Source organism: Lonchura striata, chromosome 1 (assembly GCF_050655825.1).
Source record: "Lonchura striata isolate lonStrDom1 chromosome 1, ASM5065582v1, whole genome shotgun sequence".
NCBI lineage: Eukaryota > Metazoa > Chordata > Aves > Passeriformes > Estrildidae > Lonchura > Lonchura striata.
Window position 1 is genome coordinate 64,888,245 of NC_140703.1, and position 121,697 is coordinate 65,009,941.

A 121,697-nucleotide genomic window follows, 5' to 3' on the forward strand; every position below is an offset into this window, starting at 1 on the left:
AAGACTTCAAATAAAAGGCTGTAACAGCGGAAGTTCCGAGGCCGCACGGATAGTGAGAACGTCCTTACATCCAACAGTCTCTCTTAACTTCCACTGGACACGGGCGCTGCACCTTTAGCCCAAGAAGCACTGAAGTGCCGCGGTGAAGAGCTGACGCAGTTTCTGAGCCGGCAGCCGCGCCGGGACACCGCGGGCCGGGGCTGCCGGCTCTGCCCGCGGGCCGGGGCTGCCGGCTCTGCCCGCGGGCCGGGCTCGCTGGAAGCAGCGGGCGCGGCGGGCGGCGCCTCCCGCGGCGCGGGGCGGGGGCCGGGCCGGCCGAGCGGCCGAGGCTCTCGCCGCTGCTCTCGCTGCTCTCGCCGTGGGTGCCGCTGCTCTCGCTGCTCTCGCTGTCGCGGCTCTCTCTGCCGCACACGCCGGGCGGCAGGGCGGGCGCGGAGCCCCCAGCCCCGCCATGGAGAAGCAGCCCGGCGGCGAGGACGAGTGCGTGGACTCGGGAGCGGAGACGGGCGGGTGAGTGCGGCGGCTCTCCCGGCCGGCGGCAGCTCCCGCCCGGCCCGCGGGCTGCACTTGTTGCCGGCGGCGGCGGGGCCGGGGCAGGGCTGGGGCGGCGGCTTCGTGTCCCGGGCAGAGCTTCCCTCCGGTAGCGGGGCCCGGCGGCCCGGGAGCATCCCGCTCAGCGCCGAATCTCCTTGCCTTGCGTTGCCCTTCCTTTCCTGCCCTCCTGGGACTCGGTCCGGCGTGACCCCGAGGGGGCATCACCCTGCTCCGACTGCCCCGGGGAGGTCGCGTTCCCCCTCGGTGAGGCAGTCCCCACCGTCCTCCCGCTACACACGGGGAGGAGGACACGGACAGGTCTTTAAGTTTGAGCTCCAAAGTGCTCTGTGATGGCTCGGCTCCGCGGGCTGCAGATGCGCTGGTCAGGGCTTGTATCCCAGGGATAGTGCGGCTGAGGATAGTCTGAGAACGTGTCCAGGACCTATCCTCTCCTTCTGGAAGTGACACCCAGACAGCACCAGGCAGAGAGAGTTGACTCCTCAGAAGGACCATTGAGAGCCTTCTACAAAAGCAAGTTCGATTTGCAGACACCCTGAAAGAGGGCTGCTGTTGTGATTCTCGTTGTGATACTCACCATGCTAGCCTGTGAACTGCTGTAAACTTTGTTGGTAGTGTCATCTCAGTCAAGGAGACTTTTTTTTTCCCTCTGACTTCATGACTGCTGCCAGGAATGTACTGTGTTTCTCAGCTGGATGACTTCTCCTAAGTTAATGGAGCTGCAAGGGATGATCCATGGGATCTCCCATTCAGCTCACACCTTCAGCCCATCTCTGTGGGAGAGAAAGGGAAGTGCTTTCAAGCCTGTCCTACATGCTTTCCTACACGCTGCTGCCTTGAGATCTTGTCAGGAATGGCAATGAGCCTTTGCTCCTCTTGTGGCTCCAGAAGGGCAAAAAGAGATTGCATAATCCTGATAAGGCTGTTCTTTCCTGTGTCTTCCTTCTCACTCCTTGCTCCTCCAGCTGTTTCTCTCCAAGCTCCTTGCCTGGTGCATCTCCCTTGGCCTCTAGTCTGACTTGCAAAACTGTAAAAGTAATTCTTTGCACAGTGGTATCAGGTGCACCACACCAAAACTGAAGTAGCAATATTGCAAATAAAAATCTAAAGGGTGAAAAGGCTATATGGTAATCTTTTTCATACATCCAGCTAGTAATTTAAATAATTTTTTAATCTCTTCTGTAGTCTGAGAAGTTAAGGACTTTTCCTATCACCTTATATTGTAGGCACATTTAACAGTAAAAGCTTTAAAATATTTTATTTGACATAAGTTCAATGGAAAACAAAATCCAGGCTTCTTTTCCAGATATAGGTTAGTCCCCATTAGGGATGTGGATAAGAGGAAGACAAAGTAATCAGTGAATTCATGCCTGGTTCAAAGCTCAAAAACCCCTTGATTGGTCAAGTCACTCTTAATTTGCTGTGTTTATCTGGAATGGAAAAACCTGGGTTTCCTTGGGACAGACACTTGGAAGGATTTGACCCAGCTGGTGACATTAGCCTTTAGACCTCATGGACCAGCGTGACAGCTGCTTGTGTCTGGTGTTGATGAGGTGCTAAAGCTGTAGATTTTATGAAGTGTCTCTGTCCCATGTGTGACACTGGAAAGTATGGGTTGGTGGAAGACTCCATCTGAGGAATTTGAACAATGACATATGGCAATTAATAACTGCAGTGCTTTGCACTGACGTTTATTTTGAAAAGCAATGGGTCTCTGCATTTCAATTATTATTTTTAGTTTTGTTTAGCAGCTATTTAATTTTGATAAACATATTGCGTATGTCTCTTTCACAATGTTTATATTTCAGCTTTCTCACCAAACCAACTGTTCACAGCACTTGCTTTTCCCTGTTACCAGATCTGCTATTTGCTTTGTCTCAGTCCCATCACCACTATTACTAAATTAAACTGTATTCCTTTTTCTCCAATTATTCAATGGTAAAAAAAAAAAAAAAAAACCACCAAAAAACAACTATTCTGAGCTTCAGCAATAGTCCTCTGAAAGAATGAGGAACAACTGTCAGAGTGATTCAGTCCCAATTTTGCATGGAGTGGTCGCTTTCTGTCACTCAGGGAACAATAGTGGACAGTGACTGTAGTAACTCCAGGCACTGCACGCCCTTGTCATCTCAATGATTGTACATAATGATGTGCGAGCTCTTACACAGAGCCTGGGCTGCTGAAGCTGCTTAGAGCAGCTAACAAATTGAACACATCAAGTACTCCACAGGGCATATGTTGCTTAAGGTTTTGTTGTGGCTGCCAGCTACAAAAGCAGGCAAAACTCTCTGCTAAAGGCAAGATCAATTACAATTCAAACCCTTCATTTTCCTAATCCTTTTGAAAATATGTTCCCCTTACTGCATTTGCCTTGGTAAATAGGGTTGGCATGGCAAAGAGTCTGTTGAACAAAAATAGCATATTTGGAGTTCCTGAATCCAATAAGAATGGATTGAGCTGGTGTTGTCAAGTACCTAAATAAAGGGTGTAGAACGTATAAGCCAATTAGTTTATATTGGCTGTTTATTAATGAGATTTGAAATAGTTTGACCATCCTTGATCTAAGAGACTTTGCCTATACAAGTTGTATCTTCTCAGGAAACATATTTTGGGAGTTTTTAGTATAAGAATCTTATTTAATCTGCTACTGAAAACTTTTAGTTCAGAAGTATGGCATACAGAGCTTTCTCTGGTAGTAGTTTTAGTAGTGGATTTGTACTATAAAACCTGACATTTTAGGAAGAATAAAAAAGTCCTTATTTGGCCTTTTATTAGAAAGAAAACAAAGAAAAACAAGTGGAAGAAAGATTGAAGGGAGGATAAATGTATGCATTTACAGAACTGTAGTTGAATAGCAAAGAAAAACAAAAAAGTGAAAAAATAACAATTTTGAATTTGAAATTGTAGAAACATTTATTTTAATGTTTTCTTCATTTTACAAGCCATGCAAATGCTATTATTTCACTGTCCTTGAACAGCAGAGCAAAGATGACAAACTAAGACAATTTGGAAGTTGTTAGGCATGCCTCATTTTGAGGCAACAATTCAGATTGGCTACCACTGGCATCCAGGACAAAGCATCAGCTCAATTCACTGCATTCAGGACCGATATCCCAGGTGAATGTGGAAAACCAGGTAGTTTCTCAGTTCTAAACATCAATTTCTAAACATTTCAACATTCATGATAGTTCCCAGCACAAGTTAACTTGTTTGCTTATACAGCTGTAAGAGCCCATGTCTTAAAAGGTTTACACTTTAATCATTGCATTACTGATTGTCTCAAAGTTTGCCTAAACATGTAATTTTTTTCCTCACTTTAAAATTTTTTAATATTTCGAGAAGTTATAATTTTTATTTGAATGTGTTACTTACCCACTTATATTTCAAATAAAAATCAATCTTTTTAGCGAAAGTGGGGAGATATTGCTGAAGTACCAGGTGGGGAAGTTTTTTTCTGTAAGTTTAAAATGTAAACATTGATGATGCAAACTGAATTAAACAGTAGTTAATTGTTGAGTATTTGATGAATTTTAGGAAGATTGTTTATAGTATTTTTTAGTAGTAGGCAACTGCAACAAAACAGTTCAACAAGATATAGAGAAATTCATTGTAAAACAGATAAGAGATGTTTGAAGTTTATGACACTGTACCATGCAGCAGCTATTTGTAACATATACTTAGCAAAATCCAATGCTGTTCGGTTACAATTAATTTTCATGGTGCTTGTTGCCTCCTTTACATTTTCTCCTGTCTCTCATTCCTCAAATTTATTATGCAGAGGTTATGCTCATTTTTGGAGTGTGCTATACTTGTTTGTTTTCCTTATGGCTCTCCCCAGCTGCATGTGTGATCCTGGCCAAATCACAAATTATTTGAACCTCTGTTAACTTATCTCTTAAGCAGATCAAAAAAGCATTTCTTTAATTGTTGCAGTTCAGTAAAAGGTGTGAGGTTCTAAAGTAGAAAATACACTTGTTAATAGAAGGTAAGGCAGCCAATATAGATATATATATTAAGTTGTACCCCACTTAGAGGTAAAATATCAAGAACACTGTAATCCACTTCTGTCCTCAGCCAGAATGGATCACTTAAATTATCAAATGAATAGTTGAATGTTTTATTGGGGTGAGAGGTTGCTTTCATGTCTCATGTTTCTGGCTTTAAGGAATTCAACACTTAAAACTTCGTATGGCAATCCTTCAAGCTGACACATCAGTCTCTTGTCACATATTTCATCCATCTATGAGAAACTCTCAGGAACACAAACCACTAATGCTGAAAGCTGTTTTAAGGCTTGTTTTTATATTTAGTCTTCTTTAGTTTTGGTTTTGGGGGTTGTTTTTCTGTGGGGGTTTTTTTGACACTTTTACTTCATGTATAGGCCCATCAGTCCAGATATGTCATGGTACTCAAGTTGTCTCTGATTTGACATTTGAATAATGTGAAGTTGGGCTGTTTGTCACCAACTGGGGTTGAGGCACATTTCCAAACAGATTTACTCAGGGAAGCAAAGTTGTTTGGTTGAACATTGGGGCAGGCAGACCTGAGAGTGCCGGGCACTGGAGCAAGACTCTGACAGCAAGGTTGAAACAGACTTTAGATCTCTCTCTGGAGGCCATGAGCTCTGTGCTGATACCCATAATTTTTAGGTCCCTGCAAGCAGCGAGGCTAAATGTAGCTGTGTGAAGGTTTGATGTTTGGTATAAATAAGGCTTCTTCTGTTGTTAATTAAGAGAACCAGGACCTCAGGAGGATAACTCAGGCCCTGGCCTGGGATGTGTGGATAGATGCCACCTGATGTGTCCCTCTGGAGTGCTCTGTGAGGGAGTGGGGAGCAGGCTGTGCAGCCAGGTGTACTCACTAAAGCACAGGGTGGTCCTGCCTCATCAGCTGCTTTTTGGAAGATGACAAACAACTTTTCAAACCTTATGCGACAATGGTGTCTCTCACGTGGGGTCTCAAACATTGCTGTTGGTAATAAGCTTTGGAGTGTAGTAGTTAGAGCTGCCCAATGGGAACCCATCACTTGTCTTTCACATCTGTCTTTGTCACTTCCCTAGAAATCCAAAGCAAGGAGTTTAGAGACAAGTTGCTGTGAGTAATTCCACTTCAGTCATCTTGACTGCACAAGTAGAAGTATCGTGAGGGTAACAGATTTGTGCTGGACTGGTATTAGTGAAGCAGATTGTAATATGACCTGCAGGAATTTGGTGATAAGAAACCCAAGACAGAACTATAGAGCCAAATCTTCTAATTCATGCCTGGGACTTTAGCTGCTATTAAATACTCCCGTGTGCCTTGTGGAGCATTTTCTGAGAGAGGGAAGGAAAAGAAGCTGTTAAATACAATATTTAGTATGAAATAATGAAATGTGCCAGAAGTCTAGGTAGAGAATGTGTGGGAAATATGAATCCAGCAGGTTTTATTCCATCGGTTCTAGGCAAGCAAAGGATGCAGGGAGCAGAAGAGATTGTAAACTTTCCACTATTTCATTTTGGGGAGTGGGATTAAGGAGCCCTTGCAATGGAGACCATGGGCATATGGAGGTATAGTATGATGTTAGAATTATTTGAGATGTGTTTGTTTTGCACAGCAGGCTGCCTTTGGGGATGTTGCACAGCTCAGAGACCTTGGTCCCAGCTATGCCAGTGCATTAAACAGCATGTAAGGGTGTCCCTGAGCACAGGACAGAATTGTCCATATTGTTGAATCCTTAAAATGTTTTGATGGCATCTGTTTGATTGGGGCCATCTAGCTGTTTCCCATATCTTTCCTGGTGTGTACATTGCCCAGAAGTTTTACCATAGGCCAGGAACTTGTTTTGACATGTTGCCATGGTTCAGGGATCCTTCCCAGCAGACAACTTGCCAGGATGTTTTGGAAGGCAAGAGGTTTCACTGCTACAGGTGCAGACTGTTTCACAGCCCTTGGCCTGGGTCCCAGGCAGTTCCCCTGGGACTGTTTGTTTAGGGCTGCAGCTGTCAGTGCTGTAGCTGTGCTAACGTGGTGCTGTGCCACGGCTGATCAGCATGCCCAAGGAACCCAAGCACTGTGTGATGCTGGAGGAGCTTCATTGCTTGTGTGAGCCAGAGCTGTGAAATAGCCGTGTTCTTACCAAAGAAACAGGCTTACAGTGTTTTTAGGTACCACATTCAGCAACTGCAAGTTGCACTAGTAGATTTTGCTGGTATTCAGTGGAATAATTCCCTCTCTTGGATATTTTGAGGTTCTGTATTACTAATCAGCAGTGGGAGATGCACACAGATCTCAGACGATTGTTCAATATCTTTTGTGCTCCTGATGCTCTTACCATGTCCAATAATCCACAAGTCTGATCCTTCAATGGTGGTAATAGGAACTGATGTCCCACCTTTATCACAAGTTTCTGCATTCCTATTTTAATGTCTCTTGACATCTTCACAGCTCCTCTTTGCTGGTGGGCTGACCATTGAGCACACATTCTTCACAGACTGATGTGTCTTTTGACTGAGCTATAAGCCTAGCTTTTCAGTACCTCACACTGTTTCAATATCCTGTTTGATAATTTTTCTTCTCATTACGTGCCTATAAAGGGAGAAGTCCTCTATTTGTTCACTTTCTGTTGTGGATGTTTTTTTTCCTTTTATCTATAATCCAACATCTATCAGAGGAAATAGCTTGCTGCAAGACCATGTAATAGACCTGGAACCTCTGAGCCCCAGTGTGGTCCCAGGTGTCACCATTAAAGCACATGAGTGCTGTACTCTTGAGTTATCCTATTGGGAAAACCCTCTTCCAAGGGAAATAATAGAAGGTAATACTCAGGATGTTTAAAACAGGAATGAAAAGAACAGAAAGGAACACAGTTACTTGATGTCCACAGAGCCTGTATGCCCCAGGAGATGTTTATTTCAGTACTTGACTTTTCTAATGCATGATTTTGTCAAAGGGAATGTTGTGTGTGTGCTGGTCTAACAAGCTTAAAAGACTTAGAGTAACTTCAGCATTTAGTATCCTAAATAGACAACTGTAAAGAAAAAAAATTAATTTATAAGATACTTAACAATGCATGACATGAATCAGAATTGTTTCTTCTAATATTTTGAGAACAATAATGATTTTGCTAGCACTGCTTTTTCTTTATTCTTAAGGACTAGATTCAAAGCAAAGAAAGAAGCTGGAGAAAGAACAAAAAGTGAATCAGGTTGTCTCTGAGAGCACACAGAGAGACTCATATTCATCCCATCTGATTTTAGACACACAGTCTAGGGTTCTATATTAGAAATGTGGTTTTCCTACATTAGAAATGTGGTTTCTGTAGGCTTCTTGTCTAGGCAACAGTCAGGAAGAGATACTTCAGACTTCTTTTTTCATTGGCGATAGAGGGAGCTTAGGAAGGGTACAGACCTCATTTTGGTACCTGAGGTTGACATAAGCCTTTGAGCCTAATTACCCTTTTTTAATTTGTGGATGTCAGTTTTGCAGCAAACATTAATTAAGTACTAGTGTGAACCATATTAGAACTACAAAAAAAAAAACAACAAACACCTGCTATACAATTATAAAGCCTATTAAAATGTGTATGTGCAATTAGTCTCCAAGCATACTGTTGTCTCCTCCTTTCTCACCCTCCATCTTTTTATTTTTCCACTTGTTTAATTTTTCAATCCAGCTTGTGCATAGACTGCTACTCCCTCAGTTCAGGACTCATTAGTTCTCCATGTCCTATAATGTGCCTGCAGCACTTTGGGATAATAAAATAACAGTGTGAAGTAATAGAATACTGTTCCAGCTTGCAGTAAGCAAAAGGCAAAATGTTGTCTCAGTTCCATCCGAAATACAAGCAGTGCAGATTCATTTTGAATTAGCTGCCAACTGCTAAACACAGATACATTGAAGGACAGCCCCAGGCTGTGTTCAAACAGAAGTGCAGACTAAATGAATTCTTGCTTGGGATGCTTGGAGGCAGCTGGATGTATATTGCTTGCCTCTAGGCTTATGAAGAGTGACATGTTACACAGTTTTCACACCCTTTCAAATATACATGGTGCCAAGTGACACTGATGTGACTTGCTGCTGAAAATACTATGTGGTTTTATGGGCTGCACAGCACCTTAGCCAGCCCCTGGCATCATTTTCCCTTGGTCCCTGCCCAGAGCCAGACCAGTGGTGTGTACATTGCTCAGAAGTAGGAACAAGAAGGTCTCCTTCCCTGCTTATGTTGATGTCCAGGCTTTAGAAAGATAAATTAGAATTTATCAGTCAGTAAAATTGCTCTGGTAAATTACAGGACTCAATGTGCTTCAGTGATCTCAGATCTAGGTGGAGGTTAGCAAAGCTTGGGGAAAGGGATGTGCTGCTGATAGTGGGCACAAAGAACACAGAATTCATGGGCCACAGGACATTTGGCAGAACTCACAAGATAAGGAAGAAACTTAATAAAGCAAATTAATTTCAGCAACTGTGCTGAAGTCAGCTCTAACTGGGTAGAAAAAAATTTCACTGGGGGAGAGGCTGACCACTGACTCCCAGCCCACTGACTCAGGAAACCCACTGACTCAAGAAGCAGGCTGATCTTGGCATGGGAAATGAGAGAATCATGTTGCCCACCAAAGCTAGAATACTGATCGGTAACAGAGCTGGATCACTGGTAGCCAAGGAGCCCTGATTTCTTTGCTTGCTAAAATGCATAAGTGGCATGGAGCTTTGATGATTGGGGACCCAGCCTGTTGTGGGCCACACCAGCTCCCTGCTTTGTACAAACTAGACAAAAGAAATGGGAATATCTCATCTTGGTGTGTAAATCGGTGCTGCACATGGGGCAGTGAGCCCACATCCAGGACAACAATGTCATTACTGCCCCTGCCCTTCCCAGCTACATTGGAGTCCTGGGGGTGATTGTTTGAGGGGTAGCACTTGATTCATGGAGGAGGTGTTGTGGAGCAGCTCTGTTATGGGGTGCCTGAGAGTGGCTGCTAATGATCTAAACCTATGGTCTCTGCCAATGGGACAAAAATGTTTCCTTGCTCCTTGGCCTTATCAAAGTGGCTGGGGGTACAGGATTAGCAAAGAGTAAGTCAGGGAGAGCTGCAAGCTCCCACAAGCAACTCTTTCCCCAGCATTGCCCAGATCTTTGCCAAAAACTTTGAAAACCTCATGGCACTTGATGGTATTGGTGTCATTTTTCATGAGTTTTGTGAAAAATTCAGGTTGTGTCCTCTTTTAGTAGTGCGGAATTGACAAGAGTTTGGGGTAGTTCCTCATAATTTTCTCACCTAACCAGTAGTTTTGGCATCTGATCTGCAGAGTACTGAGTAGAAAGCTCCGAAATATGGGGATAACTGTAATTTCTTTTTTCTTCTGCAGAGATATGTCTACATTAAAATCAAAAGCAGATACTATAGATATATGGGATTGATGTCCTTTATTCCCTTGGTTGCCTGAGAGCCTAGAGTATGAGCATATCCTAAGAATAGGCATAGATGGTATCTACTTCCACACACATCTCCTGGGAGTCAAGGCTCATGTGGTTTCTTTAATTTAACACAATGTTGCAAACGTGCTGCAACTATTATATAAAACAAGTATTTGGGCTTGAATCCAAGAGCTGTGTCAGGGCTCCCGAGCACTTTGCCTGTTCAGGGCACTGCAGGGCACACGTGCTGTATGTTTATGGTGGCAGGGTGCTCTGGTACAAGGGCTCTGTTTTGGGGACCCAGAAAGTGTGAGGGTAGAGGCTGTGTAGCTGTGAACTCCAAACCCAAACACTCAAAGCTTGGGTCTCAGCACTGGAAATTATTTTTTTTTTCTCCTTAAATATTAAGTGGTGGCATCTTTGTTTTACCTTATTATTTCTGATCTTCAGGACATAGAGGGGTTATGTTTTAATCAGTTCAGAATGGGGTTTTCAGGAGTTTGGGGTTATATGCAGCCAAAAAATTTAATTGCACTGCTGCTCAAAACATTCAGCTTCTCTGGCTTTCTCACAGATAATCCAGCATGCCCTGAACTAGAACCAATGGCTGTGTAATTTTATTGAGATGTCTTCAAGAGAAAAATGGTCTACTAAAGCAAAAAGCTTTATCATCTAAATGTTTATATTTTGGCATTCCCTTATCTGACAGTTGTAATTGTAGAACTATAAAAATTCTGCTCATCAAATAGATTTCTCTTAAAAAGAACTCCAAAAACATATTCTGCACAGCAGCATTTAGAGGACATAAAGTGAGGAAGGAGAGGAGCTGAGTCAAAGTCTAGTAGACTTCTACTCCTCACCTGTGTCTAAAGCGGACTATTTCTTTCTTATGGAGATCCTGCTGAGCTTTTATTTTCACACCTAGAATTAGGTAGCATGAATAACCCCTAGATAAAAGCATAGTTACTCCTTATACTTACATATTTTCAAAATTCACATGAGATGCCAGTTTTTCTGAAGCAGTGTTCAAGACCTGTTCTAGTTATTCTCTTAGCACAAAAATAATGCTAAATGGGCATTAAACTATATCAATAAGCACTGTGATTTCATTTTGGTAATTTTTTCATTATATCTTCTAGATTTAATACATTCTAATTAAAATCTTTGTCTTGCAGGTCTGAGTATAGCCGAATGTCCTCTACCAGCAGTGAGTATAACTTTGAGATTCTTTTTTTAAGTGGATTATTATATTTTCTTTTATTCTGCTTGCTAATATTTATTAACATCAACCTGGTGTTATTGACAGAGTTCACTTTGACACAGTAAAGCCTTCATCCCTTCTCTTCTTGGATCTATGTCTAGAAACAGTATAGAAAATTAAACTGTTTGAATATTTATGACCAAATACAAACCAAGTGTAAAGTCCTAAATATTGTCACTTGCAAGGATGCAAGGCAAAATGAGAACAAAATCTATAGACACAGTGTGGGCCAGTGTGAATGGGCCCTCAGGCCAAAGGAGTTTGCAGTGATGAATGTCATTGGAGCTGGGAATGCAGGAATAATTGAATGTTTATTGTAAGCAGATGCCAACAAAGCACTTCACAGCAACTCTAGTGAAGTCATTTTTTTTATTTCAGAGATGGTAGATGCTCTAGTAAGTGTCACAGTCTTGATAGATATTCACAATGCCAGTTGATTTTCAGGTTATCCAACTGATAAAAAACAAATTCTTGTGTCTGGATTATTTTTTCTTTATTTTCCACCAATGAAAAATGATGATTTTTTTTTTTTTTTTTTGAAGCAACAAGGAACACTTTTTCACTCCACCTACTTCCTTAGTTGTAGAACGCACTGCATTCACAGCACTTTGGAATGCAATGATGCTTATTCATGCATGATTGCTGGTATCTCTCCTTGTCCAAGTGCAAAGTGATGTCTGTCTTCCTGATTCACACACAGACATGAGTTTTATTTATGCCAAGCAAGCACATCAAAAATTCCAAGATGACAAGTTGTGTTTTATAATCTGGATCTTTAAGCACCATGAAAATCAGAGGGGAAGAAAGCTGTCAGTTTTTTTCTCATTCACACATTCTGGCTGAAGTGTGGAGAGGGTTATTTTCCATCTCCCGTGGTCTTCACTGAAGGGCTTTAATTGATTTCAACAAGAGCTGGATGAGACAGCATTCGTAATGTCTGACTCCTGAGCTGATGTGACTAGCAAGGAACTCGCTGTGTTTTTCTCCATCTGCTCAGTGTGTGTGTGTCTGAGAAAGAGAGAATTTAGTGCAGCTTTTTCCTAAATTCAGTTGTTTAAATAGATTTCTGGATTCTCACTGTTAGGCATAATTTTTGAAATGATTGGGAGGCAAAATCGAGGCAATCAGTTTCTCTGTGATAGTGAAAGCATACTGGATTTGCCTGATTACACCAGATGTGTGTCACGCCACCCTCTCAGCTCACAACTTCAGATGATGGCTTGGGGAATATGCTGCCAACTTCCTCCATTTTTTGGGTGTTAACTCAAACTTACTTGCTTAATGAAGGCAGATTAGTTCAAAGAAGAAGGTACAAGAAGAATATTTCTCATTGTAAAATTTGGTTTGAATCCGTTAAAAACTTTGCGTGGCTGCTGCACATTTTACGAATAAAGGTAGCAAATTACGTGTGTAAGCCTTGGTTTTTATTAAAGGAAGTATTTCCGAGGGGAATGAATCTTTTGTTACGTGGCAGCTACAGTGTATCAGTTATCCATGGTCTGCTCGGTGTCTTGCTGGCCACTGCTGAGCTGGGTATGTGGCCACTGCAGCTGTGTTTCAACACCAGTAATTTGTCGGTACAAGGAGGTATTATCATTCCAGCAGACACACAAGTTCAGGAGACAGAAAAGTCTCCTTCTTTCTCTTTTCTGCTTCCAAGGCAAATTACAGTGATACAGCTTCACAAGTAGCAGTATTTAGCTTTGCCTTTTGAGGGGTTTGTGTGGTTGGTTTGGTCAGACACTGCAACAGTAACAGAAACAGATAAAAGAATTTTAGTAAAATAGAGATACTTTCATGTCAGTGGCTGGTAGTGGGTATGTAATGCATTTTAAAGAAAGATTGTTGGAGAAGAGATATTGGGGGGAAAATGGTGATTTGGACTTTTTAATTTCTTTGGGGAAAAGATTCAATCATTCACAGTCTAGTCTAGAAAGCAGTGTAGTCAATTATGCTGTTAGGCCCTAGTGTAGCATGATGTAAGCTCTTGTAAATTAAGAAGGAATCTCCATTACCTGCAGCTGCTTCACCTGAAGCCCCTGTTCTAGTGGGGTTTATCTAAACCAGAAGGATTACAGGCTAATTTGGTTTTACAGGGGTCCTATTTGGTAGTACCAATGAGGTTCCAATTCCAGTGTTTAACAAATGAATAATCTTTTCACTTTCTGGATTTAGGCCACTGGACAATGGTTTTCCACAGACATGCCAAGAACGAGTTAAGAAAGACTTTGCAGGTGGATCAACTACAGTTTCTATCACAGTAGCTGAGCAAACTGCAGGACTTTGCACCAATGCAAAGTTGTACAGGAATTCCAGACCCCCCCCCCCCCCCCCCCCCCCCGTTAGAAGTAAAACCTCATTGGCTGCTAAATGGCATTGGCGGGATCATTCTGTGTTTATTTCTAGTACTTTTTTTCTCTGAGCACAAGGCAGCAGCTATTGTGGTCAGTGTACTGCTTCAGCAGTTCAAAGCCCTGCCTGGTGGATTGGTTGGAGCTTGGGTTTTAGGCAGCCTCTCACTTCTTGTCTTCTTTGCCCTTGTGCCCCAACCAAAAATGCCTTTTACTGGCAGCATTCATCTAATATTTTTAGTTTTGCACAGCAGGTAATTTGGGGAAGAGTAACAAAGTTTGCAGAGCATGTGTATTTCGGCAAGAAAAGGCAGCAGGTGCCTGCTGTGTGGGTTCTGGCTGTTGTCAGGGTAACTGTGTGCCACTTTGCCTTGTCTTATTGAGGTGAATAAAAAGTCACACAAACCTGTCTGCAGAATGATGCATCTGGAGGTATTACAGCTTTCAAAGGTTCAGCAGTATGATTTCAGTGAAGGGGAATGCCTTTTTTATTTTTACCTGAATGCTGGTGTATGTAGTTACTTTTTCCTTTGTTCTTTAGGAGGAAGAGTGCTTTGTCTTGTTGGGATATTTTGCCTACTGGTGTGCTCTTCATTAATCTAGGAAATGTATTAACCTTCATTTTCTTCATATTTTCAATTACCTTTTCAATTAAGGTGTTCAATTACCATTAGGAATCCCTAATAATATATGAGAGAGAATTGTGCTAGGCACTTTACACCCACAGAAGGGACCTTTACCTAAAGTACATAATGCCAAAATATGAAGACTGTAAGTGGCACTTGGATACAGACAGTCAGAATCACAAAGAAATAATTAATTAGTGTTGATTGGCACAGTAAACAACAGTATCCATACATCATAACTTTAATTATCTTCAGATTGCTTTGAGCTATGTGTTTCAGAGATGATTTTCAACTAGGGAGGAGGAGTTTTGATGGGGGATGCTGATTGCCTTTTCTGCTTAATTTTTGCATTGACAAAAATGACTCTTCAGAAAGACCCAAACCAGAAATGGATGTTTTGAAACATGACTTTTGTCATTTGTAATATTCACGAAGGATAAGAGAAAATGGCCTCAAATTGCACCAGGGGCAGTTTATATTAGATGTTGGGAAAAAATTTCTTCACTTCAAGTATGGTGAAGCATTGGAACAGGCTGCCCAAGGAAGTGGTGGGGTCACCATCCCTGGAACTTGAGGATGTGGTTTAGTGGTAAACAGGGCAATGCTGGGTTAATGATTGGATTCAATGATCTTAGAAGTATTTTCCAAAGTTAAGGATTTTATATTTGAAGTATTTCACACCTAGTCAGACCTGGAGCCAATATAAATAGATTGTCTTAGAAATAATTGTGGAAGTGAATTATTTTTTTTTTTCTTAACCATTTTTACCCTGGCAGTCAGGTAACTGCTTGGATACACATTTGTACTGGTCCAGTTAAGCTGGTAAATGAAATATAAAAACAGCCCTATAGGATAAGATGCAAGTTTCTAGAAGAGTTAGGAGCATTTGAAATTGTAGAACCCAGTATCTCAGTGAGGTAAAGGGCTTGTCACTCACCTGCTTTGCAGTTGGAAAGCTGGTAATTCACCTTCCTATGCTCCCCTGCCTTTCCTTTAGCAGCTAGAAAACAATCGAGTCCTTGTAGGGTGTTCATATTCTTTTGTGGTAAACCTGAGAGTTGGGATATTAAAATTTTTATTTCCATGTTGCACATACCCATATTCCTAGCCCATGGAATTTCACCCGCTTTCTGGTTCTGGAAATTGAACACAAGAAAGTTTGTTTTGGCAGATATAAAAAATATGGGTTACTGCACATGTTTCTTTTTAATAAATGCTCTGTTTGATATTCTGTTCCTACACTGGTGGAAATTCAGTTTGTTTTGGGGGATTTGGTCAAGGTTTGGTCAATATTTTGTCAGTGTCATCTGCATCAGCTCCCCAGGTGACCCTGTGGGAAGCCCACACTAGAGCAGGCTCCTGCCAGGACCTGCAGAGCCTTGAAGAGGGGAGCCCGCGCTGGAGCAGGTTTGCTGGCAGGGCTTGTGAGCCCACGAGGGCCCATGCTGGAGCCCGTCCCTGCAAGCTGGCACGCCACAGAAGGAACCCATGCTGAAGCAGTCTGGCAAGAACTGCAGCCCATGGGAAGGACTCATGTTGGAGAAGTTCATAGAGGACTCTCTCCCATGGGAGGGAAATCTCAGTGAGATAAACCCTGGAGCAGGGGAAGGACTCCTCTCCCTGAGAAGGAAGCAGCAGTAGAAACAATGCGATGACCTGACTGTAACCCCCATTTCCCATCCCTATGTGCCACTGCAGGGAGGGAGGTGGAGAATTGGGAATAAACTTAATCCCAGGAAGGAGGGAGGGGTGGAGGAAGGTATTTTTACGATTTGTTTTACTTCTCATTATCCTACTTTGATTCTGATTGCTAATAAATTCAACTAATTTGCCAAAATCATGTCTGTTTTGCTCATGACAGTAAGTGGTGACTGATCTCTCCCTGTCCTTCACTCATGACCCTTTCATTAAATTTTCTCTATCCTGCCCAGCTGAGGAGGAGCATGATGGTGTGGTTTTGGTATGTACCTGGTGTCCAGCCAGACTCAACCCACCACAAAATGCCTTGCAACAAAAGCACAGGGAGAAATGTCTTCCTGTTATTTGTGTATAATTTCAAAATCTGTCTTCAATGAACTGTTAAAGGTGGTGAAAATTAACCAGCAGCAGCAGGAGGAGGAGTGGGTCTGATTTTGGCTCTGAAAAATCTGTCACATAATATAGTTGCCTGCTTTAAGTTAGGTTAGTCCTAACTGATTCTGACCCACTGGGTATCTGCTGGACTGGGTATCTTCTAAGTCTATTTCTCCAAACAACCTAATTTAATGAGCATAAGGATGTAATTATATTATTTTATTTCTTTACAAAGATATACTGTAGTATTTTGTTTCTTATTTCCATAGAGAACAGAGATGCTTTTACAATGGCTGGCAATAAACTGTATTAAATACAACTATAAAAACAATTTACAACAGGCTTGCCAGCATCATACTTCATTTCCAGAAGGTGTTATTATAAAACGAAGACTAATTAAAGTATGAGGAAAAATGCAAGAGGAAATTGGACCTAAATCATGTAGAGTCTTAGCCTGCAGCCTCTGTCAGTGTTGCAAATTCAGGTGTTTTATATAGTAATGAAATCTGAAGTGTCAGCTCCTGTGGAAAATAAAGCTGTGGAAAATATGATACATCTGCATATCTTGCCTGGCTCGTGTTATGATGCCAGGGTTAAACTGCAATGCTGACTCCCACTGTGGCAGGGTGAAGAAGGAAAATGTCGCTGGTACGTGCAACCTAGCAGTCTTTGGCTGGGCAAAACCTTTATGTAACTGCTTGTCATCAGATTCCACAGCAATGGAGGACCAAGTGCTTGCATACAGGATAGAAAAGTACAGTGCTGATTCCAGAGAGTTGTGCTTGGAAGTCACCCCTAGAGATGAGGCACAGCCATGTGTAAGGACATGCACAGAAGAATGCATAGCTTGAAATCAAACCTAGATTTGATTTTTGCACTCCTAGTGGTGTTTACCACAAACATAGCATTGCCCTTGTTAAGACTGAGGTTCCTGTTCAAGTTTGTCTGTCTTGGAGTAACCTGTGTATCTTTGTTTTTTTGTTAAATTTAGTTTCACTCATCAGAAACATTAAGCATGCACCAAACTGTGTGTCCCATGGCTTAATTACTTTCTATTGGTTTGGTGCTAGCTTGGGATTTCTGTATCAAGGATGTGCAAGTGTACTCTAAACTGGACCAGAGTTATCAAAACATTGTTTGCAGTTGGTTTATATACTCTTTTCTGACCACATCCAGTCAGGTTTTTTTCCTTGTCATACAGATACAGCAGATGAAAACTGGACTAGTTATTGAAAAAGAATAAAGTGTATGGATGCCAATGTAAATTTTATTCTAGCTTATTTTTTAAGGCCACTTAGTCATAATCAAATCCATATAACCAAGTACATCCTCATTTTTAATGATCCAAACATATTTCAGGAGCATAGGAAATGTTTGGTAGACACTGAGCTATTGATTGCCGTACAGTTGTAGTAAAATCTTAAAGGAAATATGTCAGAGAAAGTTAAATTGGATTATTTGATGATGTGGGTTAAATTTCCCCCTGTGGAAGTGTTACTGCTGCTGTCCCAGAAAACCACAAGGAGCTAGGCAGCCATTTAGTGGGTTTTTTAGCCCTGAGAAATGGGTTGCAGGAAAGATCTTGGCACTCTTAAGTTCAGCTGGTACAGTGATGAGAATGATCTGGAAATTGTTGCTGTGTCTGTCTGAATTGTTAAAACCCAAAGAGGGAAGCTAAAAGAAATAAATCTGTCCCATGGCAACTCCTGACTCAGAGGCACTAGCTGGGGTAGAACAGGAAAAGCCATCTGAGTCACCAGGTCAAATAACGAAACACTTGTGAAGGCTAGAGCTATTAAGGCAGTTTCTACTGAATGTTGCCAATGCCAACAGTTAGTCTCCTCATGGCCATAGTACATTATCATGGGGAAATTTCTTTCATCTGAACTTTTACAAATAAATAAATACTATTTGTCTATTCACGCTCGGTAGAAACTCGGGCATTTGGTAATAGTGTGTGCCCCATTCTAGAGCAGTAGATATCCTCTGTCTGCCTTGTTTTTTGTTGGTACAACATTTGTTGATTCATAGTTTTGGGGAGAAAAAATTGTATCTATAACTTATGAAGCATTCATGAAATGTTTACCAGGTGCTTCTGGTTGCCATCATAGGGGACCAGGATGGAGCACAGACAATGAAGCACGCTTTCTATTCCTGCTTCCCTTTTCCATTAGCTGCTAGCGGGTAGATCTTTTGAGTCACATGCTGCTGTCAGCTGCCAAGTCCAAGTGGGTCATTTGCTGTAATGCTGATATTGTTCATTGTCTAGAGAAACACAAACGTGGCAATGCTCGGCCATGCCTCAGGGTTTGATCCCATATTGTCTTTGGTTGTGTCTTCAGTGTGGATGTTCTGGTGTGACTTCTGCCTCCTCTCTGGCTGGCTTTCCCTGCCACATCTTTGTGATACCAGGAGGATTTGTGTAAAAGCACAGGCTGATGAAAAGAGGTCTGTCTGAAATTTAACATTTTTAGCCAAACTAGTTTTCTGACTGCCACCAGAAGACACAATCCTTATTATTCCTGAATTCTGAGAGTTTCTTTCCAGTATGTTCTGCAAGCTCTTTCAACTTGCATGTAGACCTGACACATAGGAAGCACTGGAAACACTTAGCTGAGAATAGTAAGGGGAAGAGTGCCAGCAGTAAAGCCTTAAATTGTCTTAAGCCCATCATAAAATCACACTTTCAGTTAACTAAAGTACATTGTGTGTGGTACGAAGCTCATTGTTGGACTGAATTTGTTAGCTGCTCCAGTGTGCGGTGTTTAGCGGGGTTTTTTAAGGCAGTGTTCCTTCTGCCCTTTTATAAAAACCACATTTTTGAGAATCTTAGCTCTTCACAGGAGTGGAATTTGGGGAAGACACAATGCCTGTAATCAGAGGACTTTGGAAATTATGGTGTTGGATGCAGTTTTTTACAGCTTTTGATTTACTAGTGGTTGCTGATGGGAGTTTTATTATTTAGTAATTTATTTACATAGTAATTGAATTACACACACAACTTGTAATTGAATTACACGTTGCAGCTCTCTACAGAATCTGGTATTTATACTAAATATCAGTGTCTGGGTTCTTGCCAAGAACTATGATCCTTATCTCTGGTTGAGGAGAGTATTGAAGGCTTCAGTGCTCTCCAGAGGATAAATAGATGATAAGGCTGTTGGGTTTTTAAATTGAAATTCTGATTATTTTTAACAATGTAACATAATGTTCAAGCAGCATATTTTGAGGGAGAACACCATGCACCCAAAATAAAGATCTCATGGAGAAGCCCAGAGCATATGAAGAAAAATCATTATTTACAGGGTGTTTGTAAGGAATTGCCAAGCAATTTACTTGCTTGTAACTATGGTGTGAAAGCACCCACTGTAGGTTCCTAAGTTTGTTTGCATGAAGATCCCATACACTGTCTTCTCAGAGCTGGGAGTCCTTTTTTGCATCGGCTGCTTAATATACAATAAGCACAGCCTCTGCTTTGACATGCCTCCAGGCTCCATAAAGCCTGGGTGGAAAACACACAACCAGTAAAAAGTGTCGGGCTCATGGGATTACACATCCAGAAACACAATATGGCATTCTCATCCTTTCTTTTTAGCCTGTCTTCGAAGGGAAATACAATGTGAACTTGTGCCATCTTTCTTAACAGACACTAACTTCTTACAGGTTTCATTTGAACTGAATGAAATGCACTGGGACAAGAGGGAGAAAAAGTACTAACAGTTCAAGTTATCCTTTTTCCTAACCTGCAGCTGGACAGTCAGCCCACAGGCAACACACACATCCTTTTATACCAGGCACGAGGTGTTCCTTAGCTGCCAGGTAGTGAGGGCATAGGTGAGAAATCTGCAATACTGTGAATGAAGAGATGAGGGAAATGGAGGCTGAGAATGTATCTGTGCCCTAAGTAGTGACTCTGACTCTTTGCCTTGCTATGGACAGTCAGCAGCTTTACTAAAGGAGTCAAAAAACTTTTGGAGGATGTCATGAAAGACATGATCATCATGTAGTTCAAGAGCTTTGCTTCCATAACACTTAACACTTACCACAAAACCACTTCTCATTCATGGACAAGGAGTACAGCAAGATAATGTACTAAAATAAAATAATGTGTGAGGCCAACACAGATTAGGCACCCAAGATGGAAGTGTGTACAGTGGAAAGTGATGGGCCTTATCTGAGGTTTGACTCTGCTTCTCACCTTGGGCTACAAAAGAAGCCCAGGTCAGCCAGCCATGTGCTGGAGGGACATCCATCAGGTCCATTACCTTCCATGGGAGGACTCTGTGCCACAAAAGCTGTGATTCCCATGAAGGAGATGAGGGTCGCATGGCTCTGAAGAGGGCTTAGATGGCACCACAGAATACCTGACTGCAAATGGAAGAGGGAGTGCCAGGTATTGTTGCATTATCAGCTTAAGAAATGTAGCTGTGCAAGTTCCCAGGCCAGCAGAAGGGAACACAGCAGGGGTACATGGAGAGGTGAAGAGTGTGAGATGGCCCCTTTCAACAGCAGCTTAAACTGATCATGGAAAATTACCCCTGGGCAGGTCAGAAGAAGATAACTGGTGAGGGAGGGATGAAAATTCACTGGAGCTGGAACAAAGTGGGGAGTTTCAGCAGATGTTTTACCATCTAACAGCAAAGGTACCACATGTTTAGATCTGCCATTGCCTTTGCTTGGCCATGCAGGGCCTCTGTGGGCATTAAGTGTCGGTTGTTGACAAGATTCATTCCCTCAGGATTGGATGCAGTGCTGTACTCTGAGGGTAATAATGACTCCTTGTAAGACTGTTCATATCAATGTACCAGAGAAGGCTTTTTATCTCCATCAGAGAAATAATGGGCCTAAATTTGAGGTTTTTTTTTTTTTCTCAGGGTTTTTTCTTATTGTTTTTCAGCTACTGGAGGAGTAGATTGACCATTTTGCTGTGCTTGTCTGTGTGCTGGTCTTCTGTGCATTGTCTATGCTTTCTTAGCACGGATGGAAGAGTGAGAGTTGTAGAACATTCAACTGCAGTTCCTCAGGAAAATGATGCTCTGAAAGGAGTGTGAAAGAGATTTCTCCTCTTTGCACTCTGCTGTGTGGAATATCACCTTTCTGCTTGCTTCTGAACATCCTTCCTGAGTTCGAGGTGGTGTGCAAAGCAGGGCAAGCTGAGAAGCACATCATCCAGCAGCCCTGCATTTGTCAGATTCTATTAAACAGCAGGGAAAGAGAACAGAGGAGCTGGTGAATCTGTCACATCCCTCTTGTTCAAAAGATTATTGATGCTGCATAATTCATCAAAGCATGACTGACCTAGTGGCGGGTTCTGCTGCCAGAGGTGTCCAGTTACTCCTTCTGTTGCAGCTGCCCATAAAGCTCCTTGTTTGTGAAAATAACCTCTGACTTTGTGTCTGCCCATGAGCCTTTCAATTAGTACATGTACAAGGATCACTCTTGCCTTGGACTCAGATAAAATGTGAAGGTCCTGTCCACTGAGAAATGCTACAGTTTTGCCATTTCCTTGTGTTTTGCAATGTGATTGAAGTAGGGAAGTACCAATCAATACTTTCTGTGCAACAACAATCCTGGGAAATTTTAATTGGAAATATTATAGTGCCTTTTTATTCTGACATTATTTATACACTGTTTTGGGATTATTTTACATTCCCGCAGTTGAAATATTTTGATTGATGAACAGTGAATAAATATGCTGTTTTGTAATGTTTGTTTTTAAATTATTTCATTACTTCCTAATAGCAGTAATTTCTTGATAATGAAGTACTGCTTGATGGGAGTTGCAGTTCAGAAGCTTGGCAAATTCACCCTGAACCGCTCCTGTTGCCTGATTTATATCTCTAGTACTGCATCATGAAAATTGGTCAAATGGAATTTGAAGTCTTACTGATGTAGCGATAGAGGAATCTGGTCTGTACAGCATAAGACAGGTTCAGGTATTGAATCTCATGAAGCAGCATGCTGCAGCAGAAAATAAAAAAGGAAGTTTGTTTTCCAGTGTTCTGATTCTCAATGCAATATTTCTGGTCAGGAAAAAAAAAAAATGTGTCAAGACATTTAGGTTGGCTATTTCCTCTATGTTTCCCAGATAGAAGATTGAAAATGTACATGGCTAGAAAATTATAAATGTCTGCCACAGTTTGGAAATGCTCTTTGACATGCACAAACTAGGACCAGGAACCAATCTGCCTAAAATCTCACTTCATTACAAATTCAATCCTATCTTACCAAACTTACCAGGTTTCCTTGACCATGTAGACAACTCTGCATTAAATAACTCCTGGGAAGTCTGAGAGTTCTTTAGGTTTACCCTTTGTTTCACCAGCACAGAGTGAGGAGAGACATCTCAGAGAGACAGGTATTTGTATCCTTCCTAAGCTCTGCTATGGGATGAGTTTAGTCCACTGGAGAAGTCTGCAAAATCAGATCTCATCAAGGCCGCTGAAGAAGACTGCTGAAATAAAAAAGTAGTTGAAACACTGCCATCAGAAGGAATGGGTCTTTTCCCAGGGCACCTCCAGAGGGAATGCAACCTGGGTATGCCACAGTGTAAGGGACCAGACAGTCAGGTCATGGCCAGAGTTTTGCTTGAGCAAGGTACGCAAGAGACCTAGGGCCAAAAAGCAAATGAAAGAGGAAGACTTCTCTAACCTAGGATTATGCAGGTGGTGTGGAAGAAAACTCTAGGGACATTTTGCCTCTTGTGTGGGTTAAAGTTAAATGCATACATACTATAGGGAGGAGTGTTAGATCTAGTTCTCCATATCTGCAGATGAGTCTGGCTGCTTCCCAGCTGCTGGGGCTGCTGTCCTGACCCTAGCCCCACTTGTGCCTGCCTTGGGTCAGGAGCCCTGCCTTCCCAGCCAGCAAGAGTGATACCTGAGTCCTTATGGCACCTCTCAGGGGTGGTGGCTGGCCCCCAGCCACTGAACCCATTGCTTTCCACTTCACCCATGGGTATTTGTGCCCCTAGATCACAGAATCATAAAGTTATTTAAGTTGGAAAAGCCATCTAAGATCGAGTCCAAGTCCAGGCAACTTCAGTTTTAGAGAAGTCAGACTTGACAGGACCCACTGCTTTCTCTCAGATTGTCTTACTGATGAAAATGTCCTGGTTTCTGGGCAGGAAGAACCACAGGGCTGGACTGCCATTCTGCTTTGCAGGACTTTCTTTTATCTCAGCTCAGCAATATCACATCAGCAACAAAATAAAAATAATATGTTCAGAAGGACCTATACAATCATAAAATATCAGGACCACCTTCCACTCCCAACTTTAAGAGGTGAAGAATAACAGCTCCACAGCATTTGGGCTGACTGACTGCTTTAACCTCTCATGGGTGATTAATAGTACCGAGCAGAGGAGTAAAAAGTTTAGAATTGTAAAATACTCTTTTGATTCTGGTAGTAATTACCTCTTAGCAAAGTTAGTGCTTTGCCAACTCAAAGAGACCTAATCCCCTTCTGTCATAGGAAGAGAAAAAATGTAATAGCTGTGAGAACCGGGAAGCTTATTTTCAAATAGATGCCTCAGCATTTTGATATTTTCTGTGGGATTAACTAGTAACACAGGAAGGCTGATACATATGCAGAGCTTTCATTTGCTTCTGTAACAATTTGCCCTAGGGCAAATTGAGCTGCATCATGAAAAATGGTGTTGTTTCTCCTCCTTTGTCAGATGAAGGAAAAAGACTTGTTAGCAACATAGAAACAATTTGCAACTCTGAGGGAAGGTTTCTCCTTGCCTCATATATCTGCTTAAGTTTCTCTTTTTCTTACCCAAACAGAAAGGGCTGCCATTTTAGAAGCAGAGAAGCCACGTAATGAAACATGTTAAAGCATCTGTGCTAACATAAAATAGGACCGAAGCTCTTTCTGTACTGATCTGTTGCAGTCACACAGTTGCTGCTAGCTCAAACAACTCTGGCTCCTAAGGCTGGCTTTGTGCTGTGCCTCCGAGGCTGGTTCTGTGAGCATCTGGTACTGACGGGCACAGGCAGCGAGGGCTGCAGAATACTAATGATGCCACTGGCTCCCACAAGGCTCCACTTCTGAAAAATGCTTCAGCCATTCAGTGTCCATGCACCATGCTGAGCAACAGGAGGCTAGAAAACCCATGCTCCGGGATTTTTTTTTTTTTCAATGCAGAGCAAGAAGCTGACAGAAATGATGGCTCTGTGCTTCACATTGTTGTGCCCAGGCTTCTTTCAGAGCTGCAGTCATTTATATGCATAAATATCAAGCCTGTCACTTGTTGCAGGCTTTGATAGCATTTGTATAACAAAGGAATCAGGGAGAGAAAAAACCTGAACATCTTCTGTCCCTTTGAAATAGAACCCTTATAAAAGCCTTAGAAAATGAATGACTGTGTCATTATCAGGTTTCAGGTTTTATTAGATCATTAACTATCCTCTGCAATTTGTTTTCCTTCCTGTTCTGCTGTCTGATGTAGACGACCACAGGAGGATCTCCCCCCACACCCTTTTTGTCTTTCTCCCACACTGTGACTACCCACAGGGGGTATCTCAAAGAATTACCTACCAGTAATAATTGCCACAGGAAAGCCTCTTGCCACATACTGACCCCGTTTCATCTTTTGCTTCAATTTTTTTTTTCTTCCATTAGCTATCTGACAAAGTCACTCCACATCACCCATTTTGTGCAGAGATACGAGAACTCTGCTGTAATTGTATTTCTGATTACTCACTTGGCTTTTCTTTATCTCCCCTAGGCAAGATGCACGCTTGCTATTTGCTCTGCATACCATATCTTTCTGCAGCTTCTAAACTGAGGCTGACATCATGTTTACCAGTCATCTCTGTCTGCAAAGCTATACAGTTGCATCTAAATTTTCTCTGGGTCTTGCAGCTATCCTATATTGAAAGACAACTAAAATACATTACTCGCACAAAGCTACTTTTCCATTAAAGCTATTGGTGAAGTATCGCAAGAATGTTGTTCTGATGCCAGGAGGGAGGAGGGAGAGGTTTGTACTGATTGCTAATAGGAGGGGGAATAGCCTTTGAGACAATCCCCTTATTAAATGTGGTCTGCACAATGAAAAGCTTGGGAAGCTTTTCTAAGGCTTCTCACATTTAGGCTTTGTGCCCAAGCTCAGGGTCTCAGACACGGAGGTGGTTTCAGAATACCACACAAGGGGAACCATTTCAGCAAAAATATCAAGGTTACTTGATTAATTTATTAAACTGTCTTGGATCACCATGCCTCTTTTTCGGCATATAACTCCAGCAGAACAAAGTAACAATTTCTCTCTAGACCTCTACCCAGTCATTGGTCTGCTGGGCTCTCAAAGAAGTTCCAGGGACAAACAAGAGATAAAGCCCCTCTGAACATTGCCAAGGTTAACTAGAAGTTTCTTTTTTCCCCTGAGTAAGTGTAATTTTTTTGTGCCTCCTCCCTTTACAGGTCTTCCCTAATCTTAAGAAAACCTTGAAGCAGTAGTGTTACAGTCCTGATAGTCTGAAGATATAAACAGTGTAGGATTTATAGGGACAAGTGATATATTTTCCTAAAGAAGGACGTGTGTGTCTGAAGGCTTGTCTGCTTTTTTTTTTTCTTTTTTTTACCAGCTGTATCAGTTGGTCTAATAAAAGATATTACCTTTCTCCACAAACATTGCCTTATTTACCAGAAAAGTTGCCTCCAGGACATAAAACACTTAACTGTGTCAAACTTCAGTGTCAGGGTGACAGAGTAGAATTCAATGGTGTGATTTCTATGCCCTGAGCCAGTTGGCAAAAATGAAAGTAAGATAGGATGAACGCTCTCATCATTCTTATCATCTGCACGTCATTATTGTCCCTTACACCTCCACTCCACGCCAGTATTTTTGTCTTTCCTACCTCTCAACTGTATGGAACAGGTCTTTTCTAAGAAATAAATGCATGTTGACTAGCATCTTTTGGATGCTATCTCAGAGAAACAGCAGCTCTTATGGTATGCTTGATGAAAGTTTTCTCTGCCTTCTGATTATTTTCTTGGTTGCTATATCACTGAACTTTTTTTGTTGTTGTTTACTACAAGTGAGATTCAGAGAGCTGGAGAAAAAGAAAAGCCCACGGTGACTGAGTAGACTGTTTCTCCTCTAAGGATCACCTAAGTGTTGTAACTTAGTTGCAAATCTTAAAGGAATTTTTTTTTTTTTTAATATTTCAGGTGAACTTTCTGTGGAAGGCACACAAGACCCATTCCTTGTTAGTGTACATATTATTACAGACCCAGGTGAATCCATGACTCTTCAGCAGGCCATTGATAAGCTTCTAGCCTGGATCCATCCAGACCTCCAGCTGTTTCGGGTCTCAGAAAGACGAGTGCCCAGGAAGCGCAGGAAGCCAGCCAAGGCTGGTGTTTCTCAGCCAGCCCTTGCTGTCATTCTGTTCCTGCAGGAGGAATATGGAGAAGAAACCATCTTGCAGCTCCATGAAACTTTTCAGCGGCCACCTTGGCATTACCACCACACAGAGCTCCTGCATGGGAAATTCCTCCCTTACATGCCATGCAGCCAAGACTTTTACACTTTGGCTCCAGAGACTCCTCTGTGGGCCATTCGCCCAGTGCACTACGGGAAGGAAATGATCCGCTTCACCATATACTGCAAGAATGAGAATTTTTTGGACATTCTGAAATTGTATGAGTTAATATTGAAAAGACCAATGTGTCAGAAAAAAGCGGACTTCTGTGTTTTTCCTGTCTATTCTAACATGGAAATAGACATTCAGTTTTCTTTAAAAAAGCTCCCAAAGGGACAAGTTCCAGTGAGGACAGAGTCAGCCGTGCTGGAGTTCAGAGTAAAAGATGTGGGGCAGCTTGTGCCTCTCTTGCCCAACCCTTGCAGCCCCATCAGCGAAGGCAGGTGGCAGACAGAAGACCACGATGGAAACAGGATCCTTTTGCAGGTAAACTCAGTACACAGGGAAATAGAAGTACATTTCTTGGTTTTGTGCAGGAAGCCTTTCCCTGCACTGGCAGTTGCCCTTTTGTTGGTTGGTTGGTTTTTTTGCTCTATCCTTGGAGCAGGAGCCAGGACAGTACTGCTGAAAAAAATCTGAAACACCTTGCTGTGTTGTGTAACTGATCACAAAAGCAGTGAATGATGTTAGCCAGATATCAGTCAGCCTCAGTTTATTCTAAGAGTGATGTGAGATGATATAGCAGTTTTAAAAAATGAGGAGAGAAGAAATTATGAGCCCAAGTGGAGAAATAATGGCTGGTGAGTGTAGTTTTATATGAAGTATGGGCACAGAACTGACATGGAGTTTTAAAATAGCCCTCGGTTATAAGACTTTTATGGAAGACAAGCAGAAGTCCTGATGGTACTCATTATTTTCTAGCATCACTGGGTGACAAACTGCAACTCTCTTTTACACAGTGATTATCAGGATGAAAGAGAGGTGATGAAGGAAAGGAAATGCATCCTGATGAGCAGCCTAAGAGAGACATTCCCACAGACTCTCTTTTTGAACTAATCTCAAGTGCTCATGACCGAATCCTGAGAGTTTGTTAGGACATCTGTAGGCACCATATCTGGGCAATATATCAGCGTTCTCTGCTTCACTACACCACATCCAAGGGAGATAAAAGGATAAGCAGCAAACTCCTAATAGTTGCCTGCCCTGCAGAGGGGTATCTGTGGCAATCCAGAGCCAGGTTAATGTGCATTCTTGCGCTGCAGAGGTATTTATTGCTGCTTACATTAAAATCAAGGAGCACAGTCCTTCACCTTTATAAGGATGTTGTTCAGATTTCAAAGGGTATTCTTTTGGAGTGAATTTCATTCATGTGGCTTGTCCAGTTGCCTGACATTGTTTCTGTGGAAGGCGCATTAGGGGTGCCATCCTTGCTCTGTACAGACCTACAGCATGCAGAGAAGTGTGTGCAACCCTGTGTGGCACAGTGCCTCTGGGTTTGTAGTTCCTGGGGCCGAAATTCCAAGTAGACAGGACATCTCTGCTCTGGTGAGTCACATGCAGGTGGTAGTGGAACCTTTTGGTGCTGCTTTGCAGATGCCACCATCAGAGAAATCCAATGCCAGAGCTGAAGAACACTTGTAAAGGGCTGAGGAGGGCAGTTTCCTTGCCCATCTGGCAAGAGTCACCAATTTGTCAGGGTTACTGATTGCACTTCAGGCATATCTGTGTTAGCCTAAGTTGCAAACTGAAGCTGCCAAGTCATCACCAAACCTATACACAGCAACTACAATCACCTATGTCCTCTTTTCCCTATTCTTTCTCAAGAGGTTTCTGCTATGTGATATAACTTTGGTTTATGGGACCTTACACTGATTTCAAGCAAATTGAAGGGAGGGATAAAAACAAACAAACAAAAAAATAGGGCTTATAAATAGGGCTTTTGGTTTAAACTCAGCAAATTTTCATAAGTAACAAATGTCAGGCAGTACAGAGGTAAAGTAAGACTTGCTGAGCAAAGAAAATCAAAATAAGATTTTAGCCATATCAACCAAAAGAGAAGAGCAGAAACCTGCCTAAGTATGGTCTGCAAATACAATTTATTTTCATTTCTGTTTTTGGTGAGGATGATGATTCTGAACAGGAGGACAAAAAGGCAAATGAGAATGAAGTTACAGAAAAGGCATTTATCACTCTGGAAGTTCGGTGAAGCAAAAGAAGTTTAGTATATGCAAAGTGGAAGGAAAACAGAGACTTTGGATCTTACTTATGCTGTTTTAAAGTTGTGAAAATTAGGTCCTGGTATATGGGTTTTAAGCAAATCTGTACAATAGAAGTGGAGCTCTAAGGCTAAATCAAAGTGAAAATTTCCTGTTACTCAGATACCTACAGCCATCAGTGCAACCTGACCATGGAAAGAAAATTGTATTCTCTGGTGGGTACCAGAGTTCCTACACCATAGGAAGGATGGGAAGTTGCACAGGGTCCCAAGGGCCACACCTGTCTTGAGCTCTGGACTCCAGAAAGGTGACCTCAGAAAGGTGCAGGGGCAGGGAAGGGCTCACCCCATGCAGAGGAATGAAGAGACAGTCCTGCAAATGAAACTGGAAGAGTAGGGTCACCTGACCCAAACCAAAGTAAGTCTGAAGAGAGCTCTGACTTGAAGACAGACCACATGATAAACAGCAGGAGCAGGAAAAGGCTAATTTACTCAATGATTGTTTTGATGCAGGAACAAGAACCTGCCAATAAATAGATTTTAGTACATATTCATTGCTAACTACATAACAGCCACCCAGCAGGTGCAAGCAGGTTAATTCCTTAATTTAAGGCAGAATGGTCAGTTAGAGAGAGGAAATTATAAAGCTGGGATATAGGAAACATTAGATTTGGTGATCCATGGACTACTTATATTCATTTAATTAATTTTAAGTTCAAAGCAATTATAGTAACTACCTTTTAAAGTAACAAGACTACATTTTGACTTCTTACAGAGAGTTGCTATTAGCAATATTATCCATGCCCCAGCACTGATGATAACTTTGATTTCTTCCCAGTTATATAAACTTAAACAATGACCTCCCAGTACTTTTCAGTCTCCATATCAGTTGACAGTAATCATCAGAATGGTTTTGTTTACTTTATACAGACACTGCAGCTTTTTAAAAATAATTGTACTGAAAAGGGTTGATTAACATCCCTGTTAAATTGCAGGCAGTGTTTAAAGTTTGAAGCTTGGGTATACTTTCATGTTTAAGCTAAAGAAATATGACCTCTTGCTTGTCCTGACAGGGACTTGGATACTTGCCAGCCAGATTGATCCATGTTCTTAATCCATTTTGCAAATGCAATTATCAAGGGGCTTAGATAAAGTCAGTTCAAGAGACAACAAAGTTATTCATGGGTAAGATAAATCTGTTTAATGCCAGGAAACTATTCCTTCATTTGCAGGGAAGCCTTCAGAATTATTTTGTCACAGTAGCTTTTACACATTGGCAAGTTGCTCCAAGGTTGCAGCTATATAATAGCTGATGTAAAGGATCCAGGTGACTGGAGCAGGAGCAGGGGCAAGGCTTAGGAACATGACTGCATCCGATGGGAAAACACCCACACTGCTTGACCAGAGCTAAGCCCAGAAGCAGAAGCACTGGGGAGCACTGGGGAGCTTTTGTCAGAGCAGTGGAAAGAATATGTAAATCATGTAGCTAAGAATATACCATGTACTCGTATACTGAGTATACTGCTGGATTTATAGGTCTTGTCCAGATTCTTGGCTGCCTCTGGGCATAATCCACACAGAGACAGATGAAGTGCTAATCAACTTACACTCCTGGCAATGCAGAGTGGGAAGCATGAAGGGTTGATAACTGATTGGACTGGCCTGGCCGTGCATGTTTGGGAAGTAAGGATATTGAGCAGAGAGGAGAAAGTGCACAGATGGCTTCTTTAAATTATGATAACATCTCTGGATAGAGTAGGAAAAGTAAAATAATGTTTTGGCATAATTTCCTAGCCACTCTGCATGAGATGGAACATGCAGACATACCCAGGAGGAAGGTGAACACCAGAAAAATTAATATCTTACCTAGGCAGAGACTCAGCACTTAAGCATAGGACCTGCTGCTGTTTTACATGTCAGAGAGTCCCTGTGCAGTTTATGAGGTGGCTATTTTCTGCCTAGTGTTGCTTTTTAAGGCATCCTTGAAATAACACTGCAAATGTTAACAGATCACAGCTTATGAGGAGGTAGAGGGATTGTTTTTTTTAGCTGATTTGCTGAATTAATCAGCCAATGTTCATATCTGTATGGGGCAACTGTAATCTTGAGTTGAGAAATGGTGTCATGTTTTGGGAGCAGAGGTGGTGGCCGTAACTGACACAAGGAGCTGGGACAAGAGGACTCAGTTACGTACAAGTGGAAAAGAGAAAGAAGGGCAGCTAAACCACGGTCAGAGAAGGCAAAAAGACAAAAACAGGAAAAGAAAGGGCACTTTTTCAGAGAACAGTTTGGTCTGCAGGAAGGAAAATGGAGGTGAGGAAAGACCTTCAAGCTTGCTGCATTATTATACATAATAGTGCAGATAGAGCAGAATTGAGCACAAAGAGGAAGAAAGGCAAGAAAAGCATCCTCTGGCACAGGTTGCCCAGAGAAGTTGTGAATGCCCCATCCCTGGCAGTGTTCAGGCCAGGCTGGATGGGGCTCTGAGCAACCTGGATTAGTGGAAAGTGTCCCAGCCCATGGCAGAGGGGTTGTAGCTATGCAATCTAGTCTCTTCCAACCCAAACTGTTCTATGTCTTACGACAGGCAACGACGTGTACAGGGCACCTTTATATAAATTGTATTTATTTTCTTCTGAAAGCGGTGAAAAAGACACTTTCAGAGAAAAAATTTACTCACTCAGGGGAGGTACCATGAACTGATTTAATTAATCTGGAAATCTAATACTAGTCACCTGTTTTACAAAATATTTTATTCTATTTTTTCCTTATCTTTTTGTGACATAAGTGTTTAGTTGTCCTTAATGCTAATGTCTGGTTTTTGGGGGAGCATAGAGAATTGGTCCCTAACTCATATAAGAGATTTTTCCTTGTTTTTCTTCAGCCTAAGGTACTTTATCCAGTCAAATTCTATGGCATACTAGGATCTCTTACAAATCTATACACCCAGCAAAAATTCTTGAGAATTAATATATTTTGTGTTACAAAGCACTCAGCTTTTCTATTTCTGTAAACACATTACAAGCCGCTTTTCAAAGAGGTCCAATTTTTAATCAAATCTGTGCATTTTGCCTTTTTGAAATGCTGTGCTTCTGACTATTTGCCTTTAAAGTAAGACTTACTATGATGATACCGAAGACTAATCTCTGTCACTTTTACTCGTGTTGATTTTTTTTCCTCTGGATCAGTTCCACTGGTCTCAATACAATTAAACAAACACCATCGCACTCCTGTTGAGCAAGGCAGGCAAAATCTGGGCTCGAGATGGTGATGTCATTGCTGTGCTTGCTGGGTACTGACCTCAGCAAAGCCTTGCTGGCAATTCTTAATGCAGATAATGCTTAAGGAGATCTCTATCTGCTTTCTTAAAAAGCAGATAACTTAAAATAGACTGCAGCAACACTCACGGATTTTTTCTGTTAGGTGCTGGCAGCCCAAGTTGAAAGTGCATTTATGAAAGGTTCACCCAAAGTTGTTTATAGCATTCCCAGATATTCATCATGAAATTCTTCTGCAGCCCATTGTAAAACACAAAGGCTCTAAATCCCTCCAGGCTTCACAAAGATTTGTGCAGAGATTATAAATGAGCAGCAGATTAGCGCCAGATGAAAAAATCTGTTCTGTTAGAGAGCTAATCTGCAAGTGGCCGGGTTTGCTGCACATCTTCACAGCAAGGTCTGACAAATCTACCTCCCTGCATTTGGAATTTTGGTCAAAATCAACGTGTCACCTTGCATTGTGTCTTTATCCTCTCAGATGACTCGACACCCTCCCTGGCATCTCCCTGGTGCTTGTGCCTGCTGCAGGCAGCATGGCTGTACCAGGCAGGGCTCTGCCAAGCAGCAGGGAGGCAACAGGCAATGCTGAGAGTGTTGGCAAGCCGTGAGAAGGCTGACGATGAGGATTTAAAAATAAAAGACCTCAGAAAATATGCAGCTGTTTTCAAACCCAGTGGCAGGATTAAGGAGGCAGAGAAGCCTCCTCCAAAATCTGAAGAGGAGCGGTCACATGGGTGCACAGGCTGCGTGCAGCACTTGGTGTTCCATCTGAAGGTGGCACAGGGGAGCACAGTCACTGGCCTTGGCACAGGACAAGGAGCTAGTTTTGCCTGACTTTTAATCCTGGCTAAACCACTGAATTCCCTCTGTGATCTCTGACATGTTAGAGAATGTAGATATAGAAAAGTCCTATTAGTCCACATAATCCAGTTCTCTGCAATACAGGATTAGCCTGTAATCTTTATTCACTAGTATTTTGTGGGATGGAGCTTCTGACACGCTACCTCTGGTACACTGTTCTACCTGTAGTACACCACTGCTGCTTGTACTGCGTGGTGTTCTCACAGCCAGGAAAGTCTCTTGGTACATTGCTTTAAGATTAAAGTATTAAAATAATATTTCCCCATTATTTCACATTTCTGTCCATATAATGAAGTGCAGCATTAGAAAATAGGTCTTCTGAATCTTAACTAATCTGAAAAAATTATCAAGGGGAACAGTTCCTCCTGTAAACAGCTGTTCAGAAATAAGCTGTATTAGTGATGTAGCTTGATCTGCCCTGCAGGCAGCCATTCTGGGGGCAGGCTGTGCTTGCTCTCTTCTCCCCACCATCCACCATTACCTCCTGCCAGGCCAGCTGGGCTTGACCAGGAGCTGTGGTCCAGGAGGAAGATTAACAGCAAATACTTTGAGTAAAATGAAGTACCTCTACTGTCTGCATGAACATTAAAATAGCTAGAAAAAAAAGGTTTAAAATATCAAAACCCTAAAACTAACATCTTACCTAAAGTGGGTTGTCAGCTACAGTGTGTGTTCTCACTGTAGTACAGCCCAAGGACATAGAAAACAATTCAGCTAACTAACCACACACAATATTTTTTTTCAGGGAAAGCTGAATTACTCTCCAGACCCCACTGTCTGTATTAACTAGACAGCTAAATCTTATTTATGATGTCTGTGGGCTCTGCCTGACATATGTGTGGTAGGCAGGTGGCGTGGCCTGCACAAGGTAAAGGTACTGGCCCTGGAACTCTCTGCAGTGCAAGGATGGATCCGTTCCCAAAATGATTTTGGGAATTGATTCATTGAGCATGGTGGTTGAGTTCATGTCATGTATCTCATAACAGAGTTGCTGCAGAGAAAAAAAAATAGTCCCTTTTGTTAATGCTAACAAAATATAATGTAGAGTGTTTTCTTGGTCAAACACATCAAAAGGATGCAGTGATCTGTTTGTGGACTTTCAGCATGTCAGATTCTTATTTCTGAGTTATCCAAAAATGTCTTTAGTTAAGAAACAGCTGGTATTTTCTTTGTGGACAAACTTTTTATCTTGCAGAGTAATTTTAAAACAAATTGGTTCACATATAGCACTAATAAAATAATGTTATTTGTAGAAGTCTAATGTGATTTCTGGCTAATGTTTTGTTGACAACTGACTCATTATATTTGACTCTTTTGTCCTCAGTGTCTTCATTCATATAATTCTTTATGACATTAAGGGAAACAGCTTACTATATTACACAGAAATAGGCTATGAATTAACACACATTATTACAGATATATATATACACATACATATATATAGTATACATATATATATTTACTCATCTACAGCATCTAAATGAACTTTCGGCTGTCCTATAAATTCTAGTAAGAGATCATGAAAGAACCAAGCATTTTTTGCAGAAAAAAAATCCTTTTTTTTTTTTTTTGTCTATAGAATCACTTCAATAAAAGCAGAATATGGCTATGACAGATCTGGGTCACTAAGACAATGTGATGTGCACTAGCAAGATGTTAGAAGCATCAGTGTATGGAGCTCTTTTAGAGACTGGGTACAAAGAACCTCCTTAGTTGCCAGGTCTCAGCTCTTTATGTCATGTCATATAATCTCTTTGATAAAATGAGCAGGCTCTGTCTTTATCCACTACTCACCCCAGAAGACTCTTCTCTTTCTGTTGTTATTAGAAATATTTTATTAGTTTGTGGTTCTGATTTTTTTTAATGGATAGTTCATCTTCTTTTTTTTTTTTTTTCCTGTGGCTCCATCATTTTCAGTTCAAATTTATTCTTTTTCACACAGATGTGATTGGAATCGTGCAGTATTCCAGCTGAGGCCATAACAGTGTTGTCCAAAGTGCTTTGTACAACTCACTTAAGACTGCCCAACACCATGTTGTCACAACCTTGTTGCTTTAATAGCAGAAAGAGATCAGGATACCCAGTTCTTTCTCCTTTCCTCTTTCCAACAGACAAGTCCATAGCTGAGATTATTGTTTATTCTCAAGGGTATGATCTTGCACTTTGTCCCATTAGTTCCTGTCCCTTTTGGAGCAGAGACCAAGCATTGTGTATTATGCAAGAAGTTCTCTTAAGAAGACTTTAAATTAAACTTTTTTAAAGGCCGATTTCTAAAAGCCTCACTGAAATAAGGGCAAAGGTGAGAAACCTTACGATTGCTCAAACACAGTTCAGTTACCAGACATCAGTTCCATAAGAAAGCCACTTTGCTCCAGCTCTTTCCTGAGAAGGATGTTGGGTCATCATTTGTCACAGCTGCTTTCCCTGTTCAAATGCTTGAGTATCTGGTGGCAACTGAGACTGAGATTCAGGTCCAGATTGGGATCATAACCATGAGTTTGGGTCTTCAGTCTAGGTATCTACAAGCAAACTGAATGTGTGTCTGTAATGTCACTCTGAGCTTGTTAATAGAGCTAACAAGGTAAGGAAGAAAATGTGCAAGAGACAGTAAGTATACTTCCATTGAGAAGATAGAATGCACATGCTTGCTAAAGGCTTTCTGATGCTTTAAAGGAGGAAAAAAAAAAAAAAAACAAAGAAAAAAAGTAAGGAAGCAATGAGAAATTATAATTATATAATATACTTTTTCCATTTCTTAATTTTTTTCTTAAGCTGTCCACTAAGGTAGTAATGTTGGAAGACAGAATATGAATGAATCTGAATAAGTCAATAGGAAGCAAGAAATTCAAGCTAGCGTAATTCAGCCCACAAGGCAAGGCTTCTCTACCGTTTTTTCTTGTTGTCTTTGAGGCTCCTTATGTAAATATTTGGGATTTTGGCAGGGTGGTTTGTCTTTGTTATTGCAGTGAAACATTTGCTGCAAGCATACTGACTGAAGTCTGCTTCGTAATTATTTGCAGTAGCAACTCAGCAATGGAGACTTAAAGCTGTAAAACTGCCAATTTTGTATTAATGTGATCCTCTTCTCTCCCTCTCCCAACTGCAGCAAACACACAGTTGGTGTAGGAAGTCTGCAAAGCAGAAGAAGCAACCATATCCATCTGTGTCAACAGATTCCCACTTCACCACTCTGCCAGCCTTTCTTCCTCAGAGCCACCAATCTGTCTCTGAGCAGCCACAAGAAACGGGTCAAAAAAAGGTGCATCACACAAATGGCCTTGGTCATTATCTTGGTTTCTCCCAGCAGGACTTGAGAGACAGTGATCCAGGAGACTTCACGTGCAGATCCAGGAGTGCCTCCAGCATTTCTTGGTCATTTCAACGAAGCAAATCTCTGTTCTGCTTGCCCACAGTGAACTCCTCTTCAGCGCCAGAGACATTTCATTTCAGTGAACCATTTCAGTTTTTAAACACTGGGTCACCTGCAACCAGGTTAAAAACATGGAAATGCAGCCCCAAGCTTAACATTGATGACTTGGAAGGTGCCCAAGAGACTGATGTGGACACAGGGATGAAGCTATCCTTCTCAGACCTATCTGTGGTTTCTGCATACTCTGCCCTTAATGGGTTTTGCAGTGAGTTGGAAGACTCTCTTCCATCACAGAAACAAACTATCAGTAGGGCTAAACAGGCAGCCACAGGTGGAAGGCCTCTATCAGCCATGTGCAATACTTTTGAGTCAGCTGATGGTTCACTGCCTTCTCTTTCAGAATGGTCTTCCAGCTCTTTCATGTCAGCATCTCTCTCTGAGCAACACAAACAGCCCTTGAGAGCAGCTCCTTGTAATCTGGATGATCATGTTTGCCCAGCTTCACCAGTCAGTGAAGAAGAATTTTACATCTGAGGTTTCTCTAACTTACACCTTCCACAGGAAATGTGTTCTACTTGTGAATGACAGCAGTGGGTCCACCCTGAGCTTACAGAAGGTCCCTTGCTGAGGAGAAGGTGATGCAGAAGTGTGTCAAATATTTGAAGAAAATACTCAGAACCATCTGGGATTGGCATTCCTAAATGGGGTAAAGTAAAGCAGTCTGAGATTACAACCTGTGTTTTTGTACTGGAGGATATGATCAGCACAGAGGCTTTTGCACAGCAGCACAAGGTGGATTTTTTCTGACCAGCCCTTGGACTGATGGTGGAGGAAATGCCAGAAGAGACACATAGTATTCCATTTTAATTTGGCAGAAAATGAAGACTAATTTGTAAAACAAACTGCTTTAACTTTTTTGAGAAATTTCCTTAACTCAGGAAAGGTGGGAAAATAAAGGAGTCTTGCTTCTCTTTCACTGATTCCAAAGGCAGCCCTAAGCACAGCAGGTCCCAGCAGCACAGCCCCAGTAGGGTCAAGAAAGAAGTTTTTTGTGACAAAGTAGTTTCCTTCCAAACTTCCAAGCTGGCAGTGGTGAGGTGGGGTATAATCACACAAACATCAAGGTCTTCAAGATCATCTAAGTCCAAGTGACAACCTAGCGCTACCATAATCACCCCTAAACAATATCTACAAGTGCCACATCCTGTCATCTCTTAAACACTTCCAGACACTGACCCTACCAAATCCCTGGACAATTTATTCTAAGGTCTGACTACCCTTTCATTGAAGACTTTTTTCCTAATATCTAATCTGATCCTCCCCTGATGCAAGTTAAGGCTGTTTGTTCTCATTGTTGCACTCAAGATATGGCAGAGAGACCAACCCGCACTTCACTGCAACCTCTTTTCTGGTAGTTGTAGAGATCAGCGAGTCATTAACCCCTGAGCCTCCTTTCTTTCAAACTAAAAAAATCCCAGTTCCCTCAGCTGTTCCTTATCAGACTTTTGCTCCAAACATTTCACCAGCTCCATTGCCCTTCTCTGGACATGCTCCAGCCCCTCAATGTCCGTCCTGAACTGAGGGGCCCAGAACTGAACACAAGGATTCAAGGTGCAGCTTTCACCAGTGCCAAGTACAGGTGTCAATCTCTGCCCAGGTCCTGCTGGCCATGCCATTCCTGACACAGGCCAGGATGCCATTGGCCTTCTTGGCCACCTGGGCACATGCTGGCTCATGTTCAGCTGGCCATTGACCAGCATCCCCAGGTTCTTTTCCAGCCACTCTTCCCCCAGCCTGTTGCAATGCATGGGGTTGTTTTGGCCCAAGTGCAGGACCCAGCACTTGGTTCATCTTACTGAGCTCCACAAGACTGTCCTCAGCCTATTGATCCATCTGTCACAATCACTCTGGAGAGTCTTCCTGCCCTCCAGCAGATCAACACGCCCATCCAATTTGGTGTCATCTGTGAACTTACTGAAGATGCACTCAGTCTGTCATCTAAATCATCAATGAAGATGTGAAACAGAGCTGAGCCTTGGGGAACACCACCAGTCACCAACAACTAACTGGATTTAGTTCCATTCACCACCACTCTTTGGGCCTGGCCACCCAGCCAGTTTTATTCAGTTAAGAGTCCACCCATCCAAGCCATGAGCAACCAGTTTCTCTCAGACAGTGCTGTGGGAGACAGTTTCAAATGCTTTCCTAAAGTCTGGATAGACAATACCCACAGACTTTCTCTCACCCAATTGTCATAAAAGGAGATCAGGTTGATCAAGCAGGATTTATTTTTCATAAACCCATGCTGGCTGGGCCTGAGCCCTTGGTTGTCCCGTACGTGCCACATGATGGCACTCAGGATGATCTGCTCCATGACTTTCCCCAGTGCCAAGGTCAGGCTGACAGATCTGTAGTTCCCCAGGTCATCCTTCCAGCCCTTCTTGTAGATGGGCATCACATTTGCTAATTTCCTGGGACTTCTCTGGGAAACCAAAACTGCTGGAAAAGGCTTGAAATGGGTTTGGCAAGATCTTTTGCCAGCTCCCTCAATGCTCTCAGCTGCATCACATCAGGGCACACAGATGTGTGTCTAACTGGGACAGAAGGTCATTAACCCATTCCTCACAGATTATGGGGACTTCACTCAGCTCCTCATCCCTAACTTCCAGCTGTCATTACTGGGTATGCTGGGGGCAGCTGTTTTTGGTGTTAAATACTGAGGCAAAAAGGCATTAGGTACCTCAGTATTTTCCTCATCCCTTGACAATGTGCTGCCCTGTGCATCCAGCAAAGAATGGAGACTCCTTAGCCCTCCTTTTGCTGCCAATGTATTTATAGAAACTTCTTCAGAAGAAGCGTCACTCCTTCCCCAGAGAAGAGGAAATTCCATTGTATATTTGGACAGACCAGGATGCAGAAAGTGCCAAAAGGGAAACCTTAGAGAACATTTTCAGCCCCCTCACCTAGAAAGCCCATCCTGTTCAGCTAGGAGGGAGCCCTCTGTCTGTTTTCTGAACCACTTGTATAGACAGTGATAACCTGAGTAAGCTATGTTTGCTACTCCTAACTCAGGCAGTACAGCTGAGCTTTTTGGAATACAAACCAAGAAAGATAACACAGCATTTTTATATATTGCTACACCATTAGACCCAAATAAAAGACAGCTCCCTGCTTTTAATGGGTTATTATTTTTCTGTTAAAAATAATTCATGCAGAAACTTCTTCTTCTTATTTCCAGTGCAAGCATACTTCTTTCTGGATAAAACTTATTTCTTCTTGAATACCTCTCCCCAAAGGGAAAAAAGGTCAGATTTTCTGGCTTTCAGAAGATGTTTTTAAAATATGCATTTTTGATAACCTGTTTTGTTCCAATTAAGTTGGTATTAAAAAAAAAAAAAAAAAGTAAGTGAAAAGCTGCTAATATGACAGCTAAATACCTTCACCAGGATTTAAGTCATATAAACAAATTTTATTATGTGTATTCTGAAAAGTTGTATTTTTGGCTGACAAGTGTCACTGATCACAGCTCTGGTTGAGCCACTGGGGATGATGTTAAAAGGTGTGTGTATAATGCTGGATGTAACCTATATACAGGTGTAAATGCTGATGGCATTGTGGTGCATGGAATAAAAATTCATTTTCAGAGAAAGATATTTGCTGTATTGCCAGGTAATTTTAAGCAAAAGAATTTCTGCTTTGGAGGGTGAAAAAAAGGTGGAAAAGCACACCATACTGTAAATAATAGTTACAAAAAGTGGAACCGCTCCTCTGGCCTGTTTCGGTAAGTGAAGGGTTTTTACAAATTATGCTGGAAGAAAATCTAGAGGAAAATTAGTGCAGTTTTTAGGGGAGGAACCTGCAGCCTGAATCCAGAAGAGGCCAGAAGGATAGTCAAGGCTTTTCCTTCTGCTGTTATTTTCTTCACACAGGAGAAAAGGCAACAAAATGAAGTCCAAGTCTCCTCTCTGTGAGATGCTGTCATAGCATTTACCAAGGGTAGACTTTTTCTTTTGTGCTATAGACAATGAATAAATAGGAAAGTCTATTAAGGTAAAGAGCACAGAAGAGTATCAGCCTTCTGCCCTCTAAAACTGTTTAGGCTTTCTGCAGTTTTGGGTAAACTGTTCTCTTTCTGGAACCAAAAATAGCACTAATGAAGAATTTGTCATGGTGTGTTTACCTGCTCTGTGCTCCTTCAGACCCCACGCAGTCTTTCCTCTGACTGTTGTGACCTTTAGATCAAATCCTTCCCTGGAACATGTGAACCTGATTTATCTAAAGTTGTATCCCCATGTTATTGTATGTACCCTGCCAAAATATATATAAAACACTATGAAGTCAGACTAGCCACTTTTTCCATCAGCTTGCATTTCACCATACAAACAGTGATGCCTAGGACAGTCAGCATCCACAGGTTTAAATTTATGCTTCATCATTTTCTGTCCAGAATCATGGTATTTTTCACAATATTTTAATAATACAGAAAACATTTGATCTGGATATGAAATAAAAAACTCGTTTGAGCTGATGTAGCTGTCTGATCCTGGCATCATGCCAACACTCCTGACAAAAAGCTGATTGGGGTTTTTGATGAAGAGGAAGCTCTGAACCATTTTTCTGCTAAGACATGCCTCTGGAAGGAGTCCATCACATCTGGGGGCTGTTGCCTGCTGCAGCAGGAAGCACTGGTATTGGAGGTCCACAGGGAAGCACAGGACAGCTCAAGTGTCAGTCATGAAATTTGTGTGTGTTATTAACCAGCAGCTCCACAAGCATCTCTGCTCCAGATTTTGCCACATTAATCCTGATGGGAAGAGAGCCAAACTAGTGTCCACAGACTCTGCATTTGTACTGTCCCCACTGGTTCTGTCTCTGTTCTGTTTACTGATATCTAACTAGAGATTAAAGTTTTAATTGTTTACATTGATGGTGCTTGTAACCAAATCTTGTAAAAAGATAAGTGTCCTACTGTCAGGAAAAACAGAGGTGATAATGTACAGAAAACTTTCTGTCTATAAAAAGGCAGACTATGAAGTGTGTTTCACTGAAGGTAGGCTTCATTAATTCTCTTCCCATTATTTAAGAAGGGGCTTATCTCTTCAGAGACTTGAATATGCACAAGTTTCATGGCATTTACTATTGATTTGGTTAAATTATCAACAGTGTATTTTGAGAACTGCAGGTTTTTCCTTAACTTTCTCTCCTTCTCACCCCCGAATGCACTGCTTTTGTGAAATAAAATAGAGATGAAAAGTCAATTATACACAACCTTTTGTGTGTTCATTTATAAAGTATTGCAGACTTACAGAGTATTTTAACTAGGCTGCAAAGTGACTGCAGTGCCACAGGCTCTACAGCTTTTGGTGGTGTGTGTTGGTGGGATAATTACAAAACAAACACAGCAAAAGTATTTTTTTGGACTCAGGTTTGCCTATGCAGACTGGGTCTTTTGATTCTCACTGTGGTGTTGTAAATAATTTTCTATAATAAGGCTGAAGGATAAAATAGGAGCTGTGAGTTATCTTCTTATAGATATTACATATTGGTAATCTTGCATGCTCAAATCCCATCTGGGTTTGTTTGATGTACACTGGTCCTCATAATCATCCTTTCCTCTTATTTTCATCAGTGTGTGCTGTTACCTATAATGCATTTCTTTATTCCTCCCATGGGACACGTCTGCATGTCAGGATTACATTGTATATGCAAAGTTGTGTAGGTTTGGCTTTGTTTGGTTTTTATGGTTTAACATTACGGGGTTTATATATGTTTTTATGGCACTTACAGAGCTGTAGAAACATCAGGAGTTGGAAGAGGCCTGTGGAGATCATCTAGTCCAAAACATCTGCTCAAAGCAGGCACAAAGCTGCTGAAGCCTTGAGCTTTGGAGTTAAATCAAGTTGTTCAGGACCTTACTGGGTCATACTTGAAAATATCTAAAGGTGGCAATGTCATGGTGTCTCTGGGCAATGTGTACCATGTTTACTGGCTGTAATGGTGAAGAATTGCTTCCTAATGTGCAGTGAGAATTTCCCATGTCCAAAATTGTGATCTTTCCCTCTTGTTTCACTGAGCACCTGTTAGAAATCCAGGTTCTGTCTTCTCTATAATCCTACTTTAGGTGCTGGAAGACTGTAGTTGCTCCTGCAGCCATGGTCTTCTCACTCCCTGACCCTCTGAACTCTCTCAGGTTTGTCAATATCACTCTGGTACTGACGATCCCAAAACTCTACACAAATGTATGGATATGGATGATGAGTGCTCAGATGCCAGGAAGAAGAATTTCTGCCAACCTGATGGCAGCTCCCTTGCTTCAACCATCCAGTATCCTGTTGGCCTTATCACTGTAAGGTTGCCCTGCTTAACCATGTCCAGTTTGCTGTTTACTGGGACTCCAAGGTCTCTTTCTACTCCCTAGCCAGGAGATGCTTCCTCCTGTGCTGATTGTACCAGGTTAGTCCATGCCAGGTGCTGGGCTTCCCTTTGCTTCTATTGAGGTTCTCACTGGCACCTTTCTCCAGCCAGTGAAGGTCTCTCTCTGTGAGTGGCAGCCCTGCCCTTCAGTGTATAGGTCATGGCCATCACATTGGCCAGTTTCTGTTGCACTGTCAGTGGTTAGCCCATCCAGCCCCGTGGGCTTGTGTATGTGCAGCTTTCTGCATCCTTGACTCAGACTTCTAGTGTGATTAGTAATTTTCTCCTCAGAACTTTGCTAGATACAGATGCATGGCAGATACAAGTGACAACCTTGTGACTGGAGACAGTTTTTCCAGTTGGCAGATTTTTCCAGTTACAGACAGAAAATTTTCTAGTCTGTCCTGAATAACTTCTGAGTTGTTTAAGGAAGGTTCATCTGTCTTTCCTTATTGATTGACTGCGTTGTGGGACATGCCCACAACAATATCCCTTTTGTTATCTTCTCCTGACCCATGAGCTCTTGAGTGTCTCACCCTCTGCTCCCCCACAAACATGCACAAATTTGTGCCACTTAGTTGATTAGAGCACGAATCTCATCACTGTCTTCCACCCTTCCATAAAGAACCTGTATCCAGCCATGAACACTCTGGACCCAATTGCCTCATCATATCTCTAAGTCATCTGGTTTTACATCCTGAGAGTGCCGAGGTCTTCCAGGAGTGATTTTCAGGTTCAGCAGCCTGAGCTTTGGCACTGGCCACCCCATCTGCCCAACAGAATGGAGCTATCCAGGTGTTGGGAAGAGAGTCCCGCCTCACAAAGGGCTTAGGAAGCAGTTTCAAACAGTGCATGTGTTCACTACTGCAGAAATCAGATTATTGTTTTTCCTCTCAAGCTGAGAAGTCTTAAGCCAGTAACTCATTCTTCATAAGAAAACTATTCCATGCTTTTATTGATTCTTGTTACCCCTCTGTTACCTTTCCGTGCTGTGTGCTTTTTGAACTAGAGGGTCCACAAATACATATAGTTTTTGGATACACTGTATGAGTGTTCAGAACAGCTTGAAGGTGTTATCCATTTTATTCTGTTTCTCTCTTAGTAATGGAACTTTCTACTTTGGCTGCAGCTGAGCACTGAGCTACCCTTTTCATAGATATTTGCATAGTCCTAAAGTCCAATTCCCAAGAAGAAAAAGTCAGTTGAGAACCTACTATCATGTATGTAAAATACTATATTTTTGAGATGTAATGAATTTTAGAATTAGCTACATTGAATTTCATCTGCCTTTTTATTGCCCAATTGCTGTCTATTGTGACATTTTTCTGTAGCTTCCCCAGTTGTTCATAATTTTTACTGTCTCGGGTGCTTAATAACCTCAACAAAATCCCATCTCACAAACCCCCCCTTTTTCCAGGTTTAAGTCATGCTGAGCAATGTAAGCTTGAGTACAAATCCCTGCATGACTCCACTGCCAACCTCCTTCCACTGTCAGAGCTGGCTATTTATTTCTACCTTCTGTTTCCTGCCTTTTAATCAGCCCTGTATTCACATAACCTTACCTCTTAAACCATCACAGCAGGATTTCTTGTAAAGGCTTTGATGAAGGGCTTTGGAAAACTGTTCTTTGTTGATGCCTTCTGAAGCACCAAATAGATTTAAGAGGTGCGATTTCCTTTTATAAAACCACGTTGACTCTTCCTCAAAAATATCCTCAAACTTCTCTTTGTTTGGATAGTGACTTGTCTCTCATCTGAGCCCAGGTGTCATTTGAGTACAGAGCAATCCTCCCTGTGGCATTCTTTCCTAGCTTCCAGGACTCAGCATAGTGCAAATTGCTAAATTTACACAGAGCCCAGACTTCTTGAGCCAAGAACTGCTCAGATCACTGTGTGGCCAACTGCTACATTGTGCTACCAATGGATTTATCCTACCTGAATTTGTCAGATTTCTTGTTGAATTTCTCTTAATTCCCCAGGTTTCCACAGCAGCTCAGGGCAATGAGCAGCACTGAATTCATTCCCTGCATGAGAAGAGAGACACATTTATTTGCAGCCTTCACCCAGACAGTTTCACTGAGCACCTTGTGTTCCAGAAGTCAGTGCAGGCTTCTGGGCCATGTTGCCTCAGCAGCTGGGAAAGATTTTGTTCCCCTGAGCTCAGGAACCAATGGGTTGGGAGATAGCTGTGGAGGAAAGACTTGCAGCCTTCTAAGGCATAAATCCTGTGGAGGAATATTCTTCAGAGGTAAATGGGAGTGGGACAAGGAGTAGGTTCAGACACTGGATTGTTTGATTGCTTGTCTCTGTTTTGGACCACTTCAAGCAGATTTCACCAAGACACTTCCTGGTGGTGCCCTTCACCCCTAGGACTGTCCCCAGTATGGAAGAGGCTACATCAAGGTTTGGCCTCTCTGTCTCCAACACTTTCCCACTGGGCTATTTGCATCTTCCTGTCACCCCATGTTCCCTTGGACATAGCACAGCATGAAACTCAGCCTCTCAGGGTCATGCTGTAAAAACACCTCTCAGCTGGGCGCAGTCCTCACTTGAGTTCAGATAACAGCCCCGTGCACAGTGAGCTGGCTGAACAGATCCTGCGGCAGTCCAGGGGGGAAGCCAGGCTGGCTGCAGCGTGCTGTGGCTAGTGACCTGTGGGGCATCTCTGAAGCTTGTGGACCCAACTCAAACAGTGCTGGGCTGGCCTTGGAGCTCAAGAACAGTATTCAAACTGCTGCTATTTTTTTTTTTTTTTTTTTTTAGCAGTTTACAGATAGACAGTATTGCTTCAATTTGGCCACAGAAAGGCAGTCTCAGGAGGGCTTCAGAGCTGTGCAGGGGCAGGATGCCCTGTGGATGGCTGTGGCCCAGCCTCCTGCATCAAGGCATGGCTGTCGTTTTAATCAGACGTCCTTTTCAATCCCTTTCCTCCTGAATATATGGTGCATAAAATGGGAAAATAGCTTGGTAGGTGGAGGCCGTTAACCCAATCTGCCAGTCATAAATGAAAACTGCCGAGTTAAGGGCGCATAATGAAATGGCGATGGAAATGGGTACCGCCAAGCCTGACGGGTCGGTATGAGCATCACGCCGTCCCCAGCTGCGGGACCGCGGGGCGCCCGTGCCGTGCGACGGGATGGCCGCGGTGCGGGATTGTGCGCCTCGCCGGGAGGCCAGCAGCCTGCACAAGTGCCTAGTGCCATCTCGTGGCCCGGCGCACACGAGAGGCAGCGCACGGAGCTGCCAGCCCGGGCGGTGCCGCCCCGGGGCAGCGGGGAGCCCCGGCTCCGGCTCAGAGACCCGCGGCCCCGCTGCCTCCGTGCCCTGAGCGCAGCCTGAGCTGCCCGCAGCGCCCGGGCTGCGCTCCCTGCCCGCTGCCCTGCCTGCCTGCCCTGCCTCCCAGCCCTGCCTCCCTGCCCTGCCTCCCAGCCCTGCCTCCCAGCCCTCTCTCCCTGCCCTGCCTCCCTGCCCTGCCTCCCTGCCCTGCCTCCCTGCCCTCCCTGCCCTGCCTCCCAGCCCTGCCTCCCTGCCCTCCCTGCCCTGCCTCCCTGCCCTGCCTCCCTGCCCTCCCTGCCCTGCCTCCCTGCCCTGCCTCCCTGCCCTGCCTCCCTGCCCTCCCTCCCTGCCCTGCCTCCCTGCCCTGCCTCCCTCCCAGCGCCAAGCTGGGGAGCAGAACAGCCCGGCGAGCGGCTCCGTGACCCGAAGCGATCTGCCGTGTGCTTCCCCTGCGCCGGAGCCAAGGGCGAGGAAGCAGCCACAGCCCACGGGGCTGCTCTTGGGATGGAGCCGAGCATCCGCTGGGAAGGAGCCCCTGAGCACGGCACGGTAAGCCGGCTGCCTGTCACGAATTCCTCTGTTTACTTTGATGAAAATTTCAGCCCTCCTGGTACGGAGATAATCTGCTAAGTATGACCCAAGTCTTGCCAAGACAATGCTTCTTGTGAGGCTAGCAGTGCTACTGGAGAGCTCCTGCTCCTTAGGTGTAATGAACCTGGGGACAGGGCTGCCCGGAACAGATACTCTTTAAGAATGCAACACATAATACCAATTTAATAATTCCTCTTCCTTCCATGAATTAACGGCCTTTTTTTGCAGCTCACATGTACTCTTGCATGGACATATTTTTATTTAAACTGGGCTGTGATTAGGAGCAAGAAAGTTTTTTCACATGTTTACCATGACATGGTTATGAGTCCCACTTTTTCCTACTTTTGGGGGTTTTTTGGTCACAAGAAAGCAAAACTTTAAATAATTACTCTGTTCCCCTGCTTATGGAATTTGATTAGATGCCAGTGTTCCCCTGTTGTGCCATGTAAAGCCACAGAAATGCAGCCTCTGCCCTTCAACTTCCTCTCCCTGACACTTTGCTGCCTTGCTTTCCTTCAAGAGCTGATTGTCCTGTGGTTTTCCCACAGGATGGGTGAGGATGCCAGTTGCCACCCTGCCACGTGTGTAAAGACTCTGCAGAAGTTTTGAAGCAAGGACTTCTGGGGAAGCCTGAGGTGGCTACGGATACAACCACTGCCAGGTCTGCTGCGGCCAGACAGCTGGCCATGAGGGCAGGGACAAGCCACCGGGGGGAGAGGAGCAGAAAGATGGGAACCATCTGTGACCCACCTCCCATTTTCTAGCCCCAGATGGTGAACTAGCTTCAGGCATGTGGGGCTGTGCAAGATTCTGCTCTTTGAGGAATTAGGATGAGGTAGGGGATGTGGAGGGAAGCCATCAGCCCTGGGAGATAAGGATGCTGAAGCTATCAGGTTGCCAGCAGCGCCCAAGTGCACAATGGTTTCCAGGTTTCCAGGATAATATTTGCTCTGGTTTGGTTTGCTTTTCCAGACACTTTCTTTGCAGATGAGTTCTTTTGGATTTGTGCTGCCAGTCCCCACAAATTTCTCCCTCCCTCCCTCCCTCCTTTCTCTGGAATGAAGCAGGACAAGACCCAGGGCTCCTTTATTTTCCTGCCCACTCCTCTCTTTAACACCTCCTCACTAAATCCACTGGATTTGATACTTACCTTGTCTCCAGCAGACTGCAAGGGGCAAACCTCTGCTTTCAGCATACCTGGGAGTCGTTCAGTGACACCACAGGGATGCAGCTATTGGTGTTCTCTGCAGTGGAGGCTTGTTGTCTCTTAGATATGCCAGGTCATCAGAACACTTTCTGATTATGCCATTTTTGGTAGATGGCCCAAAGAAAAATTGGCTGCTTTCTAGAGTGACAGCTAGATTGCAGCCTGACATGAATGAAAAGCATAGCAAGATGGAACAGATTGTTGCTCCAAGCCTTCTCTGCTGATGTGTTAACTTTGGCAGCATCATTTGGAGAAAAAAGTGAATTAATCTTATTGGAGTTGTGTACAAAAGAGACTGTGGGAAGGAACAGGGGGGGAAAAAAAAGGGATGTGTGAATCTATGTTGATTATTTTGAAGCCATAAACAAGTGGCATCAGAAAAGATTTTGACAACCATATGGACTTTCAGAAGTGTGAAATTTTCTGAAAATGATGTGCAATCATGTAAGGGTTGGCATAAAAGAAAAGAAGACAAGATATGGATTGATGAGATGTACAGACAGAGACTGCAATCTGTGATACAGGAGTTAAGATTCTGGGTACATGAAAAAATGTTACCTAGAAAAAAACTTTTAATATAAACTAAATCAAATTAAATTAAGTTACATAAGAGAATGCTCTCAAAGATAATAGAAATAACAGTCAATCCTATTTCTTATTGCTGGTTTTCAGAACTAGACTCTGGGGAACAGCAGTCTCAGGATTGAGCAACAGCTTTCCACTGAAATAATAATTGTTTTTCTGGGAAGCTTCACTGGAGATGCCACATGCAATCTGGATTTTACACAGGGCAAAAACCACAGGTACAAGAGTGCAGGTCCTGCTGAGGGGCTTCAGCTGCTGTGCTGGCTGATGTCTGGAACTGCCATGGCAGTGCAAGGTGTTCTCCAAGGTGACACTTTTATCCCAGAGCTTGGAAGTGCTGAGAGGCAAGTGGGATGACAAGAAAGCAGATTAACAAATTTTGTACATTTGGTGCAGCACGTTTCCACACAAGCTGTATGTGCATGTGGCAGGGACATCCGCATGGGCCACGTGAGGGTGTGAGATGTGACACACACCAGAGGAGGTAAGTGCTGCTCTGCTGCCCTGGGGAAGCAACTCATCAGATCTGGGCAAGAGCCACCATGCTGTCTGAGATCTTACCTGCTAGGAGAAGAGACACTTGAGAGGTCTGGGCTCTCTCTGGGGACTAAGTTTAAATGCTGGCACTCTGAGCCTTTTTACAACCTGACTGATGCCTTTCCTCTAAGTTATCATAGTGCACAATAATATGAGACATAAATTGCAGCAAAATACTTTTCAGATTTGATTTATAAATGGTTCTGATTTGCTTCTGATTTCAGCTTCCCCTGTGGCAGCGTTCCAGGTCCAGATTCAGGTTTGCATTTCTTGTCTTGTCGCATCACGAGAGAATGGGAAAAGCAGATGGAAGGTGAAAAACTGGGAATGGAAAACAAACCAGCTATGCCATCTTAAAGAAGCAGAAGAAAAGTAGGCTGAACTCTCAGATGAGAAAATATTTTTCTGGGAAAACACACATCAGGGCAAGAGTTAGTTTTTATGTATAAATAGGGGTGTATGATGGGATTAAATAGATATTAAATTAATCTGTTTGCATAATTTGAACATTGAAAAAGTCCAGCATCTCTGCACTGTATATCATGTACACTATCCCATAGTCTGATACTTTGAGTCCTCTTCCCATTCTGCAATATTTCCATTAGACCTCAATCTTTAAGAAGTCAATACACACCCAAAAATGTTCAGACACATCTTAGATTTTTTGATATATGTCTTCTAAGTATACCCTTCCTTTCCTTCCTTTTGCCTTTCACCATACAATCTTTTGTTGTTTGGTGACATTAGCACAGTCACCAGTAAATGTAGTGCCTCATAATCTCTTTCCACCACTGAAGGTGGTACTTGGAGTTAGCCCTAAGAGGTTCCAGCAAGGAAGTGCCACTTAAGAGAATGTGATGAACTGTATAGAGGACCTTTATTTTGCTATTTGAAAAGAAAACTGAGGATACTTTAAGATTCCATGATCTGCATTTTCAGACTTTGGAGTGACAAGCCAAAAGAAAAGCATATCAAGACCCCTCCCCCCCCCCCTCCATTATTCTTTATTTAATGAGGTATGGGGTTTAACTGAGGAATTTAAATGATTGACTGAGAAGTATTTGAAATTCTTGAGGGTCATAAGGATCAAGGCAAATGGATCAATCAAAAATAATTACTTTTGACACTGTGACAACAGCTAGCGCTTTCTTTTTTCCCTCAATCTATGAATATTTTTTCTCTTCTTGAAATGCTGAAGTAAAGAGTCTTATTTTCCAACGAACTGCAACATTAAATGTCCCCATATTTGAAAAAAGCACTTAAAGAGGCTATAGCTGTTTTAAAAATTTCTTAATTCAGGATCCATTCATTCATTCATTCATTAACTGGTCCTTTGACACTTTTTCCTAATTAATAGAGTTGTTATGAGACCAAGCAGCAACAAATAGACATTAAGCATGGAGGGGAAAAAGCACTGAGAAATAAATGTTTTACATTTAATTACAACCGTCATGCAGAGATCATATGTGCTGTGCCACATCTCAAGCAGAATCAGTGCGTTGTTGTGCCTTTGAAGAAGCAATCTTCACCAGACCAATTCTCTTTTTAACACTTTTTCTTTTCTATTGTCATAGTGTAGTGTTTGTGTGAAACAAAATAGTTTAACAGTTTAATTTTGTTTTATTCCAGAAAACAGATATACTGTTTCCAAACATACAACCTCGGGGGCTGGGAATATGACAGTGCTGGGAGTCCCAACGTGAAAAGCAACTCTGGACAAAAGTGCACAGAGAACAACTCTAGATGAAAGATCAGCAGCCATCCTGTAGTGAATGGCACATGCCTCCTGTGTGGCTTCACACAAGACCCCCAGCCATAGCCATGCAGTGTTCCAGTCCCAAGGAAAAATTTGAGAATAACCTTGTGTCACCAAGCATAGCTCTAATATAGTCCCACTTACTATGGAGAAACATAAACAAAACAATCTTATTTTATTAGATGCCTATTCCAGCCGACTTCTGTTTAAAGCAGTGCACTTTTTCTGTAGGAATTGGCTCTGTATTACAGCCCTGAAAGCTCAGCTTGAAGTCAGCTCTCTTTTCCTGCCTGTTTTCAGCTGCGTCAGAAAAAGCTAATGGCTGGGTACCAGGCAAACTGCACACTGATACAAGAGAGTTCAGCTTCCCAAAATTACTGCCTCTCTGGGGAATATTTTAACTCTCTTGATCTCCAAGGACTACCATGCCTCAGAGAGGAATGCATCAGAGTTGAGGGGGAAAAGAGAAGAATTAGCTTGGAAAGCAAACAAACTATCCTGGAAACCAACACTTGTTCACGTGAGTACATGCTTGCCTACTCCCATGGCCTGAGCTGGCTTTTGGCTCTACTCTTTGGAGCAGTCTGAACAAAGGTAAACCCTAAGCAGTGAATCCCACTACACTCAGAGGACTGCAGGTGCCCTGATCACCACTTTAAATAAAGAAATTCCATGTAGCTCCTTTGAGAATTTGCCTTGCGTTAGCCAAGTCAGGATCAGCAAGTTAACTTTTCAGGATTCCATTTCTGGGACATTCTATTCCCCTGACTTTTGGTCTGCTATTTTCTTGTTCTTGACATCTGTATGAACATTTTCAACAATACAGAATAAAAAAAATTAAATTTTAAAGTTGTTTCCCTGAGCTGTAAGGGTGATCCTGTCAGCCTGCCTTGATCTAATGCATATAAGGCCCGGGTGACCATCACAAATATGACAACATTTCAAAAGCCATGGTCCTGCAGAGCTGAGGTTCTGTGAAGAGCCTGCAGACAGCCAGTCCTGCTCCATACTTCCCAAAAAAATTTCATTCTACTATCTTGGATCCCTACTCAAATGCTGGGCCATGCTACTGTTAGAAGGATCAAGAACCAGAGCTGTTAGCACCCAGCATTAACACTGGGTAGGAATTCTCTTGGCTCTGCAGTAAGGTTTCCTGCCACCTCACATGCCCAGTTTTCTCTATTGCTTTAGCAGAGGATGGACAGAGCCCGGCAGAGTGGAGCACCATCACCTCCCAACACCTGTGACTCAGAGGGGGCAACTGTTCCCATGGGACTGAAACCCCACTTTTTAATGGCAAGCACATCTAATATCCCCTTCTAGGAGTGTGTGTGGAGATTCCTCCCTTGGCTGAGGACTCCCCCAAGGCTGAGAAGAATAGATTTGCCAGCAGTTGTTAGTATGGGTGAGTACCATCAATCTCTACTTGTTTTGCTACCTTCAATATTGCTGTTTCAATATTCAATAAACAGTGCACTGCACTAGTAGTTATTACTATCTGTACTGTGTAGTAAATCATTCTGATTAAGGTCCTTTAGTCTAATCATTATAATTATCACCATCAATAAAATAAATAATTTATTTTATTTATATAAATATATTCGGTTTTCCTTTCTTAATCTTGCGGTCCAAATTCACGGAAAGATTCAATTACACATATATAATGCTTTAAACAAAAAGTCTGGGGCAAAGACTGGATCCATCTGCACCTAGATTCCTCTCTGAGGAGGAATTTAGAAAGCAAGGGGGTTCTTTATGCACCTCGTGACTCAATGAGAGCATTTCTCTAATACACTTTGTCTGGAGCTTCTGTTCTGCATCAGGAGAGGGCGGAGGCAGCGATCTGGTCTGGGAGGGTGCCACATCAACAAATGCCCTCTCTGAGAATGAAATCTTGATAGAAAGCCATTAAGAAGAAGCCTCCTGATGAGTTCTTTCCCCTTTCCTTGCAGCTGCAGCTTTGCACAGCAGCCTCCCCGCTGCATGTTTGAAGCTGTATCTGCCGTGGCTCGCCCACCCCACGGAGCACAGACCTCCCTCCATGGAGCACATGCACCAGCAGATAATCCAGATCAGTTTACCTCTGCGTACCTGGCAGCACGCTACTGTGCACTGACCAAATATCAGAAGAGTTTGTGGTTAATTAGGATCAGATTAATCCCTGCTGACTGCCTGTCTCTGTGTAAAAAGGGCACTAGAGGTTAGAAAGTATTAAGTACCTTAAATGTCTACTTGCATAATGTAAAAAATTACTGAAGATCCAGACTTTGTGTTTGAAAGTGTTGATGTGAAATAATTTACCCCTAGAGGCATTTAAATGTGCTTCTTATCCTATCAAAGCAAAAGAATCCATTAATAATTTTCCAGGATAAAATGTAATAAATATTTGTCCATGGAAAATAATAAACCTGCAGAACAGTGGAGGCATCTACAAAAAAGTGCCTTAGAGATTCTGAACATTATTTCCAACTCAAAGAACTTAGCCCAGCATATAAAGTATCATTTTTATAGATGCAGTAAAGCTTTTCTATGATACAATTGTGCATAGTTTTCAATTTTATTAGTTCCTATTTATCATAAGAATACAGCAGGTAATAATTAGATAGTTTCAGATATACACCCATCCTATGGTATTCCCCAAGGACCCCAGAGGTCTTCACAGGAAAGACATATTTCCATGTTCTTATATGCTCAAATTACTTAACACATTTGTGACACTAAAATGTAGATTGTATTTGGTTGGGATCCTTTGCTATGTGATTATTGGACATGTCAGAATATAGATAACTTTTGTACTTTTCTCTTTAAATAAGGAAAGATCCTGAGATTGATTTAAAAACTGAGCTGATAGGAGGACGATTTTTAGAGGCAAGACACATAAATAAAGGATCTGTGGGTCTGTGAGAAGTGTCAACTTTACACACATCTTCACATATCCTGATAGGTCATTGGGCCTTTTTCTTTCTTATTTTTTGTTACTGGCACATTTATGTAAGTATTGGGAACACTTACATAATAACAGGATATTAGCTTAATTTGAGGTCATCTGTTCTTGTGACTTACTCCCCATTTACAGTCATAAGCTTCTCATTGTGACATCACCTTGGTGGCCTCAGCAGTACCTGTGATGTCACCAAAAGGGATTATAACCTGAAGCTGTGAGGGCAAATCAGCTTCTGGAGAATAAAGGTTTTTTGTTTTGCCCTGCTAGCAGAAGGACATGGAAACACCCACCCACCCTTTCTCCCCTGCCTGTCATGGTGGAACAGGACATTTCACCACACAGGCTGGGAATCCGAGAGTGGGGCTGCCAGAGTAAGAGGGTTTGCTTAGTTTCAGTGAACTTGTGTGCAGTGAAGTTCATGCAGGAAGAAATATGTGCAACCTGTGCAAACACACTTTGTGTGTGAAGCACACAGCCATGCCTCTCTGCCCAGCTTGGGGACACATCACAAGCTGTGGTGGCCTATGCAAAGCCATGTTCTTCCACGTTATTCACTCCATAAATTCCCGTTTCATCTCAACCGTCTTGCCTACTCAACCACATCCCTCTTTCTGAAAACCAGATTTCTTATAAGAAGTCAGCACTGCAACTTCATAAACATCTTTATGTTTTCATCTTCTGTTTGGTTCCCTGTCATTTCAGTCAGACCAGCAGCAGAAACTTCAGCTGGCAATGTGCTCATATGAGGACCTTGTCCTATGTCATTTACTTGGCATCATTCACTTGGCACTGTAAGAGCCTGTGACAGACAGTTAGACAAGCATTTGGGGGTATCAGTTTTTAACTTACTTTGTATTCCATATCAACAGCAAATGCATTTAATTTGTTGGTTTGTGGAGTTGTCTGGGAGGAAAATATGCTGCCACAGCACTGCTCCCCACTCCTGCTTTGGCTCGCTGGCATGTCTTGTCTGAGTGTGAAACTCCACTAGGCCCCATGCAGGGTACTGACCCTATCTCAGGAGAATTTTAAGTCTGCAGATGCCAAAAGGGTGACATTTGAGGGCAGAGATGGCATCTCACAGACTCGCAAGTGAAATCTGGACATGCTGATGCATCAGCTCTGAGCCACTGCAGTCAGCTAAGCAGCTGATCTGTGACAGCAGTGCTCACAGGTCAGCTGTGCACAGACAGGCTCTTATCATACATCCAGAGTCCACAGGGAAGAGACTTTACTACTAAGATCTTCATATAACACTGCAGAAAATATATACACAGTGAGATTATCTCTTTGGACCTCATGCATCATTTTCCTGGTGCTCCTTAAGCTGTCTTCCCTATGACACATGCATAGGATAACTATTGCATTACAACAAGGATGTGCAAAATCTTCAGTCTTCCCTCAATCAGATTTCCTTCCTTTTTTCTTTTTATTTTTTTTTAATTCAAATAAATTTCATCAACCTGAAAAAATAAGTGGCCTTTAGTCTCATAGTTTCTCATCCCTTTTTAATTTTGTCTATTAAAAAATGCACTATGAGAACAGTCACTGTCAGTTAGAAAACTGCTTGATTTGGGCTCTTACTTAGCCTTCACTTCTGTGTGTGGGAACACCTGTCACCTCACCTGTGTTATGGCATTAACCTCATCCAGTGGAAGTGGAACTCCTGTTTGCTTTGCTTCACACCCCAGAAAAGCACTGTTCTTCCCACAGCAGAAGACATCACATAACACTTTAGAAACATCTACCCCTTGCAAACTTGAACTTCACCCCTGCACTAATTTCTCACACCACTTATTAACTTACTGCCTGGCTCAGTTTTTGGTTGTTGTCACTAGCTGTCACACAGTCCTCTGTCACCAACCTGTCCTCAAAGTATGCCCCTGGGGCATCTCTCGGGGCAGGAAACACTGATTCCCAGCATGATGCTGTGAAACTGTTATTCCACTTGGAGTATCAGAGATAAAGGAAAATCCATCAAAATGTTACATTCATGTTTTAGATCCACAGGGGCTGAAGAGGACTGGAAACCAAGCGCTGCACAGTCTGGTCATAGCCAGCCTGTGCCACTGCTCCTCTGCTATCCAATCTGCAGCCATGGGTGGGGAGACCACCTCTTCCTGTGGAGCTGCCAAAAACATTGCTGCTAACAGCACTTCTTTCCACCTGGAGCTGGCCAGGAAGGTGTGAGGGAAGCGTTCTGGGGGCTCCAGCAGAACGGAGTTCCATTGTAGGATTCTGCACTGTTTGACCTCCCCAGAAGGTCCAGGCTAGAACCAAGCTCATCTGCTCAAACCAAGGCACCTCACTGAGCAGATGGATTTCTCATTTGGAAGCAACCCTCTAAAGTGGTCACCCTTTGAAGAGCCAGATTTTGTCCACCCCAGTGGGAGGCAGAGGCAGTGTTGGTTTTTACATGGCATGGGGATAGCAGTAAACAAATTCACTTGAATTTGCTCATCTGGGTGTTTTGTGGCTCCACAGCCATCTGCCTCCCCACAGAATAAGCTCTATATGAAGTGATGATGCAGGTTTTTCTTATCCTGAGATTCAGCAGAACCACCCTCCTGACTGAGAAAATGTGCTGGCATCTTGCAGTGCAGGCTTGCTGCTGGAGGAGAGATGTTAGCAGGAAGTGGTTTGAATCCAATTTAATTTCCCTAGGGTTATTCTATGTGTTAAGGAGAAATAGCACACAAAACTCAGATGATGATAGAAGGTTAAGTTCTGTTCTCATTTGGGAAGGGGTAAATGCACAATAGCTCTACTGACATCAGGATGGTGCTAGAGGGGAAGAAAGACTGCAGGAGACTGACCTGACACAGAAAAGCTAACAGTAGAGTTCTAAAGAGGAAAACTTGCTTCTTACTGGTTCTCTTTTCTCCTCCAGCCTTTCCCTGGGCAAAATTCTGTTCCAGATCACTGTGTAAAGTGCATGCAACAGAAGCAGAAACTGGCTAGACTCCAAAGCAGAACAGCTCTCCCTTTCCTCTCAGTAGCCACACCAAACTAGGGCTCCGTTTTCTTAGAACATCAATAAATCAGAGAAAACTACAGTCTCCTGTGAGAAAAAACTGGATGTGGGAAAAGGTTTCCAAAGAAGTCTTTCTTCACCCATAGTGCCCATGCAGGCTGTGTTTTTCCCTCTGGTTTTTCATTTCAGTCCTGTGACTTCTGGCTGTTTCCAGAGCTTATAAGTTCCTGACCTTCCTCCCTGTTTCCACCACCACCATGTAGGCTTGACCCTGAGTCTGTTTTCTACAGTCATGGAGCATCCTCTCTCCCAGAGCAGTCTCCCAGACCACAGTCCCCCAGCAACTCTTCATTTGCTCGAGGACCCAGGTTTGTGCTGATGGTTTGCATTTACAATCCTATATCTGAGAGCAGAATCTGGCCCATGAAGACCTTGGAGATGGAATTCTGGAGGACAGCTCTCTCTGTTTCTTTCCCCCTCACCTTTCTTCTCCACTTCTGCACATTTTTCACACCAGACATTGCAGAGCCACCTGTGATGGCATCTGTCAGTGCTGAGCAGCAGGGGATGCTTCAGCAGTCTGTCCCCTTGCCCACCACCATGGCCACACAGGGGAACACCAAGGGGCTGTGCAGGGACAGCACTGGCACACTGCAGGCACAGATGTGATCTAATCCATCGTGGAATGCAGCCACCACTTATGGCTTCTTTCCAGTGCTTTCCACCAGTTTGGCTCCCTGCATGGGGAGGTGTTCACGCGTCAGGAAGCTCTTTGCTCTCTTCCTTCTTAAAGAATGGTGGTTTTCTCTGCTTAACAGGGGAACAGAGAGGTTGGGCTCCCTGTGAAGCTCTCACAGCTGCTCCTGCAGAAGCTCAGAGGAGCTCCACAGAGACACAGTGCTCTCTGCTCCAGGATGCTACCCACACACTCCTGTGCTCTGTTTTCTCCAGACACTCTCGGTTTGTGTCTTTCCTCACTTCCCTCACAGTCAATCAAAGTCATCGCAATGTGAAGAAGCACTTCTCAAAATACAGATGCTACCTCTGCCCCTTCCTGACTTTGAAGCATTATCCTGGGGACCAGTAATTGCATACCTTTTTGAATGCATTTTCAGCATCTTAAAAACAAAAATATTGCCAGAAAGTTTATCAGTACTTTCTCAGTACCTTGTGATGCAAAACCAGATTAAGAATCAAAGAAAGCTGTGATGCCTAAACTAGGACACAGGCAAGTATGAAGGCTCTAAAAAAATATCCTTAAAGGAGACAGAAACTCCCTTTCTCCACAGCAGCCCAACTCTAACACTTCTGTAGGTCCAAGACCCCTCTATTTCTGACATGGAATTTCTGTAACTGGCCTGTTTAATTTGCAGCCCCCCCTGAACTACCCTCACTTGGACAGCTCAGTTCCTGTCTGCCTGGGCTCACTTGGCAGCCTCAATTTTCAGACTCACCCTGACGTGGCACTAGCTTCTCCTTGGACACCCAGCTCTCAATTGTGGATCCCAGCCTGGCACAGACAAACTTTGAACTTAGGCTGCTAAACTGAACAGGCATGAGAATTTTGATTCTTACGTTGACTATGATAAATGTTCATAACCTTCCCCCAGGCTTCCCCCAGCACATTTTGTATTCCCCATGGTTGCTTTGAACAATGTTGATCCAGTTTTAATTTTCTTAAGTCCTCTCTGCTTGTCTGCAAACACTGTTTTTGCTGCAAAGATTCCTCATTTATAAGTTTCCTTTGTGATGAGACAAGACCCAGAACACGTTTTTCCCTTTCTCACTGAAACTATGCTGTCTTACACAACATTTTTGCCAGGTCTAGTTTTCAATTATGTCTTCCATAAATAAACAACACAAATCTGAATAGCAACATTCTGCTAAGTGGAAATTGAATGTTATTTTTAGGCAGTAATACCTAAAACCTTCAGGGGTTCTCCAGCTTTCATTTAAATCTCAATAAATCCACAGAAGAGTATCAAGAAGGGAAAATAAATGTCTTTTCAGGTCCAGAGCCTCTGGGAACACCACATGAAATCCAGAGTACAGTCCTTACCAGTGACCAGAGCTAATTTATCTATTGACAGCTCTGACCCCTTCAAGAAATCACTTGGTGGCCTCTGTTTCATTCCCTCTGAATACATCTCCACTCCAGTGGAAACTGTTAATGATAACTTCAGCAGAGAGGTCCTCATACAGCCAAACCCCCAAGCCCAAATGCAATTTTCAGCCTAAAGATACTGCTATTGAAATCTGTGGCAAAATTATATTTCTGCCTGTTGTATTAGACTGTGACTGACCAAGCTCTTGCACTTCATCAGTCCTGACAGGAATGTGCTCTAAATCCTAGGATCCTGAAACAGACCCCAGTGTAAGCATCTGTTCTGGCATATGCTCCAAACAGCAGAGAGGAGGAACAGCACAAGAACAGAATGAGAGGCCCACTTCTTCATTCTCACTTGCATTCTAATTCCATTGTGTGGCTGCTCCTTCCCTGCTAAGAGTGAAACAGTAGCATCTAAATTATTGCTTGATTGTAATGCCCTTTTCCCCAATGTCTTCTTTCCCACTTGCAATAGGAATGTATATTGTGAAATGGCCATATATATAACATCAAACTCTGGGAAGATCAATAAGTTGCAGCTGTACGTTAATTTTTAAGCCAAATCTTGCTTGTCTTAGGTGGCATTGTGAAGCTGTGAGTCTGAACCTGTGAATATGATGAGCAGGATTTGATCCAATCACACAAAGAAAGCCATGAACAGCTGCAACTGCTTTTAAAGTGGTCACAACTACAGCTCTTCTGCTTCTGGTCCATTCAAAGTGGCCCCTTCCTCACTTGCTCTCCTTCAAGTGCGGCACTTTGTTGTTTCTTTCCTTCTGGAAATTAAAGAGTGAAAGCAAATCTTACTATTTTGGATATCATTAATAAAAAAAAATGGAAATAAAGACATTTTAATTGCATGAGATTTCTAAATAGGGTTTCAAAGTGGGGGTAGAAAAAACAGCTGTGTGCCTGGTACACAGAGAGCCCTTTCTCTTCCCCTTTGTGGCAGAGGAATCAATGGAATTCATATAAAAGAAGGAGGGGGGTGGGAAGAGAGATAGGAGATGCCTTGCTCAGTACCAGCAGGTCACAAGCCTCATGAGGCTCGAGCAGGGCTTGCAAGGAAGTTGCTGACTCTATGTCCATGTGTACCTTTTTGTTCCTTGCCTTGGATTTGCTGGTCAGTGGCATGCTGCTTTGCCTGGCTCTCCATGGAGCTTGTAGCCTACAGGAATTTGGACAGAGTGGTACAGACATCGCCGACAGAGACTCTGATCACTGACTATCCCTTTAAATATAGTCTCATGACTTGGTCTTTGCTCCACTACCTATTAAAGAAGGAGACAAGACGTTCATAGGCAGCTTCCATTCAAGCACCCAGAAGGACACAGAAAGGCAAGACAATTTAACAGAGCTAACTGTGAGTAAATACAAAGCATTAGAGGTGCTCTCTAGAGCAAAGGGCATGGAGAAAGATTTGTAGGAAATCCTGAGGTGAAAGAAGGTGCAGTAATTTTTTTAATATATTTGTATACAATCTTCAAATGTGGAATTCTGTGAGGAAAACTATTCTCTCATTTTAGCATTTTTCCTTTAAATCTAAGTGTCTCTTAATATAACGTTGACCAGTGCTTGATTTCCCATAAAAATCTGATGTGGTGATTTTGTGCAGCAAGCACTGGAGCCTTTTGCAAATACCACCTTTTCTTTCGCTGGCATAAATTTCATAGAGGGAGTATCTGGGGTGGGGGGAGGGGGGGGGAATTTGAAGCCAGCCTTTTTGCAAAGTTGGATCCAAAGCCCAGCCTGGAGCCTCCAAATAGATTTCTGCACTTCATGAGGGGTATCCTTTCTTCTGGGAATGCTGGGTGTGACCCCCTTTCTGCTGGGGACGGAAAGGAGCTGTGGGTGCTCAGCAGCATGGAGACTGCACTGAGATGATCCATCATGTGTGCAGGTGGCCAATTTTTAACCAAGAGACTGTGTGTCTCCATGCTCTGTAATGGCCAACCAACTTACATGCTACAGCAGTCTGGAAAATTCAGTTCTTGTTAGTCAACAGAGTCATCAGCATGTCCATACATATCATACATATGTATTTTCTCTTTTTTTTAAATGACAGTAGCTACTGAGTAGACCTGGACAAGTATTTTAACAGTGATCATTAGTATTGTAAGTGATATCTCAACACTGATGGAAAGTTCCTCTGCCAGCTCAGACTATTGCTTTTCTAAATATATATGTGCCATTAATTGCAGGTATTAGCTGGTGGACACTGTTCCCAGCTCATCTTCATGTTGCCCATTTTATTCTCTGCATTTATCCTGTCTGCTTGCCGCATAACCAAAGGGAACTGCATCTCCTATGATGAGCTGAGAGAGCAGAAGACTGAATTTGCCATCAGTCTCTACAGGCAGGTGTCTGAAGCAGAGAACAGGACCAATCTGGTAGTCTCTCCAACAAGTGTGGCTGTTTCTTTGGAGCTGCTGCAGTTTGGAGCTCAAGGAAATACCCTTATGGAGCTGCAAGATGCCCTAGGATACAGCATTCATGGTAACATACTTAGAAAAATCCTTATTATCTTACTTTTTGTAATAAATTACAAAGGTGACAAGAATTGCACACATCATACTAAACCTCTTCTTTCTCTCTCACTGCGAGATGTATTTTTCTCCATCTTTGACAGCCAGGTATCAGATGGACAAAGAAAACTCAAGGGAGCGAGTAGTTGACAAACAAGTTATTATTCCTTTTTTTCCTGAATCAGTACTTACTCTCTTATGACAAAAAATACAGCTATATCTAGAAAAGTTACTTCCCTGAACAGCAGAATTACTCCAGGTTTGCCAGAGGTCCATTGTGTCCAGTGTGTCCTGGTCTCCTTTGTGTGCCCTGCAAAGAATTGCCAGGCAGAAAACAGTGTTTTTCTCCCCTATCCCACTAACAAATTTTATTAAACCTGTAGAAGCTAAATTATCTTTAAGACTTTGCTAATGCTATTACAACTGGCCAAAAATATGAAAAGTTATCAGAAGGAGACTGGCAGACAGAGATATACATTGACAGATGGATGGTGCAATTGCATCTTTCCCTGAAAGCAGGCTAAAATATAAAACTCACTGGGAATTTGGAAGGGATATGGGAAAGACAGATGTCTTTACTTCCAGCATTAAGTCAGCTGAATTCAAGGATGCTGTTTTCATTTTAGCTCTGGATTATCCTACCATCTCAAATCATATGTCAAAAACTATTCTACATTAGGGGCAGAATGTTTATGAAAAGCAGACGACTGCCTCATCTTCAAAATTTGCAGCTTACATACAATACTTATGTATAGAGATAACACTGCTATTTCTCAGCATAAAATTTACCTTCAGAGTATGAAGACTAAAATGCACGGTAATTTCGTTGTCCTACGGTGTAACCAGACTCAGTCACCACCACCATTCTGTACAGCATTGGTATTCAGCCCCAGCACAGCAGTAAGAGCTAACTCTGGCTGATCCATAGAGATGCAGCTACATGTACTGACACAGGGACAGAGCATCTAAATTATGAGCAGCTGATATAATGAAGCCTTGCCTACAGGACTCCTATTTCTGTAAATTCAATTCCTAAACAACATTAATTCATCTAAAGATTATACCTTGCTTGACACTTCTTGTCATTAGGGACTCAGTTATTATGAAAGGACCTTACAGAATAACATTTCAAAGTGAAATTCAAGCACAGATCTCCACAGAAAATATAACAAAGAAGTGCAGGGGTTGTTAATGCTAGCTCTTTTATGCTCTCTTCTTATGTGGCACATCATAGCAAGCAGACATTTTATCTCCATTTAGACATCTGTGGCATAAACCAGTTCATCTTTGGCTTTCAGTAATATTAATGCATGAATGTGAAAATAAAGTAGGATGGGATCTACTGTTATTGGTATATAGCATATTCCCAGTAGCGGGGAAGGAAACCACTTCCTCAAATGGTCTAAATCAAATAAACAAATTAAATACTGAGCTGAAATTTCCAATAAGATGAGTAAACCCAAATTGTATATGTATGTATATATATACGTATATGAAAAAAAATCCTTTATTCCAGTAGATGTTTGCATTAAAGTTTATGTTAGTCTGCCCTAACCAATAATGAAGGATATGGTTAAAACCTTAGCAGGCTGAAAACAATGAAAACATCAATGGTTAATTCACTGCTTACATAGAATCTGCTCTTACATGCACTTGTAAACTTCTTTCAATGTTTGGAAAATTGGTTTACCTTTTATTCTAGTATTAACAAAACCAATGTATAAAGGGATGTATCACTAGACAGCACAGACAAAATTACATGCTTTAAAATTATTTCTCCTTGCTGTTTTGTTAAAGTAATTTTGAGCTGTTGTCCAAGTAACAATTTGGGACTTTGGTTAGCTAAACACTTTGGTGAAGTCACAAGCTTGGGTTACCACTGCTCACATTCATCTCTTCTTCTAATTTACCATCTTTGACTTCTCACATCTTCCAGAGAGCTCATCAGGTGCTCCCATACTAATGGAAAACACACAAGAATAATACTTTACACCTCAGATCATGTCAGTTTTCTTAAAATAAGAAAAAAGCCCACTGTTGTGGACTGTATAAATAAAGGAGTCACTTGTAACACATGAAGCAACTTATCAGCTAGGTTTAAGATTGTCAGGGCTCATCAGAAATACTGGGCCAGTTTGGGACACAATCCTTCAAGAAATCAGACAATACCTAAGGGCCCAAGGGTGGCAGAGGGGCCATCAGAGAAATGCCTTTCCTGGGATAGATGGATAACATAAGGAAAAGGAGATAGCGGTGTTGTGGCATTTGCAGCTCAGCCAGTCATGGTCAGAGGCACTAGACCTCACTGGTGGGAACTCAGAGAGTGACCAAGAAAAAATAGCTACCTTATGAACTGCTAAGGACTGTGTCTGCATAGAACTGTGAGCCTGACATGTAATCATCCACTTAACACATCTGCACTTGAGTGATTTCAACAGACACATGAAGAGATCTTTCCAAGGCCCAGTGCATCACTGCCCGTGGCAGCAGTGCTTGACAGGAATACTCCACAGAATCAAGGGTGCTCCAGTTGTTTTAGGGCTTTAACAGTCAGAGGACACCAATGTCAGCACTGGAGCTGAGAGCTGCGAAGCCTTGAGGCAATCCCTGCTGTCCTTAACCACAGCACAACAATTGCAGTTTCTCTCTCTTGCCTGGCAGATCGAAGCGTGCAGGATTTCATGCACATGGGGGATGAAGCAGTGACTGACTCCAGCCAAGGCACGGTGGTCCAGCTGGGATGTTCCCTCTTTGTGGACGCGGGCGTGCAGCTCTCGCCCGACTTCGCCGAGCGTGCCGCGAGCTGGGCCAACAGCAGCCTGCTCCAAACCAACCTCACCAACCCCAACACCACCCACATACAGGAATGGATCACTACTGACCTTGCAGGTACCGTAGGGACCCACAGGAATGGTTGCACATTAATGAAATGCAAAATAGGAGTAATGGGAGAAATTGCATTTAAACAAGCATAAAGATTTTTGCCTCGCTCCACGTTGCCCAAACCAAGGCTGAGAGCCAGGAAACTCGTGTTAACACTCATCTGTAATGTAAAGAAAGAGCTGAAATAGGTCTGAATCTGTAAGCAGTGTCAAGCTGGTAACCAATTTGCCTTGTTCCCTTAATTTTTAGAAAGGCAATCCTTTGCAGTATTCTCAGTTTTAATTAGGAACAGCCAAATTCCCCTTGGACCATATTCATGGCACTGAATGCTTTCATGGTGCTATGAGGGACACACAGGGGCATAAGCTCAGCAGTCAGACTGTGAGTTTAAAAAGTCAAAATGAAGAATAAAAACACTAACCAGCTCAATCTCAGCTCTGGGGAGAGCATGGAACAACAGGTAGCCCCAGTGAGGTGCATATGTAGGTGGGGAGGGGAAGGTAGAGGGTGAGCAGTGCCTTTTGAGTTGTGCCTCTTGGTCTTAAGGATGGAGAGGGTCTCAGCTTGCTTTATTTAGTCACATGGATCTGGCCTTTACGCCTGAGCACATAGGACTGCATGTGTCCCCCTCCCTTGTCTCTGTTTCGTGCAGATGGGGATATGCATGGGACGACACCAGAGAGCACTGGGTCACCGCTCAGCCAGGTCACCCTAGTGAGCACCCTGTACTTCAGAAGCATGTGGCAAAAAAAGTTTTCCTTCATGGATTCCCAGATGTTGCCTTTTACAACTTCAGAGGGCTCAACCCTGAAAGTGCCTACCATGCATCACACAGCTGAAGTTAACTACGGTAACTGTCCTTGATCCATATTTGATCTACTGTGCAATTTGGAACAGATTTATTTAACTTCCACAGATATCACACTAAGATGTGTTGTTTTCCCAGCTTGGAGAGTCTCAGAAGAAGTCCCATCAAATGAAGGTGACCAAATTGACGCCTCATAATTTCAGGCAATCATGAAACAAATCCTGGGTTCAAAATGGTTCCTAAAATATCTACTGTCCCTGTCCCATCCCTCATAGACCAACAGCTCCCAGTACTCCATAACAAACTTGTCAGCTGTAGAAAACAGTCAAAAGGCACCAATATGTCATGCCAGGAGAAAGAAAGATTAGAGACTGAGGGTACTGCAAAGTCCTTTACAATAACATGGAGCTTGTTAAATAAAGCTGGCTAGGAAGGGGCTACAGTAGGAAGCATATCTGACCCCATGACAGAGGGGCAATTAAGACTAAAACTGTATCAAACCCCTACCAATTTGATTTGTTGGGTAAGAAATTTCTTGGCCCCTCAGCCAAATCACTGTCCCTTGAATGTGTGAGCACCAGAGGGAGCGGAACATAACCAGGAGCACCAGCACTGCAGCCAAGTCTTTAGGGAAAAACTGCAGATCTTCAGGGATACATTCTAGAAAAACAAAATAAATTCTTATGTCATATATACCAAATCAGTGGATGATCTCAGCATGGGCTTAAAACAGTATAAATACAGGTCAAACTTTTATTTGTATAATATATGAATACAGTGTAGGCTACTTTCAAAGGCTTGATGTATGTGGGCTGCTGACAGAAGGACTCATGCTGCAGGCTTAATTTTCTGCCACCGGGAACTATGCCAGTTAGCTACACAATCTCTTTCAAAATATAAAAAGCTCTTTTCCCTCCTACTCTAATTTTCAGAACTGCACTTGGGTAAAACTGTCCAAATTCCAAATCTAAATTTTTTCAAGATAGATTTATATCTCTTAACATCCTGCCTGATTTATCCTTTAAGTTAAATAGCTTCTCTTCCACTTAGATATTTATTCCCAAATGTAATTGCAAGCCACCAAGTTTTCTCTCAATTTCCTAATAGCTAAGATGAGATGCCAGTCTCTTCTAAACTGTTCAAAAACAAAAAAAATGCTCCAAGTTCTCTACCAGTTGTTTTTCTTAAACTTTTCCAATTTAAATTAATATTTCTTTAAGATAAATTACCAGAAATGTACACAAAACTTTCATACACATGCTTGATAAAATGCTTTCACAATTTCTGTGTCTTGATAAAAATACCTTTTGTAGAGTATTGTAGAACCAGCTCAGGGTAGTTACTCAAGGTTGGCCCCACCTGGGCCTTTTTCCTTTTGGCACCTTTTTCCTAGGTGAATCAGGGGAAGGGAAATCTCCAGAGATATATAATTTGTGTGTTTTTGACCCACCATTTTGTTTCCACCACTCCAGTCTTCACAACAATATCACTGTTTGTCTTTGATAAAAGTCTTGAGTGCTGACAATACTTTGACCCCTTGCAACCTCTTGTACCTTTGCTCATTGTAGTTTCCCCTTCAAGTGGCTGCTTGCTGCCTTTCCTTTCTGGTTCTAAGTGCCACCACTTCTATTGTAAATAGTGGCACAGTGAAAAAATGTTTAATGTTGTACCTAAAACTAGATGGCTGGATCTCTGTCTTTTTATCAAATTAGTTAACAAGTCAAAAAAGTTTATAGCTTCGTTTGCTGGTCTACATGATATGGCAGTTTATCTCACTTTCTATTTCCTTCTATGACCTGAGAAGAATAATCTTCTTTTCTCCAGTGTCCTAAAACTTCTCAAAGACAGACCTAAGGTTTCCCAGATTGCCTCCTTTTTCTTACAAATGTACTCCTGTTCCCTAATCATGGGAAAAAACTGAATCATCAGGCTATTAAAAATCTTTGCTGACTCATTTACAATTCCACATCCAAGTTCTTCTCATATTTTGAGGTGGTGATCATTAAGGTCCCAGATTATTAAATGACAGAAAGCAGGATGCTGCTGTTGCTTGTACAAATAGAGATCTCAGGTAAAGCCAATTACCAGGAGCTCCACAGCTAAGCTGCTTCATCTGACCATGTATTTGCTCCAGTCCTTGCAAAGTTGATATGAAATAATTTGTTGTGCTCTTTTGACCACTTGCCAAACCACAAGGAACTCCATCCTATCATCTTTAAGTAGGTAGCTAGAGCACTAAATTTTTGCACTGAAAAGGGAAGACAAAATATTTGGATTACTTTCCTTTCATGCAGCCTGAGAGACTTTTGAAGAAAACCAAAATAGAAATGATAATTTAAAATTTGCTGGTTGTCAGACTTGATTGGGCCAATTCAATCTTTGTCACTAAAAAAATCCAGAAATATTTCTAACAAATCAGTTTAAACTTAATGCAAAAGACTAGCTCAGTACAGCTAAACAGAGGACTGAGATGACTTCCTTTATTATTAAATGATAGCAGCTGTGTCCCACCAGGATCCAAAACACAGAGTGAGGAAGATAAGCTGTGGCCTGTTATCAATTGCAGCATTTACAACATTGTTTATCCTTTTAACACTGCCACACAGAACAAATCAGCCTAGGGACAAGTAAGACTGCTCTAAGTAAATGTCAACATTACTGTTCACACACAGTTCTTAAACACCAAAACTATTTTACATACTCATTTTTCCAAGCCCTTTTTAAACTATATTTGAATTCTAACTTAGCATATGTGTAATCCTTATGGGATGCTCAAAATTAGTTCAAGCAATGAACACTAAATGTGACTCAATAATCTGAAGTCTTTGATTTTCTTTCTAATTAATAAATAAGGACTGTATAACCTTTATGAAGAATGTGCCGACTACAAAATATCAGCATGCCCACAAATTATACCACTCATGTCCAGTGCACTGGACACATAAAATCTTCCTTGCCTGCCCATTAGAAATCAGAACATCTTTTTCCAGCAAATGATCCACATGCTGGGAGCTAGTTTTAACAGAGCAATTCTCTCTCCAGATTGCAAGGCAGGAGGGCTGGTCTAAGAGACTAAAATTAATCTAGCAGAACAATCAACACTTAATGAATCCTCACTAGTCCATACCTGCAAAACTAACAATCACTGTACACTAAATATTTCAGAAATCCTATAACTATGTATTTATTGCCAAATATTTAGGTATTATGAACATGAGCTATCCATATACAGTTATTTACAACCACTGACTCTAACAGTGTGAGCATCTGCCCTTGAAGATACAACTGCTACAGCTGGATGAAGGAGGTGTAGATTCAGTATCTTGGATGGCTTGCAGTAAAGGCAGTAAGACTTTCACTTGTGCCTTGTACTTAAGTTGTATTAAACTCCTGGCCCAATAACCATTGTAAGTGTTCCTGAAATGCTACTTACTGGATTCTCAGATGAAAAAACTAGGAAGTAAAATTGTGATAACCAAGGCTGTTCTACTGTATAAAAGAATTAATTAGAAATGTCTGGATTAACTTGTTTTTTGGAATATGGGATGAAAATGGTACTTTTAAATGGCCATTACAGAGTGCTGTAAAGCTAACTGGAAGTTTGGAAGCTCTCCAGCTTTTACTTTTGAGACTATTTTTTATGACCTTCATCTGACTGTGATAGGTCTCTGTGCATAGATTTTCAAAAATTATAAATTTTGTGCTTAAATAGAAAATAAATAAATAGCAAATTTTAAATAAGTGTATACTAGCTCTTGTTTAATGGAACATTGTGGGAAGAGTCATCATAGTTGCTGTCATTAACTTGGTAGTTCTGGGTATTTTGTCCCCAGACTGAGCAAGGGGGACATACAATAAAAGTAATAAAATACCCATGCTCTGCTGAGGTGGTTCTTCAGGTGCTATCAGTGGCATTGGCACTGCTCTGCCAAGATACCTGTGTCTCTGACACACTCCATTCTGTTCAGGTGAGTTAACAGCAACCTGAGCTGGCTACAGGAGCCCAAGGACTAGAAACCTCTTCTTACATCCCACCACAGCTGCTCTGAACTGTCTGCTGACCCCAGCAAGGGTTATGGGTTTGAGGTTTTCTTCCCACTTGAATGATGAAATAAGATCTCTCTTTGCCCACCCACAGGCCAGTTCCAGACTGCAGCTCTGGAGGCTTTCAGCGTGGTTGAGTTACCCTACCTGGGGGAGAAACTCAGCATGTTCCTAGTGCTTCCCAGCCACAAAAGAACACCTTTGTCCCAGATTGAGTCTCACCTTTCTGCCAAAACCATAACCCTCTGGGCCAACAGCTTGAAGAGAACAAAGATGGACATATTTCTGCCTAGGTAAGCAATGTTAGCACAACAAATTCACTACTTTAGCTGTCAGAATTCCATGTGACAGTGCTGACACAAGCAGTGTGTGAGCAAAATCAAATTACATGCTTTTGGTTTCATCATCCATCACATGAACAGAGATGCTCTAACCCTTTCTTAAACCACAAAGAGGTGAGCCAGGAATTACAAGACTTTCTGGTTACATTCTATACTGTTTTAAAAAACCTAACTATTTAGTTGATCCTACAGCTTTTACTTACTATTTCTTTGGGATATAAATCCTTTAAGGATCTAAACCAAAGGAAGTGTTGCTTGACCTTTCCCACACTCATTTTTCTCTTTCTCTAAGGAAGAATAAACATATAACCTACTAAAGACATACTATTTTGTATTTTCTAAACTTTCCAGAGTACTAAAAAGGCACTAGACAAAAAGCTTGGCCCCCCTCCAGCAGCCATAACCATATTTCCATGCACAAAGCAGGTTTCACTTATTCATTTTCCACTTTAGTCAGCTGTTGTTTTACCAAACACCTGTGCTGGAGGTATTTTCTACTATCTACTCCAACGAAATTGCATAGCAGGAGGAACTGGGCACAGAAGGCTTTATGTGGCTGTATCTATTGCATGGATTAGCACAGAAAGGCTTCATTATACACATCTTAAAACGTATTCATCACATTAACATAGCACTAAAAAGCAGTGTGTACACTAATATTTGTTTTCTTCAAGATAATTTTTGGGAAATGTTTCCAAGGGCCATTTGCTATAACCAAAAATAACTTTAGAAAGGGAACACTTTGTGAAAATAAATTCACATGTCAAGAAGACTTAGTAGCAATCTGATTGCAACAGAGGGTGGCAAGGGATTCCTTCTGTTAATGTCTTCAGATGAAGGTCAGTTACTTTTCTGCAAATACACTTAATCAGACAATGCACTGGGCTCATACAGGAAGAGATGGATTAAATGTACAGGCTTGAAATAAATTGTATCTGTTAATGCCTTTTAATTCCACAAAACTCTACAAATCCTGCATTTAAATAAAGTCTATCACATTAATTTCAGGTTCAGTATTCAAAGCCTTTTTGACCTAAAGACAGTTCTTTCTGCCTTGGGAATTAGAGATGCATTTGATCCCATCACTGCTAATTTTAAAGGCATTTCAGGTAAGAGGCTAGACCAAATACAAAATGATCCTTGACCCAATAGTTTTAGACTCATATTTGAATGATTTGCTAGACCTGCATCTTCTAAATTTATTGTACTTCTTTATCAGTGAAACTCTAAAGCAAAAGTCACACTCAACTGCAATTGTATTTTGAGCTGTTTTGTAGGAAAGTGGAACCTGAAAGCACAGGTTTGGTTTTGGTCTTGAACTTACTTTTTTCTTGTCTGTAAGATTAAAACTGTCAAGACAGTGTAGGCTTGGGAAAATGGTTATTTATTCAGAAATTTAGGATGCTTTAGTAAAACTTATATTCCTGTTTGTGTTTTCAAATAGTTATTTAACAGTGAGGGATGCTGGTCCAACAAGTCTATATTCCACCTCCTGACACTGCGAACAGTACTGGTTTATGCCCAGGCTATATATACTGCCTTGCTAATCCAGTAATCAGTATCCAAAGTTATACTTTCCCTTTGCTAAAATACTGTTGTTATGATTAAGTTCTTGGGTTTGGAACACTGAAATTCTTTTGCTCCTTGGAAAATTTGTCTCCATTTAATATTAAATGAAAATTAAAGAATCCATATTACTTATTCTTTTCCTTTTGACTCCTTCCAGCAAGAAAATATTTTAACTTAAACATTTCTGCTCACAGTAAAGGCTTGGGAGTGGTAGCTGCCCAGCAAGCAGCTCACATTCTTGTGTATGTGACTGAATAAATTAAATTGCTCCAATTCAGACAAACCTGCTTTTACAGAAAAGTTGCTTTCCTGGGAACCACAGAAGGCACATCACTCATGGCGTTTATGCTACTCTTAAAATTTAACATAGCAATGTTCCATTGCAATACAGATCTCAGACTGCACAGAGATGCACATTAAAATAATTTGTTACTGCTCACCGCTGCTTTGCTTATTGCAAACAAATGTTAATATACTGATAAACTACACAAGGATGTATTTTATAAAGTTAATATCTACTTAAGATAAATACTTTGGGGAAATTAATTCCATAAACAATGTAATTTAGCAGCTTCCCTTTGGCTTTTGGCATTCAGGATAAGGCTTGTAGAAGTATTTGATCCCACCCTGCAGGGTTATGGAATAAAGGATATGTTGAAGCTCTTTTTAGCTCTTCTCTTACATCACCATGTCATAAAAGGGTTCTATATGGTCTAAGAGTTATGTAAGGGAGAGTTTACAAGGAAAAATGTATCTTTTACTTAACAAATAGACAGTAAAAAAAGGTACGTTTTCATTTTCTCTTCTGTATGAAGCAGAAAGATAATTTTCAGAATATTTACTCTCAAATCACATTCAACAAACAAATGTATTTCTTAATTTTAGACCTGAAATAACTTTTTTTAATACCTGAAAGCTTGCATTTTCCCCCTCAAAAATGTGTAAGATTTATCTACTTTTTAAAATTCTTCATCTCCCTAGTTTTTTCCTGCTTGCTTTCCTCTCATTTTTTCTGACTGGACAAAATTAAGACAGAAATAGATAAAATTCTCTTTTAGCATTTCTTTGATTTCACCTACACATTGGACTTGATCCTTGAATTCAGACAAGAAAGAAAAAACTTCCCAACCTTTCCTGCTTTCTGCCTTTTGCAGGCCACTGGAGAAAAGCAGACATAACACTCTCTTCCAGTGTCTTTCTGAAATTAATTCTTTTCCAAAATTCATTTTATGTCACAGTTCCATTGTTTATTCCTGAAGAACATTTTTTCTACATTCTCCCTTCCAAGAGTTCTTCAGTTCATTCATTGTCCTCTGTTTGTTTCTACTTTCACTATTTTTCACTATGTAACCTTGCCTTCCACCACAACCTGGGGACCTCTCAAACTATTAATTCCCATTCAGCATTCAATCCACTGTTATCTATATAATGGGAGAACAGTCAAATGCTGAAATACCTAACAGTTATGTGATCCTTAGATTCTGTGGGAAAAAAAAAGGTAAAAGTATTCTGAGTATTTTTTTAAAATATGTTCATAATAAAATGCAGAAAATAACTTACTAATTTTTGGGGTTTTACAGAGCAAGATAGTCTTTATATTTCAGAAGCTATTCACAAAGCAGAGATTGAAGTAACAGAAGATGGTACAAAAGCATCAGGAGCTACAGGTAAATCAAATACTCAAACTTCTCACTTCTGGAGCTTACCACTATAAAATCAACTACCAGTCTCTTATTTAAAACAAAAAAAAGCATGGTAGAATTTACATATATACCTAACAAACTTTTGTATTTAACACACTTTCATTTTACCTTTGTAATTGCTCATAAGAAACTTTAATTTAATTTACACTAACTAAGGTGTAATGGCTCAAATGAAAAAAACAACTCTGCCAGTCCAGGGAAAATCCAGTTTGAGAAAATATGACATATATATTTTTTCTGCTGGTTAAATATCTATTTGCTCAGATCATAAGAACAAAAAAATGTAAAAAGGTTAGTAATATTTTATCTACAGCACCTGAACTGTTATGGGATGTGAGGATGATCCCTTTGATAGCATTAACGGTAATGATGGGCAAGTTTTATGCAGACAAGCTTGATTCTTACATACTATGAAGTGTGACCTTCACATGCAGTAGCTCCTGCCAACATATCGCTTCCACATGAGCAGATGGGACTGGGTGAGTGGGAGACTCAGAGCAAAGTCTCAGCTATAGACTACCCAGTCAGTACATGATTAATTCACCATTAACCACATTTTGCCTTTCTCCTTCCTGGGCTGTGCCAAGGAAAAATGCGCTCCATATCACAAATGCTGCTGGGTCCTTGGCTAGGGACCAGAGCACTCTACCACTTCTCTTCCTTGCTCCCAGGAAGGAATTCAAGAGGCATGTAGAGAGCATAGCAGTGCATCTCACTGTGGTGCCCAACATCCCACAGTTGCAATGCCAAAAACAACCTGAGCACACCTAAATTGATGTATTCAGAATTCCTCTAGAAACAACCCTGAATAAAACACACATGTACAAACGGGGTGTACTCAGAACATCTGGCATAATTAAGTTAACCTTTCTGCAGAGCTGTACAGTTTTAAGTTTTGTAACAGTTTTAATCTCTATCGGGGTAGTAATGTTTTTAATAACTGTGTGGTAAGGCCCATACAAAATAAGAGCTTTAGATGACTTCAATTACATACCAAAGGCTAAGGAGAACAGAGTTTTATCCCCTTGAAACCAATGCAAAAACATCCCTTAACTCCAATCAGACCAAGCTGACAAGCAGATTTTAAAAAGTGCAATTACGTTTATTGTTTACTTCAAAAGATCTATAGTGACATGATGACTTGAAACTAGGCATATTTTTTTATAAGCACTAAAAAATAGAGCCTTCCCAAACTAGTTTTATTGTGTCTTAATTGAATTTTCAAACTAATTCCATTGTTTCAACTGTTCAAAAATAATCCAGATATGATGGGTTTAGTGGTGGGGTTTTTGACAATGTATTCTTAATACTATATAGCTTAAAGGAAGAATTAATTTAAACAAGATTTATTTTAATAACAGCTGAGCCATCACAATTCTTAAAAACTCTTCATTTAATCTAAAAATTAACCTACAACCAGAGAGGAAAGACTGTCATAAACTGAGTTGAGGATACTTAAGATTTTGTTGAGAGCTCTGACAAGAGAAATTCCACAATGACATAGGTATTTCTCTGCTGCTTGTCTCCCAGTTGGATAAAGAACTACATTTGTGCCTTGTTTATCTTTTTCACCAGAACAGCACAGCTAGGAATTGTCTAACAGGTGAGGCAACAGCATGGTATGACTTCAGCAGAGGTAGGGATGTGATGACAAAAATAACCTTTGAGATCCAACGCCAAGCAGGCACCCTTAAGGACTGAAATATGCATGAATCACATGCATGTAGTCTCACAGCTCCTGACTTGTTAATTTTGCCAGACTGATCTCACTGCGGGATAAAATCATTGTTTTAGTCTTAAAACAGAGGAGCAACTCAAAAGTCAAGATACTTACCAGAGCTTGAGGGCACTTGTATGGAAGATGGAAAGAAAAAACATTTTCTGATGTATTTTACAGATGTTTTCTTTGTTGCATTACAGCAATGGTCTTACTGAAAAGATCTCGAACACCTATTTTCAAAGCAGATCGACCTTTCACATTTTTCCTGAGACAAGCTAAGACAGGTATGCATGTTCTGCCTTTCAGGAGCAGAATCCCACACAAGTAACACTGAAATCAATACAAATAACACACCCTTCTTCAGTACAGGAAACTTCAAACAACCACAGAAACAGTGGGGATTGGGATTTTAAAGCATATATTTTAATTTCCTTAAAAAGAATGTATAATAGTCATAGAAGTCTAGGAAGCCAGATTAGCCTCTTCTTTGTACATGCAATATGTGCTCAAAAAATTTCTATCCAAGTGACAGGCACTGGAGAGATCTCAGATGCTGAACATTCCAGCATCAGGAACTGATCTCTACAGAGCAATTCAAATTACAAATGGGCTAGACCAACTGGATTAACATCTGAAGTAGTTGAAATAGAAACCTTTCCCTATAAAGAAAACTTATCCATGCCCATACTGATAGCAAACAGAGTTCTGCCAAAAAACATTTCTTTGCAACTGTTAACTCTTTTCTTGCAAATGACCTCTCCTAGACCTCAGACAAAAAACACCCCAAAATACCCAAACAGAACTGCAGAGCATCTCTTGGAGTGAATCACAGTGCTCCTTTAGCTTCAGTAGTGAATTATAAATCTCATTTCAGACGTCCAATTCCATTAAGTTACTCCAGAATGTCTGCCAAAAGAAAACACCCTATAGCTTGTTGGCAATAATAAAGAACTGCAAAATTCACAATTTAGCAGGTATTTGCTACTCTGAAGCATCAGGCCAATATCCAACAACTCTCGTAATTATTAACAATGCAGTAATTTTGCACCTGAAGTACTTTCCTAAAAATCGTTCAAACCACCACATTTCTCTCATAACTGGCGTCACAGCCATTTAGATTCTCAAGGAACATACTGACATTTATAGGGTTCAGTAAAACACTGATGCCTACTAGCACAAAGACAGAAATTTCCCTTATCTCCTTCCAAGCATCACACACTGTGCTCTTGGTCAGTGAATACCTGTGTATGTGACATTTTGTTTTAAAAACCCATATCATGATTTTTGACCACAGTGAAAGCACCCAAAGAGAAAATTACTGCCTTGCTTGGAATTTTGTTTTAAATATGCTTTGGCAATCATTACCAGTCAATGGATAAAAGTATTTTACTTGGCAGATGCAAAATTTTAAAAAGGCATTAATAAACTCACCTATGAAACATGAGTCACAGACTCTTCAAGATTATGAACAAACTAACTTGGGGGAATAAAATGGTCAGTTTACAATATATATAAGTTATATAAAGAGGACGGAAATCAGATTGTAAAACAGGATTTTCATGTGAAGCATAAAATACATACCTTCCAATCAACTCAAAATCAAAAATACATTTCCATAATTTCAGCTTTCTAATCCAAAAAGTAAAAACATTCAGTCATTTTGTTTATTCACTTAGTGATTCAAGTTTTTGAGGTATGGAAAGTTTGAACAGGTAAACAAAATCTATTTTTCATCCACCTGTCTAAAAGTGCTTAAAACTTCTATGCCCATAAAGTTCTTAATGAATCTTTATATAGACCAAAAGTATTCATTGCATCAATTTTCTAGTAATAGCATAAATATGTTTTCCAATACTTAAAATAGCATAGTTCTGCTCAAAATAATTGAAAAGTTTTAGAGTTTTAAAATCTGAATTTCAGGTTTAAGCACATTGCCTTTGAAGAACAGACAAGGTAATAACATTACAAATAACCAAACAAATCCACTCAGTCTGAGGCAGTCATTTAAGTCTCTTCTGTAACTAAAATATGAACACAAAGCACTGAACTTCAGTTCTGTTTTGCTCAGTGAAAGTTTCAGATTTTGACAGGCTCCTGGTTTGGGCTACCAGTTATTTGGAAAGATTTTTCTAATACAGAAATGTTTAATTTTAAGACAAGCATGCAATTCAAGTCAGTTTTTCCATATAAGCAATGAATGACCTGCCAATTCCATACCTAAATTATGTATTTAAACTATACTACACTTAGAAAATGTGGCCCCAAACTGAAATAATGTTAATATTGTTTTCATTTACAGGTTCGGTTCTTTTTATAGGAAGAGTTACAAATCCTTCACAATAAGCACTAAATGCATACCCTGACTTCTGCTCCTCCTATGATAAGCTTTCCTCCAATGAAATGAAAGGCTACATTGTATTTATTAAAACACAATTTTAAACGTGTCACTTTTCCAAGAATCTCCACTACCTTATTAAATTGTAGACACTGTTGAAATTTAGAGCTGTCTAGGAATCATCAGCACCACAACTACAGCAAAGACAGTATCCAAATAAAGTTACAAAAAAAACCAAAACGGAAATGGTTTAGCCTCCTAAATGTTTAACAGTATGAGCCAACAGCTTCTCAACTTTACCATGGCTAAAGTCAGCTTGACTGTTGCTGAGTATGTAGGTCACTTGAATGAAAACAACCCACAAGAAAGCTTTGTGATACTATTTTTCAAGCACAATTATATTTCCCTATCCTGAAATCAAAAGCTTAAGAAAAAAACAAGTTCAATCTGACCTGAAACAATTATAACCCAGCTGATATAGATGGTAACAAGCAAGCAGCAAAATGTTGTGAGAAGAAAATCAAGTTAAAAGGCTGTTTCAGAACTGAGACAGAACCACAGAATCATTAAGGTTGGAAAATACCTCTCAAATCATGAAATCCAACCATTAACCCAGCACTGCCAAGTCCACCACTAAACCAAGTCCTTTAACACCACACCTACATATTTTTGAACACTTCCAGGGATGGCGATTCTACTATTTGCCAGGGCAGCCTGTTCCACACAGAGCAGGTAAGAAGCAGAAATACCCACTCAGTGACCAAACAAATACTGCTAAAAGAGGTAGCAGTACTACCTCTACTGCCTTTGAAGTGTAGACAACATAGAACAGGTATTACAGAAGAACACTGAACATGACTACTGGCATCATGAAAAATGGGAGGGAGGGGTGATTTTCAGCATCCTTACAAAAGTTGGGATATGACAAGTGTTCAGGAACTCATGGCACAACCATCAGAAAGGCCCACAAAGATTTTGGGTGAAGACTGCAAACCCCTGACTCCCAAGAAAAGCATCAGAGAGGCCTGTTTTATTCAGCTCCCTTTGAATCAAACAAAGCCTTGCAGATAACCCAGAGCACCCACCACAGCTGAAAGATGTGGCCAGTAAAGCAATCAGTGATATTTTGTGTCCAGACAGGAGCACCCTGTGGCTGTTCCCGCACTTGTAAACACATAAAATTCCGTCACAGAAAACCTCCACACAGCCTAGCTCAAAGGCTACTGAATCCTGCTTTACTGCACTGTATCCCTCAATAAAACTGCAGGGTTTGTCATGGCTGCAGATGTGCTTACAAAACATCACTTTGTTATGCTGGTCATCAAAAGTGCAAAGCACACAAGATATCCTACTGTAACTGCAATTCAGCATTAGCTCTCTTTCACTCATTCTCCGATTAGGAGCAGAATATCCAGTGATACAAAACCACTCTTCCTTCTTTAACACTGATACCAAAACACAGAAGGCTCTGGGAAGGGAAGGCAAAACAAATGATTTCAATAAAAACTGTACTCAAACCTACACAAAGATTAAAATAGAGATTTTATTGATGGAATAACAAAAGTGCTTTTCTTAAATATTTTTCAAAATACATTTATACAACTTACAATAATATATCCAAAATAACTGTATATACAAAACATTACCTTGTTTAACGTATGTGCTTTTTTTTTCTTTGAAAATTACAAAGCAACTTTTTGGCAAAGTTCAACCTTAAGAGGTGATAGCTTTGAGAAGGTTAGATTAAGAAAAATAGAACCTGAGGGAAAGTGACACTTATGTCCATGACAAGCAAGAAGTTCTCATTTTAGTTAAATAAAAATGTTTTTGTTGTATTTTTCACATTACAAAAATAACAGAAGTGAAGAAAAAAAAAGGATGATTGATACTTTTCATCATTTAATTGAGCAGCTTCTCATTCTTTCAGGTACAGGAACTTGAGATAAGAGTGCATGTCAAAAATGAATGCAAGGAAGAACAGCAGTGTCCTGCTGTGGCTCTCATGTGCAGTTTCTTAGCTGCTCTTGATATGGTTGACCTGATTGGATCTGCGATGGATTTCTTCCAGAAAACTCTCAAGCTGTTCTATCAGCATTCGTTTTTTAAACCTGGATTTAAAAGAAAGCATTACGATGGAGGCACAAAGTAGTACATGAAATACCATTGACAAAACTTTAACTGAACTCTGGAAACTTCAATTATTACTTCAGGAGCAGTGCATGAAGAGGTCTACACGTACCTCATTTATATACATACACTGTCTCCTAACATTCTGGTAAACCACTAACTTGCTCTTCCATTTGCTGAATACAAAATTACATTTATGAGAGTTTATAGCTAAACATCACTCAGCTCTCAGAAATCCAGGAAAAAGACAGTTAAGAGTTTGTTGCTTCCAGAAGTGAAGCTCTGAAGCACAAAAATAAAATACACATCAAAAGAACTATAATCCTAAAGCTGGCAAACTGCTTTTAGGGATTATTTGCATGCCTTCATGATGCATTCACCCAAGTCAACAAAGTTGGTACTGGTGGAAGAACTGTCATTACACAGTGCAAAGCAGATCTCCTGACAAACAACACAAATGAAAACATTGAGAAAAAAAATGGAAAATACAGGCATCCAAACTCCATACCTCTGGAGTCTCTACATCTCTATTCCATATTAGTTGTATAAATTTGATCAGTTGGCCATTCTGTCACCTCTGCTTACACCACCTCAGGAAGTATAACTCCTAGCTGTTTCCAGCTAACCCCTCCCCCTTGCAACATTTCTGCACCTCTGAGAAGCCACTTCTGACCAATGCTTTGGTAGCCATATGTACATTCAAATACAGGCAGCAATTAAAATATTTTGAACAATATCCCAAATTCAGTCCTGTGACTTCACTAAACCCCAGCAGAAGCCCTCTAGGTTCCAGTCAGGCATCCTGGTCCACGCCCTTGGCTCACAGAGACATGGTACCTGCCCTAATTTCCAGATCACAAGCCTTCCCCACAATCCCTGATGCAAACACTGCCAAATTTTGTAGAATTGTCAACTAAAGACAGCTGGAATAAAGAGACTGTGCAAGAGAAATTAGAGTTACAGGTGATCTTAAAGTCCTAATTTTACAGCACTAAAATTCCAACCCCACTAAGGGCTGTCACAAACTCCAAGAGCAACAGTATTGTTATGCTGTGCTGTGACAAAGAGGAAGAATATATAATTTACAACATACAGAGCAACTCTGACAGGCAATGTAACAATCAAGCAAAAGCACAATACAGCAATGGTTGCTATAGGAAGAGCACAATCTACATAAATTTACATGCCCCACCAAGCTGGCTAGAAGGCTAGAGGGTCCAACATCTAGCATACCTTGAGAAGCACGGCTTTCTCCAAAAATTTTGTTTTTAATAATGAAATTTGCTTAATGCCACAGGAAAAGAGCTGACTACCACAAAACAGATTAGAGAATAAGAAGCAGCTATTCTTTGAGGTTGCTTAATGTTCTGGTTATATTTACGATCCATTCAAGATCCTAGAATTACTCGTTCCTTGCAACTCAAACACTATTGGTTCTAATACATTTCTCCTGTTTTCCTCTCAGTAAGCATGTAGAAGGCTAAGTATGGACAGTCTAAACATACTGTAAAGAACAGTTTCTACCTGGATGAAAAACACAGGGTTTAAATCCTTATCAAGTCACTCTTCTTCAGAGAAAAGCCACCTCCATTTCCAAAGTCTCAGACAGGACTACGCTATCTCTGAATGAAGTATGCTGAAGAGTAGAGACATATCTTTATGAGCATACCTGAATTTAAAAACTATTTTTAGGAGAAGATTTTTAACTGATGCTGTTTCTGAAAGCCTAATTCCCAGTAACTGGCAGCTCCATTATATTTTTCAAATTAACGGTACACTCGCCTGAGCTTTTCAATTTGAATGATTTTTTTAAAGTTACCTCCTCGGTCTGTACCATTGTCATCCACATTTACAGGGATTTGGCAGTTACAGTTGCTAACATTTTTAAGCCAAAAGCCAAGGGAAAAAGGTAAGCTTTTATAAACAACACCTCAAGAAGCTAATGCATTTCTGCTCTTTCATGGGGAATTATTTACTTGCAGTGCAAAGCATTGTTTTCAAACAATTGCGTGATTGTCCAGCCGTTATACATGGCACAACATGGTGCAGCTCTGTAAGAATAATACAATCCTGTTACCTACCTTGAAGCTTCTTTTATAACATTCTGTAAAAATATCAGTCGGGTTTGTAAGCTTCCTTGTACATGCTTCAGCAAAAAGAAGATTCTTTCATATTCTTAAAGATCAAGAGAATAGAAACATCAGTTATTTAAAAGATGCCTGCAGATATCTGTTGTAATAGATTTGAGTGAAATGCAACATTCAATTTTTGTAAACTTTTAAGCTGCATCTCCTATCAACTGAAGCAAGAACATCTTATTTAATGAGAACCGATATTAAACATGTGATATTGAAGCTTAGGATATTACTAACACCTATCAAGCTAATTCTAGTATTGACATAAAAACCATGACTTTCATGAACACTGATAGGTATAGCAATGTTTTCATCACTCCTTCAGTAAGTTTTTAGCAGAGATTTTAAAACAAATCTTTCCAGCTTTAAATTTAATTTTGCTTCAGTCTCATTGTCCAGTACACTTCTAAAATAGTGATCTAACATGAATTATTTGATTAACTCTCATGCCAATTATCTGAAAGAAATTCAGTATACTTACTCCTTCCTGGTTTTCGGATCTCTTTCATAATTTGTGCTCTTAGTTCTATATTAATCTCTCTGGAACTCCTGCAGTGCACAGGTTTTTTCCCTTTGCTAGGTGAAGACATTGTCAAGTTCTCTTCTGGACTTTGCTCTTTACTACCTGATTCCTCATGATTCTCCAAAAACCCATCAATGTTCAAATTATTCCCTAAATGTTCATGGCCTACATCCTCTGCATGAGCTGTTGGTCGATCCAATGAATTGAATGGTGAAGAGGACAGTGAAAACTCTGAAGCCACAGCATTTGGGAAAACATCTGATGAAAGGGGGTCCATACTGTGATTCTCAATGACATCAACTCCAACTTCATTATTTATTTCTGATGCTGAAAAAACAAATATTAGACTTGCCAAGTTCAAATTCTATATCATCTCATACAAGTAAATGAGTCAGATCAGCATTAGACTCTTAAAACTATCCTCCAGCTCATACAGACTACAGTACATACCAGGCATAAGAAAACTTGTTTGTGGATTACAACACTGAGCCGGTCACTATCTCCTGGCAATTAATGACTTTCAAAAAATCTCAGGTATGTTCTTTGTAAGAAAAAGGAAATTACTGTATGGACTACCAACAAAAGAAAAAACAACTGCAAACAGTGATTTTATGGCATGGTGTCTTTCCCCCTTTAAATCAAACTAACTAAAGTTTACTTTAGTACTAACCAGTGAATAAGTTATACAGCCCCTCAACTTCACACCCAGGGAAGTGATTACACTGCACAAGAGCAAAATTCAAACTAACTTCATGCTAACTTCTAGAGTATCTGAATTTCCAGACAAAGGAAGAAAACTCTTCTCATTGTCTACACTGTCTTGTCAGGAGAGAGGAAATACATTGTTCATACTTAGAATTCATATGGAAGACATCCATCCAAAGGACTATGAACTCTGTAATTAACCCCAAACATACACTTAGGTACTTTATTTTCAATAGGGAAGGATAAAATTGTCATATTTCACAAATTAGCCAGCAGTATTTTTTATACAAGGATTTTTTTTCAGATAAATTAAAAAACAAACCTTAAAGATTTTGAAGATTCACTTACTTTTGTGAATAGCAATGGGTTTAATAAGGTCAGGCTGTGCTTGTGCAATTGGTGTTGGGGGCCCTTTTCCTCCAATGTGGTTATTGACAACTGGAAGAGTCTGTGGTCGCCCTCTGAGCAGGGGAGACATACAACGCCGCCTTTTTGGAATCCCTTGCATATTTGGTTCTCCAGGTCTTTTATGTTTATTTTGAGGTCCTGATACAAATTCATCTGCTTCATCTATCATCATTCCCTGTAATTAATTTAATAGGAAGAATTCTTAAGCTTCACACCAAAACCATGTAACATAAGATACAATGAATGCTCTGATATTAAGATAATGTGTAAGAATTACATACAACATGTTTGGAATTCCAAACTGTCAACCAAGACCAGATAAATGTGCTTAAGGCCCTTATCCTGCCAAGTAAGGTAAGGGCCATCAAACTTCCTTTTCAGTAATTGCTAAGAGACTCACATATTTAATACAAGAGCTCTAAATGTTACTGGCAGTTTGGTCAATTCTAAGAAATTTGGATAAAAGGGAGAGCCAAGACTTGCAACTTTTAGACAAGTGTTTCAGTTATAATACAATTTAGAGACATAATGCTACTCTTCCAATAAAAGCTGCCCTCCATAAGATACTACTGATTGAAGAACACTTGAGACAGTTTGTAGCCATTTCTTTTGCAAGTATTTGAAAGGGTTTCTCCAATAGACTACTCAAAGAACAACGCAGGCAGTATCACACACAGAACAGTACATTTTTAAAAAAGCTTTACAGAAAAGTCACCTTTTTGTCCAATTTGAACGGATTGCCAAATGTATGAAGCCTTCGTGGCTGATCAGGATCAAGTTCTCGGAGTGGAGAAGGTATTTGTTTTAGATACTCCTGGTAGTTTCCCATTTGTGCTATAGGTACACTGTGAACTTGATCTATGGTAACAGGAGTTAATTAATACACAGTACTGCTCACATTATAAGAATTCAGTCTATATCCATTTCATATCTCCAATGTTCAGATTTATCATATGCATTAATAAAACAGCTACACAAAGCTCACCATTTTTCTTGCTTAACTGGTATTTATAACACTTCAGGAGACTTGCTCAAAGGAATCAGTACATGTCTCAGGAATTTATAATTTTGACAACAAATAAGCCATAGTTGTCACGCACAGATGTTAGTTTTCCAATGTGTCCCAACTTTACAACAGAGCAATGGATGGAAAAGCAGACTAGGAACAAATTAGAACTAAAACATTACTACAAAAAGATATATTAAACCGAAGTCAGAATGCCATGCTGCACACAGCTTTGACATAACTTTGTCCAATTTTAGCAACTCCAAACTTAATTGTCAAGACTAGAATTTTCCCAGAGCAAGGGTGACTTTTGATCACCATAAATCAACAAACTCTTAAAAAAACATAGGAGCTGATTTTAAACTTGTTCTAGCTTTAGAGTTGCCAAGCCTTTGATCCAGAAAAAAATACACTAGAAGAAACCGCAGAAAAAAATTCCTAACATGAGTTAATCCTCTTGCCTGAAGAACAAGTACTCTGGCAAAGTGATAATGCAATGTGAAAAGTACAGATGTTAATCTGACCTAAGTAGCAGCAGCACTAATGTAGCACAAACTTTCACTTGCATTGCCCTTCTCACTCTACTTATTTCAATATCTTCAGTTAAATGTTACAAAGCACTGCCAGAAGACACAGGAAAAAAGGTAAAGGAATAAATTAGCAGACTGAACCATTTGCTGTTGGCTTAACAGGCAAAACAATCACAGTGGCAGCACCCAGTAAGCTAGCTTACTTTTCCACTTCTAACAATCCACTTCTACTGAGAGAGATCATAATGTTTTGAACTGCCCTGTGATTTTATCAGATACATCCATGAAAGTAAGGAAAAACAGTGAACAAAGAATCTTCTGTAAAAGCCCAAGTTCCCACATACAGTCTAAAGGACAAAGCAGTGAATCAGCAATCTTCCGTCCTCACCCTTTTTTCTTCCAATAAGGTAAGGAAAAAGCATATAAAAAAAACCATGCAGTTTAATGGCAAGAGCAGACATCCACCAAGTTTTAAAGAACTACATTATTTGTTATATTGTTATTTAGCAATGATCACATCACAGGCAGACAAAATATAAACTTATCTAACCTTCATCTTGTCCTTTGAGGAACTTGCAAGTACTCTTCAATAAATTGGATCTCATTCGTGTTAACTGATCCAAAAGATTTCTTCTGGGTATGTCATAAGCATTTCTAAATGTCTGAGGTTTCAAATCCTATGGTTCCAGTAAATGAGATTCCAATTAATGCCATGTAAGAAACAATATCTAGCATTTCAATGGAAGTATATTGAAAATAACAACATTACACACAGTGGTGCTTACCTTATTCAGCAAAGCTATTTGGAACCCAGCATACTCCTTCATATTGAGGTCTAGAGGTCTATGAGGAATTTCCCCAGTAATCCCCTGTAGCAGATGTTGAAAATCGTTCCTATGTGCCATAGACAGGTTGTGTGATCTGCTTCTGACCTTAATTCCAGTCTCTTGCGCTACCTTTTTGCCTACAGAGCCAATGACTCTATCGGACTCTATTTTGGCCTTAATTTGAAATAAATAAATAAATAAAATTGACAATATGCTCTTAAAAGGATTAGTCAGACTTATTCATTTTAAAATCCTACCTACAAGATTCAACAATGTGCTAACAACACTACGATGACCATAACCAGGCTGAGCACTTAAGGAGTGCTTAATACATAACCACTTAATGCCTACTACAGTTTTAAGTATAGTGAACAGTATTCTGCATATTTCTCCTCTGCTGCCCATTACAGTATCTAAGCACCAATATGCATGCAATGCTTTTATTTTCATAAAATGTCATAATTTGACTAGTAATTCTCTGCAGATCTATCTCTACTCATATAATGTTCAGCTGTTCCTGCAGAGAACAGTCAAACTCTCACAAGACTGATTCTCCCACAACTGTAGTTGCAATCAGTCACCCAATTGAATTAACTTTTTTAAAGCTCAATACTAATAGTCATAGCATTAAAAAAATGTGAAATATGTGAAAATAACCAACTGGTTGACCAGAGAGACCTAGCCCCCAATATCATGTTAGATTTGTACCAAAATTAAACATGTTCATAAATGCCAGCTTTTTGACAGAACACAGTGAAAAGAGCCAAAAGTAATTTAGTAACACAAATGCCAATTTTGGTTTTGCAATTTCACATAAATTTATAGACTACTCAAAAACTTGAGTATGCAATGAGAATACTGATTCTTTACTGGCAGAGCCCATCAGAAGTTACAAAAGCTCCAAGTACAATTTGCAGTGCGTGTAATTACATCTTAGAGGAGACCAAGATGTCTAGGTTGAGACACCACTTCACAGATTAGTGAGCAATATGACTATGATTTAACAGGATATGCTCTACACTTTAAGACACTTGCTGCTTCCTCAAATAATAATTTATATTTATGTTTTAAGAAAAAGCTGGTCCATAAAAACTCATTACCTAAGTTACAAGTACTTGGCACTAATGTTTCTTGAAGTTCCAAGTGTACTTTTTTTATGTTGAACACAAAGCTTAACACGCACAGTTCAAAAGTGGAGGTAGCAGGGCAGAAATGCTTTAGCTGATGCAGGAGCCTCGTCAAAGATGCAGGCACTACTCTGAACACGGTCAGCAAACTCAAACAGTCACTTGACATTTCTACATCTGTACCGTTATTTAATATTCTGTCAGTTATCTTATTTACTGAACACTTTCCACTTCATGCCACAAGCCAAAGAAAGAACACTTTGATTCTGATGCATCAAGCAGAATTCCCTATTTCCCGAAAAAACACTAAAACCTCTTTAAAGACAACACTGTTTTTTAATAAAACTAAGTAAAAAAGCTCCTTAAATAGGAAAAACCCTCAACTTTTACTTCCATATCTGTGTCTATATAGTTCAGTTTATAAAGTCTGCATTTAAATGGTATATTTTCCTTCAATTCAAAAAACCAAAATTATTTTTGGTAATTTTTATGGGAAAGTATTAACTTAATCTTTCTGCTCTTTTTTCCTACAAAGCCGCTGAACTTGAGTATTTTAAGATTATCCTGCTATTAGAATAAGTTTTTACTGCTCTTTTGCTTCAACATTACCTGCTGACTCAACTTTTTGAGATATGAAATCACACTGTAACTAAGTCCATATTCCACATTGTCAGCTATAAGGTTTGGTGCTCCCATCATTCTCACAGCTTTCTTCAAAGGCTGAAACATGGAATATATTGCATGGTTATATTTAACTTTATATATACTTCAACTAACTGTACCCATTTCAAATAGAACCTGAGGTTCTGAAAGTTCAAAAATAACAAAGACACTCAGGGCATCATTTTTTGTTGCTTTAAAATAGTTCAATTTATACAGAATCATTAACAAAAATATAATTTATATGCACGTCCCAGTGTATTATGAAATTAAGAAAACTCAATAGCATTCAGGTCTCAGGCCTCCCACAGGACTCCAGTGAAAACACTCATTATGTAGAAGTTATAACTATTCTCTCTTAAATTAATACTTATTCTACTTAAAATAGAGACTACATCCATAGTAGAAAGACAACTATAAACCAGAAATTTTAACAGTCATCTTACCCCAAGATAATAAGGAGGCATTGTCTTCAAATAGCTTTCAAATGACTGACGCCATTTCAATGTAGGCTTTGCCTTGTGTACTTTAAACAAGTCATCTAATAGTTATAAAAAAAAAAGCAAAGCAACAAAATGAAAGGCATGTCTAGACAGCACTGCATTTTTTTTTCTAAATAAAATTCTAGCAAAAGAAACTCTTGAAGAAATGCAAATTCCTCAATGATTAAATTAGTATCTACAACTCAACATATATACAACTTAGCCAAACACACACAAGATTAACACTGCAGCCAAAAATGGAACCTTATGAATCATTGAATTGGTATTGAGTCAGATTAAGAAAAATGGCTCTTAAAACAATGAAAGTGGGACTAAAACATATCTGCAAATGATGATTGAGTAAATCTTACACACTGAGTTGGGGTCATGAAGGCCACACAATTGGAGACAAGTGAAACAAGCTACTGATTCTACCTTTCTCCAAGTGTTACTAATACTGGCATTAATTGCAGTAATCTATTTAGATGCTATCAATGTTTCGATTACCTACCACATAAGCAAATTTGTATGAAGTGGTATTTACCTAGCAGTGGAAGCAGGACTGGGTAATTGTAAGGCATCACAAATAAATTTACACAATTCAGCGCTGTACTAGCTTTCAAGTAACCAAAAGGATGACCAAGTTCACTGTATTTTGCACTATTGCTCACATACACCTGCAATAAAACACATTACACTGGATTTACACTCCAAGTATTGTGTTCTGAAATTTTACATTCTATTTTGATTATAGAATAAGATATATGAAAAACAGTATTCTATAAACTTCAGTTTAGCATGCATTCTACTTGCCTGCCAGCAGGTCTGAGGGGATTTTCTTTCCAGAATAAACTGGGTCAGTGGTGAAGGTTCTAATTCATATTTATCAAAAGGCAGTTTGTCAATGACCATCGGCTCACAGTCAGTACAGGAAAATTTCACCACAGGATGAGATGTGCGAGGTGGCTAAACAAAGTATTCCACTGTTAATCAGGCTGCACAACAATTAAAAGGCATTTGCACTATGACAACTGAAGCAATACAGATTCTTTGAAAACATATGTATTTAAGGAGCCTACTCAATACAGCATTCATTTACTGGTAATGAGTCCTAAGCAATTTATTTTGTTAGCACTGTCTTATTCTGAAGGAATCTTGTTTTCTAAAAAAGTGCCAATTACTTCACAATAGGAAGTCTAAAGCAATACGCAACTAAAACTTCTTGCATTTACCCAAAAGCTGTACAAATGGGACTAAGTCCTAGTGGGGACAAAAATCAGCATTGTTACTCTGGGACATGTCCATTTTCATTCCCTCCAGAAGCAGGTGCTGTACTTCTGCATTTGCTGACTTTGCCAGGAGCTTTTCCTTCTTGGCAAATTTAACACTTACAAAAGTCAAACAACTATAAAAATCTAGAGCAGCATGAATTCAGGAAAAAAAACTTTAAAAACTCGCATTTCCTAGCAGCCTGAGGAAAAAAAAGTTACTTCAATTCAAGGAATTTCAGTGTTTGGATTTTTAAAATCTTTTTATTAATCACAGGAAAATGACCTTTGTGCTACAATTTTGAACTGTAAGTTAACAACTTGAAATTTCTTTTGCCAAAAGGGAAAGAGAATTTTCAGTGTGAAGAAAACTGGAGCTCTACCTTCCATTGAAGGGAGGAATGTAATCTCTTATACTTACTCTGAGCCTTCCCCCAAGGCCACTAGAATCTGAGGAAGAGGTCATTTGGGAAGCCTCCTTCCAGTTACTCTAGTTACAAAAAGGTAACTCAGAAATACACAAGATGAAGTACAGAAACAAAAGGTTTCTTGGACCATCTTACCACTTCACATTGAAAGCAATTATTTTATGTCTAAGCTCTAGGCTCTTCGTTTTAGGTTAAGCCACCCAAACAAGTTATCTGTCAAGAGAGCTGGTCTTGCTTTGAGTGTCTCCACCGTGAGGAAGGTGGGCTCTCCAACAGGTCACCAAACAGGAGGCCCAACCAAATGGACGAAGAACAACTCTTTTCAAAGAATATAACTAATAAATAGTTGTGGTGGAGTTTGACCAAGCCACCAAAGTCAGACTAGGAATAAAAAGGCTGCAAAATAAATTGACTACTCAGACTTGAGAAGTCCAATAATCCTTTGCTGGAACAGTTGAAGCAGCCATTGACATGTTGATCTACCAGCATAATTATTAGCAGACTTTCATATACATTTAAGAAAGCCTTGATGGTGTCATTAGCCACAGCAGACTTAAGTTCTTGTGATAGAACTGTTTGAGACAACTCCACTGTGAATCAGGTAACAGGCAGGGAAAGTCAAGTATTTAACTGTGAACTCTTAAGCAGACAAGATATGCTACATACATACACACTGATGACAACATACATCGTGTTTGAACACTACTGTAAGAACATTACTGAAATACAGGTCTTAAAACACTATCAGCAACTTAGCTCCCAAACACTGCATGAGGAAGGCACAACTCAATTTCAATTGATGTCAACAAGAATTTAGCTGTACATGACAATGTTTTATAGTTATGAGAGCTATACACACTACAACAGAAAAAAATTTCATCTTTTTGCCATTTGCGTAAGTCAACTTCAGGCTTTTTAAAGATTTCATTCAACAGCTCTTCACTTGGCAAGATCTATTTTATCAATCTTGATTAAGATTTGGAGTAGTAAACTGTACAGACTCTACACAGGAAATGGAGGCAGATACACAGGACCAGACCAGCTTTCCTACAGAACACCCTTCAAATACCCACTACATAATGACATCTTGGTTTTTTTAATGGCTACAGAAATATACTTTTATTCATATATGGTAGCTTGCTTGAAGTTCAGAAAGACATCCTTTAACAAATGTGGCCACAGATGCCAAAAACATCAAAACTTGTAAATATGACTAAAATGGCATACTCAATCACTCCTCAATAACCTGTATTTCAAAGATCTGTTTTCTAACTAAGAAATAAAATTTATGAGAAGTTCGGTGAGTATTAGTCAGCACATCTGTTTCATATCAAAAAACCCAGAAGAATTAGATAAAATCATCATGCAATGTAGGTAACCATTACACAACTGCAGGATTTCTACTTCAATGGTTTCCAGTATAAACAGAAACACAAAAACGCATTACATTATGCTAATGATTAGTTCTCAGACCAAAAGGCAATGGAATTCATGCTTTTGTAAAAAAGAACAAATACATTAATTCTTAATTAATAAATTAATTTAAAAGCCGAAGTTTTCCAAGTTTGGATAAATTGAAGGTGTGGCTACACCGCACAACAGCAGATGAAATTATGTTCACTTGCTATAATGAAAGTAGAACTACCAGAGGGATTCAGATTGTCAAGATCATACTATCTTTTATTAATACCCTCTATGAGACAACAGAATTTCATAGGCTTTTACCAAATGCCACCATGTGATATTTAACAGGGTTCAAACAAACACTTACATGCCCTTGGTCAAAAATGTGTTACAGGCAGTTCCCTAATGCTTCAAAGTTACTAAAAAGAAAACCCCATGTTATTTGCTCATCAGTAGTTTATAGACTTGCATGTGTCACTCCTTCGATCACACTCCTTCCACATTTGCTACAATGCAACACATATGTCAAGATTTGAAAAAGAATCTCTAAATAGGAAATCCTGGAATATTTCTGCATACACAAACCCTTTGTTTTATCTTCAGTACATACCAGTGTTGGAGAATTTTGATCTGGCCAAAAGGATTCAGGAACAGGCCAATGACCTATAGGAACCCCAGTTTTAGGGTTTGGTCTGACATAGATAAGTTTGTGACAGCTGTGCCAAGGTTGGGGTCCAAAGGGTCTGGATATCTCCACCTGCCCATCTACAGAAGAAAAAGGCTTTGAGTCAAAATAATGTTAAAACTCAAGAACAGTATTAAATAAATTCTGTGAAGAGTCAAAGACTTATAATCACAGGGAAGCCCTTCCTGCAGCTAACATTATTTCTAAGAATAGCAGATAGTTGTCAATAAGCATGTCTGGAAAAACACAAAATGAGAAACCAAATAAGCATTGAATGGTTACAGGATGAGAACCCAGAAAGGCAATTATCTAGAGCCCTTCATTATAATGCTTCTTTTTCCTCCATTATCATTAACAGAACCTTCAAATCCAAGCATTAAAGGAGCGATATACATGACTAATACTACTGGAATTTTTATTGCAGAAAAGTAAATTTTTTTTTAAATCTCAAACTTCTCAGTAACATCCAATGAGGGACCTAGCTAAGCCATTTAGAATGAGAAATTAATACCATACAAGTGTATTTGCTATTTTAACTCTTACCACAGCCACTTTAATACACTGAAGAAAAAAGGATAAGCCCAGATATTTCCATATAATGTTATTTACAGTTCTAGCTAGTTGAAAACTGCTTAAAACCCATAAATCCCTTTAACTATGCCTGACATGAACAAATGCATTTAAGACTACCTGAGTGGTTTCACCAAATGCAGAATGTCTGGCAGCTACAGCCAGTATTTTGAGACAATATAAAGTTTCAGAATAAACAGGTAGGTCTGTTTTGAAGTTAAGTCTTTCAAATTGCAATAGTTTCCCTTTTGATTTGACAAGTACTATATTAGTTCACTAAGTTACACTGATGACAGTCATCCCCTGTTATTTCAAACCACAGTGTAAAAAATTTCAAGTACCATCAATTGGTGAGGGATCTGGTCCAGCTTTTTCAAAATTTATTACCACTCCACTTTGCACTTTTTGCACCAATGACTCAAGACATTGATTCAGCATTCTTGGAGAGCACACACAGTATGACCGACCTAGAAGGAAACAGTCAGGGTTAAAGCTCTTCAGTGTTTCTGCCCTTATTTTAACTTGCATCACTGAAAACTGTTCAACCACCACACACATTCATTTATGTATGCATCACTGATTTAAAACTTCTCCTGAAGACTCCCTCTTTTTTTAAGCAGCAAGGAAGCTTACTGAAACACAGACAAGCGCCTCATTGGAAATGTTTGTATTTTAGACCCTTAATGACTAACTCAAATTCTTGGTTGCATTCATGGAAAATGGGCTCCCCCTTGTGACAGACATCAACACTTAAGCTGTCCACAAATTTCAGTCAAAGCACTTGCCAGTACAGCCTACATACAAGTCAGAAAGGAGTAAAATAAAATCTTTTTGGAATACTTTTCAAAGCTTTTTGTTTCCTCTCCATCACATCCTCACTGATGCATTAGAAGAATCACCATACTTTTAAAATGTAATAAACTCAATGCCTGAATTTGATCTGGAATATAATTTCTAAGATTTTAATAATATGGTCCATAATTGAGAAAAGTATAAATTCTGCAGAATTATGCATTCTGAAAGGCATTCTGTGTGCTCTGGAGGGAAAAAACCTAAAACAACACACTTCCTTCACTTTGGCTTTTTTAGACCATAGTGTGACAGGAATTAACCAACACTGTAGTGCAGAACAGACTCAATTATTACAATTTCTAATTGCAATACCAAGGTGCAGTAGAAAAAAGTTCTCTTACAAAACATTTCTGAAGAAAGTAGATTCACTCTTCCAAAATAGGCTACATTTAATTGTCTGTAGCTTTAATGCTATGAGTGTCTTTAGTTTCATTATAACAGGGTTTATGAGGGTTTTTACAAGTACTGTAAGAACTTACAAATCCTTATTACATGACATGGAATCACACAACCAATTGAACTAAACTGAATTAATTTGCACTTTGGAAAGTAATGACTTGTCAAAGGAAACAAGGCCACTCACCTCCTGTGACTTCACACATAGGTGTGATAGCAGAGTCATCCACAGGCACCCCTGTCATCTGCTCTGATTCTGGTGCTGTAATACCAGGCAAACGAAGAACCAAAGCAAATAACCTCTGATCCCATCGAAAGGGTTCCTTAGTCAACTCACTTCCAGGTAAAGGCGAATTGAGAGGTAAATGGAGCTGGAAAGTGATTTAAATCTGTGAATACACAGCTCTTAAAAGAAACAAAAATTCAGGTTTCATAGCAATGGCAATTCGCTCTATATAAGCACACTTGTCTCTCCACATACATTTAATACCTCATTAACAAAACTGAGACAAGCTTCTAAAGGACAGCACAAGGCATTCAGAAGATCCTAGATGCTCTTTTTGCATCCAGATACTTCACATAGACTAGTGAGAAAAAGAAAACTTATCCAAACATTCAACTACAGAAGTCCTGCACAGACAGATTTGCAACAAGTAATTGCAAGTTCCAGAATTTTGCTACATCCCTGGCTGTTGGTACCACTGTCAGCACAAGCAAAATTCTAACTTCACCTGGAGCACCTCAGCAACAAAAGGGGAAAAAACATCCCCAAAGCAATGACTCAAGTGGTACAAACAGCTTCATTAGCACACCAAATACAAGGGGCTTATGTCCATATGCCGAAGCAAACTCAACATGTCCTCATTTTCTCTCATGCAGCGTTCAAAAAAATCCCCAGTTCTCAACCCTCATTTCAATGTTAGCAAGACAGTACTAGTCTGTTCCAAAACTTGATGCAAATCCACACAATCACTCATTATATATTGCCTTCATTTCTAGTTCATAATGGTTAGAGAATTTACAGAAAGCTGTTAAAACAGGTTTTTTGTTTACTCATTTTTAAGCAATAGCTTGAAAGCATTAAAGCCTGATTTCCAAAACCAGATCCTGCAGCTATTTCTATTTATATAATTGCAGCATCTCACACTGGAAAAAACGCATACCTTGTTGTTTGAAAAGCAATCAATTTATTGATACAATCTCAAGACTATGAACAAACGTGATAAAACTACTCAACACGTGGCCAAGAATCAGAATATTTTGGACTTTCCAGCACACCTGATTCCCCCAGAATTTCTCTTTTTGCTTATGCAGGCACAGAGTACATGTAAGAACAGAACTATTTTCTCCAAATGTTTCATGTTTTACCAAAACTGGTCAAAGGAAAGGAACTCAGTGGTTTATAACTAACTGCTTGACATGCAAGTCTTTCCCCTCTACACAAAGTCACAACGACTGCCTGACAATGCAAACTCATTTAAAAGAAGTTAAAAGAATAGCCACATTCTTAGTTAACAGCCTGGAATCCTGACTGTAAGAAGACTGAATTGCAAGCACTCCATCCTCACTTCTGGGTATTAAGGAATGCCATTCTAGCTTTCCTACTTAGATCTGACTGAAGATATACTATCAATACCCAAAGAGTACATTTGATTTGCAAAACACACCTATGTAACAGCATTGCTCTCCTTTGGGCAGCATATATACATATTTTTTACTATGAATATTTATAGATATAAGGTACCCCACTGGATCCTGAACTAACAGTATCCTGAGTTCAGTTTACCTCAAGCTACAAAATATTTCATTGGCTCAGCTGGTTATATGGCAAGAGCTCCAAAACCAAAGAGTAGTCAGAAGCTGGCCATTGCACATATTGCAAACATGAAAATTTTCAAACTCTAAGACAAAATACAAAGCAATTATCATAAAGTCAAATGTCTTCACTGTCCTCCCAACAATTTAATTCCAGTTAAATTTAACATCCTTTAACATTTATACCAGCAAAGTTATAGATTCAAACCACCTAATTCAGACATTAGTAACTTGGTCTTGTAATCTCCAGTTACCTTTTTTTATGGTATTGTATTACCATAGCAACTGCATACCTAGATGAAACTAAGATGAGCCTAGAATTCTACATCTTGAATTTCCTTTCTTTCCCCACGCATATTTTAATATGAAGGCATGCACACATTTTCCTCTCTAAACAACTAGTATGAAAGATAAAGGCAGACTGGACTAAAATCAAGGGAAGGTTATTTACCAGCTGTGCTCTTCAACATGTGACTGCACACAGACAACAAGTGTCCTCCCAGCTTAGTACTAGAAAGCAGCTGTCTTGTCTCATCACTCATTTGTAGGAGCACACAGAAGCCCTACCATTCCCAAATGCCACAATGATAATGCTACTACACAATCTGCATGTGTCTCATCTTCCTGCCTTTAGAACAACTAAAATATTCCAGAACTACAAGGAGGTGGAAGATAAAGAGTGTTCTAGAAGATCTCTTCTGCACAAGGTTATTGGTGAGCAGGTTCATTTATTCTCAGTCCTTGTTTCTACCAACATTTATGTAGTCATGAGAAGCAGCACAGTCTAAAATCCCCTTTCTGGGGGGGGGGAAGGACCCTAGAGACCCCAAGATGAAAAAAGCTAGATAAGCATTAGAACACTCTGCACTGGCAGGGCAGTCTGAGAAAGACAGTAACGATCTTCTGGCAATGGCATACAGGTTCATCCACTAGACGGGGTACTAATAGCACTGCTTAACTTTAGTGCCCAGGTAATAACAGGCAGGTCCATCTTGGGATATCTCATGAAAGGGTGTTAGACTAGGCACTAAACAAAGATATGCTTAGAATCAACTTCTCTTCTTGTACCAAAAAAAAAAAAAATCTATCAGTAAGTAACCTTCCTTGCATGCTCTTCTAGTACCCAAAGAAAGGACATGACATCTAACCTTCCAAGCAAATGCAGCCTTTCATCCTGGAAGGACTAAGGACAGTTAACCATTCAAGCCCAGCTGAGAACATCAGCTCTTGACAGACTCAGAAACTCTACTTACAGTTATCAATAATATGTTTTCCCATCTTTTTCCATCCAATCCTATGCAGTTATAACACACAGAAAGACAAACTGTTCTTCCATGGAAGATAACTCAAGGAGATCCCAAAGACATCAAGGTCAAGACACAGCATGTCAATACATGAGATACTTGGCCGTTCCAAAGACAGCATTAGCCATCACCAAGTACTCGCTTAGCTGATAGTTACATATTAAGAATTAACCTATCAAGAGCTTTGGAGCTCAGTGTCAAGTGCTGCAAACCCAAAAACTGCTGCTAACAGGAATAATAAAGAATGGAAACATACATTTAATGATATTTGCCATCTATTTCTTGCAGAATTTGTTTAAAAATCAGAAGTTTTAACTGTAGGAACTATGACAAAAACCATAATAGACCATTTGGAGTTCCTGATTATTCTTGACAGTATGCAGAACCTTGCTGTGACACTTGTCACAGCTGTTTCAGGTGCAATGCAAGGTGGTCACCTCTGGGAAGGATCAATGTGACAATGCCAAACAGCTGGGGGATGAAGTCGCACAAAAATCACAGATTATTCCTCTAAGAGTCTCTCATAACTGGAAGATCAGAAGAGTGGCAAAATACAGAAACCAAGCAACATTGTTCATGTTTTTTGCTTGTAAAATCATGTATAAGACTGTATCGATATGCTAATAACTCCATTTCAGTCTTGCAGACAGGTTTAATGCTACTTTAGAGGGTATATTGAGGGAAAATGAGGAAACAGCTCAGCAACTGTAAAACTCAAGTATGTTATTTCATAATATGAAGAGGAATAAGAAATCCTTCAAACATCTAAACATTAAATATGAAGAAAGGGCTAAAACTGAATTTGAGGGATCAGGCCAGAAGCGAAAGCCACTCCATAATGAATCCATAACGCAAGACCAACTAATTAATGATGCTTTGCCAATAGTACGAGCCCATCCCCTCCTCAAGTTATGACTTGAACTAATGAGCCCAGAGAAGAGTCTGGTCAACAAGCCATATGAACACAGAATTGATGCTGGCACTTTTCAGTGCATTAAAAAATAGTGCCAGAAGGGAGAGAGCTGAAAGTTTACTGACATGTGCAGGTGGAGAAAACTGCATAGACAATATAATTCCTGTTTTCAGTCTGAATAATCACACCCATGGGAGACAAAGCAGCACTCACTGAAGGGCAAGGCTCTTCTATCTGAAACACCCATTTCAAAATCCACAAAGGAACAGGACATCTGAAGAATTCAGCAAGAGCTCTGAAACAGGGTTTAAGCTTAACTGCCTCACACTAAGACAAATTACAGTGTTCCCATAGTGATAAACTGATTTCATTGGTAAGAATGCAAATGTTCATCTGAATGACAAAGCTTTGAGAAAACTTGCCTCCAGGTTCCATGCTGGCTTCACAGGCTTTCCAAAAAAACCCCAAACAAAACACCAAAGCCCAACATTGTTGGTCCTCTCATACATGTGCCTTAAAAGAACTAAAAATACACTGCCTCAAGCAATGCTAAAAAGTAAAAACATTGTTTTCATAGCCAGTGGGATATGATCACTTCCAGCACCAACTCTGAAAAGCCTCCCCAAAGTCAAATCCAAAGAACAGAACAGACATTTGAAAGTGACTGAAAAAGCTTTGTTAGTGAACCAAAGGAGCAATGAACTTCCATAGCTCCAGGGTGGTGTTCCTGTACTAATTCTAGCATTTCTGCGTGTCCAACTTGAGAAATAACTGTAAAGGACACTAAAGGTAGACTAAAAAAATTTCTGAACAATTTGACACACTGACAACAGCAAAAAAATCATCCCTGAAAGACAGTAGTAGCACCCTTCAATGCTTTGTTGCTCTTTTCTTTGATAGTGTTAAGAATATTTCTACCAGTACACCTATGGCAAAAAAAAAAAAAAAAAAAATCACATCCTTTGCTGGGATATACCCAGTACACATATGGAAAAGCATTCAAACTTGCATTTTGTCTTGCAGGAAAACCAGTGGTCACTTTGTCTTCTGAAGGAATGGAACACCTTTACATTGGTTTACTGATAACAAAAAAACCACATTAATTCACTATTATTAGAGCAAATTCTACATTTCTAGAATGCAATTTAACAATCAAGAAATTGTAACATTGGGTCTGATTTGACATGATCATGACACAAACTCTGGTTGTAGCATACACTTATCATTCAGCATTGCTCATGAGCCAAGTCTAAATTTAGTAGATTAATGCAGTCACCAGAAAACCCATTGTCTCAACCTAAGTTACAACAGTTTAAAGATGCGAATGCATGACCAAATAGTTACCTGACTCCAGGAAAATGTCTTCTTTTAAAGACTAAGATGAAGGAAGAGGAACAAAAAAAACCTGGCTGGCTATAAAAGTCCTGATTCTTGTTGCAAAAGAAAGAGCTTAATTACTAATGCAGCTTTCTTACCTAAATAATTTTGAGTAACAAAGATGAAAGGAAACGGAATCATAGCACTGCCTACACTCGAAGGAACACATGACAGTTATACAGTCCAGAGGTTTTTGACTGCTCAGGGCCTTGTCCAATGCAGTTTTTACTACCTCCACAACCACTAGACAACATGTCCAGTGTTTGATCACCCACACAGTGAAAGATTTTCTTGCTATCCAATCAGTATTTCCCACAGGACAACTTGCAGCTGTTGCCTCTTATTTCAGCCCTGGGTACCTCCAGGAAAACACACTCTCCCTATCTCATTCAGCTGTGGCAGAGGGTGGTAAAGCACTCCCCAAGTCTTCTGAAGACTGAACAAACCCAGTTCTCAGCCTCTACCCAGAGGTTATTAGTTTCACCCTCTGAGCACCTTGGTGCTCCTCACTCCTGTATGTCAGTGACAGATTTTACAACTCATCTGACAGCAGAGATTCTTCTCCTCCAGGAAGGACTTACAGATAAAAGATTACCCAAAACAGTATTCTGCTGCTAACTGCATTGTATGTTGCAGGAGACTCTAAAAATGTCACACTATTCTACTCAGTATTTTAGACTGCACACATTCAATCACAGAATTAATCTGAAAAGAGCTTATCAGGTAAAAAAGTCTGATGGAAGTGAGGTTTCATACAGATAACCTACTTGTTACCATGGATCCAGGAATTCCCTTTCAATTACTAGCTATGGTTGTTAGGAGTCCACACAGAATTATGCACTCAACTCTCTACAAGTCAGATATATTAAAAAACACCCAAATACCACTTTTCATACATAAAAATTCTGTAAGTGATGCAAGAATCCAATATAATACATTATTAGTAAAAATCTGAGTAACTAATGAACAGCAAAGTACAAGTTAATCTGTACATCAAATGTGGTGCAGCACAGGCCAAAGTCTGAATTCTCCTCTTAAGTTTTGAAATGGACCTTGGCATATTAACCTTTTCCCTGAAAAGGGAATGAGCTTAGGGATTTGATGTCATTTGGTTTTTTTACTACTGCATGAAATAGGCACTGAGCTGGCCAGACCAATCCTACCCCTTGCGACCACACCCATCTTTTTAAGGAAAGAATTCAAATCGGCAAATTAAAATAGTTCAGTGCCTCAGCATTTGCTATTTCTCCAAGTTTGCTGGATGTCTGAGTGGGTACTCCAGTATATTAAGATCTCGATTTTAAACTGTTCTATAGATGTAACTTGGAATATATTTCTTCAGTTCTTACCTTGAATTAAAAAGACTACTGATTTGATTATAATCTTTTTAAGAACTCAGTGTGAGAGTAGTACATGTTTCATATACTCCTTAGTGGCGACATTCTTTGGGAGATCACTACTTTACCTTGTGTCTGTACAAACAGAACTTATGTCACAACCAATTAAGGACAAGTGCTTTATAGAAATCAATTTCTTCTGCTAACATATTTGAAAAGCCATGAACTCCCTAGACAGAAAGAGCAAACTCATTCTACTAAACAGACCAACAATTGCTCCACAGGTTTCTGTTACATGAAGGAGAAGGAGTTATTTGTTTTTTTGTAGTACTATTGCATAAAGTTACTTGAAATTAAAATAAATTACTTGAAATTAATCAAGACACAAGCAAGTATAAGCAATTAATGAGTATTCTTCTGAAGAGCCATTTATGCTCCTACTGTAAACAGTATCAATGTTTAAACAATATTTACTACAGATCACTGTAACCAGAGGTTAGATCTTACCTCTTCCTGTATCCCACTGGTAGTAGTTAATTTACTTCCATCAGTAACTGTTATAATTATTGCTGGCTCCAGAAAAAAAGGGTTTCGTCCCTAAGGGGAAAAAAAACAGTTACTTAAAATGATGGAACAAACTTAAGTTTTTAAATAGCCACTGATATAGACTAACAAAACAACAAAGATTGAGGTATTTATTTTCCTATACCACATAGTGCAGCAAGATAGGTTTCTGAGCCTTTTTACAGTCAGACCATGGAATGCTAGACACTTACCATATCTATATTCAAAGAATTCACACAGAAACAGCAAAAATGGTAAACACAGGACTTCAAGAATAATGCTTTGTCAAAGTATTCTGACAAACCAGCAGCTGTGTTTAGAGAAGCAACCACCTCCTCAAAAGGTACTTCCAAATCCTCCCCATTCCAGGACTGATCTTGTGTGATTTAATTACTCTGTCTCCAAGTAAAGTATTCGCATAGTATCTTGTGATCATGACCTGGGTTACGAACTACTACTCTATGTATTAAGACTGATATAAATAGCACCTGTTCCATTCTGATCAAAGTGGTTCAAGATGCATACACAAAATCTACTTCAGGAACAAAATACTAGAAAAATAGATAAACTTTCTATACATATCATTTAAGACAGAAACATATACAAGGCAAGATATTCTAGGATCCCAGCAAGGCAGCTAGCTTAGCTGTAACAAAAACTTGAGGTCAGTTATTGGTATTCCTTTATCTATTGCCAGTATTCTAGGAGCCTTCAGTGTCTTCTCAAAACAAATTCCAAAGTATTCCACAGACATGTCAACTCCTAGCTTAGGTAACCCATTTCACTCTACCAAGGGTTAATAATGGACTGCATAAGTCACCCCAAGATTCTGTTGAGTAGGTCCTGCTCTTCTCTTGCTAATCTCAAGGCCTTGTTTTTTTTTTTCCTCAGGAAACAAAGAAAAATATAACTAAACCCATAGCCTAGTTCTGCTTATCAAGACAAACTATCTCATGAATGCTTGTGATTTACTCTAAAAACATGGAGAGAGAACTAACAGTTTTTAAAAGACCCTTTAAATCCATTTTTAGAACCCATTAAATAGAGATTATCTAGTAATTTTGTGCTTCAAACAGAACTATTATTTAACAATCTGAAATATATTTAGTGAAGGGTATCCAGTTTGACTACTGTGGCAGGAGGCACCGCGACACAGCACCCCAGTGGTCAATATTTTCTCAAATCTTAGCAAAAAAAAAGAAACTATTTCTAATAGTATACCATTACTACAAAAAATAAGCAGAAATTCAAATTTAAACAAAGATCAATCTCTCCCATGAAAAACAAGCTACTTCATAATTTAATTTAAACAATTATTCAAAAGGATTTAAGAACTCTCAAAACACTCAATTTTAATTAAAATAATTTCCTAAGTATATCTAGCCTTATTTAATTCTCAACAGTTACAGAATGTTTTTCTGCCAACTAATAGTTTACCACAACTGCAAAACACCAGCTGGAAGCTAATTACATTGCACTGAAATAACACAGAAAGCAGGGTTTGTAACTACATACTTCTCATGAATACTGACTGTAAAAATACTTGAATGCTATTGTTAATAAATTATTGTAAAAATGAATTGACAATTGATAGAAATAACATATTTATAATGTCATAAGCAATGCTAAGTTAATATTCTGGTGCAATTTCAAATACAAGTATTAAAATTTCCATCTCTGACAAAGCTTTTATCTGGATATCCTCATCATCTTGAAAAACTTTTTTATTCATTAACTATACTTTGTCTCAATTTTTTTCCCATCTAAAAAGTTTAAGATTTAAACAGTTGGTGTTAGAATGATCATGAAATTATAAAGAAGGAAACAAGAATTGCTGCACTTGAACCCCCTATGAAACATGTCTGAGGGATAAATGTCTATATCCTCGGGCTACTCTTTGTAATTTCACAAGCATTTTACGTATACAAAGCATAGTCACCTCACATACTAAGAATCAACTTGTTTTCAGAAAGAATTAAAATATATCACAGAAGCATTTCGGAAAAGCCTATTACTGCAATTTACTACTTTTGACTAAAAATTTCCATGTCATTAATTTTTAAAGACTTCCACTGACTCTTCTGACCCTGGTCCTCACCTTAGTTATACAAAGGCATTCAAAACCAGTATTAAGTCAACTACTCCTAATCCTCTAACAAAGTGCCCTCTTATTTCTGTAAGCTCTCAACAGTCAGACATGATAAAATTGACTTCTAGAAGACTTACCAATTCTTTTAACTAAACTCTAGCACTTCTGTCAACAATTGGTTGAGAACTTTGTTTCTAGCTAATTAATCTAATTCTACAGTAATCAAATTACTGTCTATTTCTCTTCCCCTAAAAGTACACTTTAAAAAAACAGTAATTTTACACAACTTGGAAGTATCATCCGTCAAAATGCATAGCAACATTACTGACTGTAAATGCATAGATAATTAATTCGGTCCAGCCCAATTATCTTGGATAGTCAGAGGAACAGTGACAGTGTACACTACCATGTCTTTGGCAGCTTACAGGTATGCTGCAATGCACTGGGGAAAGCATCTCAGGATAACAAGGTATAAATAATAAGCCTGCTTCCAACTTTGATAACTAGCTAACCAGCATGAGGTTTTATTTATTTCAAAAGTAAATTCTTTTCAACACACTGCTTTTCCTTCTGAAAGTTTACAGCAGTGGTGAATAAAGGAAGAAGCACCTATGACTTTAATGGATGACAACCCATGTAACAAGGTACAAGGAGGATTCCTTCATTCACCCACAATCGGTGTTTTCCAGGACACATGTGCATCAAGACAACAAAAAATCCCACAGACCTCTTTTGGAAACAAAGTTACTTAAAACTCAGCATCAAGACCAGGGAAAGTCAGCTTGACTAAAATGGAACAAGCATGAGATTCAAAGCCTTAAAACTAACTTATATTATACAACACCTTTTGAAGAATTTGACAGCTTCATGACTGCTCCAAAACACAAAGTAATTCAGCTGCATTGGTTGCCTTTCTCTTGGTCTCCAGCTGAAGCAGCTCTGTGCTCAGATAACACAAATACAGAGCACCACTGAGCTCCACACCACTCACACAGGGTCACAGTAAGAGGCATCCCATGCCATCCCAGCTTGTGTGATGCTCTCAGAGGGAAGTGTATCAAATTATCAAGACACATTACTGCCTGGTTAAAGCTCTCACAACTAAGAATTCACTCCCACTAGCAAGTAAGCTTAGCATCAAATTTCAGCACGACTAATTAATACAAATATTTTTTTTCCTTCTTCCAAGTGTAGAGGTAAAGCAGTTCAAGAGCTACTGTGACCTCTACATATGCAAATATACAATATTATACATGCAGGAAGAGAAGATAAATTAAAGACTATCGTTATCTCTAAGCACACAAATATTAACTTCAGAGTCCAAAGTGTTGCAGAACTGAAGAAATGGATGAGGCAGAAATGTGACCAAAACACACCAAATCAGAGACCAAAAATGACATAATAAGCAACAACTACAAAAATCAGATTTTCAGTAGTACAGAAATTTCATGCCCAAGAAGGGCTGGGAGCTGAAAATACACATGAACTGAAGTACATATTTTTTAATAGAACATATCAGCAGGAACTGGAAAAAACACATTTTGAGATCACGACAAATGTCTAAAAGGTACACTTTCATTTCAGTAAATCACAAAGCTCTGCAAGCTGTATTGCACATCTATCTCCCATTATATTTTCTCAGCAGAGCCTTCCCATTTTCAGAAGTATCAGCCTTAACTCAGTAAATTTAGACATCTGATCAGGAAATACAAAATTGAAGTATCAATTTTTGAATTCAGTCTTGGTTTTTTATAATTTAGAAGGTCAAGAGCCTCAAATGCTCCTAAGAATCTGTGAGCAACCATTGTTCAAAAGCAATAGCTTAAAATGAAATCTAAAAGTCAGAATGACAAAAATTATTAGCTTTAAAGCTATTTTTAAACTGATAAACAGCTTAAAAAATATCACAACACTGAGCCTGAATTTCAAACTAAAACAGATGGTCCAAATCCATCAGGGTTTTCACTTTTTTTGTTTCTTAGAAACTTCAGTTACGCTTTAGCAAAATCATGAAATGTCTAAGGCATTAACATTTATTAGAGACTTTCCCCTTCATTGCTCAAGGCAGAACACTATCAAGTCAAGTACACAGAGGTATTTAACAACTGCTCTGATCATCAGTTACATAACAACTGCATCATCTTGTGCAACTTACTTGTCCCACTCACATTTTCAGTAACTTTGGCTATTTTCTATTATCCCCACAGAATTAATCAATGTAGTTGGCAAGTCCTATAGAACCAAGTGTACTTTATGCTTTCACACAATTGATGATGCCCAAGTCACAAACACAGCTGAATACACTGGTATCACAACAGTATTTCAGTCAATTTATAGCAATTGAACACTACAAAAATTACTTGGCCTTTAAGGATTTTCAAATATATATAGACACACACCACAACCATGCATATACATGTAATGCACTACTAGTACTAGGGAAAGAATATGCTTTCAACTTTGCTAGATCAGTAAATTCTTTCCTATTACTTGGTGAGAAGCAAAATTTATTTAAATGGAAGTCTACCTGGATGAAGCTACTCTATCACCTAATATTTAGCACAAACACACTGTGAAACTTTGATCTAGCAAAACAGAAAGAATATGGTGGGGGAGTGCAAAAAGGGCAGTCCAATTCCACTATAACATTTTTATTGATGAATCTGAATCCCACAAGAGCACCATAATTCTGTGGCCAGACTAAAAAATAAAGCACTTCTAAATTCTGTCAGAGTGTTATCTAATTGACTGAACCTGCATGATAAAAATAACTTTGCAATTATATTTATTTACTATGTCTATTTTAAAACTGAAACTGTTTCCTTGAAGTGGAAGCACCTCAGTGTCAGAGAAACTTCTATGCCTTCAGCCCGAATGAGTAAGAGCTGAAGAACATACAAATTCTGTACAGGCTTAAGATCTGATAAAGATGGACTTCACACACAAAGAAAGTTGCTAGCTCATCTATCTTGCTGTCCGTAAAGATTTCAATATATTCCCTTGACATTGATTATTCAATATATAATACAGTTTTGCAGTGGTAGCAGTTCTGTCTTAGTAGAAGATCAGATACTTGTACAGATGTATTTCAAGATCACTTTCAGAAGTCACAGAAAAAAATTGAACAAGAGCTACACCAACCAGTTTGAATTTTACACAGGATGGGTGTTTTGAAATATGTTAAGATTTCAAGCCACAAAAAAATTTAATACAAACTAGAAATCTCCCTTGTTGCCTGACAAAGGCAACAACACCAGTCACAAAAAGAAATCTATGAAATAACCTAATGAAAGCCCCATTCCAGAAATTACATTATCTCCAAGAAAAAATGCCCAGTGTTTTTCTGAAAGGGCTGCAGACAGAAATATGATTCTTACTATTAGAGCTAGTCCACACACACACCTGCAGTATGGACAAGCATCATCTGTCATCATACTGAAATCTTTCAGCTCTCCCTGCAGTACCCAAGGTGGTAGGACTTGTGCTCCGCCTTTTGTTCACACTAGGCAGCTGGGAATACTACCTCACCAATCGACAGGTTTCAGAAAGAACACAGGAAAATTCATCACCTGTTAAAAGATAATTTGAGGGATTGCCTCACTACAACCAAAACTCTAAATCTTAAGGGGGAAACAACTACTATCAGAAAAGAAGGTGATAGTAGCAGGTTTTAAAAGACCCAAGTGTGGTCTCAAGAACTACAAAGATCTAGTTCCTCTGTATATGTGAAAATATACACACCCAGGCTGAATAAAAAGATCACACTTCAGCTAAGGGATGAGGGAAAGAAACAGGCTTGACAAACGCTTAAGGAGTCTTGACAGAGCCCAAAACAGTAAATGTACCATGAAAACACCAACTCTCAACACTACCACAGATTCTCCCACGTGTTTTGCTGTAGTTTCAGCTGCAAAAAAGCAACATTTATAAACTGCTATTTGGCCAAAACAGCCCATCAGAGAGTACATCACCTATGCAAACTTTTACTTTGTAATTGGAACGTCAACCAGCAGAGGGGGCAAAAGTTAATAAAAATCTATCCTCATCTGAGGCAACTGAGTAACAAGAAAACCTGATGTGTGCTCTGTTTGCATACTACCTCAAATTGCACAGGAACAGGTTAACACCTCCTGTCTAAATCCATATATCTAAAAACCCTAAATATTCTTGTGTAAGTAGAAAACAAGAAGTAATCCCTCAAAGAACTCTAATTTCTTAGAATACGTTTAATCCAATAGCTGGTTCATGATTTCTAAACAACATGAAAACACATACTGTCATTCCACTTCTTCCTTTTTTTGCTGCAGACTGCCCATCTTTGGAAGGCTCAGCCACAAACACTGAACTGTATTATGGACATATTCCCTTTGCTTTTGAAGCTAGCCTTTCCCTCCACCCCCCACCCCAGTATTCTATCTCAAATTACTTTGTCTTTTCCAGAAGACCTTAAAAACGCAGTTTTAAGAAGGCATAGTAGAATTTATCAGGGGCTGAATCTATGCTTCCATTAACACACCATCTCCCTCCCCCCACAAAAAATGGAAAATGCTTTTCAAGCAGCAATGATTTCTCCTGCACTCATACTCTGAAAGTCAAGAAAATTGCAACAATTTTACAGTAAGGACAGCTAAAAAAAATCTTTTCACCATGATGCAAGATTACAAAACCTAAATTCAGCTGTTCTGCTCCACAGACTACAGCAAGGTTATTGTAGGCAAATAAATTTCCCACATTCTAGACAATTCTTTAGTTAACTACATAATAAATACCGAAGAGTTACTACAATGCCCAAGACGTGGGCTAGTGTCAGTTTCTTAATTGGATACCTATGTATGATTACAAGGCAGTTACGTGGTTTCAGTTTCATTTCTTACTAGCACTACAGACTAGCAGTAGATTAAGTAATTTGTGCTCACAAATATTAGTTTTTGTACATACCACTGTTTGGTGGCATGAAGCTTCCTGCATTTCAGGCAACCAGGAACAAATTAAGTTATAGACTCAAATAAAAAAAATTTAAAGAAAAATCAGTTAGCAAAAGGTTTTCACAGCCAAACACAATTGTAACAGCACACTTTTCCTAAGGCTGAGTCAGAGATCAAACTCCTCAGAACATCAGTTGCAGAACTAAGGGAGAATTCTTGAAACAACCATTATGTCCATAACACAGACTACCTAAGGTCCATTTAAGAAAAGGAAATTTAAGGTATTGAGGAAAATAAATGGGATGAAAGCAAGTCATTTTCCCCTTGGTATTTTGGACATAAGCAATTTTTTATCTCCAAAAATCTTTTTTAAAATAGCCATTTACGATTTCGACTACTGAACCTCCAAACATGTCACCTTATACTAGCCATGTCCAGTCTAAGCTGTACAGCAAAAACCAAAGAGCCAGTCAGATATCACCTCTACAATTAGAAATGCTAGAGACAAAACAGCTATCTGAATTGCACAAGAGGCATCAAACCCATTTTCAAAAACAAAGTTACAGAAATATATCTAAGCATATCAGCCATTTCCTTTGCTAAAGATTGCAAGTTTGTGTTCTATAGGCAATGATTTCATTGCATATCCATCCTGAAACATGCCACAGAAAATTAACTGTGTTTAGTATTTTTATAGATGCTCATAAGTTTAAACATTGATTTTCCAAGTCTGGCTCTGAATGAAGTCTGCATAAAGACTATTTAATTGCGCAACTTCAGTCATTTTGGAACTCTCGCAAAAAGTCTGTGCCAAGAACAAAACCAAAACTAACAGCAAGAAAAGAAAAGGCAACTCAAAGCAGCCTTAAAATTAGTTTCAAGGCAAGAACAGATCATTTTGGAATACACAACCTCCATATTGAATAATCCACATGTGACAACAGAAGGCATATGTTAAGGAAGCAGTTTAAGACTCTATTCATGTTGAATAAAGGAATCATTAATACATAACAGAGTTACCAAGACCTCAAACTTAAAACCTCAAGATACTTTCATGTGCCTAAATCAGAGAGGTCCCAACATTAGTAAGTCACAGTTTCAAAAATCACAGGTTAATATATAGGTTTGTCCTCTTTCCTTCATTTAAGAACAAATCTAATTGAGTTTTAAATATCACATTATATAAGTGATAATTTCTTCATTAACTTGTAAGTGTTCCAATTTAGATTAGACCCTTGGTAAGTTTCAGAAACAATTCAGTTCTTCAATCTTTCACAATTACATCACAGTTAAAAAAAAACCCACACACATAGAACAAATAATGAATTCCAGAAATTAACTAAACATTGACAAATCACATTGAAATGAAGAACAAAATGCCACTATCATTTGAAATATTTAAGTACTGATGTGACAGATAGATACTCCCAGAATGGGAAGAACTTTAACTTTTGCTTAAATTTAATGAATTACCTAAGCAGCAAAATCAACTGTGATCACAACTTGTATCTTATTTGTAAGGTAACATATAGAAAAAGATGCACCTTATCAGTTAGTTACAGGTTAATAAATGCATGACCACTGCAATCATCTGAAATTGGATAATCAACCAATAAGTTACACAAGTTTTCAAAGTTATTTGAGTGAACATAGTAAATGCAAGCTCCTAAAAATAGGTTCTATTTGAGCCTCTATAAACTTTTTCTAAGAAAAATAAAATAACATAATCCATACCAAGCATAACTTTAAAGTCCTCTACAAAGACTGAGTTTAAGATGATTTTGGTTTTATTTCCTAAAAATATTTCGGAATGTTTTATTCCAAAAATAACTGACCTTGCCAATCCCTGGATCAAGTCCCTAATTAAAGAAGCCTTTCTGCTTCACAGCTGGTTCTAGCTCAGTCAGTGCAATTCACAGACTAAGCCAGGCCTCTGTTCTCCATATGCCAGAGAAGGGTAACCAGTCCTACAGTTGCCGCACACACTAATTAGAGGAAAAAAACCTAACCAAAAGAACACACCACCAAGGAGAAAAGACAGACTTGTATACAAAAGTCTCCCCACAATTTAGGGAGTTAATAATCTAGGGTACTGATAAGATGACTAAAAGTAGCTTATTTGACCTATGAACACAGAGCAATTCTTCAGAGTAACTTCCCAAAGACTCCCCCACAATTCCTTCCTGGAGTTTATCACCACAACAGCAGAAGCAACTTAGCTGTTCTAAACCAATTTTAAACCAACACAGTTCAGTCCAGTTTATTAATCTCACTGATCAATCACTGATTTATTTTACTACATGAAGTCACTCAACTTGAAGCAAGGTTAGTGCAACTACAAATCCATTTAGAGGCCATAAGTTCCAGAGCAGGGATCTAGGCCAAGTATGCCTTACAGACAGATGCATACAATCAAGTTGGCATTATGCATTCAAAGCTGGGAGGGCAAAACTGTTGCAAGAGAGATGCCCACTCCAGAAGATACGATCAGTGCCCTATGCAAGTCCATTGATGTATTCAGTATTTGTTCAACGTAGCTGGACAAAATGCACAGTGTATGCAAATTATGAATTAACATGTCATGGCACTGCTTCTTCCAAGTCAAATTTGTTTGAAGTATCTTGTTTCTACTAGAATAGATTGACAAGATTGTTTTCATTAGAAAAAATGAAGTATTTCATGTAAGGTTGTTTCATATTCTTTAAAAACATACTGGATTGGAATTAGACAAGTGATTTTAAAAATGTTTAATACTTTGCTGAACTTTGTTGTGCTGGGAGGGCTTAAAGGGCAAGCGGTTCCACATGAGAATGTGAAAAAACACCTTAACAGTGCTTGCTGTAGCTCTCACTAGAAGGTATTCTAAAACAAAACTAACTACAAATTTCAAAGATAGCATGTTTAAAGATTATGGTCTAAAACATGTAGGTTCAAACCAATATGCTTAATTTCATCACAAAGCAGATGAGAATGACTGATTTTTACCAGCACTTCATATACAGATCTTTGATATCAGTAGGCATACAGGTTCATGTTAAATCTATTGCCATTCCACAGAAAACAGGAGACTGTGAGAAAGCATCTCATTTCTGCCATTATTACACTTGTGATGTTGGTTATTACTGTCTGAAATTCTCCTATTTGGTCTTCTTGGGGAAGGGAGGCAAAAAAAAAAAAAAAAGACCAGAAAAGAAATGTAAATAACTGCCTCTACCAATATGAGAAGCAAACTGCATGAGCAACTGTGCCAGCTTGACAAAGCAGGAAACGCTAACCTAAACTTTGGTTCCAAATTTGGAGGCACATGCAGCACAGGCCATTTCAGTGCAGTGCATTATGATCCCAAAATAACAAGACAAAAGTCATACTACAAAGGATTTTGACTTTTGAGAATAACAAAATCCAGTAACAATCCTAAATGCCTCTTGGTAAAATGAAACTTTTCAACACCTTAAAGAAAAGAGAACATATCACTGCAGAAGCATAAAATAGTCCATGTTAGGGAACAGTATTTCTTTCAGGTGCGATTTTTTGTGATTTTATAAGCTCAGGAGATCCTAGACAAGCATATAAGCAAGCAGTCAGCCTAGAATGTGTGACTTAAAGCTGTCTTGTGTCTACAAGTATGATCAGACATTATCTCCTAGGTACACTGTTTACCTGTATTTGGAATACCACAGTATTTAAGCCATTGTGGCAAAACACCCTGAACTCTACGGAGCAATGCCCAGTTTTACTGTGGGAACACATCTGCAGTTCTGCTACTGTAGCTATAAATGGGTCTGAACACATACTCAAAAAACCATCAAGTAGTAGTTAACCTAAGATTGTCTTGTTTAATGCTCATACATGGCATGACCAAAACCCTGGAAAAACGTTAAGTTATTTAAAAACAATGTCATCATACGCAGGATACCTTCCAACATCCAGCTCTGAGTGTATTCGTAAGTTTCCAAAATATTCTTTATCAGCTAAATTCCATTTGGATTTTAGTTTTTTCTGCAAAAGATTTTAGTTATGCTTCTATGCATATGTGACATGCACTACAGAACGAAAGGCTTTCATCAAGACTACACAGCCTGGTAAGTCACACAAACAGTGTTTCATGTGCTATCTAAATCCAGGCTGCATCTTATTCATCACTGCATGAAAAATACCTAGTCTATATCCACTTGTATTAGACACATTACTTGACTTTTCTGTTTCAGACCAAAGTTAGCATGTGCTTTTGTTACATTAGATTCATTTAAAAGTCAAACTCATTGCATAGCAGTAGTAATGCTGCTGAAAAATGTGCAAGATACTCTAGTGATGTGAAAAAAAATTAATAAAAAGCTTATACTATTGAAAAGCACTTTCTATATGCAGTACTAAAGCAATTTTACCCTGAAAAAAATAGCAAAAATACTTTGAAATCCATTCAGTTAAGTGTATTTTATCTTCTCAAACCTTATTTTATGCAATACTGCTGAAAAAACAGTAAGACTTATCACTTCACAAATAACGCAATGTGAAACACACAGGGTATCAATAAATCAGTTTTAACAATTTCAAGCTTTGGTAGAGCCATGTTGGTCCTTGACACATGAGTGTCAAAACACCATTGATATATATTTTACCTACCTCACATTCAGTGCTTAGTCTTAGAAACCTCACTATAAACTGCAAGTAACTGAAGTTGATGGTTCATTTCAACCATTTGCTTACATTTGCACTCTGTAACAGCAGCTACATTTTGAATGCTGTCTGTTTCCACAGAAACATCTATCAGTATTAAACCCTCCTATCAACTATAACAAGCTGTACATTTGCTATACCCAAAACCATTTGGTTAAATTGTGACTACTCATGTCCTGATGAACAAGAATAGTTGCAAGAAAAAATCTGCCAGTAAAAGGCTTGGTATTTCAGACTACCTGAAATAATGGAAAAGCTGAACTGGAGAAAATAAGAAGTCAGTTTTCTAAGCGTAAACTGGGCTAATGAAGTACAATATTTTGTGTGATGTGACAGTAAACTCTCACTGAATTTTATGTGTTTAAACTGATTTCCTCCTGGAGACATCCAAATGCTGTATTTTTTCCTAAGCTCTCCATAAAAGTGCAAAAGCTGAAAAGGATCACTATTTTTAGTGAATGCTAAAAGCTGACACCCCATTTGAAGTTTTATTCTTCTGCTATCATAATAAAGCATACTAAAGCAGAATAAAAACCTATTGGATCCAAGAAGTATAACACTGAACATGCTGCAAAAGTTTAAGGAACAGCCACCTTAATAGGTGTACTTTTCAAAATTAATTTTCTTGACAAAAGCCTCCAAAACAGATGGATCGAGCAACCCCTCAGTAAGACAAAAGACTTATAAAGCCCTACCATAGCATTTGTATCAGAAATAGTTTATGAAAAAATCTTCCAGGCTCTTGACAATCTAAGTGTGTTGACAGTGTTATTTAAGATCTAAATGTGAGATCTTGTGATCATCTGATCACATGGTAATTCAATCATTATGAGTAACTAATCCAGTACTATTTGCTTAAGGAGCACTATAAGTGCTCATAATACAAATCCAAACAAAGTAGCAAGAAAATATGAAGCAGATTTTGCCCAACTCCAGAATGACATTCTTGTTCAGAAGGTCAGCTGATGGAGAACTCTAGTCAACTCTGAAAGAAATTGAGTATACTGAGTCACTCTGCCATTTAGACCGACAGTCCACACTCAGCAGGGGTACAAGATGTCACTGGTGGAGACATAACTAGACAATCCCATCAAGCTTGTATCATGTCTTGTCATTAGCATGTGTAAGAAAAGTCTGTTTTACAACTCATTTTCCTGTAACAAGTAGATCTTGGCAAGTATCTTAGAAGTTTGTCAATATACCAAAATATAAGCATGACAGTCAAAAGATTTTTAGCCAGAGCAATTTCCCACAGAAGTTTGGATTTTATTACATCACATACCACGCCTATGGTCTGTATGACACTTTTTTTTGTGAAATTATCTTCTCTTACTCTGACACACTCAGTCTTCAAATATCTGCCTGCTAAATTTCAGTTAACTACTGTTTTATACTGTTAATATTTGTAGCTGCTTTAGAAAAAAGTTTATCAGCAATTTATGTTCTGAGGGAAAACTATTTCAAACTCAACTTTATTTTCCTGGATTTTTAAGTTTCTCATTCTATGTATGGTTAAACACCCATTTGTCTGGACTAAATTTTAGGTGGTAGACAAGACTAACAGGAAGATGACAGGCTATCAAGCCATAGCTTTAAAGACCAACGTGAAGGTGAGGACAATTAGCTGCTCTAGATCTCAAACTGCAAATGCTGAAGGTGCAAATGCTGAAGGATCATTTAAGTGGAATTTGTGGAATTTGATTTGTAAAAAATTACTATTTTGGTTAGAACAGCTAAAATGGGAACCTTTCACTTCAGCAGCAGATGACCTGCCACTTGCAATACATTGATCTATTTTTTGCAGATGCTAAAAAGAATTTCTATTTAGTCACCTGACTGCACATTGTGAATACCTCTTCAAAAGCCAGCTCCACATGTGGAATGGAGCAAAAACATGCTTAAGTGACAGTGGGTTCAAGCCCAGAGAGACTTACAATCAGAACAGATCAGACAAAGAAGAAGTCTTTGCTTCACAGGCAAAAGAGCAGCTATCGCAGTAATAAACACTACTAGTGAGTCAAAATAATCATGACAACTCAACTGCCCACTTGAGTAGCTGAGCACAGCTGGTTCACTTAGAGCAAATTATTTGACATAGGTTTAATTAGAGTAATTATCAGTAGCAATGGGAAAAAGCAGTATTTTGTGTAGGGACCTACATGGGTTAAGTGTTCAAGAAAGATTAATAAAGCACTTGTAGCTAAAGGAAAACACCAGAAAAATGGGAAAATTACACACAGATGTATAAAGACATCAGATGGTCACAGGAAAAAATCCCATGTGTGGAACTAGCCCTTTTTCAAAGTTTCATCACTGAACAAGCATTTTAAAAGTGCTTAGGCTCACTTGATCATCTCATGGTAAAGCCATATAATGCAGCATGACAAATTTCCTTCATAAACACATGTGGTATGTTATGATAAATCCTGCTTAGACCGGACATAGTGGGGGAAAAACGGGGACTTGTGTTCACAGCCACATTCCCATCTCAAATACCAAAAGCAGAACTAAGTATTAATCCTCAGATAGTGGACAAAGAATTACATGAGAATAACAAACAAAAAAGAGAGATTCAAGTTGGTATGCCCCACATGAAAAGTACTAGTAACATCCTTCATGTGAAACAAATCCAGGCTTGGATCCAGCAACAGAAAGAACTCTGTATGAGTCCTAAGGCATATGTTTAAACTATAATGTCTGTATTTTAGCAGCTCATGAGCATGAGAATGCTCACACCAAACAACTCCGGTTTTAAAGGGATAGTTGCAACAGCGAGATTTAAAAAGCACAGCTTCTTGAGGCTCTGATACAACAGGCAGGTTTATAAAAATACACATATGCAGAGAAATGTTGTGGTAAATTCACTGGAAAGACAGTGTTTTGAAAAAGTGCTCCTTCCAGTACTTTTGGATATGCAGTGTTGTTAGAAAAAAGGCTCATCTCCCAAACTGTTCAGCACTGTATAGAGAAAGCAAAGTTTTCATAACCCTATCAGGCTTACCAGCTAAGGTACTGAACACACTCAATAAAAAAAGGAAAAATTTGAACTGAAAAGGTCAACTTGGAGGCTATATCACACTAAAAAGCTGGCCTCGTATGGAATATTCCATGAATATGCCACTTTGGACAACTAGCTAATTGCTGTCTCTGGGAAGTTTGGTTTTAAGATTTTTCCACCTAGTAACAGTCAACCTACCTGCCCATAGTTGTCTATGCCAGTTACTAATCTATTTAAGTTTAATAAATCAAAAGCTGTCCTTAGGGACTGGCCAAGAGTCGTAAGCCCTTCAGCTTGAAGGTTTTTCAGTTCATTCATAAACGTTGCATGGTTTTCCTTCCAGCCAGCCTGCAAAGAGAAACGTGAAAAGATTTATTCCACAGATAGAAGTTTTGCTTTCTTGTTAGGCTACAAAGAGCCTTCCCTGCTGCATGCAGCTCACTACAAATGATAACAAAACACCTCAGAAGTTAGTAGTATTTGATGTTGCTCCAAAAAAGCCTAAAATGATGCATTTCACTTAATCCTCAGAACTCCCATTTACCAAAGGCACATTTTCACTTTGTTCCACAGGACAAATTTCTCTGAGGACACCGGTGCCCAAACCTTAGAGTTATATACATCACCTTCCCAGAGCCCTGCCCAGATGGAAGCCAACTGCGCTGTGAAGCGACCTCCAACAGGTTCACCGTCCTGTGTCATGTGGACCCACCGCCCCCTTCCCCCGCGTCGCCCCCGCCCTGCCGCGGCGGGGCCAGGGAAGTGCCGTCCCCTTCCGAGTCCGGGGCTCTCAGGGCTGAAGTCGGTCGTTCTCCCGGCTCGCCCCTTCCAAGCCGAACTCTCCTTGGAGTTGCTGTCACTTCTCCCAACTTGAATACATATCCCCCACAGTTCATTGCTGCTCGCACACACCGCACAGGGGAAAAGCGTCGGCCATGTTGATGTCAGCGCCGCCGCCGGAGCCCGTGTGTGCCGCGCTCCCCCGGACCGCCGGCAGCCGCGGCGAGGCGGGCGCGGGGCGGACGGGCCGGAAGGAGGCCGGGGAGCAGGGGGGTGAGCGGGGGTTACCTTGATAGCGTAGGGAGGCTCCTCGAAAGTGACCAGCATGTACCTGTCTCCCCTGCTGGCCGGGTCCCGGGCTCGGAGCTGCGGCGCGGGGGACAAAGCAGAGGGTGAGCCGAGAGGCGGCGCCGCCGCCGGAGCCCCCCGGCTCGGCCCGGCCCTCCTCTCCCTCCCGCACACACACGCACTCGCTCGCTCCCGCCCTCGCCCCGCGCCCCCGGCCCAGGCAGCCCCCCGCTCCCTGCCGCCCCCTCCCCTCCCCGCGCAGCCACTCTCGCTCGCTTTCTCTCGCCTCCTCTCGCAAGGCAGAGCCCGGTACCTTCATGAAAGTCTCTACAGCGCCTTTGGCTATGTCCAGATAGGTGGTGCCCAGATGGGTGCGCTGGTTCATGGAGGCGGACGTGTCTATCAGGAAGAGTAAGATGGGCATAGTGCGGAGGGGCCGGCGGCCGGACGGCTACATGGACAGCGGGCGGGGGGCTGAGGGGAGAACCGTCAGGGGAGGCGAGGGGAAGGAGGGGAGAGAGAGAAGACGGGGGACGGGAGAGGAGTAAGTGGCTGTGAGTGCTGTGCACGGGGAAGGGCGCCTCCCCGCTGCCCCTCTGCCGAGGCGGGGGGGAAGGGGGGGCAGCCCTGCCTGCCCTGCCCTCCTTTGTGTGAGGGGCCTGCTCAGCCCAACACAGGCTGGTTTATGAGGGAGAGGCGGATAGGGCTGCGCTGCTGGCTAACCTTCCCCCCACCACCACCTTCCTCCTCCACCGCCCGCCCTCCCCTCCCCCTGTTGATGTTACTCAGAAGTTTCAGGCGGAGCAGCCGCAGCCCCGCTACCCCAGCACTTTCTCGCTCTGACTGAGGCGCTTCCTCGCTCGCCTCCCGCTTTTAAGGCAGCCTGGGTAGGTTGGCCCCGCCCCCAAGGACACGTCCCCGTCCCACGTGACTGTCTCCCAGCTCCACCATAGGGACCCTGTAGCCGCTCATTAGCATATTCAAATAGGAGGGGCGGGGCGGCCGCAGCCGGCGGGGGCGCGGGCGGCGGGGGCGCGCAGGCGCAGCCGCGGGCGGGGGGGGCGGCCGGGGGACACGGGGCAGGGCGCGCCGGTGCGCGGCCCCGTGGGTGCGCTGCGGGCGCCGGGCATGCGGAGGGGCAGCGCGGGAGGGACCCGCGGGGAGAGGGATCTGGCGCCGCCGCCCCTCTCGCTGAGCTATTTCGAGGGCTGCGGGGTGACGCGTCCCTCGGGAGCAGCGCCCTGCCCGACCCGCCCGCTCGGGGAGGGCGGGGGTGTCCCCCGGGGAGCGCCGGGGCGGTAACTCCGGCGCTGGCGGCTTGTCGCCGCCGGGAACGGCGGGTGAGTCACGGGGGTGGGAAGGAAGGAGGGAGGGGAGAGGGCGGGCACCGCCCCCCGCCCCGTCTCCGGGCGCCGCCGGTCTCCTTGGGGCTGCGGCAGGTCCCCGGCTGCCCCCGCCGCGGGGGCTGCCCCTGGGCGGGACGGGGCAGTGCCTTGGGGCTCCGGGACAGCGGGGCAGCAGCCGGGTGCTCGGCAGTGCCTCCGGTCCGCGGAGCCCCGCCGGCGCCGCGGGAGCGGGGGATCACTCCTCAAGGGAACTTCGGCTCCTGGCAGGCAGCACGGGGGTCGCCTGGCTTGTCCACTGGGTTTAGGGTGGAGAAGACGGTCTGGTACCATTTAGATGATGAATTCCCAAAGACATGATCTGGCCTCTCACTCGATCCTTAGGGGATAAAAAATTGGCTAGCCTTAGCTGTGACCTTTTTCCTTCCATAAGAGCAGTGATTAATACTGAGGTTTCATCCATGCTAATACACTCCAAATTTACTTCTTATAAATCTTGTAATTATGGACTGTTCCTAACCAATTAAAGGCGAAGATCTCTGTTCTCGTTTTTTGGCAATTTGTTAGGGTTTGGGGTTTTTTTTTCCGCAGCAATTGAGTCTGCTCTTTATGCTCACAGCCTTGGAGCAGTAAATCCAGAGGCATTTCTTAGCATAATCTGTTCAGGAGAATGCTCTGTTTCCTATCTGACTGATTTTTTTTTCCTCCCTGATCCAGCTGATGTGCTCCCTCAGCTACTGCTCTAGAAGGTTTAAAGCAGCTGTGCTGCTACCCTCTCCCAAGACAAAATTAGCAGTGTTCTGGCTTAATTCATCTTGGTCTTCCAGGCAAGATTTGTGTCTTGTTAGGCAAGAACTTGATTTGGCTTTTCTATTATCTTTTTTTTTTTTTCCTTCTTTTTAAGACTAACGGAAGACTAGCATTTCTAGGAAGAGAGAGGGATAGAATCACATTTCCATTGCAAATAGGTATTCATTCTTATGCTTTCATGCAGCTTATTTTGGCTTTCCTGTTGGTGCTGCACCTGTGACCTGTGCCATCCTTTCTTAGGCTTTGGGGTGAAATCAAGGACACTTCCTTTCAGCCCAGTTTACTATTCAAGGCCGTTAAAATATCTCCCATCTTAAGGACCCTGGGAGAGCTGGGAAGGAATCTTTGGAGTTGGTGCAGTCCAAAATACAGCAACTTTGGCAGTAACTTCTTTTACTATGATTATTTTTCACTGTGGATTATGTTGCTCGTGATGAGAGTGGCCAAGCTCATGTGTACCCAGTGGCTCTTGAGCTGCTTGTGTCTTTCCAACTGTTCATTATTAGACCTCTAGCAGTGTTGCTGGGTCTCATGGCCTGCATCAAGGCTGTTCTGGTACAGGTTCTACTGTTTAATCTGAATCCCTCTTGTCAGAGGGAGAAAACCAACAGGTGCCACAGAGGGTTTTTGCTGGGTTACTGGCAATGCAGCTGCATGCCAGTCCCTGTTACACAGTAAAACATTTGGACTATCAGAGAGGCTTGGTTCACAGTCATTTTCTCTCCACAGAGATATTTTGGGACACCTTCTGTCCCCTCAGGTCCCCAAAGAATACTAAAGGTATCTTGAACAGCTCCTAAGCAAGACTGGTTGCTGGAAGAGTAGTAATTGTCTCCCTAAGGTGGTGGGATTAAAGTTGTAGGCTGCAGTGCTGTTTAAGCAAATCATGCCTTGGGATTAGTAGTTTTATTTGGGAGTAATGTTGACTGAGGGTATGATAATGGCCTTTAATTATCTGCCTTTTAAATTTCTGAGATAGGCACATTGTTCAGACATGCCATATTTGTATGTTGACCATCCTAATAAAATCATAATCATTTCTATGTGTAAAACATCATGCATATTCTTGGGGAACGGTCTGAAAAATGGGAAACTTCTGGAGTGGTTCCTTTTTCAAAGGGCTGGAAAAGAGGCATTTTGGAGTCCTTGTCATATCAAGAAAATGTCATGGTGAAAGGCAGCCTGTCCCATGAAGATGTTGCCTAAATCCTGAAAGGCCATTTGTTATTTTTATTTTTTGTTGCCAGTAAATGAAGAGAGATCAGCGAAAAAGCCATGTTCATTCATGGTGGTAGTTCTAAACCAGCATGGATTCTGAGTCAACTTAGAAAACTGCAAGCTGTAGGCATGCTGTAAATATCTTGCCAATGCAAGAGGAAAGTGAGACTGAAGTAGCTGGACCCACTCTACCTCTAGTTCCCTCAGCCCTAGTAATTATCACTGGTGGAAGAATCCCACAGAAAAAACTTATACACAGTTCCAATAGGATTCATACAAGGAAGCTAATTCACTGTACTTTTCTGTATGCCTTTCGCTGTTATCTTTGAGGCCATTTGGAGCAATCAGTCCTTCCCGCTCCTATGCATCTTATATTAGATCCATATTAGATCTGCTATAGGGCAGAACCACGGCCAGGTGTGTGTTGTCTGTGGTAGGCGTTGGTACTTGCTGCTGGGAGCAGGCCAATTTGATTAATACTGAGAAAGAATCTGTCAAAGACAGGTAATCAACCCAAGCCTTAAGTGTGCATCAGTCTCTTGATGTGAGAGTCATAATGGCTAGTACTGCCATCAGAGTTGCATTTATAAATCTATGTGGGAGAATGGCTGCAAAGGAGCAAACCCCAATGATATTAGTGCTTATGCTCATTACTGCCAGAGCTGACACAGCTGAGCAGAGAGACAGAGTGAGGCTGCCACTGAAAATAGATGCATCTTTCTTTTAACTTTTTTTAATATGTTGGGCAAACTGATGCCCCATGCGAGCCAGTTCTACCTTCTCTCCTGAGTCAAGATGAATGATTTAAGCAAGATTCTGGCTGGAGAAGTACTCTTGCTGTCCTCATGATCCAAAAGATTCCACCTGCTTCCATACAGGTTTGTATTTCTTGTACATCCATGAAGAAGCATGAATGTATATGTATGCCTAAGAATATTTGTTTTCTCATCTTCAGAGAATTGGTGTTGCCCATTTGGGGACAAATAAGGTAGTATTGAAGGTGCAGATTTACTTTACATTTGAATGCTAAGTCAATAAACTGAAAATCAAATATAAGCGTAAAAATATACCTAAACCTCACCCCCCGTCCTAAACTTCATGCTTGAATGGAAGATGCTGCATTAATCAACTTCAAGCAGGTCTGAGAACTAAAACTGATAGTTTAACTTTTTTTTTTTTAATTGACTTTTTCCTCTGTATGGAATTATTTTCACAAAGAAAATTTCCAGATCTTAATCAGTCCGGGTCCTAATGATACAGGGAAATTTTTTGGAGTTTCCTTTAGAATATAGTTCTGTAGCCTTTTCAATTGTCATTAAACACTTCCCCCCATATTTAACAGTCATGTTTTCCATTTCCTTAATTTAATTCTACTGCATATCATTAAAACATATTTCTTTATACAGCATTCTGAGTTTAAATTTATCTTTTAATATTTGTGTCTTCTTTTTTTTAGTCTTCCTTTGGCCATGTTCTCTACATTGAACTCACTTGCTTTTTGATACAAATAAAATTTTATTGCTTACTTGTCTTGCATACATAACAGCATGTATTGTTGGGGGGGGGTTGTTTTGTCCTGTAGGGGTTTTTTACTAGTTTCAATGCAGGGGGGTTTGACCCTAATTTTTTTTTTTCCCCTCTTCCTGAAATTCTTACCAAAGATGAACTGATTAATCTTATAATTCAGGTAACCTAGGTAAACAGAAGACTTTTTTTATGTATATTCTAGGACTTGAATGAGGATGCCTATTTTTCCAAGATTAGCAGAGGCAACTGCCTTCCTTTGAAACTGGCACCTTTTAGAAGCCTGTACTTTGGGTTCCCTAGCACCAGAACAGAGTGAAAGTACATCTCTCTGCAGAACAATGACCTCTAAAAGAAGTAGCATTCTGGCTTCTCTTGGCTCATCTTCAAAGACAGCCTCTTTTTCATTGTCCATCCATTGGGAAACCCAGAGGATAGCCTTTGAAACTTCCTAGGGATTTTTGTATTCCCCACCACCCCTCCAGTCATCCAAATCCCTTGCTGTTTCCTGGCTTGGGAGTTGGACCCACAGTGAAGAACAGTGTACCATCCAGAGGAAGAACAGTTAATGTGGAAATGCAAAGAAATGGGTACAACAGGAATTTGATAGAGCTTGTTTTCTAGCTGTGCAGACTGAATGTAGGTACTGGGAGACAGAACTTCTTGAGTATTTGTATACTTAGTACTTAGGTACTTCCAAATAAAGTTATGATGGCAGTGTACAGTATGGGTATTTTCAGATAAAAAACCTGATCTCTTTGAGGTCATCTGACTGACAGAAGAATTCAGTCAGTTAATGATGGAGAGGTTGCAAGGCACCTGAATAGAAGATAAGGAGGTTTCTGTCATTAAATAAATTTTCATTAAATAAAT

At 40.5% G+C, this 121,697-nt stretch overlaps 3 protein-coding genes across 9 annotated transcripts; 2 read left to right on the plus strand and 1 right to left on the minus strand.

Annotated features, from left to right (window-relative positions):
• Positions 1-314: 314 nt before the first annotated feature.
• Positions 315-41,669, plus strand: FAM124A (family with sequence similarity 124 member A). Its single transcript, XM_021526591.4, has 4 exons — positions 315-510; positions 11,122-11,153; positions 26,434-27,173; positions 36,148-41,669. The coding sequence occupies exons 1-4, from the start codon at positions 452-454 to the stop codon at positions 36,943-36,945; spliced, it is 1,629 nt and encodes a 542-aa protein (XP_021382266.3). The 5' UTR covers positions 315-451; the 3' UTR covers positions 36,946-41,669.
• A 4,430-nt stretch (positions 41,670-46,099) lies between these two features.
• On the plus strand, positions 46,100-76,838 carry SERPINE3 (serpin family E member 3). Of its 4 annotated transcripts, XM_085578215.1 has the most exons (11): positions 46,100-46,649; positions 47,240-60,164; positions 60,867-60,916; positions 61,003-61,297; positions 63,988-64,215; positions 64,862-65,059; positions 69,156-69,354; positions 70,411-70,511; positions 72,552-72,638; positions 74,595-74,678; positions 76,694-76,838. In XM_085578215.1, the coding sequence occupies exons 4-11, from the start codon at positions 61,039-61,041 to the stop codon at positions 76,735-76,737; spliced, it is 1,200 nt and encodes a 399-aa protein (XP_085434341.1). In that variant the 5' UTR covers positions 46,100-46,649; positions 47,240-60,164; positions 60,867-60,916; positions 61,003-61,038; the 3' UTR covers positions 76,738-76,838. The 4 variants fall into 4 exon arrangements, 3 of the variants coding, with proteins under 3 accessions (XP_085434341.1, XP_085434337.1, XP_085434349.1); XM_085578211.1 differs by lacking the exon at positions 60,867-60,916; XR_014954914.1 differs by lacking the exons at positions 60,867-60,916; positions 76,694-76,838 and having other exon boundaries at positions 70,847-72,638; positions 74,595-74,656.
• Positions 76,839-78,252: 1,414 nt separating this feature from the next.
• Positions 78,253-116,777, minus strand: INTS6 (integrator complex subunit 6). Of its 4 annotated transcripts, XM_085578164.1 has the most exons (19): positions 116,715-116,777; positions 116,243-116,403; positions 115,930-116,007; positions 115,060-115,209; positions 100,116-100,205; positions 93,050-93,233; positions 91,956-92,081; positions 90,970-91,124; positions 88,073-88,225; positions 87,804-87,936; positions 87,224-87,318; positions 86,727-86,837; positions 84,949-85,164; positions 84,714-84,840; positions 83,343-83,485; positions 82,568-82,802; positions 81,473-81,841; positions 80,938-81,031; positions 78,253-78,837 (listed from the first exon to the last, which is right to left on the minus strand). In XM_085578164.1, the coding sequence occupies exons 2-19, from the start codon at positions 116,351-116,353 to the stop codon at positions 78,744-78,746; spliced, it is 2,664 nt and encodes an 887-aa protein (XP_085434290.1). In that variant the 5' UTR covers positions 116,354-116,403; positions 116,715-116,777; the 3' UTR covers positions 78,253-78,743. The 4 variants fall into 4 exon arrangements, with proteins under 4 accessions (XP_085434290.1, XP_085434309.1, XP_085434302.1 ...); XM_085578183.1 differs by lacking the exon at positions 84,949-85,164; XM_085578169.1 differs by lacking the exon at positions 78,253-78,837 and adding an exon at positions 80,292-80,492 and having other exon boundaries at positions 116,243-116,777.
• Positions 116,778-121,697: the final 4,920 nt, after the last annotated feature.

Bases quoted from the DNA above. Each gene is read 5' to 3' on its own strand.
- FAM124A (XM_021526591.4), top strand. From the start codon at position 452: ATGGAGAAGCAGCCCGGCGGCGAGGACGAGTGCGTGGACTCGGGAGCG. The intron at 511-11,121 runs GTGAGTGCGGCG...TTTGTCTTGCAG, and splicing joins TCGGGAGCGGAGACGGGCGG to GTCTGAGTATAGCCGAATGT. The intron at 27,174-36,147 runs GTAAACTCAGTA...TCCCAACTGCAG, and splicing joins GAAACAGGATCCTTTTGCAG to CAAACACACAGTTGGTGTAG.
- SERPINE3 (XM_085578215.1), top strand. From the start codon at position 61,039: ATGTTGCCCATTTTATTCTCTGCATTTATCCTGTCTGCTTGCCGCATA. The intron at 69,355-70,410 runs GTAAGCAATGTT...CATTAATTTCAG, and splicing joins ATGGACATATTTCTGCCTAG to GTTCAGTATTCAAAGCCTTT. The intron at 74,679-76,693 runs GTATGCATGTTC...TTTCATTTACAG, and splicing joins CCTGAGACAAGCTAAGACAG to GTTCGGTTCTTTTTATAGGA.
- INTS6 (XM_085578164.1), bottom strand. From the start codon at position 116,353: ATGCCCATCTTACTCTTCCTGATAGACACGTCCGCCTCCATGAACCAG. The intron at 115,210-115,929 runs GTAACCCCCGCT...TTCTCTTTGCAG, and splicing joins AGCCTCCCTACGCTATCAAG to GCTGGCTGGAAGGAAAACCA. The intron at 100,206-115,059 runs GTAGGTTGACTG...TTTTCCCCTTAG, and splicing joins GCATAGACAACTATGGGCAG to GGACGAAACCCTTTTTTTCT.